At 32.0% G+C, this 144,179-nt stretch overlaps 9 protein-coding genes, 1 non-coding gene and 4 pseudogenes across 13 annotated transcripts; 12 read left to right on the forward strand and 2 right to left on the reverse strand.

Moving 5' to 3' along the window:
* Positions 1-3,475: 3,475 nt before the first annotated feature.
* Positions 3,476-5,694, reverse strand: LOC125832181 (polygalacturonase 1 beta-like protein 3). Its single transcript, XM_049511329.1, has 2 exons — positions 5,620-5,694; positions 3,476-5,423 (listed from the first exon to the last, which is right to left on the reverse strand). The coding sequence occupies exons 1-2, from the start codon at positions 5,692-5,694 to the stop codon at positions 3,576-3,578; spliced, it is 1,923 nt and encodes a 640-aa protein (XP_049367286.1). The 3' UTR covers positions 3,476-3,575.
* A 4,542-nt stretch (positions 5,695-10,236) lies between these two features.
* LOC125832096 (uncharacterized) lies at positions 10,237-11,937 on the forward strand. Its single transcript, XM_049511237.1, has 5 exons — positions 10,237-10,591; positions 10,680-10,925; positions 11,015-11,096; positions 11,390-11,604; positions 11,707-11,937. The coding sequence occupies exons 1-5, from the start codon at positions 10,353-10,355 to the stop codon at positions 11,825-11,827; spliced, it is 903 nt and encodes a 300-aa protein (XP_049367194.1). The 5' UTR covers positions 10,237-10,352; the 3' UTR covers positions 11,828-11,937.
* A 9,852-nt stretch (positions 11,938-21,789) lies between these two features.
* LOC125832182 (uncharacterized) lies at positions 21,790-22,425 on the forward strand. The gene has a single exon (XM_049511330.1). It carries the CDS (start codon positions 21,790-21,792, stop codon positions 22,423-22,425), a length of 636 nt encoding a protein of 211 aa, XP_049367287.1.
* Positions 22,426-25,421: 2,996 nt separating this feature from the next.
* LOC125832184 (F-box protein SKIP23-like) lies at positions 25,422-26,575 on the forward strand (annotated as a pseudogene).
* Positions 26,576-31,257: 4,682 nt separating this feature from the next.
* LOC125832185 (LIM domain-containing protein WLIM1-like) lies at positions 31,258-32,351 on the reverse strand (annotated as a pseudogene).
* An 11,135-nt stretch (positions 32,352-43,486) lies between these two features.
* On the forward strand, positions 43,487-50,072 carry LOC125832091 (E3 ubiquitin-protein ligase SIS3-like). Its single transcript, XM_049511230.1, has 10 exons — positions 43,487-43,752; positions 43,842-43,880; positions 43,999-44,065; positions 44,153-44,226; positions 44,583-44,721; positions 44,801-44,893; positions 45,287-45,352; positions 48,365-48,484; positions 48,594-48,707; positions 49,450-50,072. The coding sequence occupies exons 1-10, from the start codon at positions 43,724-43,726 to the stop codon at positions 49,840-49,842; spliced, it is 1,134 nt and encodes a 377-aa protein (XP_049367187.1). The 5' UTR covers positions 43,487-43,723; the 3' UTR covers positions 49,843-50,072.
* Positions 50,073-51,996: 1,924 nt separating this feature from the next.
* Positions 51,997-54,429, forward strand: LOC125832094 (CASP-like protein 4A3). 2 transcript variants are annotated; one of them, XM_049511234.1, is made up of 3 exons: positions 51,997-52,658; positions 52,802-52,937; positions 54,082-54,429. In XM_049511234.1, exons 1-3 carry the CDS (start codon positions 52,048-52,050, stop codon positions 54,274-54,276), a joined length of 942 nt encoding a protein of 313 aa, XP_049367191.1. In that variant the 5' UTR covers positions 51,997-52,047; the 3' UTR covers positions 54,277-54,429. The 2 variants fall into 2 exon arrangements, with proteins under 2 accessions (XP_049367191.1, XP_049367192.1); XM_049511235.1 differs by having other exon boundaries at positions 52,025-52,658; positions 54,119-54,429.
* A 1,321-nt stretch (positions 54,430-55,750) lies between these two features.
* Positions 55,751-59,894, forward strand: LOC125832088 (4-hydroxybenzoate geranyltransferase 2). The gene is made up of 8 exons (XM_049511225.1): positions 55,751-56,226; positions 56,308-56,443; positions 57,116-57,237; positions 57,919-57,988; positions 58,152-58,301; positions 59,029-59,164; positions 59,283-59,379; positions 59,673-59,894. Exons 1-8 carry the CDS (start codon positions 55,823-55,825, stop codon positions 59,737-59,739), a joined length of 1,182 nt encoding a protein of 393 aa, XP_049367182.1. The 5' UTR covers positions 55,751-55,822; the 3' UTR covers positions 59,740-59,894.
* Positions 59,895-69,932: 10,038 nt separating this feature from the next.
* LOC125832093 (serine/threonine/tyrosine-protein kinase HT1-like) lies at positions 69,933-74,475 on the forward strand. The gene is made up of 3 exons (XM_049511233.1): positions 69,933-70,330; positions 71,823-72,278; positions 73,984-74,475. The coding sequence occupies exons 1-3, from the start codon at positions 69,971-69,973 to the stop codon at positions 74,221-74,223; spliced, it is 1,056 nt and encodes a 351-aa protein (XP_049367190.1). The 5' UTR covers positions 69,933-69,970; the 3' UTR covers positions 74,224-74,475.
* Positions 74,476-74,931: 456 nt separating this feature from the next.
* TRNAL-UAG (transfer RNA leucine (anticodon UAG)) lies at positions 74,932-75,011 on the forward strand. Its single transcript has one exon. It is a non-coding gene; the product is annotated as a tRNA-Leu (tRNA).
* Positions 75,012-79,509: 4,498 nt separating this feature from the next.
* LOC125832080 (protein KINESIN LIGHT CHAIN-RELATED 3) lies at positions 79,510-82,961 on the forward strand. 2 transcript variants are annotated; one of them, XM_049511218.1, is made up of 3 exons: positions 79,510-79,684; positions 79,958-81,990; positions 82,485-82,961. In XM_049511218.1, the coding sequence occupies exons 2-3, from the start codon at positions 80,015-80,017 to the stop codon at positions 82,699-82,701; spliced, it is 2,193 nt and encodes a 730-aa protein (XP_049367175.1). In that variant the 5' UTR covers positions 79,510-79,684; positions 79,958-80,014; the 3' UTR covers positions 82,702-82,961. The 2 variants fall into 2 exon arrangements, with proteins under 2 accessions (XP_049367175.1, XP_049367174.1); XM_049511217.1 differs by lacking the exon at positions 79,510-79,684 and having other exon boundaries at positions 79,823-81,990.
* Positions 82,962-86,452: 3,491 nt separating this feature from the next.
* LOC125832119 (peroxisomal membrane protein PEX14-like) lies at positions 86,453-93,797 on the forward strand (annotated as a pseudogene).
* Positions 93,798-100,090: 6,293 nt separating this feature from the next.
* On the forward strand, positions 100,091-105,630 carry LOC125832085 (1-deoxy-D-xylulose 5-phosphate reductoisomerase, chloroplastic). Its single transcript, XM_049511223.1, has 12 exons — positions 100,091-100,369; positions 100,593-100,774; positions 101,295-101,381; positions 101,942-102,067; positions 102,189-102,251; positions 102,950-103,099; positions 103,292-103,359; positions 103,717-103,828; positions 103,970-104,074; positions 104,209-104,330; positions 104,496-104,642; positions 105,283-105,630. The coding sequence occupies exons 1-12, from the start codon at positions 100,273-100,275 to the stop codon at positions 105,449-105,451; spliced, it is 1,428 nt and encodes a 475-aa protein (XP_049367180.1). The 5' UTR covers positions 100,091-100,272; the 3' UTR covers positions 105,452-105,630.
* Positions 105,631-125,578: 19,948 nt separating this feature from the next.
* Positions 125,579-126,800, forward strand: LOC125832097 (uncharacterized; annotated as a pseudogene). Its single transcript, XR_007443217.1, has one exon. The product of XR_007443217.1 is annotated as an uncharacterized LOC125832097 (transcript).
* The last annotated feature ends 17,379 nt before the right edge of the window (positions 126,801-144,179 follow it).

Below are 144,179 nucleotides of genomic sequence, written 5' to 3' on the forward strand. Positions count from 1 at the left end.
AATTTTTCCGTTTATTATTGAGAGACTCAAGTAGTCAAATGGAGTAAGGCCCAAAACAACGAATCCATCATTCAATGAATTTGGGCTTGAGATGTGGCCTGTTTATTTTGATTTAGACTTTGCTAGTTAAGAAATATTAGGAAAAACTACCTAACTGCACATACTTCACTATCATATATACTTAATTTACCTCTAGCTTAAAATAATTACATATAATATCACTTTTAATATTTATACCATATATTTTAAAATATTTAATCAGATACACAAATTTCTTAAATATGATATTGAATAATTATCTTAAAATTTAAACTCCTTAAATAATTGTCAATTAGCAATTCAAAATATTTTTCTACCAACGATTCCAGAGATATTTTACACAATACAAAATTTGTCTTTCATAATCATAAAAAAGAAGTACAAAAGAAAAAAAGGGTTTTCCGGTAAGATAGCCTCCATTCAATTCTTATGCCTCTGCGCAAATCATGAGTTCTTTGCACCCTCCTCAATGAAGACGGGGGACATCTTGGTGATGATAGTGTCGCGATGACGGAAAACCAACCAGGAACGGCCAGTTGTGGCTCCATTCCCAGCGGAAAAAGATCGGTCAATGATGAAATATGTTATCTATCAACTTTTGGTTGAATTTTCTTAGTACGGGTGACGGCAAAACCAACCAGAAACGGCCCTCTGCGGCTCCATTCCCGGCGGAAAAAGATCAGCCACAGATGAAATGTGTTATCTATCAACTTTTGGTTGAATTTTCTTCGATAGTGTTTGTATAACGAGGACAATATTAGATACATATAACAAATAATGAAATTAATATTAGATACTTCTATGATACATATATATATATATATATATATATGAATGTAGTTGTATGATACTCATGTATCTAAGTATTTAGTTTGTTGGATACATCATATATTGATAATAGATACATGAAATTAATACTAGATGCTTCTACGATACATATGAATGTACTTGTATGATACTCATGTATCTAAGTATTTAGTTTGTTGGATATATCATATATTGATAATAGATACATGGAATTAATACTAGATGCTTCTACGATACATATGAATGTATTTGTATGATACTCGTGTATCTAAGCATTTAGTTTGTTGGATACATCATATATTGATAATAGATATGTCAAATCAATGGATTCATATTTTAAGATTAATAAAATGAAATTAATCAAACTACATGACCAAGATATACATGTTTTTGTTATTAATATAATATTAATGAATTTACTATTTCAATGAATAATAAAAAAGAAATTAATTAAACATAGATACACTTCTAGATTTTCACCTTATATTAAGGGTTTTGATTAATTTAAATTTGCAGAATTAATTGTCCATGAGTTTTGAAAATCCTTAATTACTCCTCTAATTAACGAAATCAGTTACAACCAATTAATTCAAACAAATAAAATATGTATCTTGATTTTAAAATTTAGTTGATACATGTATCTCGCGGATTCAGACTCGTGTATCCTAAGCACAAAATATAATAGAGGAAGTAATATTTGAAAGTATTGGTAATCTTAATAATTAGGAGTTAAACTAGTGAAATTTATGTATTTTACCCGAAATATTACGCCACATAATGAATATAGATACTATATTTACTCGAAAGGCCAATATTTTAAAAATAGTGTGATACATAATGAGAGTTTGGGTGTACTAGTAAATACTAATATTTTTAAAAAAAAAATAAATTTGGACATGTCGTCCATTTTATTGATACTTAAACATGGGCTAGTTTCCAAATAGAAAAGAGCGTCCTGGTCGGCCCAAAAGTGACCGGACCAGGTAAGTAAAAACAAGACCCTTCAGTAGGGTTTCCTAAATGAGTTCCTTCTTCCCCTAATCTATTTCTTCCCTTTTTTTTTTGTTCTTGTCGCTGCTTCTGAAAATGTCCTCCATTGCCAGCTTTAATGTTACCTTCTAATACACCTTATTTTATGCCCGAAATATTAATATATCTCCAAAAAATATAGTGACATAATACAAGTGATTTTTTTGAGGGGCGTGGAGTAGTTTATGACGATGATAGAAGCAAAGGCGGACCCACCCTATAGGTAGGGTGCACGTGCATACGGTAACTTCAAAAAAATCATGTATATATATATATGTATATCTCTTTTGAGAAATTGACAAAAATTATGATATACTAACAGTACATCCATGACAAACATAAGAGTGTTATTGTGTTGTTGGTACAAGCTAGATGATCCACTAGTGAGACCTGGATTTGAATCAAGCTAGACTGTTATTTTACAATTTTTATTTTAAGTTTATCTTAAAACTCAAGAAAAATACAAAATGGGAAATTCAATAAGAAAATAATAATATTTTAATAGGGAATGTCATGGATACAATTTCTTTTGTTTGCGTGGGAACACAGTATGTTACACTTGTGCGTGGATACAATGTATTCTGCTACATTTTGAAACAAACTATTTTTACATTTCATAAATCATAAGTACATGTACATAAACTATCACTATATTTCATAGTTAGAGGCAAAACAGTGTCATATATAAGAAAATTCTTCCACTAGTATTCATACATGATCCATGATTTTTTACTAGTTATAGTATCAATGACAATGAGTGTCGAAGTTATGTTTCATCATGCATATTATTAGTGTACGTACTTGTTTGACGAAAAAAAAAACAATCCATGCTGTGGTTCTGTTTATTTGTACACGTCACATTATGATGCATTATATTCCTTTGAGTCTACTCAAAGTTGTATGCATGCTTTCCCTTTTTACTGCTACAAACAGCAATTCCCCTAAGGCGTGCGTATATATTCCATCATCAAAGCCATCATCTTTTACCTAAAAAGAACATTAAACATACTATTCTCCAAAATAATGAAAATAGACAAAAACTAGTGTGCACAGCAGCCTTTGTTACTTTCTCAAAAATACATACTACTCATGTTTCATTTCATGGGTTACTTTTTTTTTTCCCCTTTTAGTTTGTTCCAACTTGCAAGCTATGGTATTGCAATAATTGCATTGATTTAAGACCTCCGCTCTCCTTCCCGAATGCATTTTTGGGGGGGTTAATATCAGGGGCGGATCTAGGGTATTGAGAGCAGGTTCAACTTTAGTAAAGGAACTCATTCAAGTTTAACTGGCCTTTTGTATGGAGATTCGATTCTCCGTGAGCACATATAAAGAACTTCTCATATTTTTCATTTGAAATTATTGCTAACTCATAAAACTTTTTATAAGTTCTAGATCCGTTTTGATAAATTTTTATAGGTATAATAATGTCGTGGCAAGTTAAATATCACAAGTTTAATACTAGTCTTTCTTTTTTTTATGTCGAATCAAACAGTGTCATATTAAAGTAGCAAAGAGTGTAATATTCACGCATTATATAATACCAGAAAATCCAATCATTAAATGCCTTCAATACGAAACCTTGTCGACAAATAGTGGGGACAACAAAATATATTTTAGAGTTGTGGCAACATATAAACTAAAATTACAATAAAATAAATACTGGATTAGTAAATAGCCACGTCATTGCAATCAATTGCCTAGTCAGCCATGGCCCAAGTCATATCATTCTCAAATATCCAATGGCAAACTTCAATAAGACCCGGACCCGACCCTAATGCCACGAAAGCACCGTGACCTGGACTCCATGATGACGTGTTGACATGACAAATGGCAACACCATGATTTATCTTAGCCTTTGTGTCCACGTTAAGAATGTCTGCTTGGTAGACCCTCACTTTTGGAACTGAGTGGCAGTAATACAGTAGGTAAGGGTACAGGCTTTGATGGCATGACACTGATTTCGTCACTCTTCCGCCGTTGATTCCCTTGACCTTTCCGATCATGACTTCTCCCGTTGCCCCGGCTACGTTATCGGTAGTCCTCACAACCACATTGTGGCTTAAAACCGAGACCGCAAAGTCGATCATGTCCTCAATGGACGCCACACATCGCTTTGTCTCGCCTGGGCTAGGAGCACGCTCGCACTCTGCGAGCGTGTTCCCGATCACATGCTCCATGGTGGAGTTCTCCTGTGCGTGGAAAATCGACTTGACCTCGGTCAACTCTTTGGTAGAAAACGGTAATTTAGACGAAATTGTCCGGGGCAAAAATGACCTTCCGGGCATTTTGTCACGAATGTCAGGCATTTTCATCACGGTCCCTTCTTTCAACATGGATTCTCGAAAAAATTTACCCTCTTCTACCCATTTATTCACAGTTTTGCCACTGGTCTTCAGTGAACCGGTTGTTGGACCGGTTTTTTTTGTGTAACCAGCAAAATTGACACCCTTTGGAGAGTACTCTTTGAATGAATTGTTTACGCCATAAACCTTAAACCCAACGGAAGGAAATTTAGCTCCTTGACTACCATATCCTTTGAAAATATCCTTTCCTTCGTTAAACGATTTTCCGTAATTCAAAAAATTCACCTTGCCTGTATTCGAACCCCTTGCATAAGACGTAAATGTGTCACTACCTGCATTTGCTGCATCCCTATAACTTTCGAAACTATCAATCCCACTATTGCCGCCCGAACCATAATTCTTGAAATTATTATTCGGGTTGTTAGAATTTGACGAGTAAGCCTTAAACGAATCGTTTGCAGCATTACCCGATTCGCCATAGCCATTGAACGATGATCCAATAACATTTGATGTATCACCATAAGTAGTAAATTCAGCTGGAACACCATTTCCGTTTTTCGCATAACTGATAAAAGATTCCCTTCCGGAATTCGTATCACTTACGTAGCTATTAAACGAAAGTTTATGATTATTACCATCGGAATCGTAAGAAGCGAATCGAAGATCCGGTACATTGACACGTGGCATGTAGCTCTGGAAAGTTCCACCGCCGCCGGTAGCTCCCGCGGCGTAGGATGTGAAATTTCCAGTAGCTACATTTCCATCCGCGGCGTAACTCGTGAAATCCTCATGATGGCCAGTGGAGCTCCGGCTGTATTTAGTGAATTCTCCGGTAGCGAAGTTTATACCGTCGGAATAATTTTTGAAACCGTCTCCTCCGCCGAGCCGTCCAGATCCATAGGTTGCGAATTTCTTGTTGTTGTAGACGGCAAAATCTGCATCCTTACTAGGGGTATTGTCAAGGTATGGGTTGGATTCGGAAAAACAGAACAATTTCGCTGAGGAGCAGAAGGTGGAAATGTGGCCGGAGAGTGACTTTTGGGTTGCGAGATTTGTGAAGAAGGCGGCGTCCGCGGCGGAGAGCGGCGAGGCTTTTGAAAAAAGGAAATCCGGTTTAGGGAGTTTATTGGAAATTTGTTTGTTCCAATATCGAACAAGCGAAGCTTTTACTGTAAATGGATTTTCTTTAGGTATTAATGAATTCTTTCTAATTTGTGCATTTGTTTGCGCCAATGAATAAACCTACAAAAATAAAATTCAAATGTAATAACAAGAGACAAATTAGAAAAGTTTACAACCATCTATTCAGCTAGCGACATGAATTTATCTTAAAAGTAGCATAAGTTCACTAAAATACCAACTTATCAATAATACTTAACGTTTCGAGTGAGAATAATAATTAAAAAAATGTAAGTATAAGCTAGTTAGTTATACTTACAGTGGAGGAAGAATACAAGAAGAAGAAGAAGATGAAGAGGAGAGAAATGTTGAGCTTGACATTTCTTAGGTCCATTTTCATCTGCTTGGCTATTGGCCCTCTTCTATGTTTTGAGTCATAAACTTGAGGAAGATAACGACATAAATAGAAGATATGAGGCGTTTTTCTGTACTTGCCTATTTTACTGACAATATTTTTCTTAACCAATGTTCATTTTTTACTTTTATTTTCTTACTTTCGGCGTATAATATTAATTTGAATAACATATTTACTAACAAAGAGGCAGAGATTCTCATTGTCCATATTCTTTTAACAAAAGAAAATAATACTCCACTTCTGACTCAGATCTAACTAGCTAGGGATTTCAGTAAATTAAACCACATGGAAAAAAAGAAAAAGAAAATTATGGAGGTCAGATCACATAGGTTTATTGTGTTGCGAGGCTATTTCCACAGCTCAAACCTCTAACTTCATGATCACATGACAATAATTTTAATTATTCCGTCAAGGCTCCCCAGTATAACCACATGGAGCCAAATTATGAACAAAAGGGAAGTTGCTTTACTTTTTGTACAAGGATCTTCTTTCATAATTTGGCTAAAACTAAATCATAGATACAGACAAATTATGAGATATGGAACTTTTAAAAAAAATTAAAGCAGCACTCTTTTTGTTCATAATCCTAGCAAATCTTTAAAGGAACTTAGAAGGACCTTGAGTACTATTCCTAAGCAAATCTTTAAAGTTCTTTTTAAGTAGCGATAATCTTCTTAAAGTAACGTTTAACAATTTTCATATAATGATAGGAATATATAAACAAATCGAGGATCCATAATAAGTGTAATCTTATTCATTATATTTATTTGTATATATTTTGAATGTTTTTTTTTTAGTATAAATACAAATAAGAATTGGATCAATTGAATCACACAATTCGCCTAGATTATTCTCATGCAAGTCATATATTTTGAATAGTACCTTAAAGGAAGTTAGATGGCGAATCTATATTTACTACTCTGTTCGAGAACATCTATCCAAATACAAACTAAAGAATATATAGCATCTTGGAAAAGAAGAAATAAAGTGTGTTGATATGATAAAAGCATATTATACTCCAACATCTGCTCTGCTCTATCTGGTACTTAAACAATTGTGGACCTGAGAGAGGCTAAATATTGAAGGTTGTCCACAGCATGCTTTCGATATATTTGCATTAAAAATTTAGCAAAACTTAGCAAGTTGAAGATAATATTGGTGGACCACGTTATCAAAGCATTAGTGTCGTGCACGGAAAACAAGACAAAGCGCAGGCACAGCAGTGCAGTACTACTACTAACTCACCACTGACCAGATTCCGATAGGACGCCAACATCTAGGCTTTTAACAAAGAGATGCTCTACTCTTTCAACTTGCCTTGCCTAGCTAAATGTATAACTCTACCATGTTTATATCAAATTATATAAATTTACTATAGCTATTTTATTTTATTTAATTAGGTGAGAATGTATGTTCATAAACCATATGTAACCTGCACAAAACTTGAACATGTCCAAAGTTTACAACAGTCTTAACTACATAAAAGATAGAATTAATGATCTAAAAAATAAAGGGAAAATTGTATATATATAATGGCAAACTATTAATTCAAATTAAATGCTATAAACATAGTTTGATTTAATTGTACCTCATAGCAAACTGCTATTTCGCCTCTCTCCCGGTGAATCTCGCTCGCCACTCTCGTTCTCTCCCTCGCCTCTCTCGCTTTTTAAACAAACGCAAATGTATAAAATGTGTTTGTGTTTGTATAAAGCGAGAGAAAATTGTATATATACATATATTTTCGTTCCCCTCTCTCCCCTCTCCCAAATCTTGCTCGCCACTCTCTCCCTCGCCTCTCTCGCTTATACAAACAGAAATGTATAAATTGCGTTTCTGTTTGTATAAAGCGAGAGAAAATTGTATATACACATGCAAATACATATATCTTCGTCCTATACACTTATAATTATACAATACAAATATTCCCATGCCCAGTTCTCTATTGTCTTTCTCTCTTTCTCGCTTTATACAAACACAAATTATACAATTGATCTTTTGCATATGTATACCGAAACAGAAACAGATTATATGCAACTGCTTTAATTTCTTTTGTATATGTATAGCGAAATATACATATTTATGTTTGCTATGGAGCGCAATTATGCAAACTATAGCTATAATATACAAATATAATTTTTGTATTTATTATATGTGAAAGTTGCTCAAAAATAAAACTACTCACTTGTATATAAGAAGAAAAAGATACGGATAATATAATTTAATATAATATCAATATGACTTAACCAGAGTACAAGGAACAATCTCAGACGTGCTTCGTTTTTGACCAATAGTGGAATCTTTTATTTTGTTGTCATATAATGGGTGTCAGTGACACCACAATGAAACTGGGAATCTTTGTTGTATCGTCGTTTGATGCAGCTACTACTACTACTACCCTATTTCATCTAACTATCCACTATGGTGGAGCACTATCTTCTTTTTATTTTATTTTTTGGGTTTAATTTCCCTATAAGAACAGTGCCAGTAAATATGAATTCTTTATTCAGGGATCGTTCTTTAAGAGCAATCATCGACTAATTATTTTGTCGTCAAGTCAAAGTAAAAGAAAAATTATTTAATTTTGTTTTTTATCCTAAATATTCTACCGAGTTTGTGTTTAAATATAGGAGTATTGAATATAGTGTACACTCTAAACGGATTTAAAATTTAAAATTTCATGAATTATTGGAGATTTAAATTTTTGTAAATAAAAATGTTATAAGCATTCAAGGAGATTTGAAACCTTCATCTAGCAAGGGAACAAAACTTAAATGAGTTATATATCTTCAACTGGATCGAAAAAAACACATAGTATTTCTTATATATTTTCTTCATTCACTTTTACTTGTTAAATTTTTAAAAATAGAATTTTACATTTGCTTTTTCACTTTTAACTTATAAAAAAAGAGATATTTATTTCTTTTTTTTCCTTACTCTCAATAGTAATAACTTATTTCTCAATCAATATGATTATTGTGATACAATACTCATATTGATCATTATTTCTTAAAATGCTTGCAAAGTCTATAATAAACAAATAAAATGAATAAGGAAAACATTTACTTAATAAATTTCTCAATACAAATATTAAATCTGAGAAAAAATTACTGATTTTGAAAATCCACCAAAAGTCATAGATCCACCCCTGAAAATAACTTATATGGTAAAGCTGATGGCTGAATGGTATTTCTTAATTCATGGATCCACGAGCGACGACTTCTTAATAATTGGTTAATCGTCTTGATTATCCGCAAAGCTTGTCAGTTAATGACAACTTTTTCTTTTCATTTACATTATTACACATAAAATATATACAATTGTATATACTATGAATAAGTTTGGGGAGTTACAAAGAAAATTTCAAGCTCATATTAATCGTGGGTGGGGACAAATCACAAAATTTAAATACACACAAGCATACAGAATATCTTACTGCTTGTATTTGTTTTTTTTTATCTGGTTAAAGTATTTCTTTCTGCTGTTTTTTTTTTCTTTTTGACTAGGATTAGTCATGACATGTTTGACTACACTTGAAAGAAAAGAGTAAAATATGGAAGATTCTTTTGGGCCTAAAATAATGGACGTCTGAAGGTCTTTTTAATAAATATTTTGGCCCATTATTGATAGAGATCTATTAGCTTAGTTAGCTAAAAGCCCAGATACTATTTTTTAAAAATTAAAAATTATGGACCTTTTAGTGCAAATCGAAAAATTTATGAAAAAAAAGTTAGACAGCAGTCTAAAATTTAGTAGACATTTGGACGATAATATAAAATTTTGTTAGTCTTTTTAAGTCTATATTTGCGCAACTTTTAAGAATATGAACAAAATCTAAATAATGGCCTAAATCATTTTCGGCATCGCAAACTCTTTTCTTACCTCTTTTATCACGGAGATCCATTCTGTTTATATCGAAAAATCATCTTTCTCGGGACATTTTGGTAAATATTTCCTCCGTTCTTTTTTATATGTCACATTGTTTTTACTTTGCACTTGCATTAAGAAATGATGTAACTTTACTCTTCTACACTTATTTAATGTTTTTTTAAGTCAACTTTATTAATCAATGACAAGATTAATTAACTATTCTATCAAGGGTATAATAGGCAAAATATGGTAATTTATGCATAAAAATTTTATAAAATGACAAGTATTGTGGTCCAACTATTTATAGAAAGGGATGGCATATAAAAAGGAACGGAGGAAGTACTATATACTCCATATGTCTCGATTATATGACTTACTTTCCTTTTTAGTCCGTCTCAAAAAGAAAAACACATTTTTTATTAAGTAACAATTTAACTTTAAAAAATACATATTTTATCCTTAATAAAGTAATTTATTGCAATACAATTATTTATCATTTATTTTAATTATAATTATTAAACTTTGTATCAAGTCAAATTAACTTATATAAAATGAGAGGAAGGAAGCATTAAATTACTAATATGAGAAAGTGGGGCCAAAAGAAGATAACAGATGGAGGAATTTGAAGAGTATAGTAGAGATATTTTTGTTGTGTGGGTGTTAGCATCATAGAAATTTGATCTTTCTCATTTACATACACATTTGTTCCTTCCCAACTCGTGTTATGAAATCAGAAATCAGTTAAATTTCCAGCAAATAAACTAACAATGTCTAAAACTTTTTTTGCCTCAAACACTATTCTTCCGCCATGGAATTCCTCTGAGCCACCATTAATCCCCTGTAATTCCCAATTCCACTTCAAACCCACCACCCGCCGTCACCTTATCACCTCAATTTCCATCCTAATAACTCCATTTTTGGCTAGTGACCCATTTAGCCCCTTTCCATTACCAGTGTCCCATGCTCGTGGGCTTTTTCAAATGCCCCCTTTTCGCCTCACTAACAGGTAATTCTTGAATGATTTCCTTTTTATCTTCTTAATCTGCTTGAAAGTTGTGATTTTTGTGATGAGAATTTGTTGAGGTGATTGGCAGGTACTTTTTGGTGAGAGCAGGGGAATCGGAATATGAGAGTCTGGGGCTGATTAATACTAATCCGGTAGCCAAAACATCGGTGGATAATGGGCTGTCTGAGAAAGGGAAGAAACAGACAGTTAGGGCGGCGTTTGATTTGAAGGAAATGAGGGCTTGTGATGGGAATTGTTGGATTTGGCCTTCAATCACTCAGAGAGCTTATCAGGCTGCTGAGATTATCGCTGCTGTTAATGGTGTTAATCGAAGGTATTATAATTGGGACACTAACTTTGGTTTGTTTTCTTGATATTCAGTGCTTTTTGCATATGGTAACTACTTGGCTAGTCTGATTGCAGCCATATAGTCCCTGAATATAGCTTTCTCGATGCTCGTGGATTGGGGGCATATGAAGGAAAAAGTTTGGATACTTTATCCGAAGTAAGATGCTGCTTTGTACTCAGTCACATTACTGTCGAATTTGTGTGTTAAATTAACAAGATAAATAATGTATTCTGAGTCCTATGTGGTGGGAAAGGATTAATTATCTGCAGCTGAAATAAACTTCCAATCCTAATGATAATTAATCATATGTGGAGTTTTTCAAATATTTGGGACCTATCGTCTAGTATTTCCAATGAGTCATTTCTCTTTGCCTCGGAGAACTATACTCTTGTGTGCTAAATTATTCGAAAATCATTGAAACACTTTAAGTTCCTGATATAATGCTGCAGGTGTATGAATCAGATAGCCTTTCTCCGAACATAAAGCCACCTCCTACTGATGATGGAACACCTAATGAGAGTGTTTTGGATGTCTTTGTTCGTGTAACACAAGTTATGTCGATTCTTGAAACTCAATACTCTGAGGACACAGTCATCATAGTCTCACCAGATTCTGATAACTTGACAATTCTGCAAGCTGGTTTAACAGGGCTTGATCTTCGAAGGCAAGTGACCTTGACAGCTATACTTTTGAGGTCACGCCAACATGTAAATGGTTTACAATTATTTGTTGACCATGTTGCCTGTCGGTCTTATCTATTTTGCAGGCACAGGGATCTTTCTTTTGGGCCAGGTGAAGTTAGATTTGTTGACGCTAGCAGCATACCTACCTATAAGCAACCTGCATCCACAGTTTATAAATGCTTAAACCCCCCTAGCTGTACATGACATTATACTCCTAACCTTGGATCTCACCACCAAGAATGCAGGTGAGATACGTCAACTTTATCAGCTATATACTGTTGGATTCGGCATCATGTTTTATGTATATCATTGATCTTGACATTGTCTTCCGACGTTTTCATTCTGTGAACTCTAACTGAAGCTTTAGTTGAAAAGTTCCTTATAGAGTTGCTGCTATAGTAGAATTTTCCACTGAAACATCAAATCAGTGCTTCATGTAAATGTGAGTCATTGATTTACTTTGTATATAAATCATCATCATTTTCAATCACAAATGCTTGATATTTGAATTTCAGCAGGATCATTTCTTATCATTGTTGGTGAAGATGCGCTCAGGCAGCTGTATAGTTTTTCTTCAACCAAGCTTAAAAGGTTCATTGGATCATAATATTTTCTGTTGGAACAAGTGACCATAGTGTATCAATCTGAATATCTTATTGCTGCCAAATGTACTTGAGATGGTTTTTGAATTTTAGACACAAGATTGTCGGATTGTATAAAAAAAAATTTACGCTGATTGCATAAAGTCTCAAACAAGTGGGATTGTTATATTTTGATGACAATTTTTTTATGTCAAACTACATTACAAACAGAGTTGTCGTAAGAAATCCAAATCCTGTGATTGTTAATATAGGAATCCAAATCCTCCTATAAGTGTGATTGTTAATATCTTCTATACTATATAAGGTTAAGGAGGTCGATCATATTTGTAAGTTAGAATTAATTAGAAATGGGTGATTGGTCAGAAATTAATGAACCATTGCTCCATAGTATCCCTCAAGGGTTTTCATCACTATGGCCCAAGACAGAGAAACAAAAGATGAGAGGATCCTCTTCATTTTTATCAAGATGTAATCAGAGCGCTATTAATTACCTTAACTTAGTAAATAATTCAAATTTAAATTCAACCATAGTACATGAATAGAATTCTCCATTATATTCGATCTCAAACAAGCATAAACGTATATTCATTTTTAACATAACCAAAACCATAAAATCCCTACTAGTAAAAAAGAGTGGAGGCATTATTTTTAAAGGGCTTGATGCCTTTAAAAATGAGGCATCCGTCTTAGGTCCCCAAATTTGAGTGACCCCATTTATTTATTTTTAGTAATAATAGAATTATTTAAGTATTTTTAAATAAGAAATAAATTATATTTTGTCTTTCTTTTAGTTCGTTTTGAAACATTAAAGAATGTTTCTTTCTTTTTTGTCAATTTTTAAATTTAACTTCCACCTGACATGTTTAAGACCACAAGATTAAAAAATATTTTGGTATATATATATAGTTTAAGACCATTAAAAAAATAAAGTGTTTTCATTAAAAAGAAGAAATAACTTTGGATTTTAAAAATTAGGATTTTATTCCACTTTCTTCTAAATTATTTTTGTGGTAAACATGTTCGTTCATATCCACAAGGAAAATTAAGAGTACAACATTCACGCTAATACCGAATTTAAGGCGCCAAATAAAATGAATCAAATTATATAATGCATGTCATGAATTCTCATGCTATGAATTATCCAGTAAAAAATGAACATAAAGAAAATTGATCAAGAAAACAAAAGAATATAATTCATCAAGAACTCCCATTTAATAAAGCTATGATCAAAAGAAAACATATCGTAACACACCCAAAAAGCAAATGTTCGATCCATTGAAATGACCATATGTAGTGTTATTACAATACTGACTTCTTGCTTTAAATCGTATCAAATCATCTTTCTGGTTATTGGTATTGTAGAATGATTCTCTTGATTTCAACTTGATGATCCTCATTTGAACTGTTCATTTTTACGTTTCTTTGAATATTTTGACTATATGATAATAACTTCTTGAAGTAGGGCTCTTTCGTCTGATGAATTAATAGAAAAAAATATTGAAGAAAAAAAAAGAATGTGAATGAGAAAGGTCATGAACAAGACAAGTTTGTTTAATTACCTCACATTGTTGATTGCACGTATGCAACATAGTGTCATATTGGAAGAGAATGCATGCATATGGCAATCAACACATTTTGACTTAGTCTTTGTGTTATCTTTTGTTATGGACTTGCATCATTACAATCGACAATTCGTCAGTATCATCCATTTTACAATGGTCACACAAATAGATTTTCTTTGACGACATGATACTGCTATTTCCAGACGAAAAATAAAGCAGAATAATAGGATGATTAAAAGATCAGATGAAGACTGATTGATGAAGTAAGTTGTTTTCAGGAAAAAAAAGGATTAGGATGATGGAAAGTAGTCAACTCACCTCTATATATAACTAATAATAATAACTGTTTTAGAGCGCGTCATTACTTACATTTCAAAATTAATCACTTTTCATATTTTTATTTATTTATTATGATTGTAATGTTCGTACATGTCAATCAATTCATGGGATACTTGTCACCTCCCACCAACGACTCTGTCTATCAAGGCTAGAACAGATGAGAAGAGTCACATAGTATTTTTTTTTTTATCTTTGTTAAAGATTTAAACATGAGACAGCTTTCTAATTTTCAAACACTTCATTGACCATCCAGATCACGTCCTGAATACTAAATACTCTACCGAATTTGTGTTTAAAATGTAGGACTGTTAATCATGATGTACTTCTAGACGGATTTAGATTTGAAATAAATGAATTTTTGAGATGTGAAATTATTATTTTTAAAATTTGATATAAGCACCCGAGGAGTTTGAACCTTCATCAAGTAGGACAACAAAGCTTAAGTTGATTCTATTTATGCAATTGGATCAAAAGATTACTACTAATCAACAAACTTTAATGGCTAATGAAATCTTTGAATCTTGACTAACTCAAAAATCATTTCTAAAAGTTAGGTATAAATTTCTCTCAATATTTTGGCTCTTTTAATATATGTAATTCATTAGAAACGATTCGCTACTGCGGCAAGTTGAATTTTAAACTCGAGCTTCGAAGAATAAGAAGCAGCAACAACAACTACCCCCATAAAATTGTGTTAATATGCAGTTGAAATGATCCATCAGATCTATTAGATACGGACTCAAACAAAATTATAAGAAAACAAATTTGGTATGAACTAGTGTTTAATTTTTACATGGTATAAAATTATGCATAATAATGATGTGCCACTCTTCTTCGTCGGAGTTGTATTCATCTTGGGCGACGGAATTTGAATTAAAATATTAAAATTTGGAGGATCTAACTCAACATTAGATTCATCCTCTACAAATTTCGGGCTCTTTCTAGGTGTATAATGAACTTTTTGATTCTTCGACATGTTTGTTTGTGAACCAAACTTTTTTATTCTTCGTAATGTATACCAGATTTGCAGAGGTTTTCGTTTGAATAGAGAAGAAGAACAATGAAGAAGTTAAAAGAGAAAGAGTAACCGTTAGTATGTGGAAATGGGGGTGGGGATAGCGTGTGATAAGTGAAAAAAATCCTTTGAAAGATGTTATAAATTAAAATTGATTTGCTAATACTTGTAAGAAATTTTTTTATAAGTAGTAATTAAAAAAAGCAGATGTAAAAACTGTAATAGTATTCCTTAAACAGATGTGGGAGATAACTTTTCCATGTATTTTTATGACTTAAAAATATAAAAATTATTTGCTATATTTGGCAAAGCACAGTCTAATAATTAAACTATATGATCAAGTTCATAACAATTGAGAGCATAGCTCAATAATAAAAAATGTGCAAAATGCACGTACTGATGCTCATAACACACAACAAATCCGATCCTGGTTCATGATGATCAACAAATTGCTCATAACACACAACAAACCCTAAGAGTTACTAAAAACTAGACTAATTTTCACTTGAGGACTTCAAAATATGAAGAAGAAAATATATAAACAAGTCAAACATCTACTATTTATACCTAAAAAAAAATATACCTTATGTTCCAATTTATATGACACATTTTTTATTTCGAGATTCAAACAAGTTTATCTTTGATGATAAATTTTTTAATATATATTTTAAATATTTTAAATTATCAATTATTGTGACTTATAGTATTTTTACAAATATATAAATTTCATTTTAAAAAATTTGAAGATTTCATGAGGAAACGAGCATAAACATATATTCATTATATTCGATCTCAAACAAGCATAAACATATATTCATTTTTAACATAACCAAAACCATAAAATCCCTACTAATAAAAAAAAGTGAAGGCATTATATTTGAAGGGCTTGATGCCTTTAAAAATGAAGCATTCATCTTAGGCCTCCAAATTTGAGGGACCTCATTTTTTTTTAGTAATAATAGAATTATTATAAGTATTTTTAACAAAAAAAATAATTATTATATTTTGTCTTTCTTTTAGTTCGTTTTGAAACATTAAAGAATGTTTCTTTCATTTTTGTCAATTTTTAAATTTACCCTCCACCTGACATGTTTAAGAACACAAGATTAAAACAAAAAATAAAATAATATATATATATATATATAGTTTAAGACCATAGAAAAAATAAAGTGTTTTCATAAAAAGAATAAATAACTTTGAATTTTTTTTTATAAAAAAAATAGGATTTTATTTCAGTTTCCTTTACCTTTACAGTGAATTATTTTTGTGGCAAACATGTTTCTGGTTGTTGGTATTGTAGAATGATTCATTTCTTGATTTCAACTTGATGATCCTCCTTTGAACTATTCATCTTTATGTTTCTTTGAATATTCTGACCATATGATAACAACTTGTTGAAGTTGGGCTCTTTTATCTGACGAAGAAATAAAAAAAAATATTGAAGAAAAAAAATATTGTGAATGAGAAAGGTAATGAAGAAGACAAGTTTGTTTAATTACCTCACATTGTTGATTGCACGTATGCAACCTTAGTGTCGTATTGGAAGAGAATGCCATATGGCAATCAACACATTTTGACTTAAAAGTCTTGTGCTATCTTTTGTTATGGACTTCCATTATTACAATCGACAATTCGTCAATATCATCCATTTTATCATGGTCACACAGATAGATTTTCTTTGATGACATGATATTGCTATTTTTAGACTAAAAACAAAGAAGAAGAATATAATGTTAAAAGATTCGACGAAGATTGATTGATGAAGTAAGTTGTTTTCAGAAAGAAAACAAATTAGGGTGATGGAAAGTAGTCAACGCACTTCTATATATAGGGAACTAATAATAATAATTGTTTTAGCGCGCGTCATTACAAACATTTCAAAATTAATTACCTACCATATTTTTATTTATTTATTATGATTGTAATGTTCCCTCAAGAGTTTCATCAGTACTATGGCCCAAGACAGAGAAATAAAAGATGAGAGGATCCTCGCTTCATTTTTATCAAGATGTCATCAGAGTGCTACTAATTACCTTAACTTAGTAAATAAACCAGTCTAGATTCAAGATTAGATTCAACCATAGTATATGAATAGAATTCTCCATTGTATTCGATCTCAAACAAGCATAAACATTCATTTTTAACATAAGTAAAACCATTAAATTAAATTAATTATATTTTGTCTTTCTTTTAGTTCATTTTGAAATATTAAAGAATGTTTCTTTCTTTTTTGTCAATTTTTAAATTTAACTTCCACATGACAAGTTTAAGACTACAAGATAAAAAAAATTTTGGTATATATATATATATATATTAACTTTGGATTTTAAAAATAAAAACTAGGATTTTATTCCACTCTCTTCTACCTTTACAGTGAATTATTTTCGTGGCAAACATGTTCGTTGATATCCACTAGGAAAATTAAGAGTACAACATTCACGCTAATATCACAATGAAGGCGGCAAATAAAATGAATCAAAATCAGTGTAAGAACTAAAAAAAAAATCGATTACCGAATTTAAACAATTCATGTTTTTGTTTCTTGGAATATTCCGGACATGGTAAGATAACCACTTCTTGTAGTATGATTATTTTATCTGATCTATGATAAAATAGAAATTAAAAAAAATGGAAGAATACAAGTATATATTGCCTCAAATGACTTGTTGCGAGTGTGTAGCAACAATGTAGTTCGTGATGAGAACACCATACAACACTCTGGAGATCTTGACTTGAAAGTGCGATGCATATGTCTGTTATGTGCCTTCAATAACACGATTGATGATACCTCAACACTCTCGCAGTGATTGCACTGGTACAATTCTGTTGACGAAGTTGTCAGAATGATCAAATGCTCTTTTCACAAGAAGGAAAAAAATAATACAATGATGAAGAAAATGAAAGAGTGATGTTGATTGATTAGACAGTATATATATAGCGCATAATAACCAATTATCAGAGTAAATCAAAATTAAAACGAAGACATAATCAACTTTCTATCTTTTTTGTAATGAAATATAAGCAAATTAATATTAATAACTACAAGAATATTATATCAACTGAGTAGGTGGAAACGAAAGGAATGGGAGAACTGATTTGGAACTCAACTTTAACCCAAAACATGTTTTTTCTTCTTCTTTCCATTCGGTGTTCAATAGATTTCAGACAAAGACAACTTCGTATTCAGGACGACTTGAAACTGAAACCCCTTATTAAGGATAAATACATACTTATTACTTCATCACAATAGCATCATAGTTGATCAAGTTCAAGATCACCTTTCGAATCGATGTTCATTAGGAAAAGAATCAAAGAAATACATCTTTACATTTATGATATTTTAGAGATTGTAATCCCCGTCAATTTTGTAATAGATAGATATACATACCTAAATAACGAAACAGAATATACGAAATATTATTATATAGTGAATATATTTGGCAATACACACTAATCTGCGATACAATATTAATATGTCGTGTATATAATTAGCTATACACAAACCTATAATGTACCTTAAAATAAAATACACCCAATAAAAAATAAATGAGATATTGACTCATGCCATGCAACGACCACCACATGTCTATTAGTTCCTAGCTACTAGCTAGGGAAACCAGACTATACTATGGGCCAGAGGTAGAATCCCAACTATATATATACTTTATAAGTAAAAGTATGTTTATATAAAATAAATAAGAGCAACTTTCACGTATCATTGATAAGTTATAGCTATAGTTTGTATAATTGGGCTCCATAGCAAATTTTATGTTTGCTATGAAACTTTTGATTTGTATAATTCGCTAGAAACATTTAATTTTATACAAATTGTTCAGTTTTGTATAAATTCATTTATACATTGTAATTTGTATAATAAGATTTGTATTTGTATAATTATAAGTGTATAGGATGAAAATATATGTATTTGTATTTGTATATACACTTTTCTCTCGCTTTATACAAACACAAACGCATTTTATACATTTTATACCGAAATGCATAAAATGACTAATTGTATACAGAAAATGGTTAATTGTATACCGAATGGCAAAAAAATGGGATGTTTGCTGCGAAATACAATTAAAATAAACTATGGCTATAGCATTTAATTTGAATTAATAGTTTGATATTTCATACAATTTTCCTAATAAAGAATCATCAAATATAGCACATAAGCCTAAATTATTAGCATTTGAAGTCGTTCTCATTCTAAAATTTAGAATTTATAAAGTTGAAATTCTGACTCTGTCTCTCCTAATACGTGTCATTTCATCATCCGATTGAAAAGATCATAAGTATTACTGCCTCTGTTCCACTTTATGTGACATATTTCATTTTTCGAGAGTCAAGCAATTTAAGTTTGACAAGGAATTTACGTATGAAATCTTCAATTTTTTAAAATGAAATTTATATATTTATAAACTACTTAATAAGTATTATAAGTCATAATAATTGACAATCCAAAATATTTCAAAGATATAAAAAAAAATTATTGTAAAAAATAAGCTTATTTAAATCTCAAAATTCGAAATGTATCACTAAGACATAGGGAGAAATATCTAACAACTGAAATGTGCAACACAAAAAATATATAAGTTGTATGACTACAAATACATGCATTGACCAGCCGGTATATAAAGTCAAGATTCTTACTTTATTCCAAATTTCCAATGACGGCATCCTTGCATTCTCACTAATATATATAATCGGATATATTCTTGTTCTAGCTCCGATGTTGCTCGATCAATCGATGTAATAAAAAATTCACAATGTAATATAGAGATCGTATAAAACCTAGAGAGAAATTATACTAAATAACGGTCTAAAACCAACATAAAATATTAATTACTATTTTAAATTTAAAACTATTAATATTAAGCCACTTTTTTAAAAAGAAAAAAATATTTGGACAAAATGTTTGTGCTTAAAACACGAAAAAACTCCGAAAGTGACTAATAGGGTTCGAAGCTTTTGAAACCAACATGATATTGTGCTATAGTTCAAAAATTTCTACACATGAAATTGTTGTTCATCAGTTCATGTATGTAAGGATTATTTGTTATGGCATTCTCTTAAGACTTTTTCTACATTTCGAAAAGGTATATTTTTTCAACTATTTTAACTTTGCCTAAATAAATATAGTAATTATTTTTCAATTACATTTCAAAAAATGACAAAAATATTATTAATATGTCCCAAAACAGACCATCGCATCCAATGAGAGCCTCAAGTAGTCAAATTGCGTCAGTCCCGGGACTTGAGATGTGGTCCGTTTAATTTGAGTTAAACTTTGCTAGTTCAGACATAACAAATATACTGTAGCCTTTTATATTTACTCGAAATAGCGATGTTTTAAAACTAATATGACATTGATTTTACTAGTAAATACACCCGTTTTTTCTACTGCGAATTAATAGTAAATTTGTGTTATAAAATATGATCTTCTCACTCCATTCCTTTCTAACCAATTCACTGGGGGTGGAAAATAGATTCTCATGGAATATGAGAATAGCCTTGAATATTTATTTTTACATATCGATTCAATAAAAAATCGACGAACTATATACTTTTTCAATGAGAAAATAGTAATCTTTTAGAAGTAATGTCATGGATGCAATGTCTTTCTCTTGTACACGAATACATTATGTCACTTATGCATGGATACAATATATATTTCGCTATATTTTGAAACAAACTATTGTTACATGTCATAAGTTCATAAACTATCACTATATTTCATGATCCATGAAATATACTTGCCAAATGTACTTGAGATGTTTTATTGCTGCCAAATGTACTTGAGATAGTTTTTGAATTTTAGAGGCAAGATTGTCAGATCATATAAATAACCCGATCGTCCGTGTATATAATGTAAAATTCCCAACATTTCGTTCGAATGTTCACTGGACACAAAAATCACTGAAAATGCATCGAACCTCAATTTATTGATTAAAAAAAACTTAGAACTTTTAGGAATTTTCCCTTTTTCTCTCTTTAGTAAATATAAAAAAAAGCTTTAATGCAGAACATGGAAAATGGACTAGGTAAAACTGCATGTTATACGACTCATCAATTCTAATCAAAGTTTCTATTTCCGTTTTCAGAATTTAATTTCTTACTTATATCACTCTTACAATATTTTTAAGGCTCGTTTGGACATGCTATATTGAATCATAATTTGAAGTTGAAAAGTTTATTTGGACATACCATTTAAGTTGTATTGTTTTAATCATAAACATGAAAATCCCACAAATTATTCAATTTTTCCAATTCTTGAATAATTTTACTAAATGAGCCAATTATAACTCATAAACAAGATATCCGAATAAGGACCGCATAGATAAATCACATATCTTTCTGGTTCCTTTTTAACATTCATCCTCTTTAATGGAGTATCAATTTTAACACTGCTGAGTTTTATGTAGGAGGTTGATTTTTCATATTGGGATTAATTTTTTTTCTTTTTACAAATTATTGTATTGTGTTTAAGAGTTGTGGATAAAAAACGGAAATATATCTATTTCAATAAAACATGCAAAAGAGAAGATTGGATACTTTGAATCTGAACAATTTTTATTTTTTTTATTATATAAATAAATGTGAGATTACGACTGATTTGCCATAGAACAAATTGTTTGTTCTAATATAATGCTGCAGCAAATTGTTTCAGGCAGCCGATGCGCGGTTTGCTCCGCCACTCGCCCCTTCATCCTCCACCTTCTCCCTTACAGAGGTATTCACCGTCATCTCTGCACCGCCTGTGTACTGGATTCCCACCCCGGTTCCTTCTGTCCCATCTGCTTCGATGTCTTCCTCCATAACCCTCCTCCCCCTCGTCTCCGTCTCTTATGCCTAAAATGCCCCTCTATTTCACATCTCTCTTGTGTACCTGATGCTCCTTCTGGTTACTTATGCCCTCTTTGTTCTAACCCTAATTTTACATTCTTCTATGTTACTCCCACTAATAACGCTATTGAAATCAACACACATTTGGCTAAACAGTTGGTTGCCGCTGCTACAATTGTTTCTGAGTCTATTCACAATGCCGCTGTTATGGCCAGGATTAATGCTGATATTAGGGTTAAGGAAGCTCTGTCAGCTAAGGCTGAAGCTAAACAAGTTTTGGATAGGCTTAAGTATATGATTGATAACCAAAATCATCCCAAATTCTCGCCCATACTTGTTTCTGATTCTTCGGGTAACGATACAGGGGAAAATAGGATATATGAAGTAAAAGGAGGTTCTTCTCAATCTTCAGATGATTCTGATACCATTGATGATTAGCGTAGTTGCAATATAAGGTTTTTCTGTTTTTTGGCGAATAAAGGAATTGAAATTGTTCATTCAACTGTATCCAAATTACTGTTAATGCCTCTTTCTGATTTTACATTTTTCACTGGTATAATCTTTGATTTCAATATGTTCAAAGTATATATTTTCTGTTGTTGGAGTTCTCTTTGACACTTAGTATTGTCTGCCTATCAATCTTCAGGCTATGTATTTTCTGTTGTTGGAGTTAAAATTAAATGTCATGAAACACGAACAATTTGTCATGTATGGCGGCGTATTATTGTCCCACAACGTAGACAAGTAGGGGAAGGCAATCCAGACAAATAATGAGGCTATGCTCGTGGCATGCATCATAAGAAGGAAAAATTTGGATCCTATATCTAAAGTAAGATGCTGCTTTGTACTCAGTCACATTACTGTCGAATTCATGTGTTAAATTAATAAGATAAACAATGTATTCTGAGTCCTATGTGGTGGGAAAGGATTAATTATCTGCAGCTGAAATAAACTTCCAATCCTAATGATAATTAATCATATATGGAGTTTTTCAAATATTTGGGACCTATCGTATTTCTCTTTGCCTCCGAGAACTATACTCTTGTGTGCTAAATTATTCGAAAATCATTGAAACACTTAAGTTCCTGATATAATGCTGCAGGTATATGAATCAGATAGCCTTTCTCCGAACATAAATAATGCCACCTCCTACTGATGATGGAACACCTAATGAGAGTGTTTCGGATATCTTTGTTTGTGTAACACAAGTTATGTCGATTCTTGAAACTCAATACTCTGAGGACATGATCATCATAGTCTCACCAGATTCGTTTAACAGGGCTTGATCTTCGAAGGCAAGTGAATTTGACAGCTATACTCTCGCTTGCAGTTTAGGTCACTCCAGCATTTCTTACAATTATTTGTTCACCATCTCAGGCACAGGGATCTTTCTTTTGGGCCAGGTGATGTTAGATTTGTTGACTCTAGCAGCTATCATGAACATAACAGAGTTGTTGATCAAAGAAGATGTTAAACAAGCTATATGGTGTGAAGTGAGTCAAGTTGTTAGGAAGGTTCTAGAAGCTTCCATAGGCAGTTGAGAAGTTTGATACAATCCTAATTCTATAAATAGAGGTACTCATTTAAGTGTAAAAGCTTAAGAAAGCAAAATCAATGTAACAGTGCAGTGTTGAGCTAATAATACAGTTTCTCTCTTTTTATTCTTCATGATTTCATATACATTTCAGTGTGATCTAAACCTCCATTAATGGAGTTTTCAAGAGCAAACGTGGAGATCGGATTCTTTGAATCTCAACAAGTTTCCCATAGTATATATAAATTAAAAAATAGTGGGATTACGGATTACCAGGCCATAGGCATAGATCAAAAGACGGAGAAGTAGGTGATTATAAGAGATACTTGTTGTAAACCTCTTTAAATCAGACATTAGACTGAAAATTGCGAAATTACTAAACACACAACAATGTATATAAAATACAAATATTTTATATATGAAGGTTATTTGTAATTACTACTCTATTATATATCCGATAAATACAAAAAAACTCACATAATACAAATCAGAAAAGCTTAAAACCTGAAAAAATCCCAAATTGCCAAAATCTCGGAAAAAATCCCAAAAGATACTTGACAAAAATGCGATTGTGTGAATCAATGAGATGGTGACATAAATCTTTTGAATTATTGTTAAGATTTTTTTAAAATAACAATAAACGTTGAAGAAAGAGAATCGGGAAACCGATTTTAAAAAGGAAAGATGGAGGTGATTTGAAGAGAAAGTGGGTTAAAAAGGTGAAAGTGATGGACTTAAGTTTAGCCAAATGTGGGTCTTATTTGAGAAAAAATCGAACTAGATTAGGATACATTTTATTTTATTTTGCTATATAAATAACATATGTTCTTTTTAATAATTATTTTAAATTGTTGTTGTTTTTTTTCTTAAAAAAATCACTTGTAACCTCCCAACAACAATGCCAAAAGACTCTTACATTGTTAATGCCCAACTCTACTTTCTATTCTTTAATTTCTAAATAAGTATTAGCCTTTTTTTGTCATTAAAGAAGTAAATGAGAAATTTGTTGGGTCGAAAGTGATTAGGGCCTTACAATTGCAAATCATGATATCGATAAATTAGATGACAAAAACTTATACTATCAAAATATTATTATATGATTTAGCCAATCAACCTACATATGAAAAACTAATAAAAAGAAAATATTAAAACGGAAAAATTTCCCCATAAACAAGACTGTTAAACGACTACATTGTGGATGTTCTTGTATTATGTTATGAGAATATGGATCTTCAATTTATAGATCTCTAAACTTTTTCTCTAAGGAAAGAATAAACCAAATATGGAAGAAAATTATATTTTCCTTTCAGGCAAAATTAAAGCATTTATGGTAATACTTTGATTTTCCTTCTAAAGAAAAAAATCAGGGGAAAACCTTAACAAATCTCCGTTTTTGGCTAGATTTTCTTGACAAAATTTGATACACTGTCTTCATATGCATGATAATATTGTTCTTCACATAGTTCTAAATAATAAATGTTACAATTTTTTTTGTGGTATTCATACTAAATTAATAGATATATAATGTATGTTCGAATATACACAAATACCATTTAACTATTGTTAGTTAATGTACATGTTTACACTATTAAATTACCTTAACTATAATAATGATTTTGTATAAATAGCCAATAAGGATAATTACTTGCAAAAAGTGGATTGTTAGATTTTGATGACAAATTTTATGTGGAACTAAATTACAAACGGAGTTATTGTAAGAAATCCAAATCCTGTGACTGTTAATTAATATAGGAATCCAAATCCTCCTATAAGTGTGATTGTTAATATCTTCAAGGAATCCAAATCCTCTTATAAGTGTGGTTGTTAATAATATCTTCTATATAAGAAGAAGGAGGTCGATCAGTAGATGAGGAGTAATTGGTAAGTTAGAATTAATTAAAAATGGTCAGATTTTAATTATGATATGTTGGTTCTCATAGCTAAGCGTTTCAATTTAATTGAAGATTACCTAAATTTCGCGTCTGTATGCAAATCGTGGCGATGTGCGGCTACCAAGGAGAATTTTAACACTAATCTGGCTAGAGTTCCGTGGCTGATGTTAGCTGAGGAAGAAGGCAATGCAAGTCGACAGTTGGTCAGCCCTTATAATGGTTGATTATGAAGAAGAAGATTCCAAAAGACAGCGGAAAAAGATGTATGGAGACTATGGGATGGCTTGTTACGGTAGGAAAAGATGAAGGTGAGATTAGTTTGTTACATCCCTTCTCTGGTGTTCAAATCGAATTGCCCCATCAAAATACCACTGAAAATTATCATACTCACCACCAAACTGGCGACCTGTGGACCTATTTTCACAAGGCAGTTTTGTCTGCTAGTCCTTCTCACACATCAGACTACCTTCTCATGGTAATTGAGGGAGATGTCAAGTTCCTCAGTTATTGGAGGCCAGGCAACTTGCGATGGACCAGGATTATAAATACATCCCTCCACGTTCCAAATCGTGATGTCATATATTTTGATGGCAAATTTTATGCAGTTGATGGGAGTGGTCGCGTTCTAGTTTGTGATATTGAATCCAATCAGACACAAGTAGTTGCACAACTAGCAAGGGGATATAATTATGGGAATGAGTCGTACATAGTAGAATCACTAGGAACATTATTTATAGTTGTGCGTGAAGGTCTTATGTTAAGATACATTACAGATGATAGCGAGAGGATTCCATTGACACTTACCCAAGATGATATTTTTGATGATCTTGATGGGGAGTTAACTTATGGGACAACAAATATTGATGTTTTTGAGGTGGATTTAGTTAGTGGCAAATTGACGCAAACAAAAGAACTAGGGGACAGAGCTTTTTTTATTGGTCATAATGCTTCTCGCTCTGTTCAATTTCCTGGAATCAAGCCAAATCATATTTATTTTATCGATGATTATTGGGAATCATACCTTGTATTTGAAGAAGGCGGTGGCTTGGACATGGGTGTTTTTAACTTAGCTGATGGCACCATCCTCCCCTTCCCACACTACAAGGGTGTCTCTTTAAGTCCTGTTTGTCCTCCAACTTGGGTCACACCAACTCTATATTGATTCGATTAGATCACACTTCTTTCATTTAATTTTCTACTAGTATTAGTATTTGTTAGTATTGTTTTCCTTTCCATCTTACATAATTAGAATTATTTTACGGATTGCTTTCAAATTTATATATTTGGAGAATTAATGTTCCACAAATCGTTTATCTGCACTATATCCCTTTTCTGTTTGAGCCCTGTCTACTTGAAATTACAGGAAGTATGGAAATAATAATAATGTGTCTAACCAAACAATGATAATTTACAGAAAAAATTGTGAAAAAAACCAGACAATACTTAGGTTGGGTTGGTTTGGTTTGGTTTAAACTAAAAAAAAACCAACCCGACATTATATATATATAATTTTAAAATTTTATGTTATACATAAAAGTATCTACTTTGACATAATGAGGGTTGATTACCCTCTGTCGAGTCAGTCTCAATTATGAGAGGGAGAAAGTTATGTTGAAAAGCAAGTTTTTGATTATAGCCCAGTTTCCAGTTTCCGAGATCATCGCCACCTTCTATTGACTTGGTGGAGAAGGATCCGTCAATGTTAAGCCCAGAGGAGGGGGTTTCCAGCAAACTTGGATGGAGATTTTGGCAGAGGGATAGTGAGAAGAAGACTTGGTAGTCAATGGTGCGTTGATAGGATTGGCAGAGTTATGAAAAACATTATTTCTTCTGTTCAACCAGATAGCGAAAGGGAACAAGTGAATTAGGGGAGAGAAATTGAGCTTCTTATGATCGAACAACCAGTCCTCAATATTGACGACAACATGGTTGCTAACAGTCGCGAAATTGGTTCCAGAATACTTTGACGATCTGGCATTCCATGAAGATATGCTTGGTTATTTCAGTACCAGCGTTACAGATATATTTGAATTTTATGAAGATAATAGTTGGAGGGGATTCTATCAGATGAAAAATTTGATCTTAGGTCTTAAGTTGCCAGATCCAATCAAAAGTGCTGATGAATAGGGGGGGCTATGAGCTTATAGACGGAGGCACTGGAAACTTTACCATTATCATTGAGGGACCAAATCGGAGTATCTTTGATAAGAGAAGAGATAACCGGGACTGACTTGATAGCATCTAAGATGGTAATTCTAGGGAAAACAAATCGGAATACCGATCCACTGATTATTTGTCCTAAGGTTTGAGACTTTCTTGTTTACATCACAGATGTGAATAGGGCTCTAAGAGGAATCCAATTGAAGGACCAAATAATGTTTGTACTATCACCATTAGCCATCTAAGACCTTTATCACCGAATTTCATAGCATTTTTTCCAAACAAATTTAATTCTTCTAAAATTGTTACGATGGTAAAGACAATTAGGCCATGCACGGGGACTTAGGATTAGTAAACATTCTCCAAGCATGGCTTTATTCTTGGTTTCGGCCTAGTCCACCAAGCTGAATGGGAGAGGTAATGGTTTCCCAACTAAGATAGTGAATTTTTTTTCCAATAAAATCTCTTTTGATTTTGTCTATACTTTGGAGAATTTTTTTTGGGAGCTTAAAGTACTGCATAGGATAATTTTTAGGCACGGTAGTTCTACCCGCCATCGTTAGAAAACTGATTTTCCAATTGGTAAGATGCATGATGCTTTACTTGATAGTGGAGTATCTTTTGACAAGTAAGTATTTCTTTTGTTTTAATTTATTTTTCCATTGCTTTTTAAAAAAAGTTATGTCCATAATTGATGGCCATTATTTATATATAATATCCGTATTTGAAATTTATTATGTGCATGACAGTAATGATGTTTACAAATATTTCAATGTTTTATTTTATATATAATATATTTCTTACAAAATATTATTCCACAATATTATAGTATGACGGATATAGAAGGATAATTCTATAAAAAGTATTGTTATAATGAATGTCATTATTGTAAAAGGTAAAATATTATTATAGAGAAGTAATAAGTATGATATGAAAAATTAGTTCTAGTGCTAATCAGGTTACTATAGTAAAATGTGTTATGATGAATCATCGTTAGAGAGATGTTCGACTAATAGATAAAACGGAAAAGGGTCAAAATTGCCCCCAAACTATATGAAATAGACCATTTATACCCTTCGTTATATTTTGGGATCAAAAATGCCCCTGCTGTTATCCTAAGAGACCACAAATATCCTCAAGAGTTAACACCCCAAATTTTTGTTGACCTGGCAAGCCACGTGGGACTAATCCTTCCACCTAAGCATTGCCAACTAGGATTCACTACAAAAGAACTAGACCTTTAGCGGCAATAACAGTCGCCACAAAAGCCCAGAAAATCGTCACTAAAAGTTTTTAACATTAAATTCTAATTTTGTGTTTTTTTCTTCATTGTTTTTAAAAAACCAAATATGATATCGATTAAGTAGGAGTTTGAAGACACTATATGTTTTATTTTTATGTCATATGTAAATGTATAAAATGTACAATGATGCATTATATATATAGTAGGAGATTTGAATCGAGAAGTAATTTTGATTATTTTTTGTAATAATATTGGATGTTTTTAATATGGATATTGCAAGTTATTAATTTTAGAAAATTAGGTCGCAATCGAAAATTAATTATCATATTTTTTTGTTGAAAAAATAGGTTTTACTAGCGAATGGTTGTTGGAGCCTTAGTCGCCACTAAAAATCACTCATAACCTTTAGTGGCAATATTTTGGGATTTTGCGACTTTGTCGCCACTAAAAGTCAAGTTCTTTTGTAGTGAATCTTGGTTGGCAATACTTAGGTGGAGGGATTAGTCTCATGTGGCTTGCCACGTCACTAAAAAATTGGGGTGTTAACTCTTGAGGGTATTTGTGGTCTCCTGGGATAACTGCGGGGGTATTTTTGATCCCAAAATGTAATGGAGGGTATAAGTGGTCTATTTCGCATAGTTCAGGGGCAATTTTGACCCTTTTCCGTAGATAAAATCATTCTTTATAGAAGGTATAAGGTATTATAGAAAAATTTATATCAAACCAAATATATATTGAAAATAACTAGCATCACTATTACATTAATTAATTAGATAAATACCAAAAATAACAAATTTTAAACAACTTAGTATTCCTAATTATTATTCCAACAATTATATACATAAGGAAGTTTAGCTCCTATTTTTTTTTTATATAAAGCAAAGAAATAAAAGATGGGTGTTAGGTCACAACTTCGTGATGATATGTTGTTTCTCGTAAGTAGACGATTGAACTTGATTGAAGACTATTTAAATTTCGCCTCTGTATGCAAATCGTGGCGATGTGCGGCCACCAAGGACAATTTTAACAATGATATTGTTGGATTTTAAAATGTGTGAATGGAAAATGAAGAGTTGCGACTTTTATGAAGAGTTTCAATTTTTATGAAAAGTTGTGGCTTTTATGAAAGGTTGTGACCTTTCCGAATGATTGAGATTTTTCCAAAGGGTACTTGAGGGGAATAATTTCCTTAAGAGGATACTGTGCATTCAGTGGGCTCGATTTCTTCTTTAAAAAAAATATTTTGTATATTGTTTCTTATATGTTTCTGATTCTATTTTCTCTACTAGTTCAATTTTCTAGTTTTGAAAATATTTTTAAACTTTGTTGTTTCTTATCAAATTCTTCATAGTTTTTGTCCTAAGTATCTTAACAGATATGGCTAATGTTAGAGGAGGAAGAAGGTAATTACAATGGCATGATTTTAAACAAGAGGATACCAAAAGCCAGTGGAAAAAGATGTAGGGAGTCGATGGGTGAAATCAATCTATTACATCCCTTTTCAGGTGTTGAGATCGAATTGCCCCATCAAAATACAACTCTAGATCATGAAACTAGTGAAAAATGGATCTTTATTCACAAGGCTGATATGCTTTATCAGCTAATACATCCGATTATGTTCAATTTCGTCAGTGTTTGGAGACTTGAGATGGACCAGAATTCAATCTCCCTCTGTACATTGCGATATAGTGTGTGTATTTCAGTTGAAAATTTTATGCAGTTGATTGGGCGGGTCAAGACAGCTACCATTTGGAGTCAAGTTGTACATAGTAGAATCACTAGGATTACTATTTGTAGTTTTGAGATGTGGTGTTCAGGTAAGGCCCATCGAAGGAGATGCCGATAGGATTCCTTTGACGCAAATTATCTATGAGGATGATACTGAGTATATAACTTATGGGACAACAAAACAAAGTTTATAGTTTTGAGTCCCCGTCAATGGCTCAACACTTATAGGATCATGACTAGCTAGCCATGACCCTAAATACAGAGACGGGTAAAATAGAGTTAATGGCTAAGCCTTTTTTCCTCTGTTACCTTTTAAGGAGTATAATATAATGTGGATTAGCAACTGAGCTTAAAGTAGTCAAAAGAAAATGCAATAAAGGAAACTGAAAAAATGAATTTACTTAGTTTATGAGCCAAGGAAAGTAGACCTTTCCCTGATAAAAAGCCGCTCCAATTTCCAGACAACCACATTGTACATACTTTAGGCAAAACTATTTGATTTATCAAGTAAAACACACACCAAGATGAAAAGAAAAATGAAGTGAAACTCTGTTGACTCTCTCATGAAAATATCACATAGAGGGATTGTAAATAACCCCTCTTGTATGTGTATGTTTAACCTCTGCACCTGATTTAGGCCAGAAAGCCGACTCTTGAATCTTGATGTTGTTGTATCACAAAATCAAACAAAAATAAAAGCTTTCATGGATGCTTTAATTTCCATTTTCATGCACCCCTTTAATCTTCTCATGATCTTCCATGTGGCTAAAGTTACCTCGTTGCGTATGAATATGATGGTTCCTACAATAGAGCTTATGATCATGGGTCACATAAATAATTTGATGGACTGATTACACAACCTCCGTGGCTACATTTGAAACAAGGCCTGTGGTACGAAGTGCCATCAACAGCCACCTGTGAAATAGCAGGAACCATATAAGTATCTATATAGACCTTCCTCATTTTCCACTAATTAATAGTATTACATAGAAAAGAATATGTCACTAACTTTTCCAGGGGGTAGACAGTTTTCTTGCACGCAACAAATTTGTCTTGTGTTCCACCAAACAAAGCTGAAACTTTGCTGTTTGCTTGTGCCTGAGAATATCGATAATACAACACAATTAGTTGTAAAAAGAATTGAATGGTGTATGCTTAAGGAATCATTGATGATCTTGACATTAGAAATCAATCAAATATGGAAGGAATACCTTATCAAGAGATCTTTCCTTGACTTTTTTGGACCCCCCTGAAAACAAGCTTCAAAGGAGTACGTTAGGTAAAAAGGACTTATGACTTGGAAGCTCTAGTAACCTTCAAAACTCTGGTTGATCAGGCTTCCAGTCATTTTGAATAGTTGATCAAAGTGAGGTCTGCAGTATAAAACTCCTTCATAGGAATTTTAGTTACCTAGCTGCACAAGTTCAAAAATGACAAGGAAATTAAGACCAAGATGATCTTTTTTATGGATCAACGAAAAAAGGCATGGACATCAGATGATAATGATACATGAGAATGTACGTAGTTGACATCATATATACAATTAGTCGACCTAAACTACATGACAATTAGGCGTACATTGTTTATGTGGAACACGCACAAATCACAGAAAGCACTTCCCTAGAATGTAATTATATATGTTAGGGTCCTTCTTCGGGTAGAATGGACCATTACCGGTAGGCAGAGCTACGAATTTCAACAAAAACCAAGAGTGATACTGCAACTGCTTGCAAATTAGCTGTTGATTTGAGGATGCGATTTCTACATTAGAAGAGAATAAACTGTTGGGTTCTGAAGGAGGGAACATGGCGTCATGCGGAAGCTTACAATTGCATATCATATAATTGATAAATCAAATAACAAAAAACTTATACTAAAAATCAAAATATTATTATATCAAAACTAATATAAAGAAAAACATTGAAACTTTAGAGAGAATAAATCTCTCCATAAACAAGACTCTTAAACGACTACATTGTGGATGCTATTATTTTTTGTATTATAAGAAACAAACCTATATTTATAGAGTCTTAAAACCTTTTCTTACTAGAAAAAGAGTCCTAAAAGGAGAGAATAAACCAAATATGAAAGAATATTATATTTTCCTTTCAAGAAAAGTAAAAACATTTATGGTAATGTTTTATTTTTTCTTTAAGGAAAAATAAATCTTAAATTATGATAAGAAAATCAGGGCAAAACCCTAACAAATCTCCCCTTTTGGCTGGATTTTCTTGACAAAGCTTGATTTGTCTTCTTCATTGCATGATAATCTAAATCTCAATCACTGTTGCTTGCCATGGTTAAAAATAAAGTTTAAAATATATGGGTTAAAAAAGGGTTAAAAATATTTTATTTTTATTCTTAAAAATTGCAGCAACAGGAATGTTGAAAATATGTTAAAACTTCTTCTCCACATGTAGCTTTACAAAACAATCTTCATTATCATCAAATTGATTACAAATTGATTTGAAACCATCTTGAGCCTGTCTTCAACCTCGTTGAACCATATGACTATCGGACCATGGGATCGTTAGACCATGTGCTCTGATACCACTTGTTGAGATCTGATGCAGTATGCGGAAGTTGCAAACAAACAGGTCATGTTACAAAAGTGTGCAAGTTCAAAGACACTCAAGATAAATCACAAGCATTACTAGTAGAAGAAGAATGTGAGGATGAATTTTATTAGAAGATATTTTTGAAGAATAATTAAGTGTTCAAACTCAAGTCAAATACACCAACTTGAGTTTGAGGGGGAATGTTGGAATTTGGTAGAATCTTTTTATTTTATTTTATTTTAGTCTAAAAATATTTTATAGTATTTAGTTTCCTTTCAAGTCTAGGGTTTACATTAATTGCAAAATATTTAGTTTTATTTTAGTCTAGTATCTAGAAGGATTGTCCTTTAAGAATGATTCTCCTTTAAGAAGGACTCTCCTTTAAGAAGGATTCTCCTTAATTATTTATAAATAGGGTTGTACTCTTCTATTTGAATCAATGCAAGAATCAATACAAAGAGTTATCATTTATTCTCTCTTTAATTTATCTTTCTAGTTTCTTCCATTCCATAACATAAACTGCAAACATGCAAAATTCGTACATTAAGCGTAGAGTTCTCGTTTTAATAGATTCAAAGAAATGCCAACACTAGGGCAATCCAAGAACTAGTCAAAATTTACATGCATGTGAAGAAATCTCGGTTCATCCTTTGGACTATCTTTTCAAAAATAAAATACATCTTCCAATTCAAGTTTTAACTCTGTGTCATTACGCTCTAGCTATTGGCGGATATTTACATTTTATACTAGTGATTGCTATTTAATAATTACATCGTCAAATACATATAATTATAACGGAAAAAATGGTCAAAATTGCCTCTGAACTATTGCAAAATAGACCATTTATACCCTTCGTTACATTTTGGGATCAAAAATGCCCCCGCCGTTATCCCAACAGACCACAAATACCCTCAAGAGTTAACATCCCAAATTTTTAGTGACGTGGCAATCCAAGCGTTGCCAACTAGGATTCACTACAAAAGAACTAGACCTTTAGAGGCAAAAGCCCAGAATATTGTCACTAAATATTTTAACTGATTTTAATCACTAAATTCTAATTTTGTGTTTTTTTCGTCATTGTTTTTAAAAAATCACAAATGATATCGATCAGGAGGAGTTTGCAAACACTATATATTTTATTTTTATGTCATATGTAAATGCATAAAATGTACAATGATGCATTATGTAGTAGGAGATTTGAATGGAGAAGTAATTTTGATGATTTTCGTAATAATATTGGATGTTTTTAATAGTGATAGTGCATGTTATTTATTTTTAAAAATTAGGTTGCAAACGAAAATTAATTATCATGTAATGTAATTCTCACTCATCATAGTCAAAAGTTCCAAGGGTACAATTGGAGTTTTCTTCAAGAATTTGTACACCCATATCATGCTAGCGTTTCCATTCATTGCCAATGTTTCTTTGATTTATCAGAAACAATTAATCTTTCTGTCTGTTTAGAGTAAAGAATAAATTTTGTGTATTTTCTAATCCTTTCCAGATCTTATTCGTGGGTTACATTTATGCCATTTATGTTGTTGTTTGTTGTTAATAGTATACCTGGCAAGTTTGGACCTTTCTATTTCATACTACACTAGGTTGGAAAAAAGACTGTTTTTTCCCGTTTAAGCTACTATTAATTTAAATGAATTCACCAAAATAGTACGTTTTTTAAAGATTGTAAAATCTAGTTTAAACGTGTTCAGAGTAATGCTTTATGTTTTTATTTTATTCAAAAAAATTCAATGACAAAATGACCATGAACGTTGTTGTGAATAATATTTTATAGCTCGTTATTCTAAAGTGCGTTTTATGAACATGGGTGAGATCAACTTGTAAAAAGAAGAGAATGGTATATGGTTAAGGGGATCATCGATGATGTTGAAACTAGTCATCAATCAAACATGGAATATACCTTATCCTTGAATTAATGTTCTTGGACCCCCTTGCGAACAATATATAACGAACAAAGGAATAAGTGACGCAAAAATGACTTATAAAAAATATCAGCTTGGTAGCTCTAATAACCTTCAAAACTCTTGTTCAGTCATTTTGAACAGTTGATCCAAATAAAAATGCCAGTATTTGGGAAATCGAAGAATTAATCAAAATTTAGATGTGAAGAAAACTTGGTTCATCCTTTGTGGCTGCTATCGACAGACTTAGGTCTTGTTATTTTTATTTTTTTAGGGATACATATAATTCGACATAACAAATATTACTACTAATACATATTACATGTTCAAACGTCTTAATATAAATAACCAAATGATATTTGTGTTGTTAACATATTTCTCCTTCTTAATTTTGCTTAAACTAAAAAGTGAATTTTAGCGGCGAACCTTGAATCGATTTCAACAAAAAAAGATTCTCACTCAGGTTGTAACCGATCGATCGAATACAACAAAAACAAACCGTAATTACTTTAATAAAGAAAGTGTATCCATAAAAAAAAAATCATTTCATTTACGTAGGGTTATTATAATCCCCATATGAATCCATTACATGGATAAAGAAATCAAGAAAAAGATGAGCTTAAGCTAAGGCACAACAAAAAGAAAGAAAATAAATTAAGAAACGTGAGTTTATACTTCTTCTTAATTCTACCTTTCGACAAAAAAACGCCTATCGTTATTTTATAATTCTTTTCGACTTCATCGGCGTAGCCATCTTACTTTTTCTTCCTTTCTTCGACTTCATCTGGGGAACTTTCTTCCATCTAAGGGGAAAAAAGAAAAGAAAAGAAAATTGAGACAAAAGAAAGAAGGGGACCGATCATATATATATAATGAGAAAGCTAGGTAATATAATGAACTTAATTTCTTAATTACCTCATGATTGCACCTATGCAACTTCAGTGTAATACCATTTGGCAATCAAGGCATTTGGCCTTAAATGTCCTGTGCAATTTCTTGTTATACACTTGCATCATCACAAAAGGACAATTCCCCAATATCATCATTCTTCTTTAAAAAAATGCTCACACCGATACATTCTTTTTGATGACATGATAATTTTCCAGAACAAAAATAGTAAAGAAGAAGAATACGAAAAGATCAAATGAAGATATGAAGTAAGTTGAATAGGATGATGGAAAGTAAGCTATATATATATATATATATATAGGGAAATAATTTATTAACCGTTTTGTTTTAGCTTAGAAAGCACTAAACGGTAACTTCCTTAATTAACAAAGATGTTTTAATAGAGTTCGAAACTAAAAAGATGGTAAAAAAATTGAGTAATTTTTTTTAAAAAAAGGTAATAAAAATTGAGTATGAAACTAAAAAGGTAATATTTAGATGAAGGAGTAAACGACGTTAAATTGTATATACAAGGCTCATGTCAGAATGAATCTTACATGACTCACGTCAGAATGAGACTTATATAACATGAGCCTTCCTTTAAAAAGAAAAACAACAAACTTTAAAATAAAAAGATAATATTTCTTCTTCATTATTTATTCAAAGTTTTGTTGTTATGTTTTCGTGCTAATTTTTTCTTTCATTCTATTTTCACTATTTATATATAAACAAAATATAAGTGATGCGGTCAAATTTAATAGTTTCTCTTTATAAAGATAAGGTCACTATTTATATATACTTTGAAGTTATTTCGATACGCTATAATTTTACTAATTACGAGTAATAGAGAGTGCCAAACGCCACCTAATTAGATTAGTTCTATTTCTTCTTCACTTCAAACTTCCTCCTGAAAAAAGCATTCTATAATTATAATCTAATCGAGTGTATTATTTAACCTTTTTAAAGCATTTTTTTTAAAATCAACTAATTATCCAGATAGGGTGTGTTGTATTAGCAAAAAGGAGTAGAAGGGGGATAGATCTGACCTCAATACAACACTGATCAGTCACAAAAAATTAGAAGGCTTACAAAATCTACTAGAGAGCCTCCTGAAAATTTACGAAGAAGAAAACAACTAGCTTACTAAGAAATTTGCTCTATCATATTTTATAACATAAATGACAGCAAATAATATTATATCAATTTTAAAAATTATATACTAATTTTACGAAAAAAATCACAAATTCACGTAATCCTATTTTTAATAACATGTAAATTCTTCCCTCATTATTTGTCTGGATTGGGACAATAATACGGCGTACATGACAAATATATTGTTCGTATTTGACATTTGATTTGAAATGTGTTAGTGTTACTATAATATAAATACAATTTAGCATATCATATGCTACTATATTTTATGCACATAAATTATTATATAGTGTATATACTTAACGATACACACTTCATTAACACACAAAAACTTAACTAAAAGTTCACTTCATTACCTGAAATTGTTTACTAGCAAGCCTTTATACTTATTTAAGTCACCGAAATACTTAGCTAAGCCTTTAAAATTCAGAATTCGCAAACTTTAAATTTTGAATTCACCATAATATCTTATGTATATGAGATAGAGAAATAGAGTTTATAATTGTACCAAGGAATTCAGAACTTGGTTTTTCCTAAATATATCTAGTTTAAATGAAGTCTAATCTGGAGTGGTGAGAGACAAAGTTAATTTTACTAGTTTTTGTGAGTAAAAACTTACATTTATTAATTATCATGATATAAGAGTCATGCTCATTTTAATTATTTATTTACTCGATATTAAATTTCAATATTATATTATTTGTACTCTAGATATTCGTCCTCAAACGTACAAGAAGATCACAAGCTTCTAAAATTGAATTAGGATCCAGATTTATTTCTTGCTATAAACATTGTTTTAACCTGTGGACAGTTGAAATCTAGGGAGTGCAAAATATTAAAACAATAGAAAATCTTAAATAGAAATTTGTGTATGGAATGTTGGTAGCAAAGGGTTCAACTGAATCACCTTCGATGAAAAATTATTATTGTATATGATAGATGTTAATATTTTTGACTTTTTCATATATTTACTTCTTTATATTTTTGAACCCTTAACAAAATTCTGACACGACCATGAATTAAATCCAAACAATCGACAAGTTAACATGCGCTACCAAAATTAAACTATACTCTACCTATTGCATATCATGTGACAAGTCTTCATTAGTTTCATTCCCGAGACAAGTCTTCATTACTATTTTTTTTGAAGGGATGAGAGAATATAGAGAGTGAAATTAACAGTTAACATATAAAAGCCATGCTAACGCCACATATAAAGTACAACAGTAGGTATATATATATTCATAAGCCTTTTCTTGTTTTACCATATGAATAAAGCATGTAATATTATATGTTATAATGATCAATCCGACCATGATGCTTGATTCAGAGTACTTAATTAGGGTTTTCCAACTAGGAAAGTAGTAGTACTCTTGTTCATCGTCAACTTCTTCTTCGTCTTCGTCTTGTAATATTGTTGATGAAAAATGAAGTGATCATGGTGATGAGGTTGGTGAATGAGTAATGATGGTGGGGAAGTCTGGATAGTGTGATGAAGGTAAAATGAGAAGGCAACTATTTGAACAAAGTTAACAAAAATTATCTTTTGTACAAAAAATATGTGAAAGTTTTTCAATACGTACGATGAAAGTGATCACTAGTCTTATAAAAATATAAATTTCAACATGTTAAATTAAATGACCTTAGTAACCGGGCAAACCTTGAAAGTCGAAAATCAAAATTTGTCCATAAAGAAAGTAGGTCAAAAGTTTGACCACCCTATTTCTACATTTTCGTTAAGCACACTCCAAAATGGGCTAATTGACATCACAAGAGCAGTACGTACGTATGTGCTGTTTGGAATAGTAAGAAAGTATTATTTGGCACACAAATTGCGTGTACGTAGAACTTATAAATCGTATAGAGTATAAGATCAACATGCATCTGAGCCTCTCTCTGATTCCTTGTAATATAATGAATGGTAGAAGATAATCTCTATATATCTATATATGAAGCTTACGACTTTCAGAGATCTAGATCCTACATGTACTCTATTATATATTCTCTCCTTCTCAAAGTTAGATGTGAAGATAACTTGGTGAAATCGTCAATCTTTTGGTGTATATAGCGGCAGAATCAGAATTTTTACTTAATCATTTCAAAATATGAGCATATAGTCAAACATATTCAATTTCTACTATCTATACCTAAAAAAATATTCCCTATGTTTCAATTTATATGAAACATTTTTTATTTTGAAATTCAATAAATTTATCTTCGATAATAAATTTTTCATATATATTTTAAATATTTTGAATTATCAATTATTGGGACTTATAATATTTATTTTTTTACGTAGTTTACAAATATATAAATTTCATTTTTTAAAAATTGAAGATTTCATTAGCAAAATCTCGGTCAAACTTAAACTATTTGACTTTTGAAAAATAAAATGTGCCACATAAATTAAAACATAGAAAATAAAATCTTAACCTTATATATACGGTGTAATTTTCTAATTTCAAATGAACCCCTTGTAAGTTGTACCCAGTGGCTCTGCCCGTGGGTGCATATACATAAGTTAAAACTAAGAGTGGCAAATGAGCGAGTCGAGTCAAATATGAGTCAATCAAAATCGAATCAAATAAAAATTGATAAATTACTCGACTCGACTCACATTTTAAATGGATAAAAACGAGTTACTCAATGGATAATATGATTACACATATTATAATAGAAATCTTGTTAAAAGCTTTAAAAACAAAAAAAAAATTGAAGTTTTTTTATCACTTCACTCCACCCCTACCAGTCCCCCTACCCCCTATCCCAACAAAATGTAAATAAATAAATAAATAAAAAGAATTACCACCCCACCCCCTACCATCCCCCCATACCCCATTCGGAAAAAAAAATTAACAAAATTTTAAATTTTTTCTATTAAAATATTTTTAAATGTTTTTTTTTTATAAAATTTACCAACCCACCCCTCTACCAGCCCCCTATCAAAAAAAAAATTAACAAAATTTAAAAAATTTCCATTAATTTTTTTATAAAAAAAATAAAATTAAGGCCCCCTACCCCATTCCCAAAAAAAAATTCTTTTTAACCCCCAGCCCCCTGCCCACGCCCCCTATCCCAAATAAAAATGTAAAAAAAATTTATAGAATTTTTTTTTAATGAAAAACACTTACTTACTACCCCATCCTTTATCACTCTTTTTTGTGTGAATAAACATCTTTTATCCATTTAACTTTGCGCGCATCATAATCAATTATCAGAGTAAATCAAAATTAAAACGAAGACATAATCCACTTTTTTTATAATGAAATATAAGCAAATTAATATTAATAAATATAAGAAGATTATATCAACCGAGTAGGTGGGAAAAGAAAGCAAAAGGAGAACTGATTTGGAACTCAACTTTAACCCAAACATGTTTTTTTTCTTCTTTTCATTCGGTGTTCGATAGTTTTCAAGCAAAGACAACTTCAAATTCAGGCCGATTTGGAAATCAAAACCCCTTATTAAGGATAACTACATACTTACTACTTTATCACAATAGCATCATAGTAAACCAATTTAACTCTTCCTACATAATTCATATTCACATTAATTTGAAATTATTCAAATATAAGATTATAATAATAATATTAATATACCAACGTACTTTTATAAATGAGATTTAGATAGAATGATGCATATGCAATTTTATTCCTATTTTATCTAAAATAGTTTACGTTAATAATTGCTAATATATAGAAGAGGCTAGGAAAGCAGCGATTCGTCAACATGCTTGCTTCCCTAGCCAAGGGTAAGATGGACATTTTCTTAATATTATGCTTAAAATATGTTGTACTTGGTTGTTTCATAATTGCACTTCCTTAGTACTGGACATAAAACCCTTCCATTTTTCGTTCTCAGACGCAAAAATGGTCCCAATTTTCCAAGCAGGTTGCCAGTCTTTTTCTTCCTTTTTTCCTCTACTAATAGAGTAGTTAATACATATGGGTCCCCTTTAAAACACATTACTTTATTTGTCACTACATTTTCGCATACAAAAAAAAATTGTGTTTAGAGTGAAAAAACATCGAATATTGAAAATTTTGTTTTTTTACATAAATAATACTATAAATCATAATAATTAATAATTTAAATATTAAAAAGTTATATGACAAAATTCGATTAACTCTTGAATTTCTATTAATACCACATAAAATGAGTTAGACAATAAATATATACTGTTTGAAAATGACGTAAGAAATATTATAAATTAAAGTAGTTAATAATTTTTTTTAAAATAAAAAAATATCAACTGACTCTAAAAAAATCTATCAATGCCGCATAAATTGAGACATGAAAAGTAATTTATTGATACCACATAAAATGAGTTAGACGATAAATATATACTATTTGAAAATGACGTAAACAATATTATAAATTACAGTAGTTAATAATTTTTTTAAAAAAATAAAATACATAAAAAAAATCACCTGACTCTAAAAAAATCTATCAATGCCGCATAAATTGAGACATAAAAAGTAACACATATATTATTTGAATATTACGTTAAAAAAGTACTATAAATTACAATAATTACATACTTCTAAAAACAGTGGTTAAAAGTACAATTAGCTATTTTTAAAATTATATAAATTTAGAATAACTTCTCAAGTTTCATACTATCACATAAATTAAAACTAAAAATTAATATATATTGGGCTTCGTGCTGACCCGGCTTGTATCTAGTATAAGAAAAGTTGTGCAGAGAGGAAATAAAAATGAAGTAATATTTTATTTTTTTGTTAGGCTCGAACTTGGAGATGTTAATTCAATCACGTCATTGCAGAAGTTGTCTACGTGGCAGCCACTTCCATCGGGGCCATCCAACTCTCACAAATAAACGCCGTCTCTTTTAACGGATTCTTCGTCGTTATCTTTCGTCATCATTCCTCTGTTTTATTTTTATTTGATCATACGTTACAATTTTTACATTCTATATTCTCATTGCGGTTTGATTACATTTCGATACGTTATGATTTTATGTCTTCTGTTTTTATTTAAATATAATTCGTATTAAAATATAGACGTTTCGTCATTTTATAAAATTAATGCACAATTGATATAATTATTTTTATTTTTTTCTTTTTTCTCTTTTTCTTTTAATTAAATTGGGGGATATGGGAAGAGGATTGCAATGTGGGGGAATCAAACCGTATCAACAAGGTTTGAGTTCATATAGCCAACCAACTGAATTACTAAGATTTTCCCTCCTATTTTTACCCTTGAGAGTTAGTCTCTCCGTCTAACAATAGTTATCCACTATACTAAAAATAGTTGTCCAATAATAGTATGGTTAAAGACTCAATCACTCCTAAAAAGCACTTTTACATCTTTTCCATCATCATTGTGGAGAATGTTTTTGTAAATATATATTTTAATACAACGCCTACTATTTTTAATATACCAAATCAAATAATGCATAAGAAACAATTTATGCATAACTAATACAAATATTATTAATGCAAATATTACTAATACATTCTAATGAGCATTATTTTGTACATTCTACCAAACGACCGTTAAAAAAACACAAAATAAGAATACAATAATAAATTTACAAGGAATTGAAATTTGAAACGACGACAACTAAGTAGGTGTTTGGCCATGCGATACCATATCACGATATGGTATCGTGAGATGAAATCAACGTTTGGACATGCTATTTTACGTTGATTCCATCTCATGATTACATATCATGAGATGTGATTCCATATTCTCCAAAAATCATGATATGGAAATTTCATATAATGATTTGAGATATTTTAATACAAAAATTGATCCACAAGTTTATATTTTGTTAAAACAACCCACATTTATATCTACTAACCATTTATTTCATATGTAAATAAAATTTATAATCACATCATTACTTTTAAAAAATTATTATTCTCACACATAAAATGTATTATTCTCACCAACATATAATCACTTTAACTCACACCACCCGATTGTTAAAGTGATGAAATATTTATGGTCTATGAGCATGAAAATATAGTTGCGGATGATATTGATCAATAAATGACTCAAAGTAACAATGTTGGTTCGTCTTCCCGGTCACATGATCGAGAAATACAAGTTCAACGTGAGGATTATATTAAAGACTAGTACACTACAATTGATGTTCAATTTTTTTCATTAAATTAAAGTTAGGTGAAACAATTACTTAAGTGGAGAACAAATAGCTTTGTAATAATTTACTATGCAATTTTATAATTTTTTGTTTATTTGATAAGATTGAATAAACAATTGGGGCTATTTTAATAGTTTTACAACTTATTAAATTTTTATGTTTATGAGAAAATATACAACACAAAAATTACATATCGCATATTCAAATAAAACTTCAATTTCATCTCATGATTCCAAACGGACCCTAAATAAAAAATAATTTTTTGCAGGGGACCAAGAAAGAAAGCGTGCCAAACGCCACCTAATTAGATAGTCCTATTTCTTCTTCACTTCAACACTTCTTCCTGAAAAAAGTAACATTTCTTTTCCTCTTTTGTGTCCCTTCAAATCCCTACAGCAATCTATATATTTTCTACTTAGTTTATGGGTCTGCTGCAGAATCTGCGAATTCAAAGATTTGACTTCAAGAATTTTGCTTGAAATATGAAAATTGAATTCTTGATTTTCTCTTAGGGTTCTTGGAAGTTTCTTCAATGGCGATGAGAGGAGTTGATTTTAAATGGTAACTCTTCTTATCTTTTATCTTTCTTGGTTTTTTCTTTACCGCTGAGTTATCAAGTTTTAATTTTTTTGAGTTTTTTCTTCTTGTAGGTATGATGGGTTCTTCCTGTCAATGCTGGCTACTAGTATGTATCCTTTTTAAAATGATTCCCTCCTAGGAAGTTGATTTTTCATATTGGGATTACTATGAACTTGGATTTGATTTTAAATTGTAGTTGGGTTGTTTCTTTAACTGTTTGTTTATCAGAATCATTGTAGCTATCAACTGGAAACGATACCATCTTTGTATATACCCATTGCATATCTGGATCGTGGTGGGTATCAATAAATTTCTTTGAGTTGTTTTCTGTATTTCGTTGTTGTTGTTGTATATCTCAATTCTACCCTTTTCCTCAATCTAGGTTGACTATACAGCAGTGTTTGTGTTTCGGCTGTTGATGTTTGTAGATAATGGACTTGCTGCTGGAATGGGATTGTAAGGCCTCATACTTCTTTTCTTTAAAAACATTTTATTGTGCAAGAGAAGCAATCTACCCTTATGTGTTTTTTCTAGATTTATTGTGCTAGCTGTATTACCTAACTTGCATGAGATTCCCCGAGTTGTTGCTTGATTGGGTGTAATACTCCTGTTGGGATTGTTCATGTTCATATCTCTACTCTGTTCTCTTGCTTCCAGACTATTTAAGTAAATGCCAGGAGCAATGTGCAGATTGGTTGACTTATTAACTTTTAGTGATATCTTTCTTTTGGTGGTTATTTGGATTTCTTTGCCTCATATGGGCTGTGCACTTTGATGACTAGACTGAAGTTTTAGGTGTTATTGCATTTTAGGGATTTTGGTTGGCAGCAAAGATATGGTCGGTTTTGTGGAAGAATAGCTGTTCTTTCAGTTCTTGCCTTGCTTCTTTACCCCTTTCTTTGGGCTTGGACCATCATTGGGACGTTATGGTTCACTAGTGCAAGAAACTGCGTAAGTTTAGTAGTCCTTTGCTGCTTCCATTGTTCTGATTTGAAAGCCTAGAATTGACATTATGCCCAAACTCTTTCAGCTTCCAGAAGAAGGCCAAAAGTGGGGCTTCCTAATATGGTTGCTGTTCAGCTACTGTGGACTCATGTGCATAGCTTGTATATCGACAGGGAAGGTTATTTTCTAAACCTTTCCAAAAATTCAACTACTTACCACCTTAGTTCAATTCGGACAGTTTTGTTTCCCAGTTATCTTGTTCTTTGAAAAAGTGGAAAAAGAGAGCGTTAAAGCAACGAATTCCAAAAAAGAACTAAAAGCAGGATACCAACCTGTAACGGACAGAAAATAGAATGTTGGTCTCCTGATTCTTTTCTTGCCCGGTGTGATGTTATTTTTTCTGTTTTGGAGGGTGGGAGATTATCCAAATACCAATGTTGTATTGGCGTTACCTTGTCTTGTTAGTATGTAAATGGATTTATATAATCCGATAAATGAAAATTTGACAGTCATGCAATTTTATTGACGTCAATATTACAATTTTCCTTAAGTTTTCAATTTCTTATTGCAGTGGTTAGCTAGAAGGCAAGCCCATTTATTGCGCGCTCAACAAGGAATTCCTATTTCAGAATTCGGGGTAAGCATTAGAACTCACAATATACTTGATTTAATGTATTTTGGCTTTCATATATGACATGTTAAGAATTAAGTTGTTCCTGTTATACATACATACATACATATATATGTATATGTATATATTTTCTTTTTCCCTTTGACTTTGTTTCCTTTTATTGTACAAAATTATTAAATTGATGATATTCTTTGCTATCTCTCCATGATAAGGTAGTCATGCATTCAAACTGCTGGTCAGAAATGTGCTCTTTCTAGGTTTCTATTGATTAAGTAAAGTGTAACTTCATTTATAATAGGAAATTTCCGTATACAAGAAGTATATTAAAAGGTCGAGATCCTACAAAATGAGATGGTTCTCTGTGAAGGAGACTCAATCTTTTTTATATAACTTGGAATGACATGGGTGCATCTAAAGGAAATTAAAAGAAGAGGCTCTCCTCAAATGTACAAATAAAGTTATTATTCCTACATACAACTCACATTAGTGCTAATGGAGCAACATCCAGCATATGACTTCATCTTTTCTGTCTTTTACTGTCCCAACCTAATAGTGCATTCTTCATTGTTCCCTTGCATGGCCCAATGTAGTATGAGCCATCTCAAAACCCTCCCATACCACAGTTATGATGCTACTGCCTCCTGGTTGCTCTTTCTAGGTTTATATAAGGAACAAGAATGTGCACTGAAATTGATAGATATGAAAAAACATATCTTGTTAGTGCAAATGAAAGAAATATATCATAACTGGAAAAAGCCCTATAGAAATGGACACATAAATGCCCCCAAGGCCTAGCTCGAGTGGCAAAAGGTGGAGGATTTGTGGTTTAGGTCACAAGTTCAATCCCCACACCATGCAAAGCGAAGCCCAGTATTTTAAGTGGAGAAGGGTAGAGGGGCGGGCCCATTATCCACCGGGTTTAGAAGGCTGTGATTGGTCCAAAGGGCGGGTTACATGTAGATTTCTTGGTTATCAAAAAAAATAAACATGGACACATAAATTCGTACTGATATGTGTGTGTTTTATGGCGTGTATATACACGCGCTGACACTCATATAGTGTCCACTTATACTTGGCAGTGGTCAAGGCCAAGTTCACCTGTATCCTGACTAATAGCCTTCACTTGTTAAGTTGTGTTGGCACTTGGGGTGTTCATGGTCCGGTTTGGGTCTTTTTTGGGGTAAACCAAAATTAAACTAATTTAGTCTATTTTTTAATTACTAAAACCAAACCAAATATAATTCATATCCATCGGTTTGGTTCTTGTCAGTTTGATTCGGTTTTTAAAAAACATAATGATATTTCTCTCTTTTATTTTTCCCCTACAATTAGAAAATAATTTTTCATTCTCTTCCAATTTATAATCCATAAATAACCTTTTATTGTGGTGGCTATGATTTTCCTTGATTATGGAGAAAATGTCTTAAGATCTGTAAGTTTTAATCAAGTGAATAAAATTGATAAGAAATACAAGAAATATATATAGGCAAATCTAATAGTTGTTTCTTAAAATAAATGAGTTTGGATTGATGATTTTCTTTTAATAAATGAGTTTAAGGTGTACAATTCATTAGCCTATTAGGGATAAATAGAACTTTCATGAAAAAGTATATGAAGTATTAAAAACTAATTTGTATATAGTCTGATGTAAATTTTTGGATTCCATCCTTAGTGCTGATGATTTATATACAAAACTTGTTACCTTGTCAAAAAATTTAATTGTATATATAATTATAAAATTTGTGTAAATAATTTATCGGTTTGGTTTGGTTATTTATTTTGTTTGTATTCAATAAAATCAAATTAAATAAAATATTATCATTTTTTAAAAAACTTGAATACAATCCAAACCAAAACCAAATAAAAATCAGTTTGGGTTCGATTTTTGGTTTGGATCAGTACTCAACCAAACCGCAAACACCCAGTGGGCCCCTCTTCTGGGTAGAGACTGGGTATCGGATTTTCCTAAATTTCCACTCGGCACCCCCCTTGAAGGATGGAAAAGAAAAAGAAAAATGTAATGGTATGTGTTGTTTTTATGTCACGTAGATTATTAAGGAATGGGAATCAATTTCTTTAGTCTTTATGGTTGTTGACTTGTTGTATTCTTCAAAGCATGGAGAGCGGTTGTGTGGATATGTGTTTTGGGAGTCGCTATGGTGGTTAGAGTGGTGTAACTAAGATCTTAAAGCTTCTTGCTGTTTGCTAAGGGCAGCTCAGTTAGTTGGTAATGCATTTGGTAGTAGTTTTAATCAATAAGTGTGACGTGTAAAGTTGCAGTGAATGCCTCTTTTGGGAGAAAATTTACTGCAATAATGCACAGCTTGATGTGTAACAATATTTGCACCCCAAGGTGTGGCCCAGTGTCAATGTAGTGGGTTGAGAACCATGAGGTCTCTGGTTAAAATCCCGCTGCGGCAAAATCACTAGGTGATTTCTTCACAGATGTCCAAGTCTTAGTGAATAGAGTTACTTGATGCTTGTGTTGGTGGAAAATATCAGGTATATCATGGAATTAGTCGAGGTGCACGCAAACTGACCTAGACATCACGGTTAAAAGAAATATATGAATTTGTAAGTATAGTTATAGTGTGTTAAATGTAAGACTTTCAGTGTTTTTGTGCCATAAATATTGCTATTGGTTTCAAGCAATGCACCAATTAACTTTGCTTCAATTTCAAGCTAGTTGGAGTTGCGATATGTATCATCAATGTCAAACACACTAATTTTGTTTTATTGTCTTTTAAGAAGTAAAGAGTTGTGTAAACAGTTACTCTGTGGGTGATCTCCGTCGATAATTTGGTTCGACTAATCTGTTCTGTGGCATTAGAAATGAATGTTGTTTATAAATGAATAATCACGATGGTTAATGTGTTGTTCTTTCTTGGGCCACTAGTGTGAAAACACACTATTGACTTCTAGTTTTTAGAGTCCTGCGCATCATGGTATGGTGTAATTTGGTTTTCATGGTAAGCTATTTTGGTTTACTCCTCAAGCTTACAATTTTCCTTATTACAGGTGTTAGTTGACATGATCAGAGTGCCAGATTGGGCATTTGAAGCTGCTGGCCAGGAGATGAGAGGGATGGGCCAAGATGCTACTTCATACCATCCAGGACTTTATTTGAGCCAAGCTCAGGTAACGACTGAAAATTTATTGTCAACAGCTCAAGGCACTCCTCGATATGAATCCTTTGAACCTGATCGATTAAAGATTCTTAATGGGTGAATTTCCTTTTTGCACATAGAGAGAAGCAGTGGAGGCGCTCATTCAAGAACTTCCTATGTTCAGGATGAAGGCTGTTCCTACAGACTGCAGTGAGTGCCCCATCTGTTTGGAAGAGTTTGATGTCGGAAATGAGGTATTTTTGTTAACTTTACTTCTTATTATTGGAGAAAATTTAGGACTCCCCTTTTTTTGCATGATGCTCTCAAATGACTCATTCTTAGATAATAAATACATTTTGTATGCCATTCTCAATTTTACTTAAATAACACAAATCTACGCTTCTATACACAGCTTCCACCAAAATAAATTGTGAACATAAAGCAATGATTCAATATTTCTTTTATGGCTGGTTTTCTATATGCAAGTCAGATTAATTTCCAATGTTCTTTTAGGGTAATAGTATGGGACTACTGGGGCAATAATAGTCTAAAGATGCATGCTTAACTAGTGGAAATATTTATTGTCAAGCAATGATCCCCAGCCCCGCCCAATTCGAGAGAAAATTAAGAGCTTAAATTCTTAGAAATTAGAAGAACTTGTCCTGGTGTCATTTTAAGGTTGTAGTTCCTATTTATAGTCTTCATGTTTCTGCAGCTTAGTGAAGAGGATAATTTTAAAACTCGGCATCCCTTGAAGATACATAACTTATTGAAAGATGGTTCAGGAGATCAAAGTCATGCTAATTCCAGTTAAGCGGCACTAGGACATTATGCCTGTTTTGTAATTTGTTATCTATATTTTTCCTCTGTCTCTTTGTGTTGTTGGAGAAGGTTGGTTTGCTAGAAGCCAACACCACAACTGTCACACTAGTTTTGTTGGTGTTACCCTTATTTAGGCTCTGTTGCTATTTTTCTTATTAGAAAACCTTTATGCAGGTCCGTGGTCTCCCTTGTGCTCACAACTTTCATGTTGCATGCATTGATGAATGGCTTCGCCTAAATGTGAAATGCCCTAGATGCCGTTGTTCTGTTTTTCCAAATCTTGATCTCAGTGCTTTGTCAAATATCCCTGCTGATCTAGAAAGGTCATCAACCAACGTCTTGACAGCAGCCCGGTATGTGAGATCCCAACCTTCCAGCCAGAGCTATCTGCTGAGATTGCAAGGTTTTCTCCGCCCTGTGCGCACAGAGGATGCTGGTCCAAGCAGCGAGGAAAATGCAGCTGCTCAATCAAGAGTTGAGAACGGAGCCCCAACATCAGCACCTGACAGCGATAGAAATGTAGAGCATGTGGAAGTTGTGGTGGAGCATTCTCCAAGACAGCTGTAACTATTTGTTCAAATGTTCTAACTTTGCAGGCACTGATATTTTTTGTCAACCTCTAGTCAATGTTGAGTGTTGTAGTGGCGTCTAACAGTAATTAGATTGCTAAAACTAGTGTAAGAGCCGATGGAAGGAAACAGCTACAACAATATCTGTTTTTGGCCTGCTTGTTTTGATGTAAATTTTGCATTGATCTCTTTGATGCATAGTGGTGTCCTTAATTCGCTTAAATAGAATTCTGTCTGGCCAATGCTCTCCAGACCCAACTCGTGAGATTATATAGAGTATGTTGTTGTTGTGGGCAATGCTATGTAATCAGCATCGAAGCTCAGTGCCACAAGTGATTCTTGCATGCATGGCACAGATTGATATGATATTCACCGTGTTTGGAACCAGTAGTTTGTAAAAACAGAAACGTAACAGAATCTGTGTATACATAAAATCGAAGTTCCAATAACAGTACATTAGGATACCATTTGATATTATTACATGGTAGACTTGAGGAGTCAAATTAAGATTAATAATTGAGTTTTATATGTATAGCTAAAGTGGAAAATGACACAGCAATAATCTTTCTTTAGGCAGAATGGCACATCTTTTAATTTGGTCGTTGGCTATTGTGTTCAAAGTTAATAAAGTCACTACTAATTTTTTTTAATGAAGTGCATTCCCTTTTTGTATGTCCACTACTCAGAAAAAGGTAGCTTTTGGAGTTTCTTTTTGTAATTAAATTTGAAAGCAAAATGGGCAAACTCAGTATTATTTATTTCTTATATAAGCGACAAATAACTTTACTATAAAAAAAAATCATTGGAGAAATTTGGTAAGCAACAAAATATTCTAGAATTTGTTGAATTTTGTGTTAATACATACCTTGAAAAAAAACAAGTTCAATAACTGACATTTCATATTGATTGTGTCCTCCCAATCTATTTCAACACACCTCATCTTCACCACATTCCGTAGCCCCCATCCACCCCAAACCCCTTGCCCTCATCGCACCTTCATAGTATTTGTCTAGATTATATACAAATAATTTTTAAACTTACATACCAAATACAAACTATTGGTATGCGCGTACTTAGACATGTCTCGTAAGACAAGTTACTGACTACTTCACTAATTAAATTTTCAAAAGTACATGGTGTTCCTTATTATATTGAGAAAAAGCTCTTTTAATCAATTGATGAAGAAAGGGACTAGTAAATATACGTTTGAAAGTGAATTAAAGCAAGTGGAGGATAATGAACACAACTTTTTTGCTTTTTTTTAACTTTTTCTTTCTTTTTGGCCCCTCAAAAAAGATTAGAGGTTTTGGAAGAGTTGATTGATAAAATATAAAGTAAAGCCTCTCACTTTATGGGTAATGAGGCAAAATATACCTACTCACCACTATCCTCCATATCTTTTACTCTTAGTCAAAAAAGTGGAAACTTTGTTTCTTAACCAAGTAGTTTTCTTTGTGTAATACACCATTACAACACGTGTTCGTTAAATCACTATTGTCAAATTAACTAATATATTTTTAGTTAAATGATTGGATAGACGATTATTTTGTTAATTCTATAAAACTTTGAATACTGTTATGGGAAAAGTTAATTAGAGGTGCAATCAAACGACATTGTGATTTAACATGCACAAGAGAATTATACATCAGAAGATTAATGGCTTAAAACCAAACTAAATCATTAATCATTATTTTAATAATAGATCTTTGCTAACAGTTTCTTTGAAAAAAGTCTTCATAATAACTAATGAAGTTAAAATATCAATAATATTACAAATTTCAATGAAAAATATGTTATAAAGATAATAGAATGATCTTTAATTTAGTGAACTTTAACATGTTACGTGAAAAATTATGATTAAAGACTTATAAAATAAAATAAAAAATTATAATTTTAAACAAATTTAAAAGTAAAATAAATTCGGAGAGAGTGTGTGTGACCACCAACAGATATCTTGCAGCGAATGGGGATACTCCTCTTTAATCAGAAGTCTCGTTTCGAGCCTCGTATATGAATGAAAAAAAAAATGGAGAGAGTGTGCGCGTGCCTACTCTCTATTTTCAAAAAACAACAGATAGAAGTAAACTACTCTAGTATATTTAAAAAAAAGCAAACACCAAAAAGCACTTCCATTATTTTCCTACTTTTTTGTTTTTCTGTCAATACAATAAAGCGCAAAGTTTTGCCGGGGAAACTCAAAAAAATGGAGAAATCAAATTCCAATTCAAGTTCAACTTCCAACTCCAATCACCACCGGAATTTTCCGAAGCATAATAGCCACTTATCAATGTCGGACACTGACTCACAGGTAAGTCAAATGGACTCCTTCCACTCACCACTCCGTTTCGAATCGCTGTTGTGTTCCGATGACCCTCTTCCCGATCACCGTGCCACGAAATCGCTCTCTTCAAAAGCCCTGGTTTCTGTAGAAAAGTACTACTCTCCAGTTCGATCTCCACATAAACTTTCCTTGGAGAATTTAAGCTCACCTCCGACACCTACTCAGCCGTCGGAAGCCGGAAACAAGGATCGGAATTCTCAGGGAGTTTATTTTAGTAGGCCGGGTAGGGAGGATGTAACTAACGGAGTGACCAAAGTGGGACCGGTTCGTGGTGGTGACGTGGAAGGTGGAGAAATGGAAGGGGAGAGACCTCCGAGGACAGGGCGTTCGAAGAGGGAATTGACGCTGACCAGAGCGGCGTTAGGGTTTAGGGTTTGTGAGTTTGTTTTGTGCTTGATTTCCTTCTCAGTTATGGCATCTGATAAAACTGAAGGTTGGAGTGGTGACTCTTTTGATCGATACAAAGAGTACAGGTTCGAATTTATTCATAATCTGCATAATGATCTCCGATGTGTTTGAATGTTTTGAATCCCAAGGGCTTTGATTTATAATTAGGAAAAATCAATTCTAGTTTCTGAAACTCTTCTGATGTTACACCTTTTATATTATGTCACAGGTATTGTGTTGCTGTGAATGCTATTGGATTTGCATATTCTGGAATTCAAGTGTTTGATCTGATTTACAATTTAGCAAGTCGGAAACACTTCCTCTCTCACTACACGCGATATCATTTTGATTTCTTAATGGATCAGGCAAGTAATACCTTTTGAACTTGTCTACTTGGGTAACTAACACATATATCTAGTTTTTAGTTCTTGAGTCGAATGTTACTTTTCATACTGGCTGTTACTATGCTGCTAGACAGGAGGGTGTAAGTTAGGCTCTATAAAAGGTCTTAAACTGATTATTTGGAGAAGTATGACATTTCTTGACCCTTTCAAATAGTCCAAGCTTTTAGGAGCATCTTAGGACATTATAGATTGTCCGCCAAATTTTTATCTCTGTGGTTTGTGCGGAAGAAAAACTTCTGATATTAGGAGCTAGAGGATAAGATTCAACTCTTACTTCTGAACAAAAAAATCAATGCCTCATTTACACTTTACACTACTTCGATCAGTACTTGAAACCAAGACCATGTGCACTTGCACTATATGAGATAGGATGGCAGAGGGGAACCCACCAATATCTCTTTTTAGTATGACTGGCATACTATGAATTTAAATTGATTGTAGCACTGATCCCTGATACAAAACACAGGACATTCAAACTTTCTTATTTGTCGTGGGGCTGATGATCTATGCTTCACTGTCCTAAGTTTTCACTGGTCAGTTTAAATTATCATGAGAGCTCTGCTGTATGTAAAGTATCAAACTATCTTGATATGAATTGAGTGTTATATATCAATGAATAAGCTTTATACCACAAATCTTCTCCTTTAGATCCGCATCTTAATGATTAAGCTTTTCATTTTGAAGTTTGATTTCACACTGGTGTAGACGAATATAGGTCTGCCTTCTGTCTCCAGAGGACTCTTTTGACGATTTTATCTTTTTAGTCAATTTTTATTAACCAACAAACTATTTAAGTACTTATAAATCAATGACTCGTAGTCGTCATGCTTAGGGGCACAAGTTTCCAGTATTTAAACTTTGAATTGTACTTTTAGCAAATTATTTTACTTAGTAGACTGTGATAACTGGAAGCAAAAGATATGATAGTTTTTTTATTTTGCTTCTATAAAATTGATGACCCTCTTAATAATTGTTTACACAGTTCATAGTGGTGATCGGAAAACTGCTTTTAACCAGGTCCACAACTCTGCTTTGCACTGTTCCTGTTGTTTTTATGTATAATTTACTCTTTAAGTTTGTTTTGCTTTTGCTTATACCTGCGCAGATATTGGCTTATCTGATAATGTCAGCATCTTCTTCAGCTGCAACGAGGGCATATGACTGGATATCAAATTGGGGAAAAGATGAGTTTACAGAGATGGCATCTGCATCTATTGGGGTGTCCTTCCTGGCTTTTACGGCCTTTGCATTTAGCTCTCTCATTTCTGGTTACAACTTCTGCAACAGAAACGCCTCATGATGCAGCAATGAGTTTGTATCCATTTATTCGTTGAGTATATTTGAGAATCGCCACATAAAATCATATTTCTAGCTTGAGCAGCTGTACAGAAGTAGTGAATAGATTCAACTATATAACTTTTCCTTCCTACTACAAGTAAATAATATGTGCAAATGTAATCTCTTGGAGTATGCATAAAATGTAAGCAAAAAAAGAAATGAACCAGAACCTAATAACGATTAGCTATGAGGTCTTCTTATATTATTATTTTTACACCTGTGAGAGAATTACAAGGCGAGGAATCGAACCCTTATCAACAAGGTAAAAGTTCGTAACTATCAACTCAGTACTAAGATCCCCGCTAGAACTTAGAAGTTCGTATGAGGAGGTGGGTTGGGAATTACTAAAACTAGATTCACGGTTAATATCAGTATTTGTTTGGCAGAGAATGAGAAGCCGGCCATATCTTTGTATTTTATTATTCAGAGTTGTGAAAGGAACAAATGGATATATATTTTCTGGAACATATAATATTTTTTCTTGGTTTCCATCAAACTTTCAATGCAGTCCGACTATTTTAAATTCATATCGTATAGGCCCCATTTGGGAAACCTAGCAAGTACAAAAAGAATATCTTAATTTGATGAGTCATGACTTGTGAAATAACGGGACTGCATGCAAGGGCGCACCCACCTTAGGCGAAGGGTGGTCTGGTGCACATTTTTTGTCAGAAAATTATATCGTGTACAAAGGTTAAATGTTAGTTAATATGAGAATATATTTAATTTTGCACACCCTTAGCATATCTGAGAAGAAAATTTGCACACCCTTCGTTAAATTTCTAGCTCCTCCGCCGATAGCACAAATTAACTGATTGATTGTCATGTTTTAATTAAACACTACTTATATTCTATTGTTTTCTAAGAATAAGATTATTCTTTGTGAATACATGTGGACCCAAAATATTGGTCTATGCAACATTTCTACGATATTGTTATGAACTTATGATCAATTAACAAAGCGACTTGGGCCGAAAAGTATTTTTACCTCCTTTTGGAACTGATCTTTGTAAACAAACGAAAATATTCCTTATCTATGCTAAGCGAATCCAAATTAGTGGATTCCAGTGTGTACCAGACATCAAATAAATAATGTCAAGCCAAAGAGTATCTTCATTTTTATATAAAATAGTGAATATAGAATCCACAACAAATCGTATTCTTCATGTCACCCATTACTTTCTACCACATAATTTTAAACAAAGTAACATAACACTTCTCTAAGAATTGTATGGGTGTTTATTCAATTGCAGAATAACCATTGATTGATATTCACTATATTATATGTATTGTCAGTGTAATACATAGTAACATAATTAGTCTTTTTTTAGCATCAATGCAATTTGGGAGCTTACCTTTTTTTTATTTTTATTATTATTATTTTTATATGGAAATACTAGGAATTAGGAAACAAAAAAATTTAGGTATTTAACGACCAGACGCCGTCAATTTGGTCAGCCCCCGTTAAAATGCCCTCCATAGGGCCGTCTCAATTTCACTGATAAAGAATGGCACTGTATCGCCGCCTTTCTCGGAATCGCCATGTCTTCCGTCGGCACTCTATCGCTGCTCTGTATTCTTCCGGCGACCTAACAAACCCTAACCCAACTGTTCTTCATTCTCCGTTAATAAACCCCTTTCAATTTTCTTCTTCTGATGATCATAATCACACCCTCAATTCTACAAAATTGCTGACATTTTACTCTCCACATTCTTCAAGAATTGAACTTTCAGGGTTCCGCCAAGTTCTTCACTTTTCGACCTTAGCTAATTCGGAAGAGAAGAAGAAGAATGAACAACAAAAGCCTTCTTGGGTCGATACTTATTTTCCCCAAAAAATTAGACCTTATGCCCATCTTGCCCGACTTGATAAACCTATTGGCACTTGGTTACTCGCTTGGCCTTGCATGTGGTAACTCATTATTATACTCTTTATCATTGTGTTTGTGTGTTCTGTTTTCCTTTGTTATACTTTTTAAGGAACTATATGTAGGTCGATTGCTTTGGCTGCTCCACCTGGGAGCCTCCCTGATGTGAAAATGATGACACTATTTGGTTGCGGGGCCTTGCTTTTGCGAGGTGCTGGATGTACAGTTAACGATCTTCTTGATCGAGATATCGATACTAAGGTGATTGGGCTTTCCCTTGCACTTTTAGTAGAATTTTGTATAGTCGAGCTACATACTTCTATATCCTCAAATGATTGCTTTAAGTATTTGTTAATTCCACAAAACAGGGAATTCATCAACTCATTATGCTTTATTGATATCTAGAATGTTTTGAGAAGGCGAGTGGTTTTCCATATATATTGCCCAAGTAGGTAAAAGTTGGACTTCAGAATGAGGACTTTGTGTACTGAATGAAGGTGATGCCTCATTCAACACCGTCTTGCTCAAGTGTGTGAGAGAGAGATGGAATTAATGGGAGGACAAAATGCTAGTCTTTCCCTTCATATTATGATATTTCATTGCAAGATGGTGCTGCGTTTATTTATTTGACTTGGTTCTTCTGGGATCTTTACTGCTCAATTGGGTAGCAATGCGATTTGTTTGATGCCATTGAAACTTAAATTTGATAGCTCATGTCTCTTTTATTTTCTCTCCCTTGTTATCATTTGTGATCTTTTCTAAATTTATAGTTTAATAGTTCTTGACTGCTGAAATTGATATAGTATACTGCTTGAATTCCTGATTCCTCTTCTCAACCACGGTATAATCATTTCTTACCTTTGAGATTTTGCATAACAAGTTAAGTCTTTTATTTTGCTTTTTGGTGCATTTGAGAGCTTTCATTTAGTGCAGGTGGAAAGAACAAGGTCGAGGCCAGTTGCTAGCGGTGTCTTGACACCCTTTCAGGGACTCACTTTTCTTGGGTTCCAATTGCTATTAGGTCTTGGGATTCTTTTGCAATTGAATAATTATAGGTTTGTTTTCTTTCTTCTGGACATAATTTTGTTTTTTTCCAAATTTCCCCTTGCAGAGAAAGCTTTTTGCTTAATCTATTTGAGAGTGTTTTGATTGATTGGCACATTCTAGTTGGTTAGCTGATCTAGAGAATGGCTATCTGTTAGAAATTTATATGATTTCCTTTCATCTCCTGCTTTATAGAGAGGTTAGGGTAGTTTCCTTCATAAGCATGAAGTCAGAAAATTGCCATTTACTGCACAATTCCCAAGACCAACGTGAAAAATTCAGTTCGTTATTAAATTCTCATACTTCAGACTTCGATTCTTTACTTCAATCCATAATGAGAGCGATCAGTTTTGTTTGGGTAAAACCCAGGTATGGGAAGTGTAGTAATTTTCACAAGTTACAGACATATGGGACTAAAGACATGGCGCTTTTGTTGGAATCCCCATTTGGATTACATATGGGTCTAAAGACTGCACATTTCTGGGAATCTCCATTTGAATTACATATGATTTATCACTTTGTCTGGTACTATGCTTAAATTTGCATGGACAGTTTATTTTTTAACTTACCAATATTTGGAGAACTAGATATTCATGATTATATTTGATTTTTTTTCTTGCATTTCAATGAAGAAAAAGTTTTTTTTTATATGACATTTTTACATTATTAGTGATTCATTTCTATTCTTGCAGCCGCATTTTGGGTGCTTCATCCCTGTTACTGGTCTTCTCATACCCCCTCATGAAGAGGTTTACATTTTGGGTAATATATCCGAATTTTCATGCTGCATCTCTCGAATCAGTATATCTGTACTCTCTCTCGCTCTCCCTGCCCTCAACTCCAAAGGGTACAACCCTTCTCAGCTTCTGTGGATCTTTTGCCAACTGTTTGGTTTGGATGGTGATGTCTATATCTGTTGGTGCAGCCTCAAGCCTTTCTTGGTTTAACTTTCAACTGGGGAGCTTTGTTAGGTTGGGCTGCAATTAAAGGAAGTATTGATCTTGCAGTTGTGCTTCCTTTATATGCGTCCGGTGTGTTTTGGACGCTTGTATATGACACAATATATGCACATCAGGTATGTATTGATCATTTGAAATTAGCTGCCATCTCTTATAATATATGGAGTTTGAGACTTCTAGCAGAATAAATACTAACATGAATATGACATATTGGGCTAATAATATATTAAAGAAGTTTTACTCTAGTATAGGACCCTGCACCTTCAAGCATGTTTTCTTGGGACATGCACACTATTTCAGTGTCGTCATCAAGGTTTGAGGGCATATTTTTCCTTGCTAATGAGCCTCTTCTGAAGAGGCGACTAAACAATTGATATTTCACTTTATTGTTAAAAAAAATTCAATTTCCTTGGTCATATATTTGTCATTCATGCTTATAATTATTAGTCTTGGACTAAACATATATACTTGTATTTTTTCTCGCTTTGTGCCTCTTTTCGTTAAAGCCCACGTTTTATTTGTGTTTAAAGCCCCAATGGACCTAAGAGCTTTTTTGCGCTTTTTGCTTTTGGTAACACTGATAGAAACATGAACGCCTGCCTTTGCCATAAAACATGTAGACGTCACAAAAATGTTTAATTAAATGAAAGAAAAGACTCATGTTGATTAGACCTTTTAGACTTGGGTTCTCAATATTATAATTTGCCTTGTGCCACAAGTATGAATGTTTTCTTATATATCAGATGCACCTCTCTGAATTTGTGTTCCGTATTAAACTAGTATGAGATACTTATAATTCATGTGAAAGCAGCTCTTGTCAATATTTTAGTAACTGTCATCCAGGATAAAGAAGATGATCTCAAAGTGGGTGTCAAATCTACAGCCTTGAGATTTGGAGATTCCACAAAAGAATGGATCAGTGGGTTTGGATTAGCATGCATCAGCAGTCTTGCTCTTTCCGGAATTAATGCTGATATTGGTAACTATTTCCATTCTCTAATTTATTTAGCTACAATGGTCTTGTGGCTATCATTTCTCTTGTTACTTAGTTGCCACAATTTCAGTTTAATTTTGCTTCTCTTCTTTGTCTGGATTAGGATGGCCATACTACGCCTTTTTGACAGCTGCTTCTGGCCAATTGGCTTGGCAAATTTGGACTGTTGACCTTTCATCTCGTGCAGACTGCAACAGAAAGTATGTATCAATTAGTAACTAGAGACATGATTACATTTAATTTACAGAATGAATTTACACTTAACTGGCTTACTGCTACTTGTCAGCTACTATGAGCTTGAAACTCCTGACATGCTGACAATTAGTCTGATTTAGTCATCAGTGGCAGAGTTGATTTTTAGCAAGTATCACAAGCAATTCACATATAGCACCCAAAGAAGTTCAAATGCACCTATGCATTGATTCATGTTACCTATAATAATGTTTAGTCTTCTAAACTCTCACTGTTTGAACTTATTGTGCTTTGTATGTAGATTTGTTTCCAACAAATGGTTTGGTGCATTTATCTTTGGTGGGATTCTCTTTGGACGACTATTGTGACAATAGTATGCGGTAACAATGTTTTTTTCTTCTTTAACCATTTGTTCATTGTGAATCTCAATGCCATTGGTCGGCATGTATTTGGAGTTCTTTCCCAAAGAAATATTCAGAAATATATGCCAAGTCATTTTTGGTTATAATTCTATTGCAGATAAAGAACAAGTCTCTACCAATTTAACTGGCAGGGGCAGGTAAGTTTTTTTTTTTTTTTTGGGTTACACTAGAGCTTTTTGCCTTTTGGTATTAGAATAACTAAATGGAGATGATCACATCTGATTGTATTCCTAGTAGCACAAAGAGGATGAAATAAAAGGTTGCATGAGGATGGTTTGGCCATGTACACATATGACTCCAAGCGCATTTGGTTTGTAATGTGACACTATAGTGATTGGAAGTGTTAAAAGTGAACAAGGTAAACCCAAAGTAACACTGGGAAAATTTTCTCAAAACTACTATCTCACGAAATCTGTAGCAGAGTGCAACACAACTAAAAGTAAAATATATTTTAAGTGATATCAACTAATTGGGAGTAAGACTTAGTCGTGATGCTACACTCATAGGTCCATATTTAGAAGGGGTCTTTTTAGTTTGTTTAAATGATTTGTTGGTAAGTAGAACATGCATATGACCTCTAGTGTTTGTGAGCCCTTTTTTGTCTTTAAAGACAATTTTTTGAGATTGGAGCGAAACCAGTTCAATGAAAACCTTGGAGGGTTCAAATTCCAAGATAGAGAAAAAGGTAGGTAATTTCTGTCAATCTCCCTAAGCCCTAGTGGGCATCGTTATTCTCATACCTGCGTTGGTGGGAGGTAGTTGGTGCCCGGTGAAATAGTGAGGATCCACGTAGCTTGCCCAGCCACCATCCCAATAATAAAAGCTAGAGAAAAAGAAAATAGAGTGGTATGTATATTGAAGATCCATGTAGCTCTCCCTACTAGTTTTGGGATTCAGACGTGTTGATATGAATTCATAACATACATGCCGTGACCTTATATCCTTTGTATAATTTAGCTCTCGTATATTTTGTTTGGTTTAGTCACTGATGGTACTTATTTAACTTTGTTCTGATGACTGAAACAATGTTTGCCTGTTGAAACAACATGCATTGTAATATTACTCCCTTCTTTTTGGGGTGTGTAGATCCAGTAATCTTTAGTTAACGCATGTCAAACTTACTGGATTCGTAGTCCTTGCTTACGGATGGAATATTATTTGATTTATTTCTGTCTAAACACTTATATGCTTGTTAGTTGTGCGTAAGAATTGATATTATGACCTCCTAGGCTCGCTTTTCCCACCCACCACCAAGCAACATTCTTATTTGCATTCAGTTAATGCTCTTATTGCTAGGAATTCTGGGGATGCTAGGTATTCATTTTTTCTTTTTTATTCCTTCCCACCCGCACACACCCCGGGATTAAATGAACTTTCTTGGTTGTAAAGATTGACTACTTTTTTTTGTCACAACCCTTGAGGGGATCTGGGGGTGTTGCTCACCCCCAGGCCTTAACATAAATAAAACAAAGCAAATATACAAGAGAGACATAAACCTTTCCTCCGATCCTATGATGGTTCATAAGTTGACTATGAACCATCATAGGATCGGAGATAAGGTTTATGTCCCCCTCCTGTATATTTGTTTTGTTTTATTTATGTTAAGGCCTGGGGTGTTGCTCAACCCCTGACCCCCTCTATTTGTACATAAGTGTGGAGGGGTGTGAAACCATACCATGAGTTACAGAAGGCAAGAACATCTTATTAAATTGTTTTTCCTCGTGATTGATGCCATGGTCATGTTGTACATAGGCATTACTGTGAAGACTTGTATTCCCCCCCCCCCCCCCCCCCGTCCTCCCAAGTGCCTAATCTCTAATTCAAGTATTCTTTAACTAGTGTACGATGGGAGCTCAACGTTGGAGCTTGCGGCAAATTTCAAGTGGGGTGACCAAATAATTTGTTCCTTGCAGCATCCAAAGCTGTATCTGGGCCGTACGAGAAGCATGTGCAGGATTTGTGACCGATCCCATTTGTTTGAAGATACAGTAAAAGTTTTCTCCTAGGGGTGCAGACATACAACTTCTTTTTCTTTTCCTTTTTTCCTCCACGCCATCGTGAAAGGTAGAAGATTATAGCTTTCTTTATAGAACAATTCACCAGAGACTTCTCTAAAATCAGCTTGCATCTGTTGTAGTTTCCCTTTGCCCGTTGTTCGGGAATATTATTTTTTTTTGCTGAAATATTCATTGAAGACTCTCCCTCCCCCGACCCGGGGGGTTTGAAGATGTATCATTTCCTTGTAATGTGTTCTCTCAATAGGTGGTGCTGAGTTCAAGAAGTGTGATATATTATAAAGGTCATTGCATTTGTTAATATGATTGGCAAAAACATTTAGTTGGTTAGTGTGGCCAATGTTAATGGGCTTTAAACATGTAACTGGACTCATAATTTCCACATAATATAATGACTAACAAAATAACCTTTGATGTTATCCCGTGATAGGGTAAAATTAAGGCGGTACTTCATTCTTGTAAGCAAGGAGAATTAAGGGTGTTTCGGTATATAATTATCTCAAATAATCTAGATATGGAAGGTGCGGGTGAGAGCGGGGGGTACCGGTGAAGGTGATGTGTGTTAGAGGCTGCGGAGGACCAAATCAATGCGGCATGGGTTAGCTTGTGAGACTTTGTTTTTTCAGCTTTTATTAGGAAAGTCAGTTTTAAGGTGATTATTTTATTATTTTTTTAGAAAATATTTTTCAAAAAATTTGACCAAACAAAAATTGAAAACATTTCTTTCCATACCGAACACACTAGATTCATTCTTCTAGTAGTTGGCTTTGACATCATGATGCGACTACTCATTAATACTACGCAAACGTACATACTTGCAAGTAAGCAAATGGTAATTCTTATACTTGTCTATAATTTGAATTTATTACATATCGCACTAATGCATGAACAACTACATTTATGACAATTGCATTGCCGGAGTATTTCTCATTAGATTGAATTTGAACATATCAAAATGAACTGAATCAATAACGGTGAGTTATTGCTCAATTCTATACAAAAATTAATCACTTGATTGAGATAGGATTGATAATCATAATTAACTTAACTTATTCAACTCTTATAAAATCTAATTTAATCCTAATGTTGTGGAATGAAGTTTACAAGAAAAAAAAAATTAAGAATAACCTGAAAGGAATACAACGTAACTAAGGGACCGATATTTGTAAGACCATATATATAATACAACAAAGACACATGTGATGTCCATCGTCACCCATGTTACTTCATTTATTTGAGCTATACGTGACAGCAACATTAATTATTCTAGTACCTAACAACCAATACGTAAATAGTACTAATATAATTAGTTAATCATCTTTTTAGCTTACTAATTTGCCAAATGTTGTTTGTATTGAACCAACTTGTTAAGCCTAAACCTATGTTAAGTCACTATTGTCTACCTAATTAAGCCAATTATTTCGACTTAATTACTTTCTAAGAATATCTCCTTAATTATGATATGTCCTTATCCATAGAATTTTGATAAGCAAGAATAGATTAGTGGTTTAGAATATTATACACGTTAGAGGCTAAATACGGAAAAGTTTGAGTAATTTAGTGGATTTGGACAACAAAGATGTGAAATTTGATGTCCATGAAACATAAATTAGGGAGGGATGAATTAATTAATACTTGAAATATTGAGGTGAAAAATAAAGAAAACTTAAAATTAGAAGGAATAAAAAAAAAACACTAAGTGATTTTTCTCATCAGTCCTAGTCTTAGTGGACATAGTTATCTAGTGGGAAGTGACAAATATCCCGTAAAAGCTAGCACAAACACCACGACATAAATTTTGTTTTAGAAAAAACATTATTCAACCCAAGTTCCAGAAAAGCAAAAACATGTTTGGGCAGATCTACTTTTCTGGTAATTTTGTAAGTGCTATTGTGTGGCTCTTATGATATTGTAAGTATTATTGAGCGAAGGGGAATTTTAGAGCAGTAAAGTTATCTCCTGATTAATAGGTTTTGGGTTTGAGCCATGAAATCAATTATCAATGCTTATATTAAAATAAGTTGTCTATATCACAATTTCGTAATCTTGTCATGAATCATGTATAAATACGAGATGCTTTTGAGAAATATAATTTTTCCCTTCATATTTTATAGTATAATATTTTGATTTTCTAACGGTTTCGGTGCATGTGATACTGTCCGATTGTGCACGCGCCTGTTGGACTATATCAACTCAAGTACAGTATAGTATAGCTGCATTAGTGTGATATTGTCCGATTTGAATAAAATTTGTACGATTTCTTTCAAAGGTCTCATATCGTTAGACATTACTTGAGAGTATTTCAACATTTTATAGGTAACTTTCAAGATAATTCTTTCAATTAAAATAATAAAATATCATTCATGTATTCATTAATATACCAATTGAATTAGGTATTGTGTAACCTATCTCGTCGATTCGTGAGTCGTAAGGTGTCCATCAGTTCGATTTTATGTATTATTGGTTTTCGGTTTTTAAATACGCTAAATCAATAACAAATCAATAAGATATTTTTTATCGGGTTTTGGTCATTAACGATTCGATTTTCGGTTTACCCAATAAGACAATGCTCATAAAATAAATAAATGATTTCTCACTTCTCCAACAATTTGTCGCGATACAGTGAGACAAGCAAATTAGTTATAAATTTGATTTAGTGGAACAAGAAATATAATGAGAAATTGCATCAATAAGAGTAGATGTAGTACGAAGGCTACAATTACATATTACAGCCAAAACATATATAATATGGAATTTCTTATGTGACGTAGAAGTATTCTGGCGTGTGAAGTGTGTAGACTGTAGTGTAGAGTGCTCATATATAGTGTCTAGTTATGTTAAATTATTAATATTTAATATTTATGAAGGGTATAACAGTAAATTACTATCGTCTTAATGGGTTATCGGTTTACCCAATAACCCAATACTGAAAATTGATACCAAACCAACAACCCAATTTTTTTTTTTATAAAATCATTAAAAACCCGTTAACCCAATAACATTTTTTTCGATTCGGTTTTTACACGCCATGAGTCTCTCATATTAAATTTCACGTGGAATATTACCAATTTTTACGTTTTCTTGCGCGCTTGCTTCTCCCAAGCTATCACTAGTATATGGTAAAGATAGTAAATCAAGCCTAGCGAATGCCACACTATTTTCTCTCTTGAGTAAGTGTGCATTTGATTTTTTGATTTGGTTTTGCATTATTCGATTTTTGGTTTTGTAAAAGTGTAACTCAATTCGATCCAAAATAAAATTGGTTTGGTTTGGTTTTCCTCTATTCGGTTTGGCTTTTTCGGTTTGGTTATTCGATTATGTCAATCATTAAGAACATAACCAAAGTAATAGTATTGAATCTCTTAAATATACTTTATAATATAAATCATAAGTAAAACTTAAAACACAATACTTATAAGTATGACTATTATAGATGTTCAAACATAAAATATAAACGTAATCATCATGATAGACAATAACCAGAAAGGGACAAAATTGGTTAACTCCTATATATATATATATATATCGGTTTTTTCGGTTTTTATTTTTTAAAATTCGAAACCAAACAAAGTAATTTATTAATCCAAAAAACCAATCCAAATAAAAATTTGATTTGATTATTCGATTTAACTTGAATAGTGCACACCCTTACTCTTGAGTATATATCTCTGCACCTTATGACTTTGTATATTTCTAACTAGCAATATAAAAAAATAAAAAATAGCTTGTAATATAAAATTTTGAAATCACACAAATCACTCACTTTATGTCATAAATTCATCTCCGTTAAAATTTAAAAAGAAAAAAGATGGAGCGCCATACCTAGAGCACATGGCGGTAAATGCACGTGACATTCTATCATCAAGCCATGTTGCTGCAACATTCAAAAACTTGGAACTACGTGAATACTCCCCCACCCGTGAAGGATTTTCGATGCACCGATTCAATCTAACTCAATATTTTAAAAATGAAATATAAATTTAGATATAACGATCAATTAAAATGGCAAGAAATACACTCATAAGTTTGTTTATGTCCCACCACCCTATTCTATTCTAGTCCCAACCACCAATATTTCATTTCTGATTCCACTTAAATGTATAATCCCCTATGTAATTAATCCCTTAATCACAAGATTTGGCAAAATCTTAATTAGACAGGACAAATAAATATTGTAAGGCCCTATGGCTGTTACATAACCAGACAAAACCACCAGGCCGTACCTTTACCGTATTCATCTACTCACATGGCTTGTTTTTTTTCTCTGCAAATTGTTATGCGTGTGGGGTTCTTAATTAACACTTGCTTAATATTAATTAATTAATTAACCCTCTTTTTGGTTAACTGACAAATAACTCTTATCCCTATGCCAGATTAGTTAGTTTAATATCGAGAGTTAAATTGGACAATAAGTACATAACCAGTACCATTAGGAGGATCTGGCCGTACGATTCTTCATCTAATAAAAGGGATGAGTTAGTTAATTAATTATTGATTATACAGATAATTATACGGACATGAATTAGGAAATCGGATATGACACTTGGTCCACTTCGCTGGAATACAGATCATTGATGAAAACTTTATATAATGTCGAAATATATGTAAACAATAATAATATTTTTTAATTTTAAATTGCTATATGTAGAGTTATTTTTTTACTTATTAATTGTTGATAAATATATAAATGGTCAATCAAATCAAAAGAATCACTTATTGATCTTCTTATGTGGAAAAACATTCAACCTAGTAAAATCTTGACACATTGTTTTCTTTAACTGCTTAAGCTTTTAGATGAGATGATCACACACTTCAACATGATATCAAAGCAAACAAAGGTCCTGAGATCAAAACAAAATCATAAAACTAATTAATTACCGATTTGATTATAACTTAGGGGATAATAACACATCAAATTCCAGAGATAAGTCCAAAACTATCACGGCAAATCAATTATCAAGTGCTTGATCCTCTACTTTCTACAAAGGTAATAATCTAAATCATGAATGCTCTAGTCATTAAATCACTTTAATTTCCTTAGTGCCTTTTTACTATAGTAGATAAGTTTCACAAGCAAATTATTCAAAAGGGGGAAAAAGGAATAATCACTGATCAAAATCCATATATATGGAGATTTAAGTGGCAATTAAGAATCAATTTTGTTATCTTCCTTTTTATAATAATGCTAAATAATGTTCAAGTAAAAATTGATCTACTTTCTAATTACATTGTCGGTGGTTAATTATATACTAATATTGATTATTTCGTGTGACAGTATATTTTTGTGTTTGGCTAATTGGCTTGGAATTAAGACGTTTTTTTAATGGACTTTTGCTTGTCATTTTTAATAATTTAATAAATAATATTGAACATTAGTTAATAATTTAATACAAATATTATAATGAAGTATTTATATTAATTATTGTTTTTCAAAAAAACATACAAAGCCTAAAATGAATAAACAAAAGTGAACGAGGAGGATAAAGGTAAATTAATATTTATTAGCTTTAAAAGATTTTTTTTTTGTTGGTTTAAAAAAGAATACTACAACTTCTTCTTTTTTTTTTACAATATTTTAATTTCAATTTTTTACGTGGAATATTTCAGACTACAAAATTAAACGATATTTTAATACATTTGATATAATTTTAATTTCTGAGCACAAAATTGAAAAGCTTTTTATTTGCAAAAATTAAGTAATTACGTGACATAAGACATTATGATCGCTAAAAATTTCTACCATTTGAATTAGTTATAAAAAATCTATTTTTCCTTCTCTCTCTTATATCGGAATACATCATTTCATCTCTATAAGATACATTACGCATTTGTTGTGTATAATGTATCTAGTACACATGTTATTATTAATACATAATTTCAAATTTCAATTATCAAATCTAAATCAAAATGAATCTGGTTTATAGTTATGTATTATTATCATTTGCTATGTATCAGATAAAGGAGCAATATATGTACGAGTTTTAAAAAAAATCATGATTATTGTAATTTGAAAAACTTTGACTAGAATGTGGCACACAATAGAGTATTGTTGAGTAGTTTGAATACTAAGTGATTTATTTAATGTAATAAAATAAATCCTGAAAAGGCGTGAATCGTGATAGTAGTGTGAAGACTGAAGAGAGTTGGAGTGGACCGTATACGGAAGAAGCATACGGCACTCTCCGACATAACTGCTCTCCACTTATAACACTGCTTCTCTGGGCCCCACTTCCTTCATTAACCTCACTCCTTCTCTTCGCATCGTAACCATTTCTTTCCCATGTCCTCATTTTACCATTTTATCCCTGCTTCAATTAACTCCCTCCCTCTCTTTCTTGTTTTTGTATTTATTTAATTTAATTCATAAGTATATTATTATAAATTGAATAATTACAGTACTCTTCTTTTTATAGTTCAAGGAATATCTATTTTACTTAATAAACAACGGTAATGATATTTTTATGAAAAAAGCGAAAGAAAATTACGATTATTATATCTTTGACACAATCTATTTAGTCAAAAATAAAATGAAATTCATACTTTATTTTTAATAGTTCAAAAGCATTTTTTTACGTTAAAAAATAACTATTTAAAAAAATAGAGCAACTTTCACATATAGCAAACACAAAATTCATATTTGTATACTATAGCAAATTTTGCATAATTGTGCTACATAGCAAACATAAATATGTATATTTCGCTATACATATACAAAAGAAAGCAGTTGTATAATCTGCTTTGGTATACATATACAAAAAGATCAATTGTATAAAGTGAGAGAGGCGAGTGAGCGAGCGAGATTTGGGAGAGTGGCGAGCGAGATCTGGGAGAGGGGAGAGAGAGGAACGAAAATATATGTATATATACAATTTTCACGCATTTTATACATTTGCGTTTTTGTATAAAGTGAGAGAGGTGAGTGAGAGAGAGAGATCTGGGAGAGTGGCGAGCGAGATCTGGGAGAGGGGAGAGAGGGGAACGAAAATATATGTATATATACAATTTTCTCTCGCTTTATACAAACACAAACGCATTTTATACATTTGCGTTTTTGTATAAAGTGAGAGAGGCGAGTGAGAGAGCGAGATCTGGGAGAGTGGCGAGCGAGATCTGGGAGAGGGGAGAGAGGGGAACGAAAATATATGTATATATACAATTTTCTCTCGCTTTATACAAACACAAACGCATTTTATATATTTGCGTTTGTATAAAAAACGAGAGAGGCGAGGGAGAGAATGAGAGTGGCGAGCGAGATTCACTAGGAGAGAGGTGAAATAACAATAGTTTGCTATGAGGTACAATTAAATCAAACTATATTTATATCATTTAATTTGAATTAATAGTTTGCTATTATATACAATTTTCCCAAAAAAATATATATTATAAAGATAATATTGTCACGCGATGGGGGAAATTACAGACGGAATAACGACAAACGGAGAGAAAGTTCTCAGTTAATTTATTTTGTCATTTGAAAGGGAGACGGATGGTATAAAATGTATAGTGAGGGGTAAAATGGGGAAAAAGAATATTAGCGGTCACAATCAGGAAAACCCGAAATGTCTCCTCAGAAGTGGATCTTCCCACGTTATGAATGTTGCTGCTCTTGTATTCTAGTATTACCCACTGCTTTTGCTTTCTCATTCTCAACACAGAGAGAAAAAACACCGCATTTCCACCACCACCTCCGCCGTTAATCTTCGCCGCTCCGCCACTTCCACCGCCGCTCTCTTCCTCTCTTCACCAACCTCCAACTCTTTCTCATTCCTCATTATCACTTTTTTCCAGCTTCCTGCTCAACTCACGCCTTCAAAGTACAGAAAATTAAGCTCATTTTCCACGCTTCAAACTGTTGTACTTTTCGCTGAAAGCTCTACTTTCAAGCTTTTCTTAGAAGTAGAACTCCTTACTTTACTATTCATCTCAATTTCAATTCCAACAAATGTACAGTTGATTTTTGAAAGAGAAAAAAAAAACTACCCAGCTGGTTAATTACTAATTAGAAAATTCTGACACATACTAAAAATGTAACTCTATTTTTTGGAATGTAGCTTATTTTTAATTTATTTATTAAAATTTAGGAGAATCTGTAACGGCGGTTGAGTGTTTTATATACAAAGAGTTTTTTTTCTGGTTTGAGGCGGAGAACTTGATGGTTTACTATGAAGAATTTCAATTGGTTTAAGCAAATTGCGAATAATGGGAAATTAGAGAGGCGACTTTCATTGGGTGAGTACAAGCGAGCAGCGTCATGGTCCAAGTATATAGTATCATCAGGGGCGGCGATAAAGGGAGAAGGAGAGGAGGAATGGAGTGCCGATATGTCGCAGCTGTATATTGGGAACAAATTTGCTTCAGGAAGGCATAGTAGAATTTACAGGGGAATTTACAAGCATGGGGAAGTGGCTATTAAGCTTATTAGCCAACCTGAAGAAGATGGAGATTTGGCTACTTTTCTCGAGAAGCAGTTTACTTCTGAAGTTGCTTTGTTGCTTCGGTTAAAGCATCCAAATATCATCACTGTAAGTATGGTTTCTTATTTAGTGTTGGTTTTTCATTGATTTGTGTTTTTCATAATTTAAATTTGAAAAACTCTGCTTCAAAGTAGTAAAAGCAGAGATTTTATTAGCATTTCATGTGAAGGGACTTTTCCTTCTCAAGTACTGCAATTAGATTGCCAACGGTGCCGAGGGTAATAAATCTATGTTATTCCTAAGATGGCTTTCTTCACCTTACTGATTTTAATGAGATCTCGAGACATCCTTGCATAACTGCATTTGAGTAGTAGTCCCAAGGAGTTATTCACCCTAGTCCCTATTGCTCCTGATGAGCCGAGGCATGAAAGGGGTCAGAGTACAATAAGTTGGCTAGCTCTGACCATCAGCCACGGAAAAATCTTGGAGATGAATGGGGAATGGATACTGGAACTAATATGGAAATTCAATTAAAGGTGGCATCTGGAAGGCTATACTATGTTATTTCATTTGCCAAGAAATGATCGATTTATGCACCCAAGGGGGGGTGGCCTAGTGGTCAATGAAGTAGTTGAGAACTATGAGGTCTCAAGTTTGAATCCCAGTAGAGAAAATTAACACTAAGCGATTCTTTCCATCTATTGTAGCCTTGGTGGACAGAGTTACCTTGTACCTATTGCTGGTGAAAGGTGGGTGGTATCCCGTGGAATTAGTCTAGATGTGCGAGAGCTGGCCCAGACACCACGGTCATAAAAAAAAAATTTAAAAAATTTCATTTTATGTTCTTTGGCAGGTCCATATGTCTACTGTCATAGATGTAGTCTTATTTTACGTAGGTGACGTTGCTTCTACTCATAATTTAGGAAATTTATTTCTAGCAGAACCAAACAGGAAAATAAGAACTTAAAAGAACAGATATTTACTGATTGGTATATTTTTATTAGAAGGCAAGTGATTCCATATTTGCTACTTCATACATGGTTTCTTAAGTAGCCGCAATACCATTGTTGGCAATTTGGCATAAAAAGATGCAAGCATTTATCACGGTTTTTTGTTCAATAAAAGCACCAAGTACATGACTAATCCATAAACTGATCAAGTTGTTGTCCACAACCTAAGTTATGTTTCTCGGATCCTCCAAAATGCTGCCACACCCATGTCATATCCTCCAAAAATAAACAACTTTTGGGGATCTGACACACAACTGACTTTTTTTTGAAGAATCCAAGTGACATAGAACCTAACGCATTTACCTTTTCCAGTATGTCAAACTTGAAATCTACAGATCAGCTCCCTCATCCTTGATTTGTAAAGAGATATGATTGTGCTGCCTGCAGGAATTTCATGTTTAGAGTACCATCTTTGAAATACGTCTATCAGAATTTCTTAACATACTGTTGATTAGGGATTTGTTGACATATTTTGATTTATCATAACTACTTATTGGTAAATAGTTATCATCTGAAAACATGTCTTTCCGTAATGCATGAAATTGCCACTTGTTTTGACTTGTTCCATTTCTTCTGGCTCTCAAATGCAGTTTATTGCAGCATGTAAGAAACCACCAGTGTTTTGCATTATCACCGGGTACGTACCTGGAGGCTCCCTTAGAAAGTACCTCCATCAGCAGGAGCCGTACTCCGTCCCTCTCAATCTTGTTGTGAAATTGGCCCTTGACATTGCACATGGGATGCAGTATCTTCATGCTGAAGGGATACTTCACAGAGATCTGAAATCGGAAAATCTACTCCTTGATGAGGATATGTGTGTGAAAGTTGCAGATTTCGGGATATCGTGTTTAGAATCTCAATGTGGTAGTGCAAAGGGGTTCACCGGTACATACCGGTGGATGGCGCCAGAAATGATCAAGGAAAAGAACCACACAAAGAAGGTTGATGTGTATAGTTTCGGTATTGTCCTATGGGAACTTTTGACTGCATTGACACCATTTGATGACATGACCCCCGAGCAGGCGGCCTTTGCAGTCTGCCAGAAGGTATATTCTCTGTCCACCATGGCATATTGGTCTTCGTCAAGATAAATAGCCTACTATTTCAAATGTCTCTGGATCTGAATTTGTTCCGCTAAATCCCATGAATCTCTATATGTTTGACGTACTCATTCCGAATTGTCATTTTATGTTACATTTGTTATTCTTGTTTCGGTGGTTTTCCTTTAGATATATACCGAGGTTACCATGAGACTCACTTCAGTAAGTCAATGTTCTCTCTCTGGCTTGGAAGATGACTTGAGAAAGACAATTAAGATGCAAAAAGAAGAGATATTGTTGAGTTGCATTTACCATTGCATATCAAAAGATTGAGAAAATCTACGTCTATGCTATGAAATAACCCTTGAAATACTTGTAAAAAAAAATTGCAGCGTGAAATATCTTAGCGTGCAAATTGCTTCATCTTGTGATTATGTTTTTTGAAGTTCTCTCATATCTGGGCTGTCGGTCTCTTGTTAAATCTTATGTCAATCTCTAAAAATGAATCTCTTCAATAGGATCAGTCTATCTACTTTCTTTTGTTTCTTTCCTTCTTATGTTAGGATCATCGTGTTTTTTTCCAGACATGTTTGGCTCTAAAACTTGGATAGTGTTTCCAACAAGTGAATAGCTATTGGAATTGATGAGCCTCTTGATTCCTTTCTTCGTCAAAAGTGATCTATTTAATATGTTGGCATTGTGTTAATGTTGTTCTATTCTTCTCATCTTTTTTGCTTTCTCGCCTTCTTGATCATCGACATCTCTATCCTCTCCCAGGGATATTTTGAGCAAATCAACATTGTCTCCTTTAACATCACTCCTTTAGAAAACTTGTTGAATAATCTACTACTGTATACTTTACCATTGGGAACTCTTCTAACTGGCAGAAGTTTCTGTTTCTATAAGAACAATGAGGCCCATGATTGTTTTGTTTCCTTTGGAAAGAGATATAGAGAGGTATACTTGAGTATCTGGAACAAGTATTAGTTTAAAAGACAAATGTAAAAGTAAAAGCCATTGTAGCCTGTGGTGGAGGATTAGATAAAGTCTGTTCTGCCTGTATTCTGTATCACCTGCCAATCTATCAGATTTCTCGGGTATACGTTCCAAAGTAAACTTGAGGTGTGACACTTAATGTTCCGAGCATTGATGCTGCTGCTCAATGCACTCTACTAATAAAATTGCAACCCGTTAAGTGACTATCTCGGTCTGTTGGTCTCTGGATATTTCTTCTATTTTTATGCTCAAACAATGTTAATTTGAAATGCTGTGGGACTATATATTGGTCTTTCAAACACCCCGCTCTAAAGGATATGGAGACGGAGTGAACGTGACTCCATATTTTACATGTGTTCTGTTATCTTTTGACTGTCCAATTCATAGGACATCTGCTCTTGTTCCTCCTCGAGGGTTTCTCATGCACGTTGGAAATTGTTGACGCTGTGATCTTTGCTTTGCTGGTTAATCGTGAATTGGTTTTATGCCTTTGTTCTGCTTCCAGATTATTGTTTTAAGTTTCAACTTAGCTATAAGCCCATTTATAGATTCTCCACATACATTGTATTGGGAAAATTAGTGTAGGAAGTTGCTTCTCTTGCATAAAGTTGCATTAGAACAAATAATTTTGCTTAAATATTTTTTGCAGTATCATGCATCATTCTCTGTAAGAGAGAAATTTTGGCATTTTCTCATATTGGTTGGAATTTTGCAGAAAGCAAGACCACCAATACCTGCTGCATGTCCATCAGCAGTTCGGAAACTCATTAAACAGTGCTGGGCAAACAATCCTCACAAGAGGCCACAGTTTGAGGAGATTGTAACTGTTCTTGAAAGTTATGCGGAGGCGCTTGAGCAGGATCCTGATTTTTTCCAATCCTACCAGCCCTCTCGGAATTTTAACTTGTCGCAGTGCTTGCCTAATTGCAACAGATCAGATTCTGCTGAGGCATAGCAAATTCCAGAATATGTATCTTATTATGTTATCTTGGGTGACCAAAATTATCCCCAGGACCCCAATCCCAATGTGAAGTGTATCATATTTTTTCTTAAGTTCTCACTTCTCAGTATTAGTAATGTTATTGTTGTAAACTAAGTTACTAAGCCACTGTTTGAATATTTCGACATTTGTTTTTGCTTGAAACTTGGATCAGGATTTTACAAGGAGAATCCTGTTTGTTCAATGAAAAATTGTGTTTGCAATTCACACTTTTGTTCTTTTTCTAATGCCGTGATGGTAATACTACTATCACAATAACATACTTCGTGTAATTCTATATTGTTTTCGATAGATTCTCGGCTTAAATATAAGACATTATTTGTTTTTCTAATTTTAGTTACTTAAGTATAGTAAATGGAAAATCGATGTTATAAATTATCATTCTGTTATTCCCTTGTCCCCAAAAGAATTGGATCATTGTTATTTCTTTGGAATCTTATTAACACTTTTGTTATACCTTTTAAATATAAATAATTGTGCTTATAATTTATTTCTATGTAGTTTTTGAATGTGTAAATCTTAGTTATTAGTTTAGTAAATCTGGTTCTCCAAATACTACAAATCTTGAACTTGGGTAATTAGAATCATGTTTATCAGTAAATTGCATACTTAAAATACTTTTTTTTAATAATATACTATCTTTTAAGAAAAGTATACAACAAAGACAGTTTGGCCGAGTGGTCTAAGGCGCCAGATTTAGGCTCTGGTCCGAAAGGGCGTGGGTTCAAATCCCACAGCTGTCAATTTTTAGTTTTATTTTTATTTTGCTGTAATGTCCATTATCAAACTAGTAATTCTTTTAATGTTATTTTATTTTGCTGTAATGTCCATTATCAAACTAGTAATTCAATTATTTTACGTTGATAGTTTTCCGCTATTATTTTTATTTTGCTGTTATGTCCACAAATGATCAAACTAGTAATTCTTTTAGATTGATAGTTTTCCGGTATGCTCAATAAAATGGTCTTGCACACAATAGCCTCAGAGCATGAGTAGGTAGATGTTGCCTGGTAAAATCGATAGTAATAAGCTGTGTGAGATAAAGTAACGATATAAAGTTTAGATTCAAGCGAGAGCCCATATGAGTAAGGAAAAATGCAATAAATTCAAAGTTTAGGGCCGGGAAAGGAGATTGTTCATCTGTCAAAAATTTACACAGAATGCACTTCTAATATTTTAATTCGTTTATGTACTTTTATGTGAAGAAGAGAAAATTCCAATGTTCAACTAGTTTCTCACAAACAAAAAGTAAAACAAAGCATATATCCAAGTGAGAAATATATCTGTATCTTTCAAGGTCAAGAAATCAGCTTTGTGTATATGGATAGTTGTTACCTATTGTATATTATATTGTATAATAAAATATTTATATATTTTGTTTGTTATTTAAATTTAATTTAATTTATTGTATCATTAAATTTATCGTTATGTAGCGATATAAAAAAATCTCATGTGACGAATGATTGAGCATGATCACTCGTTACATTATTTTATCTCTCATTTTGCTTTTGCTTGTAATTAGTTTATAATTCTAATTTATCTTTTATCCGACCTTCTTTAATTATAGCTAGCTCTATCAATATTCTACTTTTCTTCAGATTTTTCCTTTAGATTGTTGATGTATGCCATCGTGTAATAACATAAAATGATACAATTTATCTGAAGATTACATTCATCAAAATATATAATACAATAATACAATCATTATAAAACGATACGTAACAATTATCCAAGTTGTTTATTAGAATGTAGGTTATGTTTGAATAGCATGGTAGATGATGACGGGTGACCAACAAAGTTATGGTGGAATAGTAAGTACTCCTTCATCTTTAATCAACGAGTTTGAATTTAATCGAACTTTAATGTAAATATTAAATACTCGATTGAAAAAGAAAAAAATGAGGGCTGGTGAGCTGTCACAATGTGTAAAGTTGGATGGAGACTAGAGGAGTCCGGCATTATCCTTACAGCCCAACTCGATTGCAGTTTAGAGTGGCGGGGCCTAATAATGGATTATTTCCTATAATCTAACTTAATTAAACTCATTTATCATTTGTTCCTTTTGGTTTTTTCTAATTATTTACTTACCAATCTAAAATAATAAAATTCTTTTTGTTTATTATGCCTATACCCCCATTATACCAAACAAAAAGAAATCAATTATATGCGAGAATAGATCCTTATGATTCAATTCTTTCGGATCCTGCAAAATAGCAGTGCACATGGTTGCCCATTTAATTTATGCATGCTATAAAAGTTATTTAGATTTTTTTTTAAAAAAAGTGACTTGAAAATGTAGTTTTTTTAATATATATACTATTACAATATATTAATTGAACTCATATATAAATACGTATGTGTGGGTTTATTTGACTCAAAGAGACTCGTGTAACACCATTCGAGTAATTTACGCCAGATTACTTTAAGTAATACCATTTTAGATTGCTTTAAGAAACTGCATAATGAAAAATTAGTAGACTTTTTCAAGAATTAAGCATATTGTACTCTTTAAACTTTTCAACCCTTTACGAATCTTTATTACGAAGATTCATCATGAATTAACAAATTTTACGTTGACTATCAATCGATCTTAAGAAAAAACATGTTTTTAATTCTTACGTCTAAATTTAATCGTTCAATGGAGAAAGAATGTACCAATTACATTTGCTTAAGAAATTGCACACATTTCCTTATTATCTATTCTACCCTAAAATATATTCTGAAGACTGTGACTTGAAGATTGAAATCCATGCAAATTTATTTAAATTAAAACATCACAATTAGCTAGTATATCTTTGATATGACCTTCATGTTGCCTTTTTTTTTTCTCCTCATATTGGAGCCCTGACTAAATTTGGATCGCGCACTGCAGAGTTCATTCAGGGGCGCACTGCAGAGTTCATTCAGGGGTGGTGCTCCCAACAAGATTTTCTCCATGGCTCGAACCTGAGACCTCTAGTTAAAGGTGCAGTAGTCCCATCACTGTGCCACAACCCATGTCGGTATGTTGCCATTTGTTAAATGCGGTACATGCATGATGCATGCATGTGTGAACTTTGATGCATAAGTTATATATATATTGTCGTGGTAGAAGGAATTTTTTTTTTAAAGAAAAATAAAATTAGATTGAAAGTAAGCTAGGGTAGATATATAGAAAGATTAGTCTAAATTATTGAAGCTTATAAGACGTGTAAACGAACATTGTTCAGGCAATAATATCAGATATTGTATTTTCTGATGTATCAAAATGAAAAAAAAGTGTCATATATACCCCAATCAGCAACATAAAAAGTGTTGGTGTGGAAAATGAACTTGATAAAAGAATTTTTTTTTCATAATTTAGACTTGGAAATTTTACAATATACTTGTATAATGAATGTCACGGCTATTATAGGTAGAATGTTTATAACTGATTTTAACTTATTTAAAATTGAGAGATGTTTATTATTATTGTTAAAATGAAACTAGGTAAGATGAATTGATAAAAAGGAAATAATGATAATCAAAATAAAGAATATTTTATTTTCCTTTTTTCCATTATTTTTTACTTTTAAGATGTACTAATTGATCAACTTTTGAGAACCATTAATGGAATATAGCAAAACAAATTAACCCTTTCTTATTGAACTTTATAAAATGATATAACATGTCATCATTATTAATTTATTCCCACTAGATGGGGGAATCATGCTTTTTGATTAATTAAATAAAATTTATCATAGGATGCCTATCAGTCCAACCCGTGCACAGCTAATTAAACTCACTAACCACCATTATCATGACATTTTAAATTAACTCGGTTTTAGCAATAATTATATATTACAGCGAAGCTTAATTAACCTTTAGGAGTAATATATATTTTAATTATACCTCACTTTTATGTAATAATTATTGGTCCCCGTGGGGTGTTAATTAATTTCACCAACTCTAGAGGAATAACATAGTAATATGCTTTTTCTTTAATTAATTTATTCACGAGACATGATTTTGTACTAGTACTGCACAATGTTAATTAGATGTTGGCTTTCATGTGAGATATTATATATATTGTATTTCATTAAATGCCCATGGTGATTAATTAATAACAAAAATTCACAAGTAGCAAGTGAAAATTATAAGCCAAAGTCTAGTACTTTATATTATTAGTTCGTAATGAGCAAAGAATTATATTGTTTGTGACAAAGCAACATTATATCATACATTTAATGTAAAGTTTGTAATGATCACTCTTTATTGTTTCAAGTCTCGTTTATGTTTATCAGCACAAATAGTACTATATGCTCAATTTATTTATCAGGAGTTTCAAAATATGAAGGAGTAAATATATAAAGAAGTCGATAAAGTTTAAAAACTACAGTATATATATATATTAAAATAATTTTAATCATATATAAAAAAAATTTATCGAAGTAAATTCAAATGAATCCGCTGATACCTCAGATTTTAAGACTTTAAAAGAAGTTAAATTGGATAGGAAATGGAGTTGCGTCACAACTACCGAAGGTTAAGAGGTCAAGATGGACATGCAAATGCAAGACAAACTTAGAAGCTACTTCAAACCATTACATACTCTATTTTATCATGACATGTAATATTTTAACTCAAATTTTTCTTTTTTAAAAAAAGACAAGTTGTTCATCAGTCCATTAAATTACTTTGCTACCCCTTTTAAGGTGTGTCATATTATTAAGAAAATTGGACACGAATTCCAACGCAAAACACTATCAAAGATTATCTTTCATCTACTATGCTTCATTAAAATAACATAGCACTAAAGGTAAATTCGAAAAAAAAACAGAGATGAATTGAAAAAAAAAGAAGAAGCTTTAAGACATTACATTTAATCAAATAAATTAAGTAATTAATTAAAAGTGAGTAAATAGAACAATTTTTAGTAGTAGTTGAAACATTAAGGGGGTTAAATCGTCCAATTTAGTCAACAATTATTTAGGATGGACACGTGGCAAAAGATCCAGATAAACCAGAGAGATTAAAACAGAGCGGCTGTAGCAGGCCAAAATTTGGGGAGAAGTCGCCTTCTCTTTTCCTCTGACATTCCACCTCTGCAACTTTAATTAACCTTAAATTAATATTTTATCCATCTCAATTTACGTGACACATTTTATTCGTATAACGTCAAATAAACGAATTAAAAAGAAAAATGTGTTCATGAATTGATGCAAGTCTATTTTTTGTACTTATATTATATTAATTCTATTTACATCCTCACTTTTTTATCTTTTTAATCTTCAAAATTCCGTCTTTTTCTATCCTCTTCATCAAACACTGTGATTCCAGACCCACCAATAAGATTTAGATTTTTTAATTTTTGCTTTTAGACTTTGTATTTTTATGTCTATATAACTTTCTCTGAGCACCATTTCATCTTTACTGCTAATGGCTTCTTTCTAATAAGGTATGTCTCTTTCTCTTAATTCTTCTACCAGTCATTTCAACTCTCTCTTCTTCTTTTTTTGCATTATTTTCACTAGTCAACTTGTGTTCTCTGTTCCATTTATTTTAGATGTTTTGTCTTTGTACATACTTGATTCTTGCTGAAGCGGTATGCTAAGATCTGTTGAAAAGATTCAATTTTTATGTCCATGTAAAGGTCAACTTGTTTGTGGCATATGATGGGTATTGTTGGATCTGCTTTGGGATTGACCTAGAAAATACTTTGAATTTGCAGGTAATTTTATTTAATTTATTGGTGGTTCTTGTTATTTTTGTGTGTTTTTGCTGGAAGATGCCTGGAATTGTTATGGATGAAATTCATGAAGTAGGAGAGGTTAAAGAATTGAAGGAAAATGGAAATTCTACACCATGTAAAGAGAATGAGGAAGGGGGTTTAGCTCCTCGAAATGGGGGCGAGGAGCATGTAGGTGATGGAGTGGTTGAGCCTTCCATTGAGGAACTTTATGAGAATGTGTGTGAGATGCAGAGCTCTGATCAATCTCCATCTAGGCATAGTTTTGGATCAGATGGAGATGAATCTAGGATTGACTCCGAGTTACGACATCTTGTGGGGGGAGAAATGAGAGAAGTGGAGATAATTGAGGAGGATGAGGAGGTGCAGAAGCCAGAGACTGAAAACTCTCGTAGCGATTCTGGCTCTAAGAAGGAAACTTCTGATGATGTGAAGTTGGATAATTCACCATCGTCTAGTACGAAGGACCCTTCTTCAGGGCAACCCAAGACGCCCTCTCAATTGGTGTTGGAATCAGAAACTTCAGCCAAATCAAATACAAAGGGTAGGAGAGCTTCCCTTGATAAGAAAAATGGAAATAATACGAAGAAGGTAGTTGTGGGAGGTATCTCAAGGAGTAGGCAGAAGAGTTCGCCTGCTTCAGGATCAAAATTGAAGAATGGAACTGAGGACTCATCTGATTCAGGTTTAGACAATCCTGACCTTGGTCCTTTCCTGCTTAAGCAAGCAAGAGATTTGATAGCTTCTGGGGATAATTCCCATAAAGCTCTTGAATTGGCTCATCGAGCAGCAAAGTCATTTGAGAAATGTGCCAATGGAAAACCTAGTTTGGATGTGGTCATGTGTCTGCATGTAACTGCAGCAATATACTGTAATCTGGGCCAGTATGATGATGCCATTCCACTAATAGAGCACTCGTTAGAAATTCCGGTGGTTGAAGAAGGACAAGAACACGCCCTTGCCAAATTTGCTGGTTATATGCAATTGGGTGATACTTATGCAATGTTGGGCCAACTTGAGAACTCGATTGTTTCTTATACCACCGGTATGGAAATCCAAAGACAAGTGTTGGGAGATAGTGATCCCAGAGTTGGTGAGACTTGTCGATATCTTGCTGAGGCTCATGTTCAGGCTCTGCAGTTTGATGAAGCGGAGAAGCTTTGTCGGATGGCTCTTGACATACATAAAGAGAACGGTTCACCACCTTCACTAGAGGAAGCGGCAGACAGGAGGCTGATGGGACTAATTTGTGAGTCAAAGGGAGACCATGAAGCTGCTCTCGAGCATCTTGTTCTGGCCAGTATGGCCATGGTAGCCAATGGGCAGGAATCTGAGGTGGCATCTGTTGATTGTAGCATTGGAGACACATATTTGTCTCTGAATAGGTATGATGAAGCCATTTTCGCTTACCAAAAGGCACTCACAGCTCTCAAGTCTAGCAAAGGAGAAAACCATCCCGCCGTTGCTTCTGTTTTTGTCCGTTTGGCTGACTTGTACAACAGGACGGGAAAGCTAAGGGACTCAAAGTCATACTGTGAGAATGCCCTCAGAATATATGGGAAGCCCATTCCTGGGATTGCTCCAGAGGAGATTGCTAATGGTCTTACTGATGTTTCTGCTATTTACGAGTCGATGAATGAGCTTGATCAGGCACTCAAGTTGCTACAGAAAGCGCTGAAGATTTATAACAATGCTCCTGGGCAGCAGAATACCATAGCGGGTATCGAAGCCCAAATGGGGGTGATCTATTATATGTTAGGAAAATATTCTGAATCTTATAACTCCTTTAAAAGTGCCATTTCAAAGCTCAGAGCAAGTGGAGAGAAGAAATCAGCATTCTTCGGGGTCGCCCTTAACCAAATGGGGCTTGCTTGTGTACAGCGGTATGCAATAAATGAGGCAGTCGAGTTGTTTGAAGAATCAAAGGGCATTCTGGAGCAAGAATATGGACCTTATCACCCTGAGACGTTGGGAGTGTACAGCAACCTTGCTGGCACATATGATGCTGTTGGCAGGTATGTCAATCGCTACATCTACTTTGCAATTCCTTTAAAGAAGCACCATATTTACTTTGTCATTTACCTGGTGTGATTTGTTATGTTCTTGAGAGCTTAAACATTTTACTTAGTTTGTTTTATTATCTGAAATTCATATGATTTTTCTGCTGTTTTGCGATTTTGCATGCTAGACTTGGTGGGGGCAGTTTTCTTCTTGTACTCTCTTCTTTCTGATGAAATTCCACCTTTAAGACATTGATCTAATTTGAGACTTGTTACTTGCATAGTTGAAAAGTGAGCATTTATAAGACAGCTCCCTCCCCAAAAAAAGTACTAAAATTTGTCAAAGTTTTCGCCAACCAAGTCAAACAGGTTTTGTTTATCTAGGAGCACGTATCTGCTAAGAAGTATTTATTGGCAAGCATCACAAAAGTGTGTTTGTCGTTATGAATCATGATTCTGTAATGCATGTCTGTTTTCCAACTACATGGTGATCTTGATACGCTTTGCAGGTTGGATGAGGCTATTGAAATATTGGAATACATTGTTGGGGTGAGAGAGGAAAAGCTAGGGACAGCAAATCCAGACGTTGCTGACGAAAAGAAAAGGTTGGCTGAGCTACTAAAAGAAGCTGGTAGGGTTCGAAATAGAAAAGCCAGATCACTGGAGAATCTACTCGATGCTAATCACCGTCCTAATACTATAAATAATGATTTGATTATAGTATGATTATGAACACAATGTACATGAAAAATTAAATATTTTGAGATATTTATCAGAGTCAAGAAAAAGGTATAGGTTGAAGGCTTTATTAATTGAATCTTGTTCTGGCATGAATTGGCATAATGCTGAATGGGGGCATCTTGGTCACAAAGTTGTTGTATTGGTCTTGCTTTGTTTTCATATTCATTGATAAATTTATTGTGCCCAGTTGTTGCAACTCTGTAATCATTTGTATATCATTATAGAAGGAAAGAATAATACTTTTTATACACCCATTACAGTTTTTGAGCATTTTAATGAGCTGTCCTTGAGAGAAATACTATACAATTATTTGCAGTTCAATTAGATAAGTATATCATTGAAACTAAAGTTTTGTTTCTGAACAAAAGCCAATTGCAACTAAAACTGACTAACTTTGCCTCAGTCTCAAGTAAGTTGGAGTTGGCTAATATGAATTCTCTCTGTCCATGTCGCTCTAGGCAAGTCTATCTTAGTCCAATAACAGTAACATATAAAATACCAAATATGTGAGTAATATCTGGTTGGCACTACACCAACCCCGTGATTCAGCAATCACCAAAGTTGGGTTGGTGGAATTGGAATGTAGACAGTTGTAATTACTTGTCTTTTCCTTGTCACTTCTAAAGTTTATAACAAGTAGCTGTACTGCTCGAGAAAAACAAATTTCATAAGTGAAGTTGTAGACATTGAAATTTTGCGGACTTTACAAGACGTGTTCAATTCGAATTGGGACTCTAGAATATGTGTTCAGTTTCAATTAGAATTCTTGGAGGCTACTTAACCCTAAACCCTAGTTTATGCCTATATAAAGGGCACTAAATTCCCTTCAAAGACATCTCAAAATATCTCATAAACTCTTGGGTATTCTTAAAGATCAAGATCTCGAGTATTCCACAAAAGTCATGGAATATTCATAGAGGTCAAATCTAAATCATCCTAGTTCGAGAAATACGCCACTAATGGCACTCGAATCATGGATAAATCTTAGGAGAGTAGAATCAAGGGAGGAACAGAATTGTACCCGCAATTTTGATGAATAAAATCTTTCTTCATATATTTTTTTGTGATTGTAATATATTTCTGTCACTTTAAAATTTATTGCAAACAGACGTATCATACTAATTATCTCTCCCCACACCAGCACCCCTACTCCACCTTTACCCTTATAGTAAAAAAAAAACATTTATTTCCCAAGAAAACATTTTCCTTCGTACCAATCACATCCTAAAACATTGTTTTCCTAGCTGGAAAATGGGGTATGGTTATCATAATTATAAGATGTTGATGTTAGGTGGAAATAAAATAAAATTTTAGAGCTAAGGAGTCCCCATCTGTTCCAGCTAGAAATGGTATATAATGGTTCCATGTTATTTTAGATGTCATGTATATATAGTTGATGTTCATGAATTGGTCCCCCATCCCATACCCTTTGCTTTTACTTCAACAAAACCAAATATTAGATGGTGGGTCTTTTAGATTTGTTGGGACCTTATTTTCATAGTAAAACTTTTCTCTGGATATTAACTTCTCTAGCTACCCAAATTCACAATCATTGAACCATACATACTTTGGATTTATTGTTACAAAAGAATTCATAGGTCCTTTTCATTTCTTTTCTATACATCCAAATGTGATATTATATTACAATTTACAAGTGAGAAAATGACAAAAAATTGTCCCTTATACTTAGGGTATAAGATCGACACAATCCCTTAAATATCTCTCTAAGCAATTTTGGTCTTTAAAGTTTTCCCAGAAATGAGTATTTTTATATCTCCGTTTTGAGTATTTAACAAACTTTACTGATAGGTTATAGGAAACACGACTTCTGAAGGATGTGACGTATTTTAAGTAGGGAAAATTATGCAAGAATAGCAAATATCTAGTCTATATTAGGTACTATAGCTATAGTTTAAGAAAATTGTAATTTGCGGCTATAGTTTTCTCAATTCTTGCTATTCGCCTGATTTGAATTGTATAATTCGGTTCCTGATTTATACATCTCGAATTTTGTATATGCTTATCCTAACTATTTGTATACGATTTATGAAAAATTCATAATAATTGCCCTTTTTATATATTGGCAAATGACAAGCGAAATATACAAATAGAGTTCTGAAATTTTCCTAAATGTATAAATATTATACTTACCTTATTTGTATATTTGCTAGCGAAATATACAAACCATAGCCTTAATAACAAACGGAACTATAGCTATAGAGCTTAATTATCAAAACTATAGTTATAAAACCTTATTATGTCTATTATGCTTGCTATTTCTGAAGTTTTCTCTTTTAAGTATGCCTAATGCGTGAAATTTTATGACTTATTAAGACCATATAATTAAAGAACGTGATAAATTAAGATACCTTATTCTCAATTGAAATATGTCTGAAATTTTATGACTTATTAAGACTAATTGATATAATTAAAGGTTGTGATATATTTTGAGAATATGAACCGAAAATGTATTATAAGAACACGTGCCCAATTGAGACAAGTGTTGTGTCAATTCATTAATTTCTAGTCAGTCATTTGATTTATTTAGGAGTTTTTAGTAGTGTTCTGTGGCACTGAATCTGGTCACATTATTAGTTTATTTGAAATTTTATGCATTTCTATTGTATTTTTGCACTATATAAAGAGCACAATATTGTTCATGAATGAAATCATCTTTTCTCTTCTTCATTTCAAAGCCTTTTTTTACTACTTTACTGAATCCTATATAAAATGATGAAGCTTTATGTAAAATTCAGTAATTTTATTTTAGACAAGAAAGAAGAAACTTAAATGAAGAAAAACAATAAAAGATGATGAAAGTACTAAAAAAGTAATAGGCAAATACAAATGAAATTTTAATTTTAGACTCATGCTTTATGTAAAATACATTTTTTGCTAATCTTTAGTATTGCATAAATTAACAAAAAGAAGTGAAAAGTTAGCTCACTCCGTGAATCCCTTACTTCCTCTCATAAGCAAGAGGGTTCAAGTCCCCTGTCATTTAGGCAAAAATTAAAATTTGAAATAATCTTAGTAATTCAGTTAATTAACGGACTATAGTTCCATTTTTCTATCACGTAATTCCGCATTATCTATCCTTCTACCCTATGCAATAGTAATAATAATAGGGCAAATTACAAAAATCACATACTTTTAAGGCAAAATTGCAATTTATCCCTTAAAAATTTATAATTACAGAAATCTTTCAAACGGATACTATATAATATAAACGCTTATACATTAATTTGATGCGTAAGACACATTAATCGTTAAGTAAGATACATTACATTTTATACATGATACACTAATCTGATGCGTGAAAATGAGGGATTTTGAAAATTTGTATAACTTAACAGGGGATAATGGTAATAAATAATCTAAAATGTAGGATTTCTGTTATTTTTCCATAAGAATAAAATCATTATTTTTTCTTTTAAAATTATAATTATCCCAAAATAAAAAGTAGTCTTGCAAATGCAAACGGAAAAAAATAGGGGGGAAAACACGTAAAAGGTATAAAAGATTTTGATCTTTATTTTTATGGTTGATTATAGTAGTAGGAGTTTTGGTCGGAGATGAGCGAAATCACGGGAGAATTCTGACATCATCGTCGAAGTCTTAGGTAATCAATCTCATTCCCAGTGTGTATGAACTTAATCGATGTCTATGCCGTTTTTTTTTTTCCAATTTTGACGAAGACTGAGAATTGATAATTTGTTTTCCTGAAAATTTAATGCAGTTCACTGGAGTTGGCGAGCATGGAAACTCCATCTGATAATCCTACCAACGTTGATTCCCAAAATCCGGGTATGTTTTTCTTTGAAGCCTTATTGATTGATTTCTCCAATATTAGGGTGTACTTGAGCCATCTATCTGATTGCTGTTTTTTTTCGTTTATTTGTCCTGTGAATTTGTTCTTCTTCAGTTTTTGTATCATTTAGGCTTCTGCTGCACTTTTTCATTTGGGTAATTGGGGCACAGGTTGATCCACGATTTGAACTTGATGGGTTCAACTTTTTTCCCACTTAACACATTTTACTCTTGAAAATATGGGTTCATAACTTAATGGGATATGTTCCGTGTCGAAAATATTGGGTTCGTTGAGCATCGGTGTGACTAGGTGATTTCTTCCCATTTGTCCTAGCTTTGGTGTATAGAGTTACCTAGTACCTGTTGCTGGTGGGAGGTGACATGTATCTCGTGGAATTAGTCGAGGTGCGCGCAAGCTTGCCCAGACACCATGATTATTAAAAAAAAATAAAAAAATATTGGGTTCCGTTTAAAAGTAGAATATCAGGGGAGGGGTTGGGGAGGGTAGCTGCAACTTTTGGTTTCCGAAGCAGTTACATTTTTAGTAACTTGATGTTGCATATGGTGATTATTGGTCTAACTTTGGTGGACTTTTCTTTTATGAATCCAAAATTAAATCCTTATGTTGCCAGACAGACACTTATATCAATTATAATCTCTAATTTTTTTTTGGTTACTTCAACGGTTCCTGTAGCAACTAGTGGAGTTGCTATAACTTAATTCTCCAAATAAATGGAGTGGTTTGTTGTTTCACATGTTGGGATACTAGATAATATTGTTGTTGGTCTGAGATTTCTGACCATCATAGGTAGACTACTCCAGCAGTTCCTGACACTGTTGACAATGTCTGTGAGCAACAAGCGTAAACTAATGGCACTCCTACTAAGTTATTGAAAGGGAGAGCGACTCAGTCACTATAAGAGAATTCCCTTAATAACCAACGGAGATACACAGACTGTTATATATAGAGAAGAAGATTTTACATGTGGAAGAGACAAATATGATCTACCCTACCCAAAATTGAAGCCTCCTAATTCTGTGATCAATAACATACTGCCTGAAGTAAACATTTCTTCCCTCCACTTGGAATCTACTTAGTTTATCGTGTACATCATCTGGGAAGGAAATAGTGAATACCCATTTATGATATATGAAGGACTTATTTTTCCTTTTTCTTTCCGGAAGAGGGAGAGACCATCTTGCTTTGGAGAAATGTTGCATGTCCAAAGATAGGATGGAAATGTATCTCTCGGTGACTGTAACTAGGTCGTGTGAACCTTGAAGACTCCAAGGAGTTATAGTCACATGTTATTTATCTTATTATCATGTGCAGAACCTATGCCATGGGAGTAACTACTTTGGATATGCATACAGTAGTAAACTTTAGGTAATATCTGTAGAAACAGTCAAGCTAAACTGTACTAAAAGCAGAGTCTGGGTTCCTTAAAATTCTCATATCCTCATGCTTTCTCTTTTCTGAGTATGCTTTGCTTTTAGAAAAAAAATCAAGTTTAGATGTAGCTTTGATATCTGTTCTACAAAAATATTATTCATCCATCTTGTGGTAGAGAAACTAAGTTGCAGAGCATCCATTTGAGTTGAATTTTGTTAAATTCACTTTTATTTTTGTTGATTTGTAGAATTCTGTTACATTCTTTATTTCATTAACTTGAGCTTTGGTGGATTATATTTTCTACACACCCATTTATCGATATAAGGAGTTTCTTTGGCAGAGAATATTTTTCACCTTTTCTTTTGCAAAGAGGGTGAGACTATCTTGTTCCGGGGAAGGAAGAAAGACAAAGTTGCAACACAAGTAAACTCCTAATATGCTCTTAAAGCTCTTGCAAGAAAAAGTTGAGTTTTTTCATCTGTGAAAGGAGATCTAATCATTGTGCTCCACCTTAGCCATTGCATTACTAATTCATCTTCTAAGAATGCACTCATTTGCTCTTTGATGTTTATAATTGAATTGTATTCGGCATTTGTGTTCTTTAGATTTTTTGAGTTGAATGGATTAGTCACTTAACAAATCTCCATCTATCTTTAAAAAATCAATTCTCCATCTATGTTTGTGATTTTGCAGCTACCACTTCACAACCAGCTGCTAAAGATAATCATGATGCCAATCCTGAGGCTACAAGAGAGAACTCTCCAGCTTCTGTATTTGTTAACTCAGAACCAGTTCGGGAGGAGCAAGTCGAAAATGCTGTAAAGTTTCTTTCACATCCAAGAGTTAGGGGATCTCCAGCCATGTATAGACGTTCTTTTCTTGAGAGGAAGGGGCTCACAAAGGAGGAGATAGATGAAGCCTTTCGTCGAGTTCCTGTAGGCAACTTTCTGGTGTTTGACCTTCGATCTTGGCTTAATTTTACGCATGTAGTGATAAAATTAAGATAACATCAAAAACATGTCTAAATGACAGGATCCCACTCCAACTGTTTCTACCACACAGCCAGTAGCTTCAAATGAAGGTGATTCTAATGTTCTCTAGAGAGAACCTTTTTGTTGTGTTTTGATATTCCTTTTTCTCAATTGAGACCATGATAATGTCTCTGGTCATTAGACTTGTGACATTGCTGCTTTGATTTCTTGATGATAGATGAGAAAGTGAAATCTTCATCAACTACTCAAGCACTGTCTGCATCGCAAAATCTGCAGTCTGCATCAGCTAAACAGAGTAATACCATGAGAAAAATGGGATATTTTTCTCATTTCCATTGGACTCATGCAGTAATGGCTGTTGGCATAATGGCTGCTTCAGGAGCTGGTACAGCTTTACTTCTCAAGGTATACTTTGTAAGAAGCTTCAAGTCTATCATGCCACTTGATACCACATTTGCTGAATTGAGCATGCATCCTGTCATTGTCTAATTGAGAATTTGATGTGATGGATCTTCAAATTGTTGACATTTTCGAAGTACTTCTAATTGAATATTGTAGGCAAAACGTACCTTTTCTTTGCGTACATGTATACTTTTTTAGTGATCCTTAATGATTTTTTAAACTTTCTTTCAAATGAATATAATATATCTATCAAAACTAAAGCGTCATGCTAATCTTCCTTTTGGACATGAATGCAGCTTCTTATTTATTTCTTTTAATTTCAAACTAGTTTTTCTATTCAATATTTACCCTAGGGCATTGATGTAGCTATAAGATCACAATGTGTGAGGTGTAGGTTAGGCACACATCAGGGGTTTGAATCCTGCTGCAGTCAAACGCTAGGTATTCAAGTGGAAAAGGGTAGAGGGACTGACCCATTATTTACTAAGTTTCAGACCATGCACCGTTGACACTCGAGGGTTTTCCGATTTTCAAAAACTAAATTTAAACTATTTTCAGATATCAGATCTTTTCTTTGTGCAAAACCAGTGCTTTAAAAAGAGGCACTTTATTCTTTGATTGTCCTCTGCTTTTGGTTTCTCTAAGGTGCAAGTTCATGGGCTTATTCCATGAATTATTTTATGGGAATAGTTTGGTAGAAACATTAAATGCTTTTCTTTCTAATCCAATTTGAGGACATCTAGATTTCTCCATTTGTCCCTACCCTCCTATAGTTTTGAAGATAGTGCCAATATATCAGTTCATCTCTTGTTTGGTACACTTTTGTTACTTGATCAGATATATAGAATTAGGTTTTAAATCATTAAATATTCTCTCCGTTGGTTTGATTTTTTGTTTACGTTCAAAATTTACTTCTGGTAGTTAAACGTTGTAGTAGCTTGATAGCTAATGTTTTCTCATAGAAAAAAAATAATCAAAAGCTGGACTAACAATCCATTCAAATCTGATATTCGACAATTCAAGAGTATCTAGTGAATGTGGTTTTGCTCTGAGATTTGACACTTTTAGCACGGAATATAAACAGTGACCGTGAGTATTTGTTGAGTGTACTTTTTCTCTGATATTTAAAACACTTCGTATGGTGGATGGAGCAGTGACAATGCTTGAATCCGTGATGATATATTTCACTATTTATCTAATAACTCGCCCGGTAACGAAAATCAATTGTTCTGACTCTTCCATTCCGTGATTCTATTAGATTCTAATATTCAAATTATTAAAGGATGATTTTTATTCATGTTTGAATCGATCTTTGGAAATTTGCTAGTATCATTATCACCCCACTAAAAATGGTAATGTGCTTTTGCCAGCATACTATTATACCCCGGTTTAAGTCCTGGATTCGCAAGGTTGTAATGGAAGAAGAAGATGAAAAAGGTGCTCTAAAGGGAAGACCAAGTTTAGCAGAAGAAGCTGCTGTTGCTGCAAAAGCAGCAGCTGTTGATGTGTCCCGCACAAGCCAGGAGATGCTGGCATCTAAAACTGAAGGTTTGTTAGTAAAGTTCTCTGCATTAATACTGAAACAGTTTCTCTTGCTTGTTTTTTAGTGCATTACCCCATGCTAAGCTTATCCATTCATCAATATTTTGCAATGAATAATCTTCCTAGCAATTTTACCTGTTGTCCTCCAGAGAAAAGGTACTTTGAGGAGCTAACAAACCTGTTAAACTACCAAGTACGAGAGATGAAATCAATGAGTAGTGCCTTACAAAAGCTTGAAGGTGAGTAGACATTTGCTTTTCGTCTCATATTTCTCCCTTTTACCTCCAGTTACTATTTGGAAAATTCTTTTGGTTATGGAATAAAGTATGTGCCTTTTGAGCATTTATTGCTGTTAGAAGTAACATTCATGTACGTTAAAGGGGATGCATTTTGGAAGGGATATAATGTGTAGGCTTCTAGCTGCACTTACTGAGGTTAAAGAGTAATACGAGTGCCTTTAATTGAGCGATAAAAGGAGGGAGAGAAAGAGAAAGAGAGAGGATATTTTGCTGGTTCCACCTTCCTTTGAGGCTTGGCTACTCTACTTTAGAACTTATTGACTTTACTCTATGGTGTTTATATGTGATTAAACACTTGAGTTCCTGCTTGCACATCAGTGCATATTTTAAAGTGTCTCAAATGTGTCTCCTCCTTTACTCTGCGTAGATCTTTCTGTGGTACCTATATTCTGAGGAGCTTCTATCCAACTTATGCTGTGGTAATGGTTTGTATCACTTTAGTGGTTTCCATAAGAGTTGTGATCCTCAAGCGTAAAAGGCTAGACGTTTGAATTTGGAAACTTCTGCATTTGCTTGGTCACAGTGACCATGGTCCACTAGGTCCCTATAAACTGGAAACAAAAGGAAAGGTTTTTTGCCTGCATTTATTCATGAGTATTCTATTTTCATTTTGTATTGATTTAATATTTGTATCGATATAACAGTTCTTAGTGTTATGGCTTGCTCAGGCTATTATATACATTTTTTTCTTTTCAATATCTATTTCATTTATGGAAAATCTATTTTTTACTTTGTATTCTTCTCTTTGAAATAATATTATTGCAATAAGAAAGTTGAGAAATATTTATACTTGAATCTTTTGTTTTCTAATTAAATACAATGTACAATGGAATATATGGAGGCAAGGATGTGGATGTTGGCTACTGGATCAATGCATTCAAGTCCGGAAAAGTTTCAGTTCAGATTTTGTGCTTTTCACTCTGTTGTCACTCACATTTATGATTTATATATTTTGGATTTGATCAAAACTATAATGTTGTCATTTGTCTTGGAGTTAAAGCTATCATAAAATAAATGTCAGGTTCTTTAGAGGAGAAAATTGGCATGGGTAGCTTTCAAATTCATATTCCCCATCCTCCAACTAACGTAAAGACTAAAGAAAGATAAAGGGATGGGTACCATGAATAGTGAGCAGCAGGTAACTGACTGGGATTTCTGTGTATTCAGGGAAAAGTAGTACTTCTGGAAGAATACCTGCCATGGAACGAGATGATAAAAGAGTCTTGATTTCCCATTCTACGGTAAGCTGTGTAGTTACAAATGGACTTCCATCTTATTTTTGATTAATCTCATCGACTTTTAAAGTTCTATTTTCTGATATTCTTTGATGGTACATCAATCCTATTCAAATGGAGAACTGCATGTTGATGTACATCTTTTTTTTGCAGGATATAAACGACCAACCACCATATCCTTACCAGCCTGTACCAAATCCTCATGTTGGTCCAAAGCCTAAGGTCTTTCTCCTCCAATTTTTTGTTCTACCTACAGTATTGGGATTGATACAATTTATTTTTTCCGCAGATAATACTTATAAATTCTTTGTCTGAACCTATATCCTTTAATTCTAAAATTAATGCTGTGCGTATTTGTTTTGGGTCTGCTGGTTCCATTTTCTGAAGTCAGTGTGCAGCTTGCATTTGGACAACATGACAAACTTTAGACACCATCCTTCCACTCGAAAAACTTCCTTCTTGTAGCTCAGGCCTAAAGCATTAGAAGTAATAATCCTTAACTGTGTATTTGCTAATTATTGACTGCATTTGATGTTTATGGAGTATGCGCATCACTGTATGGATTCTTATACAACTGTCACTTTGATTTGGATAACAAAGTTATGGTTTCATCTCTTCGTGATAAGAACTTTCTATTTGATGTATTTTCCTTTGCCTTCTCTGTTGACGTGAGAGAACTTGGGTGAGGTGGGGTGGAGTCAATCTGAATAATTTGTTTGAATTTGAAATGATTTTACTATGTTGATCGTGAACAGCCTTGGGAAATTGGCCAAAGTCAGAACGGTTCAAGGAGTTTCCTTCAACCCCAAGGGAGTGGTGATGACTTGAATTATGAGTATCAAGACAGTTCAACGCCTTGGTGGCAACATAAGAGTGGCAGAATAACAGTAACCGAAGCTGAGAACAAAGAGAAGTTTGGATATACTGCTGCACCAACTGAAGTACGACCAGTTCAGTGATCGTGGGTTCCTCCCCAGCCACCTCCAGTTGCAATGACAGAAGCAGCTGCTGCCATCCGTCAATCTAAGAAGCCTTTGTTTCAGAAAGAAAAGCTGACTGGTGATGAGTTAAAGGCTCGTTCCTCAGAAATATCAGATGACATGCAGAGTATTACAACAATCTCCGAATCAGGTGGTCTCACCGAAACTAATGGTTCAAGTTTTGGGCAACAGTTGAGTGAGGCACCTATTACAAATGGTGACAATGTCTTGAACAGCTGAAGTTTTTCTTGTTCTACCTATCCTAAGGTTTGCTTTTTTGGTTTTGAGGTGATTTATCACAATCTTGTAAGTACATTTTATCGATGAACTCGAATTTCTAATGTTTCCTTTGTTCTTCTAGGTTGAAATTTAGAATTACTCTTCTTAAACTTGGCTCTTATGTGAAAAGATAACTGTTTATACCAAAAGGCTTATTTGCAGAGGAGCTTTATTGATTTTCACTAATTGTTTGAAAGCACTGATTTTCTGTTTGTGTATCTTGCTATATCCAATATGCTCAAAAAAAAAAGTGTGTACTTTATTTAAAATTGGCAAAAATGATCTGGTGGACCTTGTACTTGTATGTGTTTGTATTGTGAACCCTTCTACTTACCTCTTTGTCATCTGGACCCCTGAACCCATCTAAACTCAACCTATTGAACCCTTTCAACTCATCGTGACTCTCAATCGCGCTGATGGCACACGCCATGTCAGATAAAATTTGCCACATCATTTTTTATTTTTATAATAATTTCTTTTTTGACAAAAGAAAAATCATAAAGTTTTGATGCAATTTTGACAAATTAAATTTTAAATTAAAAGTTTGGGTCTCCTCACATCATCTTCCATTTTCACCGTGCAATGGCCCAACTGTTGGAAAAAGTCGTTGTTGTTGCCGCTCCTCTTGCCAGCGAGACCACAAATACGATCTCCCCCACCAACCTCCATCTTCATCGCACACCCTCACCATTTTCTTTCCTCCTTCTCTAACCTCCACAAATCCAGAAACCCTAAGCCGCCGCACCAGCTCCTCGCCCCTCACCATCACTGACCGCTATGCTCTCCATCCTCTCCAGCGTATCAAAAGGCCAAGAAACTCCTTATTGCCTCCGACATACAAACATGCTAGGAGGCTCCTCGCCACTGTCTCAGTCGTCATCGCAACTCTTGCCAGCGACCATACGTGTTCTCTTCCTCACCCGTCTTCATCTCTGTCGCACCATGGCTACCAGATCTGACTGAAAAACCTCTTCGCTGTCGTGACCAGATCCCACCCTCACCCGCCTCGTTCTTCATCCACTGACCTGCGTCGTCTCTCTCTAGGTGCCAATGCGAAGATCTGCTAAAGAAGATGACAAGAGTGTGAAGAAGAAAAAAAATGGAATGGACAGGGATGGAGATGGCGAAAAATGAAGGTGAACCGGTTGGCGGAAGAAGAAAGCCTTTTTAGTTATTTTTTTAAAAAGTTTTATTTTATTTTATTGTTTTATTTTTTTATTTTTTTATTTTTTAAATATTTTTTAAAACTTAAATAGGATATCACTCGCCATAACGAGAGTGAATTCACGCATTTTTGCCAACTCAGCCTTATTGATGCCACATAAGCCTAGTCAATGGTCAGAGGGGTTTGATAAATTGTGTTTTATTAAGTTTAAGGGTTCAATTGATAAATAGTTAAGTAGAAGGGTTCACAATACAAACTCATACAAGTACAGGGGTCTATTAGACCATTTCGCCTTTAAAATTTTAAAAAATCGATATTTTTAAAATTTGTTACTCCCTCCGTCCCATTTTATATGTCATCCCTTTCTATAAATAGCTGGACCACAATACTTGTCATTTTATAAAATTTATGCATAAATTACCATATTTTGCCTATTATACCCTTGATAGAATAGTTAATTAATCTTGTCATTTATTAATAAAGTTGACTTAAGAAAACATTAAATAAGGGGCAAATTACAGAAATCATATACTTTTAAGGCAAAATTACAATCTATCCCTTAAAAGTTTATAATTACAGAAATCCCTCAAACGGATACAATAATATAAGCACTGATACATTAATTTGATGCGCGAGATACAATAATATAAGCATTGATACATGTGTGAGATACAATAATATAAGCATTGATACATGTGTGAGATACAATAATATAAGTGTTGATACATGCGCGAGATACAATAACATAAGCGCTGATACATTAATCTGATGTGCGAGATACAATAACATAAGCGTTGATACATTAATCTGATGCGCGAGATACAATAATATAAGCACTGATACATTAATCTGATGCGCGAGATACAATAATATAAGCGCTGATAGATTAATCTGATGCGTGAGATACAATAATATAAGCGTTGATACACTAATCTGATGCGCGAAAATAAGGGATTTTGGAGATTTGTAAAACTTATAGAGGATAATGATAATAAGTAAACTAAAATGTGGGATTTCTGTAATTTTTCTTTAAATAGGGGTAGAAGGGTAAAATTACATCATTTCTTAATGCAAGTGCAAAGTAAAAATGTGACATATAAAATGGGACGGAGGGAGTAACTTATTTTTGGAAGATGATGTTATGTTGGTGATCATTAGTGATATTGTGGATGTTATTGTGGTCACCTTAGACTGATAGCCTGTGCGGCGAATGAGAGGAACACACGTGTATTGTCTCTATATTAAATAAGTATAAGATAATTTAGAGTAACCATTACCTAAAAAGATAATGTGTTTAAGTGAGTGATCCATTTAGTCATTTGAGTGGGACATTTGCCTAATTGCATTAAATTTTCAATAAACACGAAAAAATGTGTTTCTCAATTTTGTGTACCCAATTCGTGTCCCTCCACCCCACCCTAGCACAACGAAAGTATTTCAGAATCATATATTAAAGCGTGATCAGATATTTTGAAGTAAGTTTAATTTTGGTTCTACGATCTTCTATCCTAGTCCCAAGTTCACAATCGAACTCTTTCATTATTTGAATGGGCAAGTATCGTGTAGAAAACTTATTCACTTTTCTAAGTTAGAAGAATTTCTACTTGTAGAAATTTCTTTCCGATCCAAAAAGGAGAAAAAAACATACGCATGTTTTCTTGTTTTTATTTTTATATTTAAAATTTAGATATTCCAAAACTCTACTATAAGCATTTCTATAAGTTGTGACCTCCTTACCTTTTTTTTTTTTTTTAAATTAAAAAGAATATTAGTCAAGTTCATATGATTTAATTCTTGAGAAGTGAAATATGACAATTAATTCAAGACATAAAAATTAGTGATTAACGATGACGAACATGATAATTAACCATCAAAAAGAAGATTTGAATTAACCAAATTTACTGATTATTTTAGACCCCTTAGTATGTTTTGAATAAACCGATATATTCCCCTTTTGTTTTTTCTCTCATTAAAGGCTGTTGAATTATTCTCTCTTGTTTGGGTGCACAAATACATTAGGCAATTTAGGTTACATAATATTATACGGATGTTACTTACGCCAATTGATTAGAATTAGAATATGAGCTTACTGCCCAACATTTCTAAACTATTAAACAAAAATAGAACTTTGATGTTGCTAGCTGAGGCCTGCATCACACCCGTATTTACCCTCTCACCATCTAATTTATCAATATGATTGAAATATATACTCCCTCCGTCCCTTTTTAGTTGTCCACTTTAGAAATGACACACAGATTAAGGCAACAATGATTAGCACAGTGAAGTTACAATTTTACCCTTATGACAACTTTTCACTTCAAAATTACAACCACTTATTTGAATTCAAGTGAAATAAATTGGAGGGAAATAACATACACTTTTACAATTTTTAAGAAGTGTAAATAAGGGTATAATAGGAAAAAAATTGTTGTCCTTTCTTGATTTGTCAAAATGGACAACTAAATAGGGACAACTAAAAAAGGAAATATGGACAAGTAAATAGGGACGGAGGGAGTATTATTTAAATATTTTAGTTGTATACGTTGTGTATATATACACAAAAATAATAATTAAAAAAAATTCTTTTATTCAAATTGAAAGAGGACAAGAAATTTCATTTCCTCGGATAATTTTCCCTACGGCGTTCAATACCAAACACCTATTTGGCAATTTCTTGCACTAACTTATTGTTTTACTTGTATAGACCAAGAATACAATTTTGACTTTGTCTCTTCAAAATAAGAAAAAAGGGCAAAAATCTAAATGCTTATATGCTCACATAATATTAATTGAACAAATGAAATCTTCAAAAGAGCTTTCTTTAGTGAATAATTAAGAACGATTTAGGCCTCTTTATCAAGAGAAAATCTTCACTTTAGTAAAGGTGCTTTTACACGTTGCTACTCATATTTAATTATTATATTCAATAATTAGATAACATTTAAAATAAATATAAAGCTTATCACACCCTCAAGATGAAATAAATATAATGCATTTGACTATCTAGGTGGGGAATCTTCTAAGAGAATGGCAAATTAATTCTTAATTAGTACCTTAGATAAACATAATAATTATACATAGCGTGATTGAGGAAAAACCAAAGAAATAAAGTATAATTAATTAAGTGTAAGAATATAATTATATTAGCTTCAACAAATATAGCATATACAGTCCATTAGCTATGAATGATTCTCAATTCGTCGTCATGCTTCCTTGTGTCCCTTTTTAATCCTCCACCGCCGGCATCTTATGGATTTTATTCTATCTAATCTTACTATTTTATATACACCGTGATGGAACCAGAATTCTTGTTATAATAATTTAAAATATAAAAAGTAAATGTATTAAGAAATATGAGAAATTTAGCGACGAGCGTCCTTTAGTTTTCCATTTGTTTGTTGTATTATATACTCTTTACGTATATGATTGTGTAAGGCGATACTTACTAATTCCTTCTATCAATGAGTAAGTCTACCGCTAAATATCTTGACATTAGATCTAAAATGTAAATAAATATAATATGAATATAGTATAATATTTTATAAATAATTGATTGATCTGAATCATTAACACTTTTATTTCTTGATAAAAATTCGGAATTCATCACTATGTAAAGGAGGCGGTGATTTTATTATATAACAACAAAGATGAATTTGGTGAGGCCTTTAGACATGGTCCATTTTGTCACTGATCATGAAGGCGGTAATCGTGAACTTATAAAGTTTCAAGGGCAAATTACATAAATCACATATTTTTAAGACAAAATTACAATCTATTCCTTAAAAGTTAATAATGACAGAAATCTCTCAAACGGATACAATAATATAAGCGCTTTAATCTGATGTACGAGATACAATAATATAAGCGCTGATACATTAATCTGATGCGCGAGATACAATAATATAAGTGCTGATACATTAATCTGATGCGCGAGATACAATAATATAAGCGCTGATACACTAATTTGATGCGCGAAAATAAAAGATTTTGAAGATTTGTAAAAGTAAATTAAAATGTGGGATTTCTGTAATTTTTCCAAGTTTCGATAATCACTAATCCATGAAAAGGCAATGAATAGTTATGAATATCATGACTTTGGGTAACATTTTGGCTTTTAAGAAAATATTTATCACGTGAAGATTGGAGAAGAGACTAAAACGGCACCTATATTTTAAATTTCGGGACTATTACTATTTTATGTGAAATAAAAACAAATGGTTATAAATCTAAAGTCAAAGAAAATGGATGATTTTGAGCTTTTTCTTCAATTATAACAGTACTAGTAAAATTATCCGTGTTTCACGTGAGAATTTAATATCACGAAATTTATAAAATAATACTTAAAATCTATCAGTCATTGAAACTAAAACACTATATTATCTTACATACATGATTACGTAGTAACAAACATTAATAATGTAAAGGAAAATGAAAATTATAACATCTTATCATTTATCTATAATAACATAAGTATAAATTAATGACCGTAAAAATACATATCAAGATCTGTAATATAAGTAATGGTGTTAGTGAGCTACTCAATAGGAGCAAAGTATACAAATATTTAATTGTGAAGAAGAAGGAGAAGAGGTTCAGAATTTTCGTTGTTTTAAAATGAGAGGAAATCTCTCTATTTATAATAGACAACTAAGACAACTTTTCATAAAAGTCACAACTTTTCATTAAAGGAGAATGCTTGTTTTGGAAATAAATAAATTAAAAGGGAATCCTGGTTTGTGGTGGCGCCACGTAGGCGGGTCTAGGGTTCTTTTATATATATATATATATATATATATATATATGATTATATGATATTAAGAATTTAATCGTATTTGAGCGATACAAATTAACAATGAATATGATACTCCCTTCGTTCTTTTAGATGTTATGTTGCACTTTTCAAAAGTTAATGATTAATTTTCAAAGTTAAATTAGATTACATTAATTTGATATTTTAAAGACATTCAAAAACTATATGAAAAGTACAATAAATTGAAGTTTTTTGCATATCAATATACATCATAGAATGTTAGTCAAATTTTTTATGATTTGACTCTTAAAAAAAAACCGTAACAACTAAAAAGAAAAGAAAGGAAGGAATACTTTTCTTTCATCGAACTAACACTTTTACAAATTTTAATAATTTGGATTTAACATAAATACTTTTGTATTTCCATTTTAAACATGTATAATTAAGAGTTTCCTTACTATATTTTTGGCAAACTTCTTTTTTTTGGACTATAAGAGAGGTACTTGTGCATCCTTCATGCCAGCCACATATTAATCCCAAATAACTTACATTAGCCACAACGTGACACACAGCCCCCCGTCGCTCTCTCTGAATTGCGAGAGTGCGCACTTGGATTGCTGCCAACAATTTACTACCTTTTTATTTATACAAAAAAGCTGAATTTCATTTCCAATTTACCTGGTAGTTGGAGTAATCAATAGGAATTGAAATGGCCCTCAATTTGCTTTCTCCTACTGAAATTAAGTCAATCTCTTTCTTGGACACCTCAAAGTCCAGCTACAATCTTAACCATCTTAAGTTCTCAGGTTCTTTATTGAGAATTCTAAACCCCATGTAAAAGTTGTTTGATTTGGATAACTTTGCTGAAAGTTTTTATCTTTTGTGTTGTTTTCTTCAATTTTGAGTTGTGGGGTTGGTTAAAGATTATCTTTTTTCCCCCTTTTTTGCTGCAAGAATCGTTTTTTAAAATTTCTATTATGATTTTGACTGATTTGGGGTTGAAGGGTTTTGTGATTTTTCTTGATATAGGTGGACTGTCTATCAGAAGAAAGGGGTGCAGTGGGGCATTTGCTAAGAGGGTTCAGTGTTCAGCACAGCCGCCACCACCTCCTGCCTGGCCTGGAAGGGCTGTTGCTGAGCCAGGACGGCAGAGTTGGGAGGGTCCAAAGCCTATCTCAATTGTTGGGTCGACTGGCTCTATAGGAACTCAGGTTGGTAAATTTTGGAATGGGCTATAAGATTGTGTTTTGAGTCTTGATTGGTTCTGGCTTGAAGTTGGGATATAGTAGTAGTAGAAATTCTTACAGCTTTTGTACGTGTTAGTTACTTGCACTTACAGTGTCAACTAAAATTTCAACTGTTTCCTCTAAAAGAGGATGAAGAGATTCAAATTTACCTAGATTCCATTCTGCATCTTTTCTATCTGTTCTTCATTATTAGTGGTGTGCTGCTTTTGCTACTGTGCCAATTATGCCAGTTGTCTTTTGCTTTTTTCTTTTTTTTTCTTTCTTTTTCTTTTTGTATTGTTTGGGTGAATGAAATTCCAGTCAGTATAGGTTGCTTGGTATTTGAGAGAATCAAAATTTTGTTTTGATTCTCTACTTTTTTTATACTAGTATACAGGAAGTCCTTCCAATAAATCAATGCAAATTATTACTTTTACAACAAAAAAAAGCCAGTTATCTTTTGTTTAAGTTATTCGTTGCTTCAATTCAAAGTTTGTTTCTGCAGACGTTGGATATAGTCGCTGAGAATCCGGACAAGTTTAGAGTTGTTGCACTTGCTGCTGGTTCAAATGTGACTCTTCTTGCTGATCAGGTTCGTATTCGTTTACTGCATGCTAGTGGAAAAGACCATGAACTGTCAAGTCTGAATAGAATAAAGACATCCAACCTCTCAGCTTGCTTTATTATCTGTATCACTGCATTAACATCTTGAGGCATTATGTGGCTTCTGCTGTTTATAACACGACTGGTGTTGTTTAAAGATGTGATGATTATTCAATTATAAAATGGTTCCTCCTTATGTTACCCACTGATTTCCTGCCCTTCCATTGTTTGCAGTACATTGATTGACACATCCCATTAGCCATGTTGAAACAGAAATATCAGGGCTATGTGTTCCAATTATTACCAACGTTTTTTTCCTTATTTGGTTTTGGATGATCCACTCAAGAGAATAGTGAAAATCATTCAAGCCCGTTTCATCATATCATATGCTATTTATATTTTGTATTGCAATTTGCACGAGTGTGATGGAAATATTGGTTCCTTGGCATGGATATCCAACTTGATCAAGCTTCTGTTGTCAGACTCTCTTATCTGCCAGGTATAGCTTGGTCTTTGGCTCTGATGATAAACTTTGTTATCTCTGAGTAGGTCAAAACATTCAGGCCAAAATTAGTTGCTGTTAGAAATGAATCATTGGTTGAGGAACTCAAAGATGCTCTTGCTGACATGGAAGACAAGCCTGAGATTATACCTGGGGAGCAGGGTGTCATCGAGGTTTTTCCAACTGTCTCTAACTTTTTTCCTTAGCGAGTAGAAGTTCATTTTACTTGTTGGTAATTACTTTTTGACTTTTGAAAGAAATATGTTGATTCTTGTTGTCTATGATGTGTTTCAGGTTGCCCGCCATCCTGATGCTGTCACTGTAGTTACAGGAATAGTTGGCTGCGCAGGTTTAAAGGTGAGGTTGAGGTTTTAGTCTATCTGAATCTTTTCGAAATTATGGTGACACTTCTTCCAAGATATCCTTATAAATATCCAATCTAAAAGCCAAAGTGTGAGTGAAGAGTGCTGAGAGGGTGAAAAGTGATTTATTTCCTGTTTTTGTTTTCCTTTTTTGTGGGGTGGGGGTGGGTGGGAAGGAGGACGGAAAGGTTGTCGTTTGGAGGGGAGCTGTAGAAAAGACATACCCACTTAAGTAATAATCAGAAATCAACTACAAGGTTTCTCCAAGTCGCTTAAAGGCTTTATAATGGCAGTGCTGGGAAGACTTCAAATTTTACCCCACAATGAAGCAAAAATGCCTTCTATCTGTCCATTTCAGGAGATAATAATACATTCAGCTAACTCTTGATTCCTTTGGAGATATAAACGCACACAACTCCAATCACCTAGAAACAGAAAGACTTCTTCTGCAGAGCTAGCTCCCTTCTATACAATAATCATGTTTAAAACAATTATAGCTAAATGTTGCATTGTATGCTAGTTTAATTTGTTACTGAAACAAAATGTTTGTCATTGCTCTTCTTGCTGTGCTCTTTGATAAAGCATCTTTATTTGTCTTTCTCGGCTAATATATAACTAATGAATCATTCAAGAAAAAATGTGTATCATTTAGAAGATGTTCTCAAATTTGTTAGTCTTTGTTTGCTTTACTAGCCTACAGTGGCTGCCATCGAAGCAGGAAAGGACATTGCTTTGGCCAATAAAGAGACTTTAATTGCTGGTGGTCCATTTGTCCTTCCTCTTGCACACAAGCATAAAGTGAAGATTCTTCCTGCAGATTCAGAACATTCAGCTATATTCCAGGTACAGTTCTATGAGGCTGAGATTGTCTTAAGATCTTTCTGCAAAACTTAGCAAGTATGATCATTTGTGTGTGTACATCATGCACCTCTTACCAACCTTCCGTTTTGCATTGATGAATGTCCAATATAAATTTCCGCCCTTGGGTTCTTTATGGCCAAGAGAGAAATATTTAATTATTTTTCTTGGTTTCAGTGCATACAAGGCTTGCCAGAGGGTGCCCTTAGGCGCATTATATTAACTGCATCTGGAGGGGCTTTCAGGTGTAAAATCTTGAACATTGATTGAATACTATAAATTGTTCAATATCTTAGTTTTAATCCTCGTATTGCAGCATTCTTGTCAATCTGCAACCCAGAGAATTCAAAATCATTCTGTTGTCCTCCTTTCTTTTATTGAAACAGTTACTTGGAATGTTTTGCCTACTTCATTTTATCTCAAGTGACAATGATCAGAAATTATTGTTTTTTATATTCCTTATTTTGTATTTTTCCACCAAATGATCCCCACACGTATCCTGAAAAAATGCCAAAGTTTTATATATAACCAATTTATTCATCTTTCTTTTAGTTATATGTACATCTTGTTAACCTTAAAACGGATATTACTGTTGCTGATAGGGACTGGCCAGTTGAGAAGTTGAAAGAAGTTAAAGTAGCTGATGCTTTGAAGCATCCCAATTGGAACATGGGAAAAAAGATTACTGTTGATTCTGCCACATTATTCAATAAGGTATCTCAATTGTTATTTTTAGACCATTGTTCCACTATTGTTGCTTCATACATTTCAAGCTTTTATTCCATATGTGAACCATGGGAGTATGTTATGAATTATTTATCTTAGCCTAGGTTTAAAGGTTTGTCTTGTTCTCAGGGTCTTGAAGTTATCGAAGCTCACTACCTTTTCGGAGCCGAGTATGACAACATTGAAATTGTCATCCATCCCCAATCCATCATACATTCGATGGTGGAAACACAGGTAAAATTTTTGTATTTGTCCTCCCTTCAGCTATGAGATTATATCAATTATGTAATCACAGAGGAATATGCTGATGACAGTCCATACTCATAAATTGACAGCTTTGGAATTCTTTTTCCTTCTGTAATTTGTAGGATTCATCAGTATTGGCACAACTAGGGTGGCCTGATATGCGTTTGCCCATCCTTTATACTTTATCCTGGCCCGACAGAGTTTACTGTTCGGAGATTACTTGGCCTCGGCTTGATCTTTGCAAGTAAATAACATTCTTTCTTTGTCAATGTATTATATTTTGCTTATTGCGCTAAGCTCATTAGTGATCTATATTTGCTTACAACTTTGTTTATTTACTTTCCAAACAAGAAACAAGCTTTAGCTTTTCCTTTCCAGTTAGTATAAATAACTCTGAGTGATGATATAGGCTCGGATCATTGACATTTAAAGCTCCTGATAATGTAAAATACCCATCCATGGATCTTGCTTACTCTGCTGGGCGCGCCGGAGGGACCATGACTGGAGTTCTGAGTGCAGCAAATGAGAAGGCAGTGGAATTATTTATTAGTGAGAGGTATGTAGTATGTATTCTTACATTCTACTTCTGTGTTGGATCATGTATATATTTCCAATATTTGTTTTGCTAATAATTTAAGATTCAGTATGGCACCTGCTGCTGGTAGTTATAGTGACATCTTCTTTTGTTGGGGTTGTCAATTAATTCGTCAAGGGATGCGAGGTCATTGCATCTCTAATAGTTAAGCCACATGTACTAAATTCTTGATATTTATCGGCAGTCCGTTCAAATAAATGATGTTTTTTCGTTTGTAAATCTACCAATAGCTTAGGTTGCCTTTGGTGTCCATAAGATGACAATTAGTGTTGAAGCTAAGTAATCTTGTTTGACTATAGAATATTAAACACGTAGGTTTCCCTTGTACTTGCTGCATAGATCTATTCTTTCTCATTGGACGTGGTTCAGAGTTATCGATAAATATCAAATGTAGCCTATTCTTCTCATTTCCCTGTTACTGTCTGACTGGCAGAATATGTTTAAGATGTCTCTGACTGGCAGAATATACTCAGCTACTATTAGATCTTAGTTTCATGTCTTGATTTTCTTACAAAAATTCTACTGCTGTTTTTTAATCTTTAAAATGTGTAGAATGTTGCAAATTTAAAAGGAAACAACTGATGAATTGTCCTTGTTTCAGAATTAGCTACTTGGATATTTTCAAGATTGTGGAGCTAACATGCGCGAAGCATCGGGAAGAGTTGGTGTCTTCTCCATCACTGGAGGAAATAATACATTACGATTTGTGGGCTCGAGACTATGCAGCCAGTTTGGAACCATCATCTGGTTTGAGTCCAGCTCTCGTATGATTTGTTTTTTTCGGTTAGCATGAACATGTTTACCCAGTAAAAGGAAACTGTTCAAAGGTGAGGGCAATATGCAAATATGTATAGTAGTGAATGTAATATGATTAGGTTACATGTACTACATCAGTGAACTCCTCACCCTTTTTAAGTAAAGTAAATTCCTTTTTGATATCTTATATATTTCCTCTCTTGTTATTTAGATCTTTTTCATTGGAATTTCATTTTTTAATATATGCTCTATTCTTACCTCATAATATCTTCCTAATCGTGTGATTTTATATTTCTCTTATCTCTGCTCGATTTGTTTCACGATGTAGGTACGATAGAGAGATAAATTTCTATTTCAGCCATCATTTATATTCTTTTTATTCATCACCTTTTTAAATAGTAAGAATGTCCAGAGAGTTTTGCCCAAGTCTTATTTAATTATGTACACATTGTCGTGCTTTGATTTTTCTAGTGACTTACAATCGAAAATAAATCAAGATAATTGAGATTGTTTCAAAAAATCTTATTTTAATTATGTTGAATAACATAATCCAAAAGTTGATACGAGGCAAACTTAAAAAATAATAAAATTTTTAGAAATCCCAGTGTAAGGAGAAAATTGCACTTAATTAAAAAAATAGTAGTAGTTGCTTTATTAACTTTGAACACAATAGCCCACGACCAAATTAAAAGATGAGTTAACGGTTTTGTAATGGTTTATAAAAAAAATTATTGGGTTAACGATTTTGTAATGATTTTATAGAAAAAATTATTGAGTTAACGAGCTTTTATGCTGATTACATAGCATTGCCCATAACAACATACTCAGTATAATTCTACGAATTGGGTCTAGAGAGCAATGGCCAGACAAAATTATATTTAAGCGAATTAAGGACACCATATGCATCAAAGAGATCAGTACAAAATTTACATCAAAACAAGTAGGCAAAAAACAGATATTGTTGTTGTAGCTGTTTCCTTCCATCGGCACACACACTAGTTTTAGCTAAATAGAGCTTTCAACTTTTATTTACTCAAAATTCATGATATCATTAAAAATATTGTAACTTTTTTTCCTTTTAATATGTTTCGTATACAACTAATTATTCTTCTCTATAATTGAAAAGATGAAAGTCTTTGGCCCTCCAAAAAATATATATATTAAATGTACATTTCTTTTGATTAATTTATGAACCTTATTTGAATATTCTATATCAATATTAGTATTATATTAAAGGGAAAAAGGATAAATATATTCCCGAACAATCGCAAATGGTATGCAGATACCCTCCATCATACTTTTGGGACATTGATGTCCCTGCCGTCCAAAAACTAGAACACAAAATTTTATATTATATTAAAATTATATAGAATGATTATCTAAAAAATAAAATATTTATATTATATAATAAAAATATAATAATAGAATATTGAGGAGAGGAAAACATTATTTTTTTAGAGGGTGTAATAGAGAATTCACAGGGGTGAGAGGACTTAATATAAGTAGCAAATACCAGATTCTTTCATTCTGGCGGTTCAGAGATTCTGCAGAGAGACGTACAACGCATTTCTTATTTCTGCATTTTTCTTTTTGATTTCTTCTTTCCATGGCTGACTACGTCTTCTTTCTATATTTTTGCAGTAATACTACCCTTAAACTGCATGAAAGAATACTATCAAACCACTAATAATATTGGCTGTAAAGAGAAACAGAAATCAAGGTAACCATTTTTGTTTCTTATTTTTCGTAGAGAGATTGTACAATGCATTTCTTATTTCGGCATTTTTCTCTTTGATTTCTTCTTTCCATGGCTGACTACGTCTTCTTCATATATTTTTTCAGTAATACTGCCTTTAAACAACATGAAAGAATACTATCAAACCATTATTGTTATTGGCAGTAAAGAGAAACAAAAATCAAGGTAACCATTTTTGTTTCTTATTATTCGTAGAGAGACTGGTACAACGCATTTCTTATTTCTTCATTTTTCTCTTTCATTGCTTCTTTCCATGGCTGACTACGTCTTCTTCCTGTATTTTATCAGTAATACTGCCCTTAAACTGCATGAAAGATTACTATCAAACCATTATTGTTATTGGCAATAAAGAGAAATAGAAATCAAGGTAACCATTTTTGTTTCTTATTTTTTGTAGAGAGACTGGTACACCGTATTTTTTATTTCTGCATTTTTCTCTTTGATTTCTTCTTTCCATAGCTGACTACGTTTTCTTCCTGTATTGTTTCGGTAATACTGCCCTTAAACTGCATGAAAGAATACTATCAAACCATTATGGTTATTGGCTGTAAAGAGATCAAAGTAACCATTTTTGTTTCTTATTTTTCGTAGAGAGACTGGTACAACACATTTCTTATTTCCGTATTTTTCTCTTTGATTTCTTCTTTTCATGGCTGACTACGTCTTCTTCCTGTATTCTTTCAGTAATATAGCCCTTAAATTGCATGAAAGAATACTATCAAACCATTATTATTATTGGCTGTAAAGAAAAACATAAATCAAGGTAACTATTTTTGTTTCTTATTTTTCATAGAGAGATTAGTACAACACATTAATTATTTTTGCATTTTTCTCTTTGATTTCTTTTTCCATGGCAGATTACGTTTTCTTCCGGTATCTTTTTAGTAATATTACCCTTAAACTGCATGAAAGAATACTATCAACCCATTATTGTTATTGACTGTAAAGAGAAACAAAAATCAAGGTAACCATTTTTGTTTCTTATTTTTCGTAGAGAGACTGATACAACATATTTCTTATTTCTGCATTTTTCTCTGTGATTTCTTCTTTTCATGACCGACTACGTCTTCTTCCTATATTTTTTCAACAAATATTGTCCTTAAACTACATGAAAGAATACTATCAAACCATTATTGTTATTGGTTGTAAGAGAAACAGAAATCAAGATAACCATTTTTGTTTCTTATTTTACGTAAAGAGACTGGTACAATGCATTTCTTATTTCTGTATTTTCTCTTTGATTTCTTCTTTCTATGGTTGACTATGTCTTCTTCCTGTATTTTTTCAGTAATACTGCTCTTAAACTGAATGAAAGAATACTATCAAACTATTATTGTTATTGGTTGTAAAGAGAGACAAAAATAAATGTAACTATTTTTGTTTCTTATTTTTCGTAGAGAGACTAGTACAACGCATTTCTTATTTTTGCTTCTTTCTCTTTGATTTCTTCTTTCCATGACTGATTACGTCTTCTTCCTGTATTTTTTCAGTAAGGCTGCCCTTAAACTGTATTGAAAAAATACTATCAAACCATTATTATTATTGGCTGTAAAGAGAAACATAAATCAAGGTAACCATTTTTGTTTCTTATTTTTCGTAGAGAGACTGGTACAACACATTTCTTAATTCTGTATTTTTCTATTTGATTTCTTCTTTCCATGGCTGTCTACGTCTTCTTCCAGTATTTTTTCAGTAATACTGCCCTTAAATTGCATCAAAGAATACTATCAAACCATTATTGTTATTTGCTGTAAAGAGAAACATAAATCAAGATAACTATTTTTGTTTCTTATTTTTCGTAGAGAACTGATTTAGAGAGATACAACAAATTCCTGATTTATGCATTTTTCTTTGTTTCTTATTTTTCGTACTTTGTGAAACAGTCAAAATTTTCTTGTATCAACAGTAATTTCGTCGCGACGACATCGCTGAACTGTATAAAGAAGTGTAGGCTGTTCTTTCTGATCGCTGGTTAACAAAACTTCGTAAAGGGTGAGTTCCTTCTTTTATGTCTTCCTTCTTTTTGTTGATTTCAATGGTTGAAATCAGTTAAGTTTGTGTTTTTCCAAATCTTACTAGTTTGTATCCTAAAAGAGGAGAAATCAGGTTAAGACTTATATAAAATTAAAGTTAAATCGATATGACTTGTTTGACAGAAAGATGTTAATGCTTTATATGAAGTTTGATAGCATAGTTGTGCCTCCCTCATTTTAGATGATACGTAAGATGACTAGTCAGTGTTTTGATACATGAAATAGGAATCCATTAAGCTTTAGGATGCTAAAAACAGAGGATCCCTTTGTTCCAATGAGAAATGGCATACTGGATACCAATGAGATGAGTGTTGCTTGTAAAATCAGCTTGTGCACCATATTTCTTGGTTTAAGGCTCCACCATTTGTTAAATACTCCTCATGTCAAATACCCATAGGCGCACCCATTATTTTTCACATATGTTTAGTAACCTTACCTTCAACAAATGTATGTTGTATACTATCATTTTGTGGCACCAAACAACACACAATCCACATCTTCATTATTTTGGTTTTGAGTTGTATCCTCATTTTCATTTTCAGCGTTTAACTAATAAGAATGCTGAAAATATATTAATTTATAGCATTTATGTAATGTTTTGTATTCTGAATTTCCTTCTAACACAATAATATGTTTTTTCTTGGATACTTTGTAGATTGGTTTTAGAAGCTCCCGTTTCTACATTGATCATCAACTAAAGAGTGTTAGGGCTTTGCCCTGATTTTCATTCCTTATTTGAAGTTTTTTTTTTTTATAAAGAAAAGTCAAAGTATTACCATAAATGCTTGAACTTTTTCTGAAAGGAAAAATAATTTTTTTCCATATTTGGTTTATTCTTTCCTTAGAGGAAAAGTTTGGAGATTTACAAATTGAAGATCCCTATTTTCATAGCATAACATAATAAAATCTACAATGTAGTCGTTTAGAGAGTCTTGTTTATGAAGAGATTTTCTTCTAAACATATTTATGATTTTTCAATATTAGTTTTAAATGCGCAGGTCGCTTGATCAAACCATATTAATAATATGTCTTTAGTATGTTTTTATTTGTCATCAGATTTGTCAATCATATGATTTGCAATTGTAAGCTTCCGCATAACACTCTAATCACTTTCAAAATCCAACACGTGGTATCAGAGCTAATGGTTCAATGACCCAGGTTCATCAAAGTTGAAGACATGTTCAAGGTGGTTTCAAATCAATTTCTAACCAATTTGATGATAAAGAAGATTTTTGTCCAGCTACATGTGGAAAAGAGATTTAAATTATATTTTCAACATTACTGTTGTTGCATCTTTGAAAATAAAAATAAAATATTTTAAACCATTTTTAATCCATATATTTTAAACTTTATTTTTAGCTATGACAAGCAGCAATGATGAATACTATGTGAAGAAGGTGGATCAAGTTTTGTCAAGAAAATCCAGCCAAAAAAGGAGATTTGTTAGGGTTTTGTCCTGATTTTCTTTTCTTATTTGAAGTTTTTTTTTTCCTTAAAGAAAAGTCAAAGTATTAGCATAAATTCTTGAACTTTTTCTGAAAGGAAAAAATAATTTTCTTTCATATTTGGTTTATTCTTTCTTTAGAGGAAAAATTTGGGGATCTTACCCTATTCTCAAAACATAACATAATAGAATCCACAATGTAGTCGTTTAGAGAGTCTTGTATATAAGGAAATTTTCTCCTAAACATATTTATGATTTTTCAATATTAATTTTCAATATGTAGGTCGCTTGACCAAACCATATTAATAATAGAGAAAATACATAAAATCACAATTGAAGTTGTCCAAAATTTTCAAAAAGACACCTTAACTTTGCGGGTGTCATATTACTCCATTGAACAACTTTAAAATAGTAGTATACCCCATTTTTCACCCAGTACCACTTATAAAAAAATGCTTGTATGTTACGCACTAATAGTCACTTGCCACGTCTTAAAAATATTTTTGAAATATTTTTATCTGATTTCGTTGCCTTTTTTTTTTGTCTTTTTCCTTTTTCTCTTTCTTCTTCGCCTCAACTATGTTCTTCTGCCATTCCCTTCCCGCTGCAACAGTCGTCAAACCCATTGGGGCGAGGCAGATTTCGCGGCAGCACTATCAATTATTTGTCAAACAACCACCAATTAATTTATTTATGAAAATAAATACCGTCAAATAATCAAAATTTAAATATTCAAAATATCACCAAGTCAAAATATGACATTTAAATCACCACCTTCTCCAATTTCTTACTCCTAAATCGAGTTTTCCATAATTTAACTACTCTCGAATCCGAATCTTGATTTGTAGGAGGAAAAAAATCACTAAATTAATTTGTTTTTCAAAAAAAAAAGAATAAGAATGAACACAATAATATTAGTTTTAAAAAAATAAAAACCAAAAAGGAAAAAGAGAACAAAAAAAATATGAAGGAAGCCATGGATGCTCAAGAAATACGGGTAAGCTAATGATGGTAGGGAAGATTAGAAAAAAGATTTGAAAAATTAAAAGCTATTCCTAATAAAATTTTAAAAAAATTAATACATGGGTTTTTATAAATTTTTATAAGTCAAATTGGGAGTGTCACATAACAATTTTACGTTGGTTTGAAGTTGTATCAAGAGTTCATCACGCGCCCATATTTAGTGACAACACGAGTGGTGTTAAAATTAATCAAAAATATATATTTATTGTGGATTTAGATAGTTTCGTGGGGTAATAGGACACTCACAAAGTTAAGGTATTTTTTTGAAAATTCGAAACAACTTCAATGGTACTTTATGTCTTTTCTCTTAATAATATGTCTTTAGTATTTTTTATTTGTCGTCAGATTTGTCAATCATATGATTTGCAATTATAAGCTTCCGTATGACACTCTAATCACTTTCGAACCCAACAAGTGGTATCAGAGCTAAAGGTTCAATGACCCAGGTTCATCAAGGTTGAAGACAGATTCAAGGTGGTTTCAAATCAATTTCCAACCAATTTGATGATAAAGAAGATTTTTGTCCAGCTACATGTGGAAAGAGATTTAAACCATATTTTCAACATTATTATTGCTGCATCTTTGAAAATAAAAATAAAATATTTTAAACCATTTTTAATCCCTATATTTTAAATTTTATTTTTAACCATGGCAAGCAGCAGTGATGAAGACTATGTGAAGAACGAAGATTATCATGCATGTGAAGAAGGTGGATCAAGTTTTGTTAAGAAACTCCAGCCAAAAGAGGAGATTTGTTAGAGTTTTGCCCTGATTTTCTTATCTTATTTGAAGTTTATTTTTTTTCCGTAAAGAAAAGCCAAAGTATTACCATAAATGCTTGAACTTTTTCTAAAAGAAAAAATAATTTTCTTCCATATTTGGTTTATTCTTTCCTTAGAGGAAAAATTTGGGGATCTTTCCCTATTCTCATAACATAACATAATAAAATCCACAATGTAGTCGTTTAGAGAATCTTGTTTATGAGGAGATTTTCTCCTAAACATATTTATGATTTTTCAATATTAGTTTTCAAGATGTAGGTCGCTTGACCAAATCATATTAATAATATGTCTTTAGTATGTTTTTATTTGTCGTCTGATTTGTCAATCATATGATTTATAATTGTAAGCTTCTGCATGACGCTCTAATCACTTTCAAACCCAACAAGTTTCATTCATTAACTGATAGGATGGGTTCTAAAACCAAATCCATTGGACAAAAGGGAATAAGAGTTGCTTTCACTTGTGAATCAGATGGTTGTGGTTTAAGCTTAAAAAAACAACAACTACAAGACCATGTATCATAATCACATACTGATCTTAGACTCGCATGTAAATGAGGTGCGGGCTTTGCTGACATGTCTAAGTTGACGCAACACAAAACACGTTGTCCCTTGAGTTATGGTAGCAGCACAAATAAGAAAAAACAAGTTGTTCTCGAAAACCGGCGAAGGGTATGTTTTTTTTTATTTTTCTTATGGCTGAGTGGTGACCTTAAATTTTGCTGTCTAACAAAACTGAAATTGTAATCCACAGGAGAAAATGGATAAGATGGTGGATGGATATATCTGACAGTGAAGAGCAAATGGTGGATGATAGTGAAAGCAGCTAACAATCTAGGAGAAAAGAGAGTGAATTCGTAGTGGTAGTTATTTCATTTTATAGTTGGATAGTAGCTTGAATATCATGCTAGCTGCTTTAATTTTGACGATCTTAGTATGCATTCAAACTATATGGTGATTGTAAAGGCAAAAATTTTAAACCTTTAAGGATCTATTGTGTGATTTTTCATAGTCTACATGATGCATTGAGAGGTGTCATGTATGCCTAAACATATATATACACGAGACAAGTGTTTGAGTATACGGTATACAAGAGTTTTTTCCAATTCCAATAAAGCCACTTAACTTGTACTCCCTCTGTTGCACTTTTTGAAAGTCATTGAGGAGGTTTCAAAAGATTTCTAGTCTCTCGAAATAAATGCAGACTCAGGTAGGACATTATGACGGAGGTCTAGGGTTCAAAATCTAGGTAATGAATATATATAAATGACAATGTATTGGGATTAAGGCTTAGTTGTTATTGTATACTTCTATTCATTTGGGCAGGGTGGGCTCGGAATCTGTACCGAAACCATTTTGTGTGTGCGCAGCAGGGCCGTGTTAACCACTAGGCCACTAAAGTCATCACTTGGGGTCCCATATATTTTAGGGGACCCATTTAAAAAAAACAATTATGTACTATGAGTGTTAGGATTTGAAATTGTATATGAGATGAAAATAAACCTGAATTTCGTAAAAAACAATTTGATGAAAATATGAATAGCGAAATCACAAAGTCCCTTGAAGAATCTTTTAGAGTTGATTGCTTTATATATGTAGAGTAGATCAAACTATTTTTTCACTTCAAAATAGATTTGAACCAATTGAATCATATGGAAATATTTTTGATATCTTATTTAGTGGTAAAATAGTGAGATCATTAGATGTTGAGAACTTAAAAAATATTGTTTTAACCTTGAATTTTCTTTAACACGTAATAGTTATTCTGATATTGATGGTTTAGATTTATTTATTGAATAAAAGTGTTAAGGGAAATAATACAAGTAGAAAATAATGATCTAATGAAAATACTCAATCAAATAAAATGATTTGATTCTTTTCCAAATACACATATTGCATATAGAATAATGTTGACAATTCATGTAACCGTTGCCTCAGCTGAAAGAAGTTTATTCGAAATTAAAATTGATTAAATCTTCTTTAAGATCACAATGTCTCAAGAGAGATCGAGTGATTTAGCTATATTATCATTTGAAAAGGAATTATTAAAACAAATTGATTATAAAACAATACCTAATGACTTTGCATCTAAAATAGCTTGAAAAGTAGATTTTAAATAAAAGTATATATGATGAAAAAATAAAATATTAGGGTCCCTCTCTTAAGTTTCGCTTTAAGACCCTAAATGTTGTTGAGTCGGCCCTGGTGCGCAGGAAAGCACAAAGAAAGGTCCAATGCCGAAACCGTAACCTACAGTCTACATAGCATGTTAGTCCTAAGGTAATACCACCTCCTGAATGCGTACACATTTTCCCTTCAAAATTTTCCGACTTAAAAGGGAAAAGGGTCAAAAATACCCCTCAACTTTAGTGTATTAGTTGACTATACCCCTGCCGTTAAAACGAAGTTAGTTTTACCCTTGCCGTTACTAATTTCACCATATATACCCCTCATTTGACGGAAAGCCCCGAATTGACTCAAATTAACCCAAATTTTTTTTTAAAAAAACCATTCCCCAATTTAGACCCAATGCCCCGACCCCTTTATCTTATAACCCGTGTAACCCATTCCCCTTTTAGCCATTGTAATTTCCTTTGATGTTGTAGCTCTTGTGTTGTTTTCCTTCCATGGTTGATACCATTGGAGCTTTGCATCACCTGTAAATTCTTGCCTGAATCATTGGTCTCCTTTGCCTCCATCACCTGATTGATTTCTTCATTCCTCATTACTTCTATATGACCATATTGTTAAGCTGCATTTGATCTTACATTTTTTGTATTGACCTACATTCCAAAAGAGAAATTGGAAGAGTTCGATGGCTCCCCACGATCAAATACATCAATTTACTTATTTCCTTGATTCAGCTGATCATGGGACTTGTGCAAAAATATAGCTTGAGCCTTCTGATTCTTGTCCAACATGCTTCCTTAAGCCTCTATGGTGACATTCACATCAATTTGGATTTGCTCATTAGTTTCCTGAGTGGTGGGGTTACTAACACTGTCCAGTTATTATTTTTTGTGTAGATGTTGAGTGTTAAAAGTCATCGGAGCTCCGGCGACTTCGTCGGAATCCTCCTTGCCAGTGTTCCCACCATCCATCTTACTTGTAATTTCTGTGAGATGTACCTCCAGTTGAGGGTAGTAATCCCCACTAGTTGAATCTTTACGAATTTCATTGGAGGTGACCCAAAATTGAACGCGCAATCATGGCGATTCTCAACAGAATTGCCTTTGTAGATCTCTCAATTGGCACGATGGAATCAATTGGTTTTTGCTAGAATGTGGATCATGGGTAGGAGAATCCATTTCTCCATCCCAATCAACTCGAATCAAACCAGCTTGGTCTAACTTGAACACTTATGTTGATGCTTACCATCCATCAGAGTTTTTTTCTCTTAGCATGAGCTCTAGGTTTGGGTGTTCATGTTGACTGGGAAGGAAACTAAGGAGAAGACTGTTGGGTCGGGCCGTCGGGGCATTGGGTTTAAAATGTGGAAAAGGTCTTTTTTTTAATTTTCCGGTTAATTTGAGTCAATTCGGGACTTTCCGTCAAATGAGGGGTATATATGGTGAAATTAGTAATGGCAAGGGTAAAACTAACTTCGTTTTAACGGCAGGGGTATAGTCAACTAATAAACTAAAGTTGAGGGGTATTTTTGACCCTTTTCCCGACTTAAAATCTGCTCACAACACTTTGGCTAACAAACTTTACATGCGCAGTGAACAGTTTATTTACATTGTCTTTCCTTAATCTTTTAAAGCATGTTTGGATTACTTTAAAAAAAAGTAGTTTTAAATTTAAAAATAAAAAATCAAATTTAAATGACTTTTAAGTAACAAAAAAAAGAGTAGGGGGACTATTTTTTGTTTTTAAGTAATTTTAAACTTATTTTAAGTTATTGGCGAAGTTATATTTAACTTTGTCAAATATTTTCTAACTTATTTTAAGTTATTTTTATTTTAGTCAAAAAATTGACTTAAAAGTAGTGTTGACCAAATTTTAAGTCAATCTAAACACCCTCTTAAAAGTTAATTACATCACATCTCTACTCTTTTCCAAATTACAAAAATTTTGTAATGGTAGAATTCGAATACATCTCAAAACGTCTAAGATACATTGCCCAACGTCCAGATACATCACATTTTGATTTTGAATAGATTATTCAATGTTTCAATACATCGCGTACGTCCTGATACATTGTGTAAAATAATGTATTCGACTGATATATTGTGTAAAATAATGTATCCGACTGATATATTGTGTAAAATGATGAATCCGAGAATAATAGAGAGTAAGAATTTTTGTAATTTTTCAAATGATAGGGAATTAAAAAAATTATAATAAAATAAGTTGTGTATTTAAATAACTCTTTATTTAAAATAGCTACAATAATTTATTTTACTTTTTAAAAGAACAAATAAATATGATGATGGAATTAAATAAAAGGGTTTTTAAAAATTTTTCCTTGAATAATTTTTCTTAAAAAAATATTCTATTCAAAAATAATAATATGAGAAAAACAATTTCCCTAATAAAAGTAAGAAATATAAAGTTCACAAGTAACATTTTATCTTTTCACATTTTATTTTTATTCCTACCCTCTTTGCCTCCATCTCCTTTACCGTGCTTTCTTACTTTCAACACATCTTTCATAATATTTGTCTATATTATTTATGAATATTTTTAGTATAATTTTTTTTCTTGAACATAAGAAGAATAAATTAAAGAAGTTATGTATTTTTCTAAATAAAAAATATTTTTATTCATATCTAACATTGCTAGACTTTTCATTATTTTATATGTGGCTCGAAAATGAAGAGCAAATCATGTCAATTTGATCGATTATTTGATGGACATATTAGATTAGGTATCAACCTTTACAAATTTGTCCTCTCAATGTGTTATGATTATCATATTTTCTATGTATAATTTTTATCATCGACTGTTAAAAATTACGATAATATAAGACTAATACAAAGGTCAAGGTAGAAATCAATTTTAGCGATAATAGAGTATTTGTTTAATATTTCTGAAGATTGACATATCATGTATTTTTAAGGGGTTTTTTCAAAGTTATTAAGTTGTTCGCAAGTAATATTCGATTAATGATAGTCTAATTAAATTTCTAAGAAAATTTTAATATTTGTTCTAGAATTAAATATCTGTTGGAATAATTTACACCAAAATTCCGCCATGAACAAAAGCTTTAAAGCTAAGTGAATTCCTTTGGATGATTTTCTTTAAACTAAATTACTCATGTTCTTTGAAAGTAAAATTTCTCCAAGGAATACTTAGTTAATAAAGTCCTATTAATAAATTTTATTTTGCGTAAATTCGGAAATTGGAATGATCCTTACACTAAACAATAAATATTTGAGTGTTGTGTTTATAAGTCATTAAAGTGATTAAATAGAAATGATATGCCCCCTCTTTGGATACTAAAAATAGTAATTTTATATTAATTGTTGACCTTACTAAATCAAAAAAGTATTAATTAATTTCTTTTATATTACTTTTACAATTAACTTTTTTTTAAAGTGTTTACATTTGTTAGTAAAATTTGTAAGTAATTTTTTAAGGGGTAAATTAGAAAAATTATGTTCTTATTTATGATTTTTTATACCGTACAAAATGAAAAATGATCAACTAATATAAAATGAAGAAAGTATTATATTTATTTATACTTTATGTTCGATTAAAAGTTATTCTTCCTCCGTCCATCTTTATTTGACCACCATACTAAAAATAATTGTCCAACAATATTTATCTAGTTTGGAAAATTAAGAGATAAGTTACCCTTTCTATTATTCAATATCTAATACATTTCTCAAAGTATTAAATTTAATATATTCAATGGTTAATATAGTAACATTACCTCTATTATTTATTATTTCTAAAGGTGTGTGTCAAGTCAATAGTGGATAACTTGTTGGACGAAAGGAGTAACTTGTTAGTCATCAAAGTGATAAAACAAAAATGTAAAAAATATCACTATGCATAAAATATTTCCATGTCATTTAATATCTGTACTTATTTTATATAGTTTATTAATTACTAAAATGGTTAAACTCATATTTTTATGATTTATATAATTATATGTATGTACATAAGAAAATTACTTGGTGTGTGGACAAGGACGGCTATAAATAATCGTTTGGGTTTTTTCTTCTGTTGGCAATAATTGGACGCCATTGATATTTCTAGACAAAGAAAATCGGTGATTCCTTGGTTGATGAGGGCACTGTTTACAAATTCTACAGACTGGCTGAAGGCGATGTCATACAGTTTGAGCAGAGGCAACAGCAGGAGCCTGACGGAGACGTCTATTACTTGGGATCATTATTTCAAGGTTGGCTCGTTTATATACAGCAAAAAGACTGCCAAGTTTTTCTATTTAACCCAATCTCTGGTAGAAAAATCAAGCTTCCATCTGTTGAAACTCTTCCTGAAGTTAAGGGCGTCATTCGAAACACCCAAACTGGTTTGATTGAAACTTTTCTTAACTACCAATCCCAACCCTGTACTCTAAATACATCATTCTTTCCTCTTCTCTTATGAACGATGACTGTGTAGCCATGGTCACTCTGATCTACTCGCCTTCTGCAGGAGGCCCGGAATAGAGGATGACAATACACTCAAATTGTTTACCACAGTAAAAAAAAAAAAAACTATTTTTCGCTCTCACCCATTTTAGGGATCTTGAAGCTTGGGATCTCAATACGGATCCAATCAACAGGTTTCACATTCACAGTGAAAATTTGGGAGCCTCTAATGAATGGCCTATTTCTTTCATGGATGATGATGAACTTGAGCGCAAGTCATCCTAATATTGGGATTCTGATTACTTGGTATACGACCATCAAAGCCACGAGCTTTTTATTGTTACACGATACATAGCCCCTGCCATTGATGAAGATGGAAACTCTTATATTACCTGAGAACAATTTGGATGATCAATTTCCTTACCAGACTCTAACTTTTGATGTTTTCAAGCTTGATTTCATAAACCATGATCACGTGGAGCTTCAATACAACAGTAGCCTTGGCAATCGTGCATTCTTCATTGGCTCCAATACTAGTTTTGCTCTGTCAACCACCGAATTTCCTGAATTGAAGCCCAATTCTGTTTACTTTACAGATAATCTGACCTGGGCTTACAGGCACAGGGAGAAGCTCAAGTGTGGAGGTCATGATTTGGGTATTTATGATCAACACGAGACACCAAAGTTTAACGTGGAAAACCTTCTTCGGTGTGAAGAGTAAAAACCACAAGGCCAAAGCTTCACTATAATCAACAAGAGTTACAAAAGTGTTCTCCAAAATGGCCACCAACAAAGTGTCAAACAATGAGCAACACAACTACAAGATATCACCAAAAATTAGAGAAATAAAAGCAAAAACACCAAACCCGCAACTACTGTTCACGAGCTAAAATCTAGAGCTACATGACTCCAAATCACCCTCTCTCAGTTCCCAATCAAATATTAAGTTGAAAGGAACAAGCTGTCCAAAAATCAGCTCAATCGGACAAGAAACGAAGTGGGAATCGCAATTTGAAATTGATTGCTAAGGCTTGTGCGAAAATCTGCACTTTCTCACTTTTCTCTTTATATGGCTGCTTTCAATCTCTTGTGATTCTTTCAAATAAGACCTAAAAGAAAGTCTTACATATATACACCATAAGATTGGGCTTATGGGCAAAGTGGCTAGTCAAATTTGGGCTAAATTTATCCGCAAAGGAAAGGAAGGAAAACCCAAAATCTTGGACTTTTATTTATCCACGTAGAAAGAGAAAAAGACCCAAAACCCAACAATGTGGAAGTCATGATTTGGGCATTTATGATTATAAAGAAGGAAGCTTTTCATCGTGTTACTATCCCATTGATCTCGACAAGATACAGAGGATTCTACCAGCTCCTATTTGGTTCACCCCTGACCCTGATGTTGATGTTGATGCCGAATGTTTAGCCTAGGCCATACTGGGTGTGTTCTGTTTATCAACTTATCTTTGTTCTTCTGTTTTGTTTGTTAGGCCATACTTGAGTAGTCTCACCATTTCGAAGATGAACCTCCTTAGGTATATGGTTTAAATAACAGTCCCTTTTGTCAACATATTCCGATTAAAAATCATATGATTTGTTTCTCTGGTGTCATTTATCCATATTTTTCTGTTTTCTGACACTAAGAAAGATTTACCTGCAACATTGACTGAATTGACATCAACCTCTTCGATATTTGATTTTTCATGGTCCAATATCTACAAGATCTTGTCATATTGATCCTTGGTAAAAGTACACCCTTGAAGTAGAAGTCTAGCTTCTTTCTCACCCTGACCTGACCTTACCTGACCTGCTTCCTATGTAATAATTATTTTTGACACACTTTTGTCCCATCCCGATGTTGGCACACTAGTGTTCACATTGAAACAAATCCGAATTGATTACTATATTAATAAGAACAAAACATGATTACAACTTTAGAATAATAACTACAACTCTCAGCTGTATTACAATGAAAATATTGAAACTACAAGTAACTAAAGGATAGAGATAAGAGTGAGATGAGAAGTTTAGAATTTAGAAAGAAGATGAGATAGACAAACGTTTCTTCACCAAAATGCATAATCCTCTAAAACCACAGATACAACCATTTAAACTATGCTCAACCTGGATCCCAAGAAAAACTAGTATTGGACTATCTAATTTTCGGGCCTCTTTGTGGGTTACCCTCACGCCCAACACTTTAGCCAGCCGTGTTTACAACACATACCATATGGGAAACTAGCCTGACAATAGCATGTGGTACTGTATAATCTAAATCACTTGTATTTCCCTACTAAAAACGAAGCCACCGAAAAAAAGAAGAAGTTAATTTCTCAATTTTCTTATTGTTAATAAACATATATATATTGAGATAATTAGTGTTAGAACCACTAGGTTAGTTGCTAATGAACCAAATATTAATTTCTTTTACTTCTTTAAATTTTAAACACTAAATAAATTTTTTGACTATCCCAACAAACTAAAAACTTATCAAACAAACTAAATCCAAAAAAATAAATAATAATACCATCAAGCAGGGGCAGATCTACATGGAGGTGAGGGGTTCACCCAAATTCCCTTTGCTGGAAAATTATATTGTATATATAAGATTAAATTGTAGTTTTATGAGTATATATATTAAAATGAACCCTCTCACCACATGTAAAGAGGTTAACTCGGTAGTCAAGGGGTTCAAAAATTTATCTCAATGTCTTGGGTTCAATTTCGTGCGACAATAGTTTCCTCCATTTCTTTACTTTGCAAAATCAATTAGCAACTGAGATGGGCTCAATATTTGGGCTCAAAATCTCAGTCCAATAAAAAACTTTGTTATTTTTGGGCTGAAACTTTATTAAACTTACATAAATCTCATAGTATAAAGAGTAAATTGGGAAATTTTTCAAAAGAGCAATATTTTAACTTTTAGTGGGACTCCTTAGCAACAGTTTCATTAATTATTAAAAATGTCATTATTTTAGTTTGTTAAGGGATTAGTTATGTGTTTATTTATTTTGATTAATTTTAAAGAATACAAATAATTAATAACAGAATAGAGAAAATCATGGAACAAAAAAAAATCAAAAGAGGTAAAAAAAAATTTAAATACAAATCAGTTACGTTTTGAAAAGAGCATAAATAGTCATGTTTCCATCGAGCGTTTTTTTGCTTTCTTCTTAAGAACATCAAAAAAAAAATTAAAATAATTTAGTTTGTCTTCCGAATCATTCATCTAATAACTTTCAAAACTTCTTCAAGTTGAATACGACATATTTTTGAAACAGAATTTTTCAAAATTGACAACTATAAATTTGTCGCATCCAGTGAACAATCGAAAAACAATCAGGTATTTTTTTTTACTTTTTTATTTGTTTGGATGAGATATTTGTATATGTCGAGTACAAGAGTGTTGTTATTTTTCTGATTGAATCACTGAAATCTTTGTATGCATTGGGATTTATAGCTTTTTTCGGATGTTTTGTATCCAAATTATGATGTATAACGAATGAAATTGTTTTTTTTTTTAGTTTAGTAGCTGTTTTTTCTATTTGAATGCATACAATAATTTGTATCCCATTAAGTTAATGTAACTAATTGATCATGAACTATATGTTGAATACAACAATATATGAATACAAAAATGAGATGAAAATACAAAGTTATAAATACAAAGTGAGATTGAATATAAAGTTGTGAATACAAAAGAAATTAAATACTCTCTTCATTTGAAATACAAAGTGACTTTGAAAGGTAAAGTAGGCACATAAAATACAAAACTTGTTGGTATACAATTAGGTTGAATACAAAACAAAAGAGAAATACAAACTTGTTCACATATAAATTGAGATTGAAATACATAATGAATACCCAATAAAATACAAAATTGTTAGCATACAGTTAGGATGAATACAAATTAAAAAGGAAACACAAACATGTTGGTATACTAATTGAGATTGAAATACAATGCAACCCTTGGGTAATACACAAATCAAATGAGGGAAATTCCCCAAAATTTTGAATATTATTTGATATACCTCTAGTAATTCTGATTGAATCAGTCATTGTAGACAATCAGATGTTTTCCCTAAAATCTAAAACCCTAAAAGCAAATTTTGATATTATCAAATTTTAAAATGTATTAAATATCAAACAAAACAAACATATATATGAATTTCTAGAATCTACAAAATCTGAAAAATTAAAAGAAGAACAAAAAAAAAATTGAAATTAACAAATATATGATGAATATTTAAACAAAATCACATAAAAATTGGAAAATTTGACTGAAAATCCGTAATGTATAGAATCAATGATTTAAACATCAAATAAAAAAAAACAAAATTGATAATGGAAATTACCTTGCCAACCGAGAAATCTGCTTGAATTAATAAAGAGATTTCGTTTAACAATAAAGAAAATTTCTTGATGAACAACAATTTAGCACTTTGAAGAAAGATAAACTTGAAACATGAAAGGTGGGGAAGAAACGTGAAAGTTGGGGAAGAAATGTGAATGGTGATGAAAAAAGGTTAATGGTATTGGTTTAATTTATTTTTTTCACTTTAAACGGTTATTGATATATAATTTGGTCTAATATAGGACTCTTTCCATAAATAAATTAATTTAAAATACTAAAATCTGAATACATATTATTTTATGAAAATATTGTCATTCTGCCATTTTAAATAAATATTTTAAAGTGTTGTTATTTTGACTAATTATGTTAGGTATTATGACTTAATTGCTAATTTTCCCTAAATTAAATCATATTCATACTCTTTTCTAATTTACAAAAATCCCCTAAAATATGAGTCATTCGGAAACATCCCAATATGGATGATACATCCCAATATCACTAGTTCTTGAACACGATGTTACATGTGTATTTCACGTTAAATAGTATATAAATACTTTAATTCAAGAATTTGAATTAAATTTTTTAGCCTCATAAATATACAAGTTTTTTATAGACAATTAAATTAAAGAAATCTAAAAAGTGAGAAAACACACACATACACAAATAAAAAACAAAAAACAAAAAATATTTAAAATAATAATAATAAATCAAGATAACTTATCTTTGATAATGGGAAAATTCATTTTGTTGGTAAGTTAAAACTTTTCTTTGAAAATTTATAAGTATTATTTTTACAATAAATCTTTAGTTTTACAGATAAAAATCTTCATTTTTATAAATAAGAAATTTAACATTATCATTTTTTAAAATTTTTTGTAAGTGAACAAGAAATGCTAATTAATTCCTCCGTGATAACAAGTAAAAATAATCTAAATATTATTAATAGTAATATTAGGGTGTGTTCGGTAGGAAGGTAAATATTTTCTAGAAAATAAGTGAATTTTTTACTTAGTTTTTTTTTTTTTTTGTGTTTAGTACATAACAATATATATTATATTAATCTAAAATTATTTATACATAATCTAGACAAATACTTCAAAAGATGAGGATGAATATAAGTGTGGGAGGTGGAGGGGATGTGGATAACAAGGGTGGGGACGTGGGGTGAAAATGAAGTGTAAGGGGGCGGAGATGGTGATCATGGAGGTGAGGTGCGTTTGAGATGTTATTGAAAACATCAACAAATTTAAAGTTATAACCTTAAATTCAAACTTTAAAATCGATATTATGTTTTTTTTTAATGTGATTGATTTTCATAATATTTATTTATAATGTATACCTAATCGATAAACTTTTTATGTTTTTATAATTTATAGATCATCACTAGCCCATGTATTTTCACTACTAAAAGCGAATTACTTAATTTTCTTTACTTTAATTTAAAAATATATATTGAGATCACTCATGACACAATGCTAGGTTAATTGATAATAAACCAAATATTATTTTTATTTATTTCTTCAAATTTTAAACACTCTTAACAATTATTTTTTTGACTATCCCAACAACCTAAAAACTTTTCAAACAGACGAAATCCAGAATTCTAAAAATGAAAAAATAAAAATAAAATACCAACAAGGATGATAATTAAAACAACCACCTTCTTTTTTTGAATAATAAAACAAAGAAACACAGCCAACTCAATTTATTTAAATCACGTAGAAAAGAAACCACAGACAACAGCGCAGCCAATTTCTACAACACCACACAAACAAAAGTATTCCCTCTTACGTGTGGACTTTAGATTATATTACGTATAAACCAAGCAAAGATCTGTTCAAAGTGTGTACACACTACACATATATTACTTCCTTCGTTTCATATTATTTGGCCCGATTACTTAATTAAAAGCATATTCTATTAAATTAATTTTACTAATAATATTTTAAAATTTAATATTTAACACTATGAGTACTAATATAATCATTTAATTAATATTATAAGATAAAATATTTATTTTTGATATAGACGAAGTAGCTACCTTATACGTTGACACCTAAAAAGTCAAAAGTCAATAATTTCAATTTTCTACCGATTATTTGGTATATACGATGTATAAAAGCTCAACAACTTATTGTACACCTTCCCTCACCTAATCATATCCCTTTTCCCATTTGATTTTCCGTTTCGAATTAGTAGCCTTTATAATCTCAAACCGACGCCCGCACTTTCCACCTTTTATACCAAACTATAACAAACAAACGCTCTCTCTCTATATTTTTGTGTTTGGGAATCAGTGAGTTTGTTGGAGAAATGCAGGCGAGGTGGGAGTCATCACAGTCTCCGAGTTTCAATAGTTACTCTAATAAGAATTTGGCTGAAATTGCTGATAGAGTTGTGCAAGAGTTCCGGGCTGAAAATGGAACAGATGAGGAATTTTTGTTGATGATGATGGAGGTTTGAGTTGCTTTGAGAGTGGAGGAAGATTGAATGAGAAAGAGGAGGAACAAGGAAATGAAGATGAAGATGAATTTGAGTTTTCATTTGTAAAACAGTCTGAAATTTCACCTGTTGCGGCTGATGAAATCTTCTATAATGGACAGATCCGTCCAATTTACCCGCTTTTCAATAGGGATTTATTGTCGGATTTCATGAATGGTAGATCTAATTCGAATTCAACGTCGGAGGAGATTTCTTCTGCTGGACCGAAATCAATTAGGCTTCCGTTACGGAAGCTTTTCATGGAAGAAGAGCGAGAAGCTAACTTCTCGTGCTCGTCATCGGAAGCCGATGATCTGGAAGGGATTCCTGAGGGAACGTACTGCACGTGGAGGCCTAAACCGGAGGAAAAATCTGCCGGAAGTTGTAAGAAGAGCAGCTCCACAGGCTCCTCAAAACGCTGGAAGTTTCGTGACCTCCTCTACCGGAGCAATAGCGACGGTAAGGATACTTTCGTCTTTTTGACTCCTTCGTTCAGAAAGAAGGAAAACAAAGCAGAGAAGACGACGATTGATAATGCACCAAAAGTTACCGCAAAATCAAAGGGAATTCCAGTGGCTGATGGTTACCCGGCGATGCATTACGTGAAGAACGGAGGCGGCGAGAAAAGGAAAACATACTTACCGTACAGGCAAGATCTAGTCGGATTTTTCGCTAACACGAACGGAACGAGTCGGAATGTAATGCCATTGTGATGTGAATACGTGATTAATTAATTAAGCTCCTTATTAATTATGATTACGTAGTTGATTTGCTGGTTTTGGAGTGATCATGTAAGGATTTAGATTGATTAAATTAGAGTGTAAATGATGATTAGATCATGAATCGATTGTCTGTAAATATCTGGATAAGTTTTGTCCTTATCCCATTTGATGAATTATAAATGAAATTTTCGTACTAGTATAAATTATTTCTTAATTCCATTTAATAATAATCTTGAAACTTATTTAAATCTATCTGTATTTGCTATTTTGCTTGTTTTTTTTTTCAAACCCCTCGCAGGAGCTCTCATCTTTGCTCTCGACTCGAACTTATAGCCTTAACGTTGGAAGTGAATGATGTTTATCATCCGAGCAACTCTCTCTTGTCAAAAGTTGGAAGTGAAGGATGTTTATCATCTGAGCAACTCTCTCTTGTCAAAGGTTGGAAGTGAATGATGTTTATCATCCGAGCAACTTCCTCTTGATTGTCAGTATTTGCTTGTTTGCTTTCTTCTCAGGAAATAATTTAGAAAATTAATGTAGTTTCTCGAAGGGATTGAATTGTCTAACTTTCAGATAGTACCCTCATTGCCAAGCAAAACATAAATTAATAATCTGTGTAGGGCACAATTCATGATCGTGAGAGCAAGAAAGGAAAAAAAAAGGGTGTTACTAGACGTAATATTTAGGGAAAATGGTTCGGAATATATCCAAATTTTGACCGAAATTGTTGTAACAATTCCAAACTTTGCCCTACCCAAAGTTTTGGATGTTACAACAATTTTGATTATATTTAAGACTTTTTTCCCTAATATTTATGCAAGTTGTTGTGGACCTTATAATAATGGCATATATGGAGGTTACACATTTTATGTGGTGATCAATTGTGTTTAAATAATTCTACCATGTGAAAAAGACTTCCATCCAATCTTATATCAAACGTTCAACTCTACTAACCTCTAACGTATAAATTGAATTCAAAATTCAGTTATCGCTATTCTAAAATGCAAAATTCATAAAGATCAATTTCTAAATTCGTATTAGTTAAAGTTGTATGCTTATACATACACACATGAAGTCTTAAATTCAAGCATGAATTTGAGAGTAGGCAAAATTGTCGATTCGAATTAGGTATAAATCTATGTATATAACAGGTGTATCTGTCCGGACCTTACGACATATAACCGTCCATGTGAACGTATCCCAAGCCGATGTACTTAGCTTACCGTTTTCCCTTCCACAATCTATGGAGCTTGCATATAAAAATCCATTAATTAATTTTGATATACGGTAAATAACAGTTCAGTACTCTCTTCGTCCCATATTAGTTATTTACGTTAATAAAAAATAGTTTTCTCAATTTACAAAATAATAGAATTAATATAGGCATTTTATCAAAACTATTCCCTATTAAATGATGTCTTGAAAAATAAGTTTTTAATGGTAATGATAAAACATGAAAAAAAATTATTGTTTTTTTTTATATCAAAAATGACAAGTAAAAATGAAAATTTATTTTAGAAATAAGTGACAAGTAAAAGTGAACGGAGGGAGTAATAAGGAAAGGAGAGAGTTAATAATCAAATAATCAATGTGAACAACCAAAAGAATGTCATTGATGATTGCAGATTAGAATGTCGGGAGGCTTATGTTAATTACTGTGATTTGTACATTAATGATACTAATATTTGGTCATCAACTACCCAATCAATGTAAGATTTCTTGCAAGCAAGGTAAAGCTTTTCTTAAATAATGGATTTTTATTAATTTTAAGGAATATCAAATGTTCATTTTCTTTCTTTCTAGAAGTGAAAAAGTCAATCGGGATATTACGAGGAAGTTAATCTCAATTAAATTACTATTTTAATATGCAGTACTCCCTCCGTTTCATATTAGTTGATCATTTTTCTTTTTTCACGCATGTTAAGTAATCATAAATAAGAAGATGGTTTTACTAATTCACCTCTTAAGAACTTCTTTGAAACTTTACAAATAAGTATGAACACTTTCCAAAAGAATTAATTGCAAGGATAATATGAAAAAAAAATCAATTAATATTTTCTTGATTTAATAAGGTGATCATCTATATGGAATAACTATTTTTAATATACTATCAACCGTATTATTATTCTCAACACGAAAATGATTTGGAAAACTACTTCCACCTTTGATTGAAGATTGATTTGGAAAATGGAACCTTCGAATATGTCTTCTCATCTTGAGAATTGCGATGTTTATCAGACTTTTATTAGATATCTAGAAAAAATGGAATATAATTTAACATATGGAGACTTTGTTATAAGATAAGAATTAAGACGTTTTATTATTTGAAGTTGACAATCAAATATTATATTCATGTCCTTGTTATGTAACATGTAAAAATCGTTTGGTTTATGAACAAAATTATTTTGAACGCTTAGTCCTGAAAATATAATTCTGAAATTAGTATATTTCACTTAAGATATGAATATCATATAATATTGAACTTTAGTCTCAATTCAAACTATGTTTGATGAGGAAATTTGTAATATAAAAACATGTTAAATAGGTTTTATGTGTGTAAATCTAAATTAGATTGAGCAAATGAATTTTGTGTAGGTTTTAGCTTCTTTATATATATATAAAAAAATTGGAATCTCAGAATAATCCGCAACTGCTATAATTTTATTACAACCTTTGCTATTCGAATGAGCACTATGTATTAAACAGTTTATACGCACTAGATAAATCCCACGGTGTAATACCATACAAACCACACCGAACTTCTTAGACTGGGCCAGAAAAATCCTCATATATCTTTCTTTCCCTTTTTTTGTCATGTGTTGTCGTGCCAAGCTTAAGCATGAAGCTTTGTTTATTTTCTAAAAGTAATCTTACTCTTTCTAATTTTTCTTTAGTTTTATTGGTTGTTGCTGCTTGGTACTCCTTCGTTACAATTTACGTGATATTTTTTACTTTTTTAAAATCAACTAATTAATTTTTAAAATAAAATTGAATTAGATTCAATTCATACTTTTTCCATTTTAATATAAATTAGTTATTTAATTTTAACTTGACATATAACTTTTAAAATTTAATGAAGACTTTTGAATTGAATTTGTGATCTTAAATTAAAGATCTTCATTTGTTTTAATTTGTTTATCTTACATTCCTTTTTAATCAATTTTAAAATAATGATTTTTTCCCCTTTTGACAATTTTCTAATTATAACTTTCACGTGACATGCTCAAGACCACATATTAAAGGATATCTTAGTACATTATATATATTTTTAACTTAAGAACACAAAATTAAAAAAATCTTTTTATATTTTTAAACTCCATAACAAACTAAAATCAGATGAACAAAATAAACAAAAAAAAAAGTATAAGCTATCTATTCTTCTCACATCAATTTTATTTTTCTTTAGGTTTATTGGTTGTTGTAGCTTCTTATTATTAGCTTTAATAAATACATAATTCGTCTTAAAATATTTTTAAATTTTTTTTATTAAGATAACATTTACTTTTAAGTTCTTCCCAAAGACTCAAGTCTGTGGTGAGGACCAGAAAAAAGTAGTGTATGTGGATGATTGTATAGTGATTTGTGGGTCATATGATTACAGTGATGCCAAACCTTTAGCAGCTGACAAAGTTGGATCCAACCAGACAATAATAATCTCTAAAAAAAGATTGGGAAATCCTTTTTCTCCTTTTTCACCCAAATAAAAGATCATATTTGTATTGAAGTCTGATTATTTTGAATTTATATTGTATCCTTTGTTCGAGAATAAATTTTAAATTTGAAATTGTTCAAGAAGTAGAATTTCAAATTGCAAAATTGGGATTTTAATTCTTTTTAAAATGTAAAATTTGACTAATAAATTTATATTTTTATTAAAAAAATTCATATTCAATATAAATAGATAGTTCGTACCATGTGGAAATATTAAATTAAAAAATAACTAGATTACTATTATTGATTTTTTAAATTAGTGATTTTTTGTAAAATTATGTACGTTTGAAATCACGTAATAACATGAAATCGCAAATATTTATTCATAAAGAAACATGGATACATGTAATGTATTAATGTGGCGCATCATCGTATTTTAATACCTTATTTATGAATTATGATTACTTGAAAAGATAGTATAATAGTTGATTTTTTTTTTATAGTTTTCACACAATATGAGGTTTTCATGTTTATTGAAAAAAAATACAAATTAAAAATTCTAAATTACATATTCAAACAGAATTTAACTTCACATCAATACAATTTCAAATCATACCAAACGGGCCCTTATAATTATTCATTTCTCTGTTTTTTTCTTTTTGTGCTTTTATTATTAGAAAATAGAAATCAAAGAGCTTACTTAATTTGTTTCTCTAGAAACACAATTATTTGCATCTTTATTCAGAAATCATCCTTCCCTTTTGTTTATTTCTGTTTTATTCCTTCACCAAAATTCTTTGTTTTATTCAGAAAAAGGAAACCATTATTTTCCTTTTTCTTTTTTTTGGTAGTCCGTTCATTCAACGTCCTTAATTAGCATCACTGCAAAAGCTTCCATTAAGTATATTTTGGAAAAAATGTGCAAAGTGTCCTGTGATAGACCGATAGTAATGCTAATTTTTCGGGGCTCCGAATTTGAATTTAGTCAGATTCTAATGTAAGTATTAAAATGGAACATAAAAAATTGGTTTGAATCAGATGTTAGTTGATTTATTTGGTTATTTGATGAACATGAATTAAGTTAAAATTCTTCTCTGTCTCTCCATCTTAATTTTCATTATACCGTTTAATTAAAATTTATGGTCTAGAAAAACTTCTTAATTTTTTGTATGGCTATAAATTATTTAATTAAGAATTAAAAAAAGTTATTAATAGTTTTCAATTACAGAAAAATGATTTTTATTTGGACAGTTAAATTAAGCATAAGTGGTACACTTCATATATCGAGTATCATTGTAGCTTTGTTTACTAGTGATTGGAAGAAAACAATCCCAAAATATGGAGGGCCTAAAATTTTTAAATCTTCCACATAATGGGGTAAGTAGAGAAGTAGTCTCTTTTTAATTGAAAAAAGCGTAAATTGCCAAGATAAAAATGTCATATTCTCATTGGCATAAAGAAAAATGGCATGGAAGCAGACATATATATGAGTCACTTTTATAATGGTTAGGAGTATATGTGAATCACTTTTATAACGAATAATATATTAGCTCTAAATAATAAAATTGAGGGGTATATCAAACCCTTTTTTCAAGAAAAATAAAGGAGTAGTGCTTGAAAATAAACTTTTTATGACCACTCAATATAATTTAAATAAAAAATAATATTATTTTCAGATCTCTTACCCGCAAAAGATAAAATCTCTTACATTAAAAAATTATAAAAATAAAAATAAGTTTGTAAACAACTACGTCATCAAATCTTCAAGAAGGTTGTAGTACGGTAGCAACAATATAACCATCAAAGAATATGGTGTAGTGCATGAGATTGTTCCTTTCCTTAACTAGATGTCTTAGATTTAAGTTTTGAATATGAGAAAAACTTTGATAAAGATTGTTTTCCTCTGAATGAAATCCTATGCGATATGAATTCAAAATAATCAATTTCATTGTGAATATCAAACACCGAATAAAAAGAAAGAAAGAAAAAAAAAGGTAGCAAGTGCATGTGGAATGTTATTAGTTGAGGGCTACTTTTCTTTTAGTATTCATAGTCATCAGTATACAAAAGCCAGTGTCCCTTTTTCCTTGAGTTTCTACAGACACCAAGATTTCTTGGGTATCTAATCAAATCCATATATGTAGTAAGTGAGCTTCCATGAAATTTCCCATCAAACAGACCACTTTGCATATTGCACTAAAAAAATTCTTTGTTAATTAGTTACACAAAAGTGATATTTCAATTAAGATAAATTAACTTACGTTTAAACATTTGAATAATTAATTTTCTATTAATTCTAACTTATCTTTTCATAGTATTATAGTAATATTATATGAATTATATATATAACTATATATTTTGGTATAATTCCAAAGTTATGGTACCAAAAAATTTGATATAATAAGTCAGTATTTATCGTAAGATGTGCCCACCACTACTATTAAAGGCTAAAGTTTGCAAATCTTTCACATTATTAGTGCGTTGGGGCGGAGCTAGGAGCACATCTATGGAATCGATCGAACTCAATAACTTTAATTCAAACTTTCTATTTATCTTTTAAATTTATTAAATACGTATAAATTATTAATTTAGAACACGTTACTTTAAAAAATTAGAACTAAGAACTCAAAGAAGTTGTGAAGCTATTGTCACAAGAAAATGACCTCTTTTAGTTGGTAGAATAATTGGGGTTATCAGAAAGAGCCACTAGTGCTTATATTCTCATACTTATTGCTAATAGTCAACCTAAATTTTGAGTACTTATAAGGATTTAACTTGGAACATAATGAAACTAAGTAATTAATTAAGACGTTTTTCCTATTTAGTGGACCTTATTCATCCCACTTGTCCTTCTATCTCTAATTGGTGGACACCATACATTTTCCATCATTTGATTGATTATGATACTTTCCAAATTCTCCCTCAACCAAAAAGATTACAAAAATGAAAAGTCATGTTTTGCTATCCTTAAATAATTCAAACGTTTTGGTAGAATTTTACTGGGTATATTATTATTATTACATCCAAAGAAGGATGTTAAACTAGACACACAAGTAAAAAATAATAATAAATCGAAATAGATGGAATAACAAGTTTCTCTCTTTAGACGAATAAATAAAGTGATTGAGTGTTAATAGGAATATGGAGAAAAGGCAAATTGATTGAATGATATGTAATGAGTTACTCATCATTAAATCAAAGGTTCGATTCGACGATATTAATCACTCTTTTATCTTCTCCTTCTTTGGGCCTTCATCCATGACCCCTTGTTTCTATATCGAAAAATTAGCTAACTAGTCAAAATCCCTAACATAATTATTAAAAACATCTACACTTTAAAATAATTATTAAAAATATTAATATGTCAATATTTTTAAAAATATAATGTATCCTAGTTTAGTTCCTAATTTATCTCACATTAATCACATGTTCTCTCTCATATATTGTTTAGCAAATTATATATCTATAATTATCTCCTAAAATACATCATATTGTCACTCCTCATCAACTCCACTTTCTCTCTCTATTCATTATTCTTATTCCCCTTCTCTCTACTTCCAGATTCTTTCTCTTTTCTTTTCTTTTTTCGAAATGGAAAAAAATCAAATAAAATATTTGCATCATATTCTCATTTAATCGGATAACTTTCTTTGGATTTGTATTTATTGGGTTAATATCAGAATTTTTTAGTTTTGATTTGTGTTTTTTTTTGGCCGTTTATGTATTTCTGTGTTCCAATTTATTCAACTTCAGAATCGTTTATTTAGTAAATTTCCTTTTGAGTCTGATTTTTTAAGTAAATCTCGTTACTATTTAGGGTAGGTTTTGTATTTTGGTGTTTACATTTCTCCAATTTCAGTTAATATTTAATTTATTTAATTTCATACTTAATTTGTGTTCATATTAGTATTGTCAATTGTATTTCTCATATGTTAATTGCATTTTCAGAATATTGTATTTATTTAAATGAAATTATAGACGACTAAAATGATATATATATTTACTTAAATTGTATTCATATTAGTATATATGCAGTATTTTTTTTATATTTTAATTATATTTTTCAGCAATATTATATTTATTTAAGCATATATTGTATCCATGTATATTCAAATCAATCATTTTGTATGCTATGTTCAAATTCATTTATCAACTGTATTTGTATTCAAAATAAATGTATTTTGTATGTTGTATATCAATTATTTGTACTCATGTAATTTTATTTTTAGCTTTTGATTAAACAAAAAAAAAAGTATTCTAAACTGATTTTGTATTTTAAAAGTTGTATTTCAAAAATAATTGTATTTCAAAAAGTTGTTTCATAACTGTTGATTAAATTCATTATTTACTTTTATTTGTAACTTTTGATTTAAGAAAAAAGTTGTATTCTAACCTGATTTGTATTTCAAAAGTTGTATTTCAAAAATTGTATTCTAAAAGTTGTTGTTTACAAATTTGTATTCCAATCAAATTTATACTCCAATCATTCAATATATAAAATCATAATAATTCAATATAGAATAGGGATCACATCATCAAAATTATATTCAAAATAAATGTTCAAATTCAGTTATCAATTGTATTTGTATTCAAAATAGCTATGTTCAAATTTAGTTATCAACTGTATTTGTATTCTAATAATCCAAAACATAATATCATCAAATTTGTATCCAAACTAATTTGTATTCCGATTATTCAATATACAATATCACAATAAATTTGTATTTCAATAAAATTTCAAAAATCTACTCTCATGCTGCATCACCACTAATTTTGATGAATTCTTTGATATAATACCAGATCGATTATATCTTGAAGAACAAATGTGATTTTTCGATTGTATATTTCAATTAGCTTCTTTGACCGATCCTCGATTTTGTGTTTTGTAGGAACACCGATGATGAATTGCTTCAATTTTGTAGTTCAAAATTGCTTCCCAGATCTATCAACAATTTTGAATTTTCCAGGAAAAATGATGATGAATAGATGCAATTTTGAATTTTAACGATGATGCACATAATTTTGATCGTTATGCAATTTTGTATTTTTAAGGAAAGAAGGATGATGAACTTTTTTTTTTTACAACAGATTCATGACTCTTGACAAATAAAAATAAAAATTCTTACAGGAGATTTATCCGTAAACGATGATCAATCGACTTGACTTCTACGAAGAATGAAGATTATCAATGGAGAATCAAAAATCGATAACAGAGTTTGAATAACAATCGATTAATTCAAAATTTTGTTATCCAACGAAAAGTGGGGCAAATCAACAAAAACTTAAATTCATTGGAGTTATTCGAAAATGGATATTGAAAATATGCAGAACAATGGTGAAAGGCGTTTGAAAGAACAAGAGAGAGATGGCACTTCGTATTTTTCCAATTGTACCTGATTAGAGATTTAAGCTATTTTTACTTTTTTTTTTTGAAATATTTTCTCCCATGATTTTCTTCATTATGTTGTTAAAGATTTGTACTCTTTCAAATTAAATAAATTAAATAAATACAAAAGTCAGCCTTAGCAAATCAAAATATTGACATTTTGAATAAATATTGAAAGTGTTGACAAGGGATCCTATTAAATGTCAATATTTGATTTGCTAAGGCTGACTTTTGTATTTATTTAATTTAAAAGAATACAAATCTTTAACAACATAATGGAGAAAATCATGGGAGAAAATATTTCAAAAAAAGTAAAAATCGTAGCAAAAATATTGTTGTTTTGAAAATTTTCCCCTTCAATATTCCCAAACCCAAAAAAAAAATTAGAAAATTTTGTAAATAGCTCTATAACGTTCATGTTTGCAAAAACAATAAGATTTTCACTACAAGAAAAAGTGGGGATTACTTGGGGATTTTTCTATGGATTGTATACAAAAATTCGCAGGAAACATTTTTCCTACCAAAGAGAATCCAATGGAAAAACCTTCCTAGGTAATTATTTCATGCGGATTTCAAAATCCCCAAGTAATTTACCTAGGGATTTATATTTCGCAGGTAAATTACTTGCGATTTTTCTAGCAAAAAATATTTAAAATATCCCAATTTGTTTTTGGTAAATATTAACAAAATAGAATTTTTCTTACCCTTTTTTTCACAAACAAAGTCACATGAAATTATTCTAATAAATTTTAAGAAATTTCTTTTACGTAAATATTAATCATTACCTCCTAATTAATTATTTGTTTATTTAACCTCATATTAAATGGTTAACTTAATCCCAACCCAATACCTAATAGTGCCCACCCCATACATAATTGTTCAATTCTCCCAATGTTCGTAGTCTTAACATTATATATACTAAATTCTTATGCTCTTCCATCGATGTGGTACAAGAAGTACCAAAGACATTACATTAGTTTTTGGTAATCTTCTTTGATTTGATTAATTTTTAAAGCTAAATTAAATTAAAAATTAATTGAATATTAAAAATATAATTTTTAATATTCATAAATTACACAAAAAGAATTATAAAGTCATCCCATTTTAATATGGTGATGGAATATATCTTAAAATATTGGCTAAAGTTTATGTGATTGAACTCTTAAAAAATGAAACATGAAAATTATTTATATATTTAAAATAAATCACTACCACACAACATATCATGAAATTTTTGTGCCTACACTTTCTATGAGATAATATCCATAACTAAGCATATTAAACGCATGCAAAATTTAAATTATTCGTACAAAAGTCTTATAAATAAATAATTAAAAATATAAATATGTTTATAAGTTTAATGTACAAGAAAGTTATAATCAATAATTAATAGTATATCCTCTTATGTATGTGTGGTATTTATAATTTAAATAGAAAGTAAATATTTAATAATAAAATTCATTTTGTCATGTCATTATTATTTATTACATTACTATAATTATAATTTTCTTAAACATGTTTTTAAGAAAATTATACTTATTAGTAAATCTCCAAATAAAGGGAGTTTTTAGATAATTTTTTATCTCAAATACATTTTGAAACCATTCATGTCAACAAACTAGTTTCCTTGAGAATCTTTTGTTGATTCCACATGTCCATCAATTAATTAAATACTTTGTTTTGTTTTATTTTATTTTATGTTTATTTAATCTTCGATTCTACCATTTTCCTATTCAAATCACTTTTACTTATTTTATTAGTGTCCTTTTATATAATTTGTTAAATGTAATAATAAATTATCTCATTAATATTTTTAATTGAATTAAGAAAAGATTTCAAATAATATAAATTTAAAGGTAAGTATGGAAGGATCACTAAATCTATAGCTAGTAAAATTTCTATAAAAAAATTTCTAAGTTATAAAAATCCTACGTAAATCCCCAAGAAACAATTTCCATCTTAATTCATAGCAACATAATCCCTCAATGTTTCCCTAAGTAATTAATTTCGTAGGTAAATCTCGAGGAAAAAGTTCCTAGCTAAATTAGCAGCAAATAATCCCCAAATATTTTCCCAAGTAATAAATTTCGTAGGTAAATCCCCAAGAATAAGTCCCTAGCTAAATCCACATCAAATAATCCCCAAATAAATTTCAGGTAATAAAATCCCACATAAATTTCCACCAAAATATCTGCATGTAAATCCGTAGGATAGATTATCTAGAGATTTTTCTATGAATAAAAAAAGGTTTTTTAAAAATATATATATTTTTCCATGTATCTGCGGATTTACCCAGAGATAGTGTACCCATCGATATATTTCCCCAGGTGATGTCGCAAGTACAAATTTTGTTCAATATGACGCCAAATTAACATGTAGAATTTGTTGGGAAAATACAATTCGCTAATAATATATCCTAATATTGAGGAATTTAAAATATTCGCAAGAAAATCTGCATCTATTTCCTGCGAAATTTATCCCTAGGTCAGATCCCCATGTAATTAACTATTTTCTTGTAGTGTTTATTGTAGCATTTTGATTTTAAAACGTAGCAGGTATATGTATTCATGTATGCGTCTGAAAATTGTGTGAACATAATAGTATTTGATTGTCATTGTGCGTTATATATGTGTGTAGTCGACTGAATATATGTGTGGCAAACTGTGTATAAGCAATAACGTCTATGGTTTTTAGATACACATGCATATATCAATGTATATTATATACATATGCTAGAAAATAATATAATCTAACTATGTTATATAAAAAAAAATTAAAATACTACTATAAAAATAATATGTAGGCCGAAATTGCTAATTTGGAAAATTTCCAAAAAAGAATATGCAAAACTTTAGGCCGGTCTATATTTCCATTAATTAAATGGTCCGGAATGATGTTTTACTGTTAACGGCCTAAGAGTAGGACTGGCACCTAATAGATACATGTGAGCAACTTCTATGGGTCAAGTACACAAATGGTCCGGTTTGAACTTTTTTTTTAAAAAAAACGTTTTTGAGCAGATATTTAAGATATCTTAAGATGTGAATTTGCTCCATTGATCAAAAGTAAAGTTAGAATTTAGGTATGACATTTTAAGATAGTATTCATGTTCAATTAATCGACCAGCATTATAGGGAAATATTAAAACTTAGGTATGCTGCCTATTAGGCATATGTTCTAAGTTTCGTCCATAAAACAAAGCTTAGATATTTCAAGACAATGAACAAGTTCAATTGATTATAAATTCTGCCTTATAGAGTAATGTTAAAACATAAATTCTTTCAAATGAATTTTTTCAAGTTAAAAGCATTTTAAAACAAATTCACTAGAAAGGATAAAATTTCCTTAAAAGGAAAAATTACTTAAATACACAACACTTCTTTACCTATTCTCAATATTTCCCTACTCTTTTACTAAAATACAAAAATCCCTTATTTTCCCCCAATTCAACTTAACCGGATACTTTATTAGTTTAAGTATCCGCCCGTTATTAATTAAAGTATACGCGCTGCTATATTATGCATCCGCCCGTTAATTAAGTATCCATGCTGCTAACAACTTAATAATTTAAGTATCCGTAATTAATTAAAGTATCCGCGTTGCTATATTATGCATCCGCCCGTTAATTAAGTATCCGTGCTGCTAACAACTTAATAATTTAAGTATCCGCCCGTTATTAATTAAAGTATCCCCGCTGCTATATTAAGTATCTACACTGCTATATTATGTATCCAAAAAACACTAAAAAAAGGGATTTTTGATAATTAATGAAAGAGTAGGGAAAGGAAGTAATTCCTTTCTTATACTATGTCATTTGCCTAATTTTTCCAATTTAAAATCGTATAATATGCTGCAATTTACTGCCAAACAGAAATTAGTAAGGCCCAAAAGAGAGGTGCATGTGCATAATTTTAGAAGTCTTCTGTTATAGTCGAAGATAATTCAAGTAGGGTAGCCAACTTATATAAGTAGGGTGGTCTCATGTTAAAGTCATATATAGTGAACATAAGTAGGGTGGTTAATGGTTTCGTTCGATCGATTTTTTAAATTTGTATGATTAAAATTAGACTTTTCAATATAATTTCAATCATCTTGATTTTTTTTCGATATCACTATCATTTGGTTAACTTTTAATTTATTTCTTAAAACATCATAGGTTCAATCTTTTGGGTCAATTTAAAGAATGATTCAACGAATTTTATGACTTAACCCACACAAATATCGAACTGACATGTGTAAGATCGTTGAAGCACATTTGTGAATAGTTCTCTTGGAGTCAGTAGCAATAGTTGAAAACAACTGATTTCTCAGTGGGAAACAATTTGAGTGCATTTTTATTTTATTTTTATTGTTGTCACCGGCTTAAATTGTATTGAATTCAATTAAATGTTGATGAAAAAAAAAACAATAACTCTGTAGCTCTATTTGAAACTTAGAACATATGCCTAATAGGCAGCATAGAAGAATTTGCACCTATTTGAAAATTGTATTTTCGATAATGAAACAAGATGAGATATAATTTGATCATTATGAGCAATTTCAAAACCTTTCTAGATAAATTCAATTATCAATTCGCCTAAAAAAATTGTTCTTTGGAAACCAAATTTTAGCACCTTTTTTCGTTAATAAGCATCTCTATACATGCAAAGCTTGAAAAAGAAATATATTTAGAATCTGAAACTTGAAAGTCATGATCGATTTTCATGTCATTTCTTCGTAATAAAAAAGTTTTATCGATGGATATCATAACCCCGACATCACAGCCCAAATAGGTGATTGTAATTTGATGATGGCTTTTCATAAAATAAAAAAGTAATTTGAAAGGTATTGTATCATTTTAAAACTTTGAATTATATAACTTAAATCTTCATATTTATTAATAAGATTTTTGACAACAAAATTCAACATATTGTATTACAATAAATAACTAACATATCTTAATATAAATAAATATTAGGAAATTATAAACTATAAGCATAAAAATAAAATATATGTTTTAATTTAGTGACAGAATATGTTATTGACAATATTTTAAAGTTGCATTGTTTGGTATTTCTGGTAAAATTATTTAGATTAATTTATGCACTGCCTCATATTCCGTGTTATTTTTTTTTATAATTATAATTTATTATAATAGTACCAAATTCATTTATGATAATATGCTAAGAAGAGACTGGAGAGTGTGAATGATATACCAAACTTATGCAAAATTATGATTTCAATGACAATTCTACTTATTTGATTATAATATGGTCAATGAAACAAGTGCTAAGAGTATGAATTAAAACGTGAATGTGAGGTTACTTATCTTTCTCCCTCATGAATATCATTTCGTCTCTTTGCGTGATAATTCGAAAGCACATTGTTACTCTTTCCGCAAAGAGAAACTCAAAGTTGGCTCAGAATTATGACATGACTTACTTAATAATCATGTCATGGAAACGCGGAGCGGAGTTTTCTATTAGATAAGAGTTGAATCAACAAGTATAGCTATTTTTTTTTGCACGTCAAAGTTGTAATAAAATGAACAAGGCAATTAAGTTACAAAAGTTTCATTAATTCTTTTCCTTTTCATTTCTCTAATATAAAATTTTCACTAACTAAACATTGAATTGCAAGAGAAATTGGTGGGAGTTTGGAAGATAAATATAGTTTCTTGATAACTTTTTTTTTTGGGATGCGTGGACACTTTTTTGTCTTCTTTTTGTGTTTGCTTCATTCATTTCCATTTTGTTTAGTCGTTCACTTCTAATTGTAACACAAGTATCTTGATTGAATCGAAGGATTAGTTATAATTTATAAATTCCAAATAACAAACATGATATCTAGCTACTAGAAGTAACACAATTCCCCACTGCACGTGCTGTTTTTTTCAGAATAACAACGTCATTTACATAGCTGTGATAGTTTCTTGTTGATGAATGACGACGAGTTAAAAAAATAAACTAGCATACTAACTAGTAATACATGATTCAATATCGATATAAATTGACAATATTATATTTTTTTCAGGTTTTGTCTCTGTCTTTTTTAATATAGTATCTGAGGTGCTGAGACTTCCGTGGTTGGGATGGTTGTTTTTGCTTTGGGTTTGTTATGCTTAGTGGGTTCAACTGAAATTAAAGAGATTAAAATGGCTGAATAAAAAAGTATAACTTACATAAATTCCATAGTGTAAGACCTAAATTACATCTTATCCCTACTCTTTTCTATTTTACAAAAATCCCTTAAAATATCAGTCATCCCAATACATAAGTTTCATCCAGAGACATTAATTGTGATACATTATAAAACTTGATTGTTGCGCTTAATATGGAATATTAATGTAAAATTGATTTCCTTTCCCCCAAATTACGCATAACTGATTTCTTTTCCACAAATCACGTAGAACTGATTGATATCAATCCATTCCAATCTGTAGCAGCTTCACAAATTTCAAAAAATCAATTTTTCATCTTCTCTGACAATTCAAAATCTTGAATCTCAAATCAGCCATTGTAGATGATTGGACAAACGATTCAGGATTTCGAATCATCAATTCGAAATCAGTTGTGGACGTTGTGGTCATTATTATGTTTTGATGTGAATACATAGAAGGTAACTAATCTACATATGTTTGTTTGTTTGGCATTGAGTTCCAAAAGAATATTTGCTAGGAAATTCTTGTGGCTGGCCCTAAGCAAAGACATTAAAGCAGGATAAGTTGGGCTTAGATTAATTACTAAAATTGACATGCAAATTACTGTAAATGAATGGAGTATAAGCGCCACCAGTATAGCAGATGGAAGGTTCGCGAGCTTTGGGTTGTCATGTGAGTTAATGTATAAAGATGGTTGTTAATTACTTAGGACTTCTGTCTTGTATTTTGTTATGATAAAAAAGGTAAGAGATTAGTTGTTTTGTATTGTAAATTATTATTTTTCAAATTTTGATAAATAAAATCGTCATACATTGCTATTTCCAGAGGTATTTCGTGAGTTGGTTATTGATAAATTGGTATATATATATATATATATATATAGTATTGTAATGTATCATGGTTATAGTTTTGTTTTTCCGTTTTGATGTGAATATATAAATCATGATACATTAATATTAAACGACGCTCGTGTATTGTAAATTGTATCTATGGATTATGATGTGGTCATTATTATGTATCTGAATGTGATTTGTATAAAAGTGTATCATCATAATAGATTGTATATGATACATGTAACAAAATGAATTAACAATTGAGATGGATCAGATACGTTTTGAATATCGAGTGTATGTATCATGAATTTGTATAAATGTATATCAGTCTTCTTGGATTACTTGTTTTGATCAATAAAAATGTGGATGATATAATATATATATATATATATATATATATACATAAAAAAATCAATCTTGAATTTTTGTGAATGATTGTATCATTAGTTATTGTAATGTATCTGGTACATGTTATAAGATGGTTACAAAATTGTGTCGTTATGTGTTAGTTTGTTGTTACATAGGTATCGCTTTGAAAATTAAAAAAAAACGTATTTCATATAATGTATCACTGAATTTTTTAAAGTTTGCAGGTTGTTCCATGTCGTCTAAGTTTAATTTTCAGTTTATGATGCTGGAGAAGATACATTGTTTGCCTTAAGTGAAAAATATGTAATTGTGGTAAATTTCAACTAGACGAGATACCTTGTGGACAAGAAGGACACAATCGAAGAACTTGTATTTTCTTCCTCAAAGAGAAGTGAAACAAATTTTCAAAGCAACTACAAAATGTTTTGACTGTGTATCTTGACCAAACTATATTGTATATGATACAAAATTATGAATATAACAGTCCATTCAACAATATGAACTTTATACTTGATATATCCATAAGATCTATTCACACAAAATTTTTTAGAACCGAGCTGTAACCATCAAATTTACGTTATGATACATAATTTGCACTACAAAGTATCTTAATTGTTGATAATAATGTATCTGATACAAAAATGTTATGAAAAAAGGGTCTATGTGAGCTGAAATAAAGTGTATCTATAAATGTATCATAATAAATAAGAATTAAGTTATCAATTAGATACATAAATGAATCAACAACTAACTGCAACTAAGTGTCCAATGTATCAGCATGAATGAATCAGCAACTAACTACAACTAAGTTATCAAGTATATACATGAATGAAAAAATTAAAAAATTGTAAAAACAAAAAACTGAAAAAAAAACAATAATGGAGAATACGAAAAGTATCTATTTAGTGGTTTGAATTTGATTGATTGGAGAGAGAATCCTTTTTAAATTCAAATTGAGATGAAAACTGTAACTGATAAGATTGTGGAGTGAAATGAGGGAGAGATTCAAGGAGTGAAAAAAGGAAAGGGATAAGTGGGTTAAGGCTGGGATACTTATGTATCCGGTTGACTTAGAATTGAGGAAAAATACGGAATTTTGGAAATATTTTGAAATGGTAGGGAATAATGAAAATTATGAAAAATAAAGATGTGTATATATGTAATTTTACCATAAAAAAATCAGGTTGGATCATGATTCGTTCAAATTTATTTTGGGCTCAAATAG

Source organism: Solanum verrucosum, unplaced genomic scaffold (assembly GCF_900185275.1).
Source record: "Solanum verrucosum unplaced genomic scaffold, falcon-dt-bn FXZP01000009.1, whole genome shotgun sequence".
NCBI classification, from domain to species: Eukaryota; Viridiplantae; Streptophyta; class Magnoliopsida; order Solanales; family Solanaceae; genus Solanum; species Solanum verrucosum.

Excerpts from the sequence above, each read along its gene's own strand:
- LOC125832181 (XM_049511329.1), bottom strand. The coding sequence starts at position 5,694 with ATGGACCTAAGAAATGTCAAGCTCAACATTTCTCTCCTCTTCATCTTC. Across the intron at positions 5,424-5,619 it reads TCTTGTATTCTTCCTCCACT|GTTTATTCATTGGCGCAAAC; the intron begins GTAAGTATAACT and ends TTATTTTTGTAG.
- LOC125832096 (XM_049511237.1), top strand. The coding sequence starts at position 10,353 with ATGTCTAAAACTTTTTTTGCCTCAAACACTATTCTTCCGCCATGGAAT. Across the intron at positions 10,592-10,679 it reads CCTTTTCGCCTCACTAACAG|GTACTTTTTGGTGAGAGCAG; the intron begins GTAATTCTTGAA and ends GGTGATTGGCAG. Across the intron at positions 10,926-11,014 it reads GTTAATGGTGTTAATCGAAG|CCATATAGTCCCTGAATATA; the intron begins GTATTATAATTG and ends GTCTGATTGCAG.
- LOC125832088 (XM_049511225.1), top strand. The coding sequence starts at position 55,823 with ATGGCACTGTATCGCCGCCTTTCTCGGAATCGCCATGTCTTCCGTCGG. Across the intron at positions 56,444-57,115 it reads ATCGAGATATCGATACTAAG|GTGGAAAGAACAAGGTCGAG; the intron begins GTGATTGGGCTT and ends CATTTAGTGCAG. Across the intron at positions 57,238-57,918 it reads TTGCAATTGAATAATTATAG|CCGCATTTTGGGTGCTTCAT; the intron begins GTTTGTTTTCTT and ends CTATTCTTGCAG.
- LOC125832080 (XM_049511218.1), top strand. The coding sequence starts at position 80,015 with ATGCCTGGAATTGTTATGGATGAAATTCATGAAGTAGGAGAGGTTAAA. Across the intron at positions 81,991-82,484 it reads ACATATGATGCTGTTGGCAG|GTTGGATGAGGCTATTGAAA; the intron begins GTATGTCAATCG and ends TACGCTTTGCAG.
- LOC125832085 (XM_049511223.1), top strand. The coding sequence starts at position 100,273 with ATGGCCCTCAATTTGCTTTCTCCTACTGAAATTAAGTCAATCTCTTTC. Across the intron at positions 103,360-103,716 it reads GCATCTGGAGGGGCTTTCAG|GGACTGGCCAGTTGAGAAGT; the intron begins GTGTAAAATCTT and ends TGTTGCTGATAG. Across the intron at positions 103,829-103,969 it reads CTGCCACATTATTCAATAAG|GGTCTTGAAGTTATCGAAGC; the intron begins GTATCTCAATTG and ends TCTTGTTCTCAG.
- LOC125832094 (XM_049511234.1), top strand. The coding sequence starts at position 52,048 with ATGGAGAAATCAAATTCCAATTCAAGTTCAACTTCCAACTCCAATCAC. Across the intron at positions 52,659-52,801 it reads GATCGATACAAAGAGTACAG|GTATTGTGTTGCTGTGAATG; the intron begins GTTCGAATTTAT and ends ATTATGTCACAG. Across the intron at positions 52,938-54,081 it reads TTGATTTCTTAATGGATCAG|ATATTGGCTTATCTGATAAT; the intron begins GCAAGTAATACC and ends ATACCTGCGCAG.
- LOC125832091 (XM_049511230.1), top strand. The coding sequence starts at position 43,724 with ATGGCGATGAGAGGAGTTGATTTTAAATG. Across the intron at positions 44,894-45,286 it reads CTTGTATATCGACAGGGAAG|TGGTTAGCTAGAAGGCAAGC; the intron begins GTTATTTTCTAA and ends TTCTTATTGCAG. Across the intron at positions 48,708-49,449 it reads AGTTTGATGTCGGAAATGAG|GTCCGTGGTCTCCCTTGTGC; the intron begins GTATTTTTGTTA and ends ACCTTTATGCAG.
- LOC125832093 (XM_049511233.1), top strand. The coding sequence starts at position 69,971 with ATGAAGAATTTCAATTGGTTTAAGCAAATTGCGAATAATGGGAAATTA. Across the intron at positions 70,331-71,822 it reads AGCATCCAAATATCATCACT|TTTATTGCAGCATGTAAGAA; the intron begins GTAAGTATGGTT and ends TCTCAAATGCAG. Across the intron at positions 72,279-73,983 it reads CCTTTGCAGTCTGCCAGAAG|AAAGCAAGACCACCAATACC; the intron begins GTATATTCTCTG and ends GGAATTTTGCAG.
- LOC125832182 (XM_049511330.1), top strand. The coding sequence starts at position 21,790 with ATGCTGCAGCAAATTGTTTCAGGCAGCCGATGCGCGGTTTGCTCCGCC.